The following is a 142,302-nucleotide window of genomic DNA, read 5'->3' on the forward strand; positions in this document are numbered from 1 at the left end:
GGAATATTGTTGACAATTCAATTAAATTTACCCCTACTCCACGCTTACCTCTGTAAATTTAAGTTGGTTCAAAGAGTGAGAATTTAGCGTAGGTGCACACTGTCATTCTCCTTTCTCAGACATAATTTAGAATATAGGGTATAAATTTGCACGGAGATAGAACTAACATTAAATATTTACTAATAAGCAGTGCACTTAAATTTTTGAGCATGCATATTTAATAAATATTTTTTAGTTTGTCTTGAATTTCATATCACAGTTTTGAGAGTTTTAGCTCCAGCTTTCAGATAGACCAGGCCTTTTCTGGGGTTTCTTTTTTTATGTTTGTTTCTTACTCTTAGCTATTCTGTAATGAAACCCCTCCAGAAACCTTTCTGATCTATACGTTCACCAACCATGTTGCCTTCTAAGCTACGCAGACAAGCCATTGAACGCTGTTTCATTAAAAAGCCATGTTCCTTAGCTTGAAGGAGCCGAGTCCCAAATGCTGAACAAATAATTCATTACACAATCACAAGAGAAAATGTGTTTTCTTCTCCATCTATTTCATTAACCAGAATTATCATGTTATAAAATTGTAAATAGCCAAGTATATATCCAACTGTTATTCTATTAATATCACTAACTGTTCTCCACCCAAATATTGTAATTAAACATTTCAAACGAGGTGAAGCTCTTTTGAGGGATTTCAGGGATTTGTATTTTGTGCTGAAACAGTGTCCTTAATCTTTTATGGCTACTTTAAATATTTGAAGATATTATTAAACACTTGAAATTTTAGCAATGCTAAATATGTTGTAGGAGTTATGGGAACTCTCGCTAAATATTTTATTTTTGTACTTTTTTTTTTTTTTTTTTGCCCCTGGAATAAGCTAATAGTGATTGACAAACAAACAACCATCAGTGACTTGGTGTACAAATGATGTAAACACATCTTGCCTGCCACAAATGCCACCCTCACCAGCAACAAAACCTGCTGGCCCTCAAGCTGCTGTTTTTCCAGAATGTAACCCTCAACCGTCTCTCAAATTACATTCTCAGATTCTGCAGGCACTGTAGAGAAACAGAGAAAGGAAATCTTTTAAAAGCACAGTATTATTGTAGAACCGCCCTGAGTGAAATCACATGTGGGTGATAAGCAGGCCACAGAAAGGAGGCAAGTCAAGGAAATCACAATTTTACATGGAGGGTTTGGAAGTTTTACTCACCGTTCCTTGATCTAACTTGTCAATTTTGAACACATGGAAGTTACTAGTACAACACTCTAGTCTTAAATAGACCCAAGAATGCAGATAAACATAGATTTTTAGCATTGACTCAAATCCTGTCCAAAATATGACAAAAACTACTATTACAATTCCAAGTATGCATAGTTTAATCTCTGTGGGTGCACAAACATTAATATGCCACTATTTATCTACGTCTGTATATGCCATGCCATTCATATCTGTGTCATTAGTTCAATTGGGGGCATATTTTCATTTGTGTATTTTTACCGGGTATTGTCAGGCATTTCGGGCAGTCCAATACTTTTCTGTGAATCAGACTTAAATTTGGTGAGGAATACATCCCATTTAAGCATTCATACCCAAACCTGCAACAATTGTCAACGACTTTTTACCATGCCTTGCTATCCAAATTAGTGCCGACCATTAATCCCGAGAAGCTTACATTTTAGTGCTCAAGGATCCTTCCTGCAAAGGTTCTCCGCCCTCTAGCTGCCCCCTTCCTCCACCAACACACACACACACACACACACACACACACACACACACACACACACACACACACACGTGCAGAATGGCCTCTGTGTCTGAGAGGCCAGCTCGCAGGCACAAGCTCCTCCCTTTGGAGCTCTTCCCTAGTAGTTTCTGTTGTAAATGCCCTAAGTTGGAGGGCCCGGGCTGCCTCGGCAGGGAGTGTTAGCGAGCCGGGGGCACCCGGAGAAATCGCCGGGGCGGAAGGTAGCGCGGGCCTGCAGCGCTGATGGCGAAGCCGAACTACGTCGGTGTCTTGGACAGAATCCATCTCCACTGCGGAGTTATCACGAGGAGAGCAGAACAATATGGCCAGGAGCCTGGTGGGAGAAGACAGTGCCCCCCTCCGCAGGCCAGCTCCCTCGGCCTGCGTCATCGCTGATTCAGGGGCGCGCCCCTTGTCTTTCTCCGTCCCTCCTCCTCCCCCGCCCCTCCCCCGCCCGCACCCCCTCCCCCCGCCCCGTGGACCGTGGTTGTTTCTTGGAGTCACAGTGGGATTTCTATTCCCAGACTTAACTTGCTGCCACTAACTACGGCCCCGCGGAGAGCAGCTGGGTGTGTGTGTGTGTGTGTGTGTGGGGGGGAGACATGGTTGGAAACAGAAAAATCAGAGTTGAATTTCCCAAGGATAAAAATAAAAATAAAAGCCCACAGTCCTTCTTAGATTGCCACAGAGCAGAATCCTCCTTCTGAAGTCTCTGCAGACTTTGGTCTTGAGTCGGGACTTCATCTATCGAGGATCCTCAACACATTTCACCAGGAAGTTCGGGGACACGCAGCCCCCGAGGCGGGTGGAGTGCACACGCGCCTGGGGCCACCCGAAGGATACCCACGCGGAGACGTGGACTCGCGGCTCGTGCTCAGGTGCCCGAGCCGGCCGAAGCGCATCCCAGCACGTCTGCACGTATGGATGCGTGCGAGTGTGTCCGTGTGCGCGCGCGAACAGCTTCCCGTAACTGGAGCTGCGGCAGCCGGAGCCCCGGCGAGGAAGGGGCGACCGCTGGCCGCTGGGGCCGTGATTCAGTGCTATTAGGGGAAGAATTATCTGTGTCTGAGTCATCGCGAGCCTCCAGACTTTGCCCGCAGTGTGGCAGAACTTTGTGCTGATGAGACAATAGTGGAGCGTGTGCGTTTCCTACAGGGCAGACCATTCCGTGGCTGGGGGAAGCCTCGGGCCTGCGCCCGGCCGCGGGGCCCCGGCCCCCTCCCCCCGCCGCGCAGCCCCCAGAGCCCGGACGGCGCCGGGGTCCCCGCGGGGCGGGCGCGTCCCGGGCGAGCCCGGGCGGCGCGGGGAGGGGGCCGGGCGCGTGGCGGGCCCCGCGCGCCCTCGCGCGTCCCCCGCGCCCGGGCGCAGCTGGCGCGGTCGGTCTAGTGCAGCGCTCGGCTCCGCGCCTCGGGCGCTAGGCTTCACCTTCAGAGGCGCGGGGCGTGCGCGTCCTCCTTCCCGGGCCCGCCGCCTCCCGCCAAGGTAGGGGCCGGGGAGGGTCGGGGGGGGCGCCGCGGGGCCCGCAGGGGGCGCGGGCGCGGGGCCCCTGGCCTGGCAGTGCGGAAGGGGGTCCCCGGGGTGCGCCGCGGGGCGGGGGGCGGGGAGGGGCCCCGGGGCGCCGGGAGGGCGGCTCGGCTGCCCTGTGGGTAGTTGCTCGGCTCGGCAATTCCAGGAGAGGGAAGATGCAACTTCGGGCGGCGAGGCGAGCGCCGGGAGGTGGTTTTTACCGCAGTGGAGGGGCGGGGTGGGGGCCGGGTGGGAGCGCGGAAGAGGCTCAGGCTTTGTACACTTCGTCAAAGGCGACGCGGGAGGAGGGGAGCTCGGATGCGCTCTTCATCCATTAGGAGACAAAGAGCAAATTGCCTTACTTTAAAGTAAAACGCTCCAGCTAATGAAGGTGGGTGATGGGGCTGCGGGCCCCGAGGAGCCGCTTCAATTATTAAGGGTTTGGCTGATGGGATCGATGCCCGCGGGCACGGAGCGCTGCTGCCCCGGGTACGTGTCGGCGTGTGTGTGTGTGTGTGTGTGTGTGTGGTGGGGGGGTGTTGGGCCTCCCCCTCCCCTGGCCGCATGCCCATTAGCTGGGAGCGTCTAAGTGACCCTAACATTACAGAAGTGAGTGCGCCCGGGAGGGAAGTTAGGGCCGGGTGGGGGCAGGGGGCGATGGTCCCCTCTGTGACGGGGAGGGGTGGGGAGAGGGGTCGGGGTGGCAGGGACTCCTCGCAGACGCACGCAGCCTGGCGGGGGTCGGAGTGGGGTTGGGGGGGGGAGGGCTCCATCGCGGTACACACCCGGGTGTCTACGAGAAAGGAAGAATGCTGTGGGGCGTGTGTGATGGGGAGGGGGGTTGGAAATGCGCCTCGTCTGCCATTTCCAGGGAGAACTAACAGACGGAATAGTTACCATCAGTATTTAGAATAAACCGCCTCGTCAAGTTTTAAAGAAACTTTGTATGAATAAGTTTGTTAAACGCCAGCCGAGTTGGGTATTCAAAACAGTGGTTTATGCTGGAGGTTGGTGTGCGGTGACAATCGGTGGTGGTGGGCAGGGAAGCCAGTGGAGGCTTGCCATTAGGGACCAGGGAGACCCAGCCTTTTACCCGAAAATGTGGGTCTGTAAGTCAGCCTCATTTATTATCCGCCTTAATAAGCTCCCCGCAGCAGACCGGGATCAGACCAGGAGCTTCAGGGGTTTATGTGTCTGCATCTTACTCATGCTGCTGGCTGACTGATAAAGAATTACTTGGTCTCCGGGTGTGCAAAGATCAACTCGCTCAGCCCTCTTTTTAAATATATTCATTCTGTGCCTCATTTAATCCAGATGCACAAAAAGCCATTTGCTGCTTCATTGTTGGTTTACATTTTTTGAAAAGGCGACTGGTGTAACCTGTGGAATTTGAAATGCAAATAGAAGCCTGTGGGAGTTGAGGCAGAACAAATCAGCATTTATAAAGTGAAAAAGATTTAATGTCTTTGAAATCATTGCAGAGGAAAAAAACTGGAGGGGGGTGATTTTTCAGGGAGTGAATTGTGACGTCAGGTCTTTTTGGAAAAGATGTTATTTTTAAGGTCTGAATCCCGGGTATGTAAAGTGCTTACAGGAAAAACAGATTACAAGATTAACATCTGTTAACATGATCGTTTATCTCCAGCCAAAAATAGGTCAGTTCTTTCTTAAGGAAACACAATTGCTGGCGCATGCTTAAATAAAAAAAATTAAAATCATGAGTTCATAAATGAGGACCAGCGTTTGTTATAATCTGATCCGTGAAAAACATTTTTTAATTTCGAGATCAATAAAGGTCAAAGTCTTTTTTGGGCGTTGAGAACAACTCTTCCCACTGCGTCCACCCCTCCGGATGACCCCCTCCTCCTCACCCCTCGCTCCCTCTCCGCCCCCACCAGGGATTGCTAATTTCCCTTTTCATCCATTGTGGAAGTACAAAATATATTTAAATGGATATTGTCTGACGCCCCCGTCGTTAAAGAAAGCAAACTCTCCGCGCAGATGGCTAACTTTCAGGGCTCTGCTGTTGTTTTACCATTAAATGAAACAGTAGGGAGGGAAGGAGGAAAAAAAAAAAAAAAAAAAGGAAACAGCCTCGCAAAGTCTCCCTGCCCCTGGGCGTGAGTGACGGCTCTGCCGGCCAATCCGCAGCGGCTTTCTCCATCCCGGAGGTAATTTGGAGCGTGAGTGTGCGCGCGCGCGTGCACGCGCCCATGTGTGTGCACACTGTTGAGTGCGACCAGCCCCGCGCATCCGCGGGGTTCCTGATGTGCCCAGCTCTGCGCCCCAGACGCGGGCAAGCTGTTCCCTGCGTCTGGGCAGCTAGAGGGGTGCTCGGCAGTCCCCATGGAGACCCTGCCTCCCCCGAGTGTTCTCCTGCAAAGATTGGGCGCTTAGAGGTGCTTTCGGATTCAAGTCGAAACCTGCAGAAGGGGAAGAAAAGAGGAGTGATATGATTATGCTTCTCAGCAGCCGGGGAATCGAAACGTGCTGTTCCCTCCGTGTCTTTCCCACGCGGCAGGCGCGCCCTCTCGCGCGTGGGGTCCGGGTGGCGGGGAGCCCACCCGCCAGGCGCACAGCGTACAAGGAACGGGGACTGCTGAAATCGGCGTGAATTCCGCAGAAAAGTGAAGGACAGCACGAACCTTACAACTTCGTATTTTATTGTCTCGCCGAAAGTTCATACTTAGTCCATGGCAAATTCTAGAATGTGAGCCGCTCCGGGTCAGTGGAAGTTCTGGGCCGCCCGAGCCCGGAGTGCGGAGCGCCCGCCTGGTGTCCGCGCACAATGGGCGCATTCAGGGGCGGAGGCGTCACGGGCCGCCCCGCGGCGCGCCCCGGCCTCCTCCGGCACCCGCTTCCCCGGGAGTCCCGGTAGAGCTGTGTGGACGCGCAGGGGCCAGACCTGGTCCCCGAGCATCTCCCTTGCGGTGTCCTAGATGCCGGGATGGCTGCTGCCGCCGCCCCGGACGGGTTAAGAACCCACGTGTGACGGCCCCTTCCCCGCAGAACCCTCGGGGAGACCCCTGGGAGGGACGCCGCGCCCCGCCCTAGTCCGCGCACCGTGTGTCCGGCCGCCCCGGGGTCACGCCGAGGGTCCGTGGGCGACCCCCGTCGTACCCCTGCGAGACCTCGCTCAGGGACGAAGTAGCGCCCGAACCCGATCGCCCGGCTCCGGCCGCGTCGGCCCCCAGCCCGGGGTTCGACCGGGTTCTGCGCCCCCGCCCCCACCTCCGAGGACTCGCGGACTGAGGGACGGGCAGCAGGGGGGCGTCGCGGAGTCCATCATTCCTAGTTCTGCGTCTCGGAGCGAGCGGCGCGGGGCCCCGGGCGCCGCTGGGGGGCGGGGCGGGGCGGGGGCGGGGATTTACCTGCCCGCCCGGGCGGGGCGGGCGGGGCCGCGTGTCGCCGGGCTGCCGGGGGGCGGGCCGTGGGCGGGGCGGGCAGGGCCGGCGGTGGGGGAGGGCCCGGCCCGCGCCCCGCCCCCGCCCCCCGGCGCCCGCCCCCCGCCCCCGTCATGTGGAGCGGACGTCACTCGCCTGCACTGTAACCCAAGAAGTGAAAGAGACGGGGACCCACGGCCCAACTTCGCACCGTAACAAAGGCGGGGGTCCGTGCGGGCCGGGGGGACTGGCTGGGGAGGGGGCGGGCGGGGGGGGGGACCTGGCCGGGGCGGGGGGGGGGTCTGCGCGGGGCGGGGGCGGGAGGGGGGCCTGGCCTGGGCGGGGGTCTGCGCGGGGCGGGGGCGGGGAGGGGGGCGTCTGGCCCGGGTGTGTGTGTGTGTGTGTGTGTGTGTGTGTGTGTGTGTGTTGGGGGGCCTGGGGGGGTCTGGCCGGGGCGTGGGTCTGCGCGGGGCGTGGGGGGGCGTCTCCGCGGGGCGGGGGCTCCGGCGGGGCGGGGGGCGGCGGGGCGGGGGCCGGGGGGCGGGGGCTCGGGCGCGGGCCGCGCTCCGGGGGCCGAGGCGCGGCGGCGGCCAGGTAATTGGTTTCTATTTTAAACTTCACTTTGTTCTGGCGGAGGTGGGGCGGTGGGAAAGGCGTGGCCCACGAGGACGATTACATAAGTACTCACACCTGATCCGGCCCCGGCCCGGCACCGCGCGGCGGCGGGTGGGTGGCGCTGGGCGCCCCGGGCGGTCCCCGCGAGGGGCTGCCGCGCGTGGGTGTGGCGCCCTGCCTGCGTGGCCTCTTTCCGTGCCGGCGGCTAGCGGCCCGCGTGGACGCGGGGGGCCGGTCCTGGGAGCCCAGAGGTGCCCGAGGGCGTGCGGCCCGGCCTGCCGGCGGGGTCCGCCACGCAACAAAGGGCGGGGGCAGCGGGACCCGAGGCAAGCCACAAAAGGCACTTTAGACGTGGTCTTAATTAAACATCTGCCTCGGAAACGCATTTGCCTCCTGAACCTGCCGTGGAGCGTGCAGTCCTGGTTACAGATGATTTAAAAACCGGTGGCCCTCGGTCCTGTGCCCGAGCACCGGGATGCCTTGGGAGTACTCACCCGAGAGGAAGCGAGGCTGGATGTTCCCCCAGCAGGATCCTCTCCAGATTATTTTTTAAGCCTCCCTATTAATATGATTGGAGTATTTTGGTTTAGGAATGTAAGTGCTACTTTAAGGGACTAGGCATGCCTGCTATTTGATAGGATACTTTCTGCTGCCGCGTAAAAAAGCTCACTTTATCGTTTGTTTGTTCCTCCTTCAATTTCCCTTACATTCTTCGATTGTGGCGTCAAAATAGCTGTGCTATTTATGTTGACACAGACCCGCTAGAATTGAATATACCGCATGCCTCTGCTGTGCATGATTGGGAGCTTGCTTCCCCCTCTTGGTGAAATTGGGGAGCCAGTGGAGCTCGCTGGCCTGCATCCTGGGTCTGCGAGCTGGTTATCCGAGCAGGACGTCTTTGGTTTCAGCGGGCTCCCAAGCCATCTTGGACGGGCCCAGCGAGCTGCAGCCCTGAGCAAGCCTCAAAGACTTTGCTCATGAAATGAGAATTTTCATGGGCTCAGACACAAGCGAATCAGTCTCGTATTTTTCTTAGTTGGTTAGTAGGACCTTGTTTTCTTCAATTTGAAGAAATTGCTCATTTGAATATACTGAAACATGGAGGGCACATTAACATTCTAAAAAAAAATAACAGTCCCAAGGGATGTGTAATAAAACTAACCCAGAGGAGTGGGAATGTCTCTCTAAAATGAAACAAAGCAGCAAAGCAGGGCATTTGGTAGGTACAGTATTCGGGGCGGGGGGGGGGGGGAGAGAAGCTTTGCTTATTTTTATTTCTGAAAGCTTTTGTTGGTCAGAATCCTCTTTCTAAATACCGAGACACACCAGATCCAGAACTTTTAACTTTGTTGTGTAACTGGTATTAATCACCGGTGAGTATAGCTTACATGATTGGTGTTAATCCCATTGTCATTGGTAAACAACCTTTAAAGGTGACTGGCCAATTTAGAGATTAAAGTTTTCCTGGGACTTTAAAGTCCTACCTGTCTAACTTTGTAAGATGTTGTCCCAGAGACCCTCATGGAGGGAGGAGAGTAAGAGCCAGTCCATGGGAAAAGCCTGTTGTTTCCATTTCTGTAGGTCAGACGTTACCTTTATTTGCTTTAGTTGCTTCTCTGTGGAGATATTTGAGTTTTATAGGTGACACATTCGATGTGGATGTTGTGCGGCGAAAGTCATGTGAAGAAGGAAAGAGACTTCTTTAGGGAATACTTTAGAATGAGGTATGCTCTCCCAGACGGTTTCAGTCTTACCAAATAGGGAAAAGTGGTAATGTGACCTAGGAAGTTGAATAGAGTTTTAGTCATGGGCTGTTCTTGAAAAACCAGCACTCAGTTTAATGGGTTGTTGTGGATTTTTATGTATTCGTTTTCCAGGGTAACTATTGGTCCTCTTTGTAATTTACCAGAAGGAATCTTTTAAACAGGCGTTATGTGGGAGTGGCTTTAAGTCTGGCTGGAGATGGTGTGTAGAGTTTCAAGTGCATTATACCTTAATGTCCTAGGAATAGGACACTGGGGTAGAGTACTGCTTTCGTTGAGCCTGAAGGAGCTTTGTCCAAATGCCTGCGTTTTCTTTTTATAGTCTGTGTGTTTTCAGTGTTCAACACATGACATTATTTTATTCCTTTTTCAACCTTGGAGAAGAGGGCAGGTGTTAATTATATCATTAAAAGTGGTGTTTTGCTTGCAACCAGATTTCTAACTGAATAAAGCATCTGTATGAAAGGTGAAGGAAACCGAACTTTTTCTTCGGTGTTTGAAGGCCAGATTTAGCTGGAGACATCCAGACTTTCTCAAGGGCGTGGACTGAGGCTGAAGTAAGAGAAATAATGTAAGAGAGCAAAAGAAAGTTACATTCATTTGATTACATATCTGCATTATAAATATTTGAATATAGACGTAACATTCCTCCCTCAAAAGCAGACATCTCACTTGCTGTAAATGTTTATGTGTTTTAGAGCTTGGATGGAGCTCTTCTGACAAGATCAAGTAGTTCTTTCAGAAATGCATCTCTTTGCTGCCCTACCCCCTCCGCCTCAAAAGTTCTAGAGGCTGTGGGAAAAGTATAATTAGCTCTTCTCTTAGTGGCTGTGGTCCAGAGAAAGCTAGGGGTGTGTGCCACCCTCGCTGAGCTGAGTGCTCGACCACCCAGTGGACTGTTCTGTACTTGAACTGACTGCTGAACTGGCACCTGGGACTTAGACCTTCTGTGGGTTGCTTACCACTTGGCACCTTTGACCCTTGCTTCCCCAGTCACTGATGTCCAAACGTGCAGGGTGATTGTGTTACTGTCTTTGGCTCCCAGACCATGACTCTCTGCATGGGGAACTACATGCCTTTTGGGTTTGTGTTTTTCAGCTGAAGTGCACCGTTGGGATGTGGGTGGTTCTCAGGTCTGATCAGGTGGTGGTTAGACGGCATCTCCACGTGTGTTACAGGGATCGATAGCAGGGTGGAGCGTCCACAAAGGTGTGGGTGTAAAGCAGGTGTCAGTGTAGACCACCGATAGGCATCCATGGGCTGCCATTCGGTTTGCCCAGGAGTTTGGATACTAGCGATTATTCAGCTCTTGCTCTGTGTTTGGCTTGGCTCTAAGTGGTGGTAGGGGCCAACCGGTGTGACTGTGACCCTCTTCTTCCTCCTATCCTAGCCTCCCTCTGGGGCTGTCGCCACCAACCTTTCTACCCGATGGACAACGGCCAACAGTGTATTGGCAGCGGCCTGTTATGGGTCTGAGTGTGTCTCAGGGCCACGAGGGTGACAACATTTTTCTGATTCAAGCTTTGTTCTCACTTCTCACTGGTCCCAGAAACAAGTGAGTTTGGGGTGGTGGTGGGGTGCCTTTCTCACTAGAGCAGAGAGAGTGAGCTATGAGCAAGGGGGGTAGGGGTAGATACCCTCTTTATCATCGGACTCTAGCTGGGACTATCTTACAGTTTTCAGGAATATTGGTGACTTGTCACAAACCCATTTTAAGAAAGGACTCACATCAAATGTTTATTTATAGAAAATTTATTAATAAGATTAACCATATGAGAAGAATAAAGAAAAACTTTCACCATGGATTTAAAATGTCTCCTCTAGTTCTTTAAAATGCATGTTTATTTTAAAGCTAATTTTCTTTGACAGGGGACTATTTTAGGCGTATGACTTTAATAGCTACGGGAGTGCGTGTACAGGCCCTATGAATGCATGGCTTGTATTTAAAATGTGTACCCCCCACTAAGGTATATCAAGTATATTTTAGATGGACTGGTAAAAATTAGCAGTTGCAACTGTCTGTTTTGTGTATTTCTTATCCCTTGCATCTGGCTACGTGTGATTTGAACAGCTGAAGCTTTTCTTTCCAAAGCTGGAACTGGCTGTCATATTTATGTCCAGAATGAGATGTTTTCCAGTGGCATACATTCGAATTGTAAAGAAGTGTAATTTTGTGGCTCTCAACATTCCTTAAAAGTAGTTTTCCAAGAAGATCTGGCATTTATTCTTCAATTCCACTGGTATTGAAAAATCACAAAGCAGGAGTAATTAGAAATGCAACTACTCTGAGAACATAAACATGTAAATATATGTAAAGTAAGGAATAAAACCCCACACAGGAGAGTAAAAAAAATAAATCCTTTAGAAACTCTATTGGGTTTAGATACATTTTACTGTTTATTTCAAATATGAGTTCAGTCTGGTAGATTTTTTTTGTTTCTGTGTGTGTGTGTGTGTGTGTGTGTGTATTTGGTCAAGAATTTAATCAAGTTTAATCGAAATTTCAGGTGTAGGTATTCTATGTGATTATGAATTTCAGACAGTTCCTCAGTGGAGTGCTGAACACAGGTTAGATTTTTAATATATTTTATTTTAAGACAAAATTAATCTGGTGTGTTATTCCTCCAGAAGCAGGTAGGCTGGTCTCTGGTGGATCTGGCACCCCGGGGAGTTGCTGATGTCAGCTCAGACTTTGGATACAGCTGTCCTGTTATTTTCTTGCTCATTTAGGGGATGGTGAGCTTAGGCTAACATGTGGTGTTAGCTTTTAGGACGTAAAGAGGGACTATGAAAAATTGAGGTTCTCTGTTAAAATTCTATTAGTTTTTCCCCAACGGCTAAGAATTAAAATAGGATTTTCAGCATTATTTAGGAACACTTGGAAACCCCTGTCTTCAGCTTTTCCTGTATTAAAGATAAAGGATATTTGTTTAGGAATTTTTTTCTTTGTTTCAGGAAAGGGCAACATGTGTCTGTCTTTGCCATATGGCACTATTTAACCTATATTACTTGAGCTGACTTGGCATGGTGTTAGGCATTGATTGATTTCAGCATTCGAGAATGTTCTTTGAAATTTAGTACAGTGAAGGCTGCATCCAGAGTGGTGCAGAGAGACTGCTCGTGGCTTAAGCAGCTTCCTGTTCGATTGATGAGTTGGGGTAGTGAGCAAGTGTCACTTGTTTCTTTCTGAAATCATTTTTGTGGGAAATAGTTTGATGTTAAATGTTGACTGTGTTAATTCAGGGAAATCCAGAGCCCAGGGGGAGTAGTTAAAACTTCTGTGGGTTGCAAAAGGTCTGCTACTCCCTGTTTAGTTCCTGATTATTTCAGTGATTTTAAGCTAGACCTAAAAAATGTGCTTTTATCCCCCCTTAAAGACTCAGCCTCTTTTTTTTTTTTTTTTTTAGTGGATGGTCTAATCAATGAACAGATGGACAATCTGGTTTCACAGTTTAAACTTTTGTGGTGCTATTCTGGAATTATCCAGAGGCAGACCGGGATGCTTTCACTTAGTGATTTGTTTTGTTTACAGATACTGCTTTTGAATTTTTGGAGAGTCTTGTGTTTAATTCACCAGAGTGGCTGCTAAGGCGACATCCCGGGAATTTATGAAGAGGGAACAGCATGGAAGATTATGCTTCCATTGTTAACATCCTGTACGGCTGTGGCCTTGCCACCAGAGCTCACGCGTCTTTCGGTGCCCTTCTCGTTCAATCTGTCTCATTAGCTTTAATCAGACTGTTTTTCCTGTTTTAAGGGAAGAAGTAAACACATTTATACTCGTGTGTGTGTGTGTGTGTGTGTGTGTGTGTGTGTGTGTGTGTGTGCCTTCAGAGCAGGGCATCTGTGGACAGGAAGGTGGGCCTGGGTGTCGCTTCATAGCATGTCAGCGGCGTGCACGAACGCTGCTTTTGGTGATGCATAATTTATATTGACATTATCAGTGACACGGAGAGAACATTTTTATGCCAGTTTGAGAAAATATCAACATTCACATTTGATAATCATATTCCCACCAGATTGAGATTCATCACACCAAAGCTTTTCATGTCTTTAGCGTGACCATTAGCATAATGACGATAATTTGTCCCTTTGAGTAACACCATGCGTAATTTACATTAGTGTTATTGTGATGAGTACAGCGCAGCCCAGGTGTTCGAGGAGTGTCCTTATTCCAAAAATGGCTTTTTACTTTTTAAAGTAAGAGGCGAGGAAGATGATCTTATTCCTAGAGCCAACTTAAAAAACATGACTGGTGGTAAATAAGTGAATTCCTCATGTAAAAGTACTTGCCGTAGCAACGTAAACTTGGGCACTGTAGAGTCATGGGATTAGTGGTTTAGTGGCAGGATTAAAATTGGCCTCAGTAAATTACCCTGGTGACAGAAAAGCAGAATCTGTTAATGGTTTCACAGAAAGATTGGCTTCTCAGTTGTGTTCTAGATTGATGACCGATCACATGGGCTGCTTGGATTCTGAACTTTAGGAGGGAAGTTTAATTTTTATAATAGCTGCGCATTTTTAAGTATCTGTAGGAATTCATTAAAAACAGAAGTGACTGCAGTTAGGGTTTGGGATTCTGTTTGCCCACGGGAGATGATTTACAGTCCGTGTGTGGTGTTTGGCTGCAAACGGTAGAGGGGCAGTTGTCAGCGTGCATTTGAAGCAGTCGTTACCTGAGGTCTCCAACTGTCCGTGGGAGTAGAGTAATAGACCATTTTGGAGAGTGTGTCAGCTCTTCTGAGCCACAAGGGCAGCTTTTAGAAGCGAGCAGGGCGGTGGTTTCCGAAGCTGGACCTTCCTGGCTGGGGCAGAGCCAGTGTGGCTTGTTACTCCAGGGTATGAGTTTCCTATCAGTGAAGAGCGTTAAATCAGTTCCATAGAATGACCGCGAAGGACAACATTTATTTTTGTGACAATTTACCTTTCTTTGTAAATATATGTTATTTTTCTTTGAACTTGGTTTTAGAAGGTTCATGTTGAGGGTTCTCTTTGTGTTATAGCCGGTAGGAAACTTAGAGATGGTTTGGGGTGAATCCTGACGGTTTACAGGACCTGAAACACAGATGGATTTAGTGATTCAGCCAGGGCCACGGCTACAGAGCAGAGCTCAAACAGGTTTCTGGATTCCCAGTTTCGACACATGCTGGAGGCTACCCAGCGAGGGGAGGTGGGTGAAAGCCCACCGTCAAGGTGACTTTGTCGGCGGTTCATTTAGCACCGCAGAGTGTAGACCTGGCAAGTGACGGGGTGTTTAGGACTGTGGGTAGTATAATGCTCCACTTTAGTTTTACCTTCTGATGCTCAGCATGAGCTCCAGAGAGAAGAAAAAAATGTGGGCTAAATGTTTGCCTCTCTCAGTGGGGATATCGTGTTAGTGTGAGAACCGGACGGGTCATCCCATTCCAAGGTCCCTGCAGCATTGCGGAGCTCAGACAAGGAGGGAAGCCCAGATCACCAAACACCTAGCAGCTGTTTGCACAGATTTCCAGCTCAGCACGGGGCCAGGATATAGATTTTCTTGGGAAACCCAATGGTAGCACCAATAATAACATCCCTTTTTAATCAGACAGTAACCATAGAAAGTAAATGACTAGCATGAGATAGAAAACCCATAAAAGAAAAAAAAAAGCCACCAAAAATTTCAGGGAAAGGGATCAGAGAAGATGAATGGTAATTGTGATAAAGCGCCAGCTTCTTGTGGGCATGTGGTCCTAAACGGCAGTGGACGATGGTGTGTAAGGGTCTTGATATGCTAGGTGCTCTGAGAGGTGGGACAGAGGAGGACCCAGACCCAGGAAGGGAGCTGTTGGCTGGAGCAGGGTAGGGGGCGGTGGGCACCTTTCCTGCAGCGGCATCCTTGGTGCATGTGGACAGCATGGCAGCTGAGAGGAAGGAAGGTGGGCACAGGAGCGAGCCAAGCACAGGGACACATTCGTTCCCCTGTTCTTTCTCCCATGGCACTGAGGCCTGAGGCCACAGAGCAGCCCATTGCACTGGCTGGTTGCTGGAGGGACTCTGGCAGCCTGACCAGTATGTGAACAGGGCTCCAACCTTCTGCTTGACTTGGTTAAATTGGGAGCCGGGCCAGAACACAATGAATTTTGCTTCATTATGCAAGAGCTGCTCAGAAAGCCTACCCCATTTTGCATCCTCCAGGTGAGCAAAAAGGGCTGACATTCTAGGTTTTCACTTCAGAGGGAAAAAAAAAATCAGTAAATTGAGACCTCAGTTTAGAATCTGTTTTTCCTTTTCTGAAGAAGATAATACTGAGTACTTTTTCATTGGTTATCAAAAACTATATACATCCTAGGTAGTTTGCTGCCTTTCTAGAAATCAAAAAACAAAAACAAAAAACAAAAAAACCCACAAAACTATATTATGTCCAGCATAAACTCAGAATTGCATAGATTTGTTTGATCAGTGTTCTACCTTATGGACAATCATCCATAAAGAGAATATAGGCTCATTTGAGTATCTGGTAATTGAAGTCTTGTTATTTGTATGTTAGTAGTAAGAGTTTGCTGGTTTGTACCCATCTCATTCCATAAATAGGATGAGGTGTACCTGAGGTCACACGTTAAATATATAGTGAAACATTAATAGAAATCAAGAACAAGGAAATGAAATAATAGACCGTGTGACAAGGAGAAAATAGGATTATATATCCATATCACAGCGGTCATTTCCAGTGGGTATACTTCAACCAAAATTTAGAATTGGAGCTTTTTTGGTAGCTCTTTAAAACAAAGAGTGAAACATACCATTGATTTGTTGAATTGATGACAGGGGCAAACTCACCAGTTCTGTGGAAGGAAAGCCTCTTTTAGTGCCCACACTAAAGGAAACTTTTTACATAGATTCTCATATTGGTTGTTTTTATACAGATAACTTTTTTTTTAAAAGGTAGACAGTGCCTTCATTGATATTCTTATGGCCAATGGATAGTGACTTTGGAAAGGTTATTCTCATAGTGACCATTTTACAAAGAACCAATGGCCTAATAACAAAGTCCAAAGCACCGAGAGCTGGGTTTTGAATCACTATGAGAATATATCAAAAAAAAAAAAGAAGAAAATATGATCCAAGTTACTGAGCATTACAGTTTCCCATTATATTAGAGAAGTTTAATTTTTATTACTAATGTCTTCTTAGAGACTTGAATCAAATTTGGTGAATGCCTAAATAAGCAGCCCCCAAATAAATAGCTCATAAGTGCTCTGTTAAGGCTCATTTCCTTTCTACAAACATTGATCACATGCTCACGATGAGCAAGGCGGTGGCCCACGTTCCTTATGGGTATCATTTGGTATTTGTAACAGGAGCTAAGGAGTCCTTTTGGCTCCCTGTTCCCCCAGGAGCATGCTGAGATCCACACAGGTGACTTGGTCCAAGCCCATAGCTGGGCTATCATCTTGGTGTATCATCTTGAGTTTATGACTTTCCTCATGCTTGCTAAAGGGTATGTTATTTATTTGAGAGTTGATCTGAGCCATCTGGAGTTGTATCAGTGTGGAGATCACATTATGGAGGACCCGTCCCTCCACCCTCCAAGCTCCTTCACCTTCAGGATGGCAGGGCTTACCCAGGAACCCCTGGAGAGGAGCTGGGAGCCAGTGTGTAGGCCCCATGAGAGGGAACCAGCTGCCTGAGCCCTTGGGGACTCAGAACATGGTGGACTCAATATGTGGTTCTATCTGCTCTGGACAAAGATTTTGAGTAATCTGTCAGGAAATAGAGATTTAGAGGGTGGTAAGAGGATTTGAAGCAGGGAAGCTCCTGCATCAGCCCCCCAGTGGTTCCAGTCAGTCTTTGCCCATTCTCCAGGTAGACTGAGGAAGGCGAGGTGCTGCCAAAGACCACCCGTGGGGGATTGAGCTTTGGAAACTAGGGGTCTGTATTTATAAGACTCCAGGGCAGGGGTTGGTGGGCTTTTTCGGTAAAGGGCCAGATATTAAATATTTTGGGCTTTGTAGGCCAGCCCTTCTGTGTTGCAGCTGCTGTGCCTTGGAGCGCAGAAGCAGCCATAGACGGCAAGTCAGCAAATAAAGAAGCTTTATTTATGGACACTGAAACTTGAAATTCATATGATTTTATGTGTCACAAAATGTTATTCTTCTTTTGGTTTTTTCCCAACCACTTAAGAATGTAAAACACATTCTTAGCTCAGAAGCCTGACAAAACAGGTGGTGGGCAGGACAGGACTTGGCCTAGAGGCCGCAGTGTGCTGACATGGCCAGGACGGTGCTGCCTCATAGAATTCTGATGCATCTGTCATTTTAGAGTTTCTCGTAACCACATGGAAAAGGTTAGAGAAACAGATAAATAATGTTAATACGTCTTACACAACCCAAGAGAGGCAAAATGTTAGTTGAATATTTAAATGACATAAAAATTATTACTGAGATTTTTTTTGTTTTTGTTTTTTTACACTAAGTCTTTGAAATCTGGCATGTTCTTAACACTTAGGGCTCATCCCAATTTGGACTAGTCCCATTTGGCTGCTGTATAGGATGGTGCAGCTGTAGGGGGTGAGATGACACGCCCCGCCCTCCGCCACGGCCAGTCACTGAGGTGAGTCAGAGATCTTCACTCTGAAAGCTCAGCTGTTTTTCCACAAGGACACACCGCGGGGAGATGCTTTGGAAATGTCTGTCGATCCTAGCAGTTTAATTAAAAGGAAGAAAGCTTGTTTGTCATCCCTCTCAAGACCTGTGCCAGGAGCTGGCAGTGGCAGGGTGCTGGGGGGCCGGGTGGCCGGGGCCTGACCCTCGGAGCGTCCCTGTGTCTTTCCCTGGCGTCTGCCCAGGCGGGCTTCTGGGAGGACGACCTCCTGTGTGGCTTGTCTCCCTGCTCCTGTGGCCAGGCCCCCGGCTGGGACCCAGCATGTCAAGGGGCAGGTCAGTCCTGGACCTGCCTCTGAGCAGCAGGGACCATAGACTGGGGCCCCGTGGTCTCCAGCCCAGCATCCACGGTGACTTGGGGCTGGTGTGCCCTCACTTCTTCATCTGGGGGGTGGGATGGGATGGTGGCCTTTCCTGAGGGCCGGCGAGGGAGGGTGTGTGGTGCTTGGCAGGTGTGACAGAAAGGGAGCCGGATCCCCGTGCATCGAACTAGTTACAGGGTCGGCTGACTAGCAGGTGAAGCCTGCCGGCCCTGAGACTGGCAGCAAATGGAAGGAGAATTGGGATGCTAGGAGTTCATTTTCTGTCTCATCTTGTGATAATTTGATATCCAGCATATAAACCCTGTGAGTGACTTGGTTATTCTTCCTTTTTGTACATTAAAAAACATCATTTTTTTTTTTTAAGAAAAGAGGTAAGACTTGTTTTGTTCAGTTAGGTAGATAGTGTTTATATTGCCTAGTAAGACTTAAACCTGTTTTATTAGAATCTGAGTTTTGCTAACCACATGGGATGAAACGCAGATGGACAAAACGTGGGGTGGATTCGCTGCTAGGGCTCAGGGTATATCTGGAGTGGAAACCCGGGCAGAGCTGATTCATTGTTTTGTGGGGTTTTTTGGGGCATCACCGTAGCCGTGGCTTAGCGACGAAATGCTCTTTCTGTTGAGGGCCAGAATGGTGCACTAAGATGCTGGTTCTGCATACCTTCCCCTGTCCCCTGTTGTTGGAGGAGGAGCTCATGGCCCCCCCTCTCATGGAGGAGCTCACGGGTTTCCCCAGGGTCCCCCCCTCCCCCAGTTGGAGTAGGGGTCACTCTACGTGCTGCCTTGAGAAAATGCTGATGCTGTGCTTTTCTCGTATTAGGAGACCTCTTGGAAAGGCTACACTCTTTTTCTTCGGAATGGATCTGGAACAAGTATATGTGATTAGTCCTTTTTTTCAGTAGGTCATTTCAATATAATAATGTTAGTAATCATGAAAATGCATATTTCCCACTCCCCCAAATGGGTAGCCAGAATGGTTCAGAAAAGCTGTTTCTCAGAAGGAAGAGCAGAGTCCTTCACTCAGAAGCGAAAGCGAAGTAATCTCCTTTAAGAGGATGCTTCTTTTTAAGGGGGTTAGGGGGAGACATCCCTCATTCCAGCAGTGTGTGGTGAGTATGATGGGTGCTTCCCAGGTGCCAGCAGGAGCTCTGTGAGTGCAGAGAGGGCTGTGAGGTCCCAGCCCCCAGGGACTTCAGAGCAGGCCATGCTGTGAGGGTTGGCGGGTGTTTTTTTGGGGGGGCAGCAGGGGCACAGGTAGAGGCTGGCAGGTGTAAAGGTGCAGGGGGAGCCCACTGTGTTGGTGAACTGGCGATGGGCCGCACACAGACACAGAACCCGGCCTTGTTTTCAGGAGGCAGGACTAGGCTGCCGTTGATCCCAGGTGTCCTAACACGGCTGTTCCTTTGCTTATTCAGTTTTGTCACATTTTTAAGGTGAGGCACAGTTAAATTGCTTCGTCATTGTGGGGCTGGGCCTGTTTTTTTGTGGCTTCCCTATTATCCCCGCCTGTAAATCCAGACATTCAGGTCAGCAAGTTTATTATTTTGACTGAGGGTCAAGTTCCATTTCTTGTCCTATCAATCACAGAAGTGCTTCTTTTGAGAGTTAAATGCTGTTGAGACACACTGGGGTTCTATTTACTGTCTCGTGTGTGAGTAGCAGTATCAGTGTTAAGAAAACTCAATACTTAAAAAAAAAAAAAATAAGATCGACTAGCATTCAGGTGGAATAACACAGCCCGAGTCTGCTTTGTTCCGCTGTGATAAAAAGTGCTATTTATCTGTTTCTGTTTCAGTGGCTCAGCATAAGGGTGCTTTGGGCGGGTGCACCTTCAGGTGAAGGGGTATTGCTGCCTAACAGAGAAACGTCAGCCTTCTCTGTTAGGATTGCCAGGTGCTGGTGTGCTGACCTAAAATTCTTGGAGATGTTTTGCGAATCCGCATGCATCTCATTGAGTTAGATTTCATCAGTGGGCCCTTATCTCGAAAATGATTAAAGCCTCCATAGCTGGTCACCCCCTCTTGGCTGTGCCTCTGGGGGCTCAGGAGCTTAGACCGTTTCTGTCCAGGCCTGTGAACCAAGATCTGCTGGTTGGTGGGACTTCAGTATCACGATAAAGCCTTCTGATTAAAATACCCTTTCTTGGCTGGATTTGGGGGTTAGTGGAGAACAGAAACAGAACTGCAGGCTTACGTTGAATCTCTGAGGGCATGGTTTCTTTTATATTTATCTGAAAGTCAGTTTGTTTAATTCGCTTTAAAGTCTGAGATTGGACTAAGAATATGGACGAGATCCTACATTTCAGGTGTCAGGAACTGTGGCGGCTGGAAGCAGGCATGCTTCCTTTCCCAGAACCCTGCAGTGTTGATTTTGTTTCTTCCGCAGAAGTCCCCTTGTTGGCAGTGCCTTGATCTAAATGTCATTATTCCAGGGAATTAATATGAAGCTACATGTGTTAATTATTTAATTACACAGAATTAAATTTTGACAACTAGTACCCAGTATCTTACACTGTCTCTTTGTCTCGCGTTAGGGGAGGAAGAGAGACATGAGCACTTTGCTTTTAAGATAGATACAGAGATTTGAAAAAATAAGTTACTCAGAAGTCCACAAAGTGGTAGAAAGAGGCATACTTTTGCGTTAGTACCGTGGAGGGGGCGTGGGGTGGGTGGTGTGCGATTCACAGCAGGTAACACATTACTTGATTTCTCAGCAACGTATTTGAGCAATTTAGTTAGAGCCAAATATGTAGGGTAGTGTTCTCCCTGCCTAAATTAAACTGTGTCTTTGAGGATAATTATACAAAATGCCTAGTTTGGAGACTATGAAGTTTTCATCATTTTTGCCTAGAGGATATTTACAACTTAAAGAGGAAATTGCATTTTGAGAAAAAAACATGTTAGACATTTCACAATGCAGATACCATTTTACTGTATGCCTGTTACTATTTGTTGAGCGCCTTCTGTAGGTCCGTCACTGTCTTTGGCGTTGAAATACATGAGCTTAATAAACATATTAAGATTTTTAATGTATAAACTTTAATTCAGAACATTACAATGGGACCACATGTGAGTTTTTCTGCAACTCATTTTTTTTTAAAGATTTATTTATTTATTTTAGAGAGAGTGTGTGCACAAGTGTGCCCATGAGCAGAGGGAGAGAGAGAGAATCCTCAAGCGTATTCTCTGCTGAGCACAGAGCCCGACCTGGGGCTCCATCCCCAGACCCTGAGATTATGACCTGAGCAGAAATCAAGAGTATGGTATTTAACCAACTGAACCCCCCCAGGCACCCCTGCAACTCATTTTTTAAATATATACAATTATAATAATAATTGTTCTCTTCAAGAGGTGTGTAGAGTGCAGCTTTTTGCACACATTGCACTGATTTCCAAATGCCCAATGCTCAGTGTGGCCCAGCTCTCCCCCATCTGAGCAGCCAGTAGAGGCAGCCAGCACCCACCCTCCAGCGGGGCGTCTGCCCCTCCTCTCTCCTCTGCCCTGTGTTTGCGCTGCTCCCCTTCCTTCATAGGATGCAGCAAACCTCTCTGATACATAGGTCTTTGTGCTTGTGGGAGTATTTTTTTAGGATGAGTTCCCTGGAGTGGAATTTTGGTCAAGAAGGAACCTTTCATTTTACTTATTTATTTTAAGTAAGGTCTATGCGATTAAGGAAGGCATGTGACATGATGAGCACCGGGTGTTGTACTATATGTTGGCAAATTGGATTTAAATATTAAAAAAATAAGATAAATAAGGTCTCTGCCCAACGTGGGGCTTGAACTCATGACCCCAGGATCAAGGGTTGCATGTTCTACTGAATGAGCCCAGCAGGCGCGCCAAGAAGGGGCATTTTAATTGTTGAGGTATTGTCAGATATCTCAGCAAAGATACTGATATGCTATGTTACATCCAGGGGAGTGATGGCTTTCTCTCTGTCGGCACTCCGTGTCATCCTTTAGGTCTTGGCCTTGTGATCACACAAGGTAAATAACTCGTTGTGTTAAAAATTTGAATATGTTGAGCATTTCCTTAATGTTTCTAGATCATTTGGTTTCTCATGTGAATCGCCTGCTTATTTTCTTGGTCAGTTTTCCACCCAGTTATCCAGACTTTGTTGTTTTCTTAGGGCAGTGGTCCTTGTGCTTTGTGCTCCAAGTGTCTGTTTATCTCTTTTATCTCTTACACTCTGAAAATTCCTTTTGCTGCAGCAGCATCGAAATAGCCCGTGTCTTCCATGTTTCTCAAAAGATGTGTGAATTTGACCAATTTCTTTCGCATGTGAGTCCTAGAGGAATCTAACATCTTTTGATTTCTTACATGATTGTTGGTCTGGTTACTTTTTCTGTCGATTGCTGAGTAAATGTTGACCACTTATATTTTACTAAAAAATCAATCATTTCTTTCGTTCATCTCATCAATATCTTCACCCAGAGTTTTGAAAACATTGTATTATTTCAGTTTTTATTCTTTTGTTGGTCATTACACCTAATACCCTCCCCTATCCTGACTTTTTAAAAGTATTCAAATTAGCGGCACCCGGGTGGCTCAGTGGTCAAGCATCTGCCTTCAGCGCAGGCATGACCCCAGGGTCCTGGGATCAAGTCCCCCATCGGGCTCCCCACAGGGAGCCTGCTTCTCCCTCTGCCTGTGTCTCTGCCTCTCTCTCTCTGTGTCTCTCATGAATAAATACATAAAATCTTTTTTTTTTTTTTTTTAAAAAAGGAAGTGTTTAAATTAGGCTGGCTAGTCCTTTAACTCCTTTGCTAGAGTTACCAAAGGGATAGTTACTGATTTATCAGTTTGACTGTTTTTTTTTCTTACGTATTGCTACTTTTTATTTATTTATTTATTTATTTATTTTGTATTTTTGGAGAGTGAACCATGTATTGCTACTTTTTAAAATTCAAATTTAAGACGTTTGTTTCTTTGTTACTTTTTGAATTGAGGGTTTCATTTATATGTCTTCCTTATTTTTTAATCTCTGTAGCTAAAGGTTTAGCTTTCTTTGTGTCCCAGTAGGTTTGGACCTGGGTTGGTTGCAGGAGGGGTTTTGGGTGTGAGCTCTGCCCTGGGAGTTGTTGCGGAGAATTTCAGATTTTCCAAGTGGCTGAAGTGTTGTTAGTTTTGGTCTTGCTCTTACTTGCTCCTGTTGGTGCCGTCGTACCGGGTCGTTGCGGGCTCCTGAGCAGCGGAGCCCGGAGGGGCCTTGTCCGTCTTGGCGGTGGGGTTGCCGCTCGTCTGGCACGCGTGGAGGAGGCTGAGCCTGTGGGTCCTGCATGCCTTCCCCTTTGCTGCAAGCAAGTCCTTTATTATTTTTCCTTTTTAATCTGTGTTTTGGAGAGTTTCGTCATTTCTCCCAGATCTATTTTCTCTTGTTGGTCTTTCCATATACTCATTGGGATTTATGTATTTTATTCTGTTATTCGACTTACAGCTTTTAGGACAACTATATTCTTGTGTTTTTTTTTTCCCCTTAGTAGATGTGACTTCTCTGCATTGAGTGCCTTTTTATACTGTGAATTAAACTTTTAATGGTATTTTCATTTTCACTGTTGCTCGTGTTTTTTTCTTTTTCTGGTGTATTTCGTCTCTGGGCCCAACTTTTGTGTGTTCCTTAGTTTTCGGTGTCTCTTGGAGAGAGCACATAGTTAGATTTTTGTTTTTCCCCAATCATGGAGTCTTCCTTAATAAATTTGTTCCGTTTATAATTTTATTGAAACAGATGTCCTCTTTCCTAAGTTAAAAAAAAAATTGTCTTCTCTATGTTTTCTTCCTTTTTTATTTTCTAAAAGTCTGTTGGTCTGTGGATTATATATTTCTTCTTTAATTCTTGAAGTCAGAAGGAAGCCTGCAGAAAGTCTGATGTTTTTAGTTATGCTGGTGGTTATATTTATAACTTTTGCTTAAACCTGTGTTTCTCAATTTATCAAGTTCAGTAACCATATAATTTGACTTCCTCTTTGGGAAAGATGAAGAAATGGGCTACTTCTGTTACCTTCTGCTCTTTCTCCATCTCCTCCCCCTCCACACATCGCTCTTGCAATTCCTTTTCAGGGGATTGAGTCTACTGTTGTCAATTTATGATTTTTTACCTTACATATTTTAGTTCAGGAAACATAAGAATTACGTGTTTATTTTCTGTGTAGATCAGTTATTTAGACTCGATTATATTTATGCTGCTGTGCTTACTGGATGTAGTGATAATGATCAGATGTCTTTCATTTTCATTTTTTCTGAGTTCTTTGAGTCATCCTTTTATTAGGTGCTGTTACCTTTCTAAGTAGATTGAAAAGGACATGCTGGTGAGGACGCTAGATCCCTGCTTAGGGAGGGGTGCCAGAGCCTTGAGTGGGGTGTGTGTGTAAGCATATGTGATGCATGGTGGGTAGCCGGAGGGTGAGGTTGGAGAGGTCATTGCAGGCAGAATCATGGCTCTGGATCATCGGGAGGACTTGGGGCTCCGTCCAAGAGGTTGTTGTCACCAGCGGCGGGGTTTGTTCTGCATGACTCCTCGGTGGCCTGCTGCAGGGCGCTCCCCAGTGGGGAGGTGAAGAAGGGGTGTGTTCTGGGCAGATGATCAAAGAAGATGGTGCTTGGGGCTAGTCTAGAGCCCGTGAGGCCAGGGAAGAGGAGCCAGGAGTGAGTGGTTCCCATTGGAAGGTGAAGTCCTGGTGAGCTGGCAATGTACCTGCTATCGTGAGGGCGGGGGAGGCCCAGTGGACCCCAGGTGCCAGCAGCGCCTGGCGTGCACCCCCACGGAACCAGCTGTCCAGCTGGAAGAGCCTTACACCCTGCGGGTTACCAGCTCTCACTCTCCTGTGGGAATAGGAGGGGCCACAGATTCAGATGACAAGGCCAAGGCCACACATCCATCCTGGGATGTGGGCGTAAGGCCTGGGGAGAGCCCCCGCTGTGGGGTTGCCTCTGTCTCTTGCCAGGTGCCAGACGTGGCCGGAGATGCACAGCTCAGCCTTGCCGTGTGTCCCGATGGTGGCAGAGGATGCCTTCCTTGCGAGTTCTCAGGGTAGAGGGTTTGGTGACCGTAATAGTATCTGGGCTGATGATACGTCATGTGTTCTGCTAAATTTTTCTTTAGTAAGAGGTTTTTTTTTTTATGATTTTATTTATTCATGAGAGAGACCAGGAGAGAGGCAGAGACTTAGGCAGTGAGAGAAGCAGGCTCCCTGTGGGCAGCCCAAAGCGGGACTGGATCCCAGGACAACGGGATCACAACCTGAGCCAAAGGCAGATGCTCACCCACTGAGCCACCCAGGTGCCCCTTTAATAAGAGTTTTTAATAGTATCTTTTTCCTGTTTCTTATTTCTTTTGGCCAATAGATTGATGAGGAATAATGTAAATCATCATCTTTGATGTGGGTAGGATGCAGCTTCAGAAATGTGTCTTTTAATCAGTCAGCTTACAAAAATACTTTTAAAGAAGAACACTGCTCAGAAAAGTAAGGGAAATAGAAGGAATTTCTGAAATCAGGTTTATTGAGCTTTGTGGAAACATTTTCCAGGGCAGGATGGGCCTCACGGTACATAAGGTTTATCGAAAATCATAGGTAAGACCTTCTTAATGTGAATTAAGTTAGAACTTGAGCACTTTTGGCCAAGGCTGCCTGTGAAATATTTGTAACAAAAAATGAAATGGATTAAAATTCTCAGAATAAACCAGAGAGCACAGAATAGGACTCGTATGGAATTTCCAGGCAGGAAGAAGTGGGACATTCCAAAGCTGATTTTTCCTCAGATCCAGAAGCCACAGTGTCAGTTAAATAAATGCTGGATCTAAAGTAATTTGAACTTGGGGTTTCTCAAGCAGCGAGTGCAGAGAGTGGCTGTGGGAAGGCGTGTCGACGTGGGATGGAGATGCACCCTCTGTGGAACTCTTCTTCATGTTCTTTATGTATATGACTTACAGTTTGTGTCCTGAAACTTTCGACATGTTCCTGAGCTCAGTGAACAGTTGAGGGAGGGGAAAAAAAATGCTTTTTTAAAGTTTGTTGGCGCAGAGAACTCCCAGCAGAGCATGCAGAGTGCAGCAGGGTGATCCTCAGACAGACCGTTCCAAATCTGGCGCGTGAAAATTGGCGGCCTTGTCTAGGGAGGAAAAAAACCCAAAACCCAACACTTGTTTAAACAGTTTGTGGATTCTGGTGATGACCTCGGACATCTACAAATCTCATCATCTTTTGGGACAGTGCTGTTTCAAGATTAGCATGTTGTCCATAAGTGGGACAATAGTTTAGATGCCTAAAAATGGCATTTATATTTTGTGTTATGATTTTTTTCTGGGAATAGAATATGAAGGCATTTTAAGTGACTTCAAGCATTTATAATCTCTACTTTTTAATTTAGCATTTTGTATAAAATGTAGTAGATGCAAAGTAGATGTAATGTAAAAATTGGCATTTCATGATTACTGAGTATACAATTCAGTGCCCACATTGGTTTTTTATAATTAATGAATATCAGTTGAAAGGAACCTAAGTCGACCATGTCTGGTTTTCTGAGGACAGTGGGACTTAACCTGTCAGACTCCAGAGCTTTCTAGGATAAAAATAGGAACTGAAGTTTCTGTGTCATACCAACATTAAATTATGTTTTTAAAAATATTAAAGTTTCTGGTCAGAGGACTCCCATCACCACCATTCCTTTTATCTAAAGAGTGAATGTCTTCCCTTGGCTCAACCCAGTAATTTTATTTAATTTCTTGTTACACTGAAAGAAAACACTTTTACCCTAAATGCAGTAGTGGAAAGTATTACTAGGTCTTTGGTTATTTCAATGTAGAAGGGAAAATATGTAACTAAAATCATGAGTACTTTCTTGTAACTGTCCCCCGGGTACAATACATACATTCATAGATCTTTGCTGAAACTTATTTTTAAAGAGCCCTCTAAATATAAAGGTATGATGAGGGTCGCTTTTTTGGTAATATAAAAAAACAGGACAGCAAATCCCTCATAATAATAAGTTTGGGTGTAATTTTGGGCTGGTGACTTCACTGCTCTGCACGCTTTGCTCATTTTACGTTGTGCTGGGAGGAGGCTTTCTCCCAGTTGGGGGGCCACTGAGGCGCTGCCCATTCTGAGCACAGAGCTGAACGTGGGAGTGTTGGAGGGGGGACCTGCAGCGCCTTTCTTCACGTCCTGGGCAGTGGGGGGGGGTCTTGGTGGGGACCTCGGGCCTGTTATGGCTGCAGAGGCCCCAATCGCGTGGCGGGGCGCTCGACACAGTCCGGACGCCCAGGGCTGCCCTTTGAGGACTCGGCCCCCCCGATTCGGAGTCCCTGCTGTACCCGCAGCTCGTGAGACAGCTTTCTGAGCCACTGTGGGCCACCCCACATCACACACGTCGAAGGCCATCGCCGATCTTAATTTTGGTGTCTTTCATTTCAGATAAACTAAACATATTTCTGTGGCAGCCGAAGAAGAGCTTCTGCTTTCTATCCCGTCAGGGCGGGCTCCAGCCAGCCTTGTGGTCCTCTGGCCCCAGGGGTCCCCAGACGTGGAGCCCTCCCTGTGGGGCCCGGTGCGGGTCTCACAGGCCCCCCGAGGGGCAGTCTGTCTAGGCCGAAGTTTGGGATACGCTGCCCGCCCCCTCTCGGGAGGGCGGTCCAGGGCCAGGGGGTGCTTGGGGATCCGTGGACCGGCCGGCGGCAGGCCGCCTCGGGAGGCTGGGATGCGTGGGGTTACTTTCTATGTGGAAATGAATTCTTTTGGGGACAGAAAAATCAGGAATTGAATGTACTTACGGTTTGAACGTGTCTGCCAGTGCAGGAAGTTACCAAACTTCTGCTTCAAACCTGAGGCCGCCCAGGCGCATTGCAAAAGTGGGCATCGGACTCTCTCAATGGATTTGATGAGGCATGTCTGGGGGGGGGGTCACGGAGAGAGCACCCCTGGACGGGGCTGGGGCGCGCTGCCGGCAGGCGTGCTCTGAGTTCTGAGTTGTGTTGTCACCTGCGGCCGCCGGGGAGACCTGGCTCTTTCTGCCCCCAGGTGCTTGCCATCGGGGGGGGGGGGGGGCAGGGAGGCCGGCCAAGGCGGGTGCCCCGCCGCTTGGTCTCTGAGGCCAGCAGAGCGGCCAACCATTCTCCATTGGTCCTGGCCCCCAGCTTCTAGGAGCGGGTCATCCCCAGGCCCGACCCACGTCCCAGGGCCCTGCTCCCCGTCTGCCTGTCACCCTCTGGCGGGCCCCACACGTAGCCTCTGCCCTCACCATCCCCTGGTGTCTGTGGCCCCTCCTCTCTGGGGACAAGCTCTCCAGCTCCTCGTCACCTACTCGTGCCAGGACTTGGGTGGCTTCCTGTGGCCTTTGAGTCTGATGTGAGGTAGTCTGGAGGGCGAGGGCCTTCCTCAAGCTCAATTGCTTCACTGCCTGTCCCCTGGCCTGTCTTCCTGGCCCTTCACGACCCCCGTCCTCGCCACCTGCTGGGGTGGGGGCTGTTGTGTGTCCCTCCAGGGACGTCTTCATGGCACCATCCCCCTGATTCAGAGTCCCCTCTGCCCTCTGCATACTCTCCCTCTAGGCCAGCCCCTCCCTGACCCTGGATCTCTCGCACCCCTCTCCCGCTGGATGGACCTGGACCTCTGCCTGGTGTCTGTGGCTCCCACACTGGTGCTCCCAGGGTCCTGGGTGTCGGGGTCTGGCCCTCTGAACTGTCCCATGCTGGCTTCTCCCCCTGGACGCCAGGCAGGGCCTTGTTGAACACCTCCTGTGCAGAGGAAACGGCCTGCAGTGCGGACCCCAGAGTCACAGAGGGCAGCCCGGCCGGTGCGTGGTGCCGACACGGGGTGCATGGCCCCTTGAGGAGCTCACCGGAGCCCCAGGGGGACAAAAGGCTCTGGCCACAGTGTCTCCGTCCTGTGCTTCTACAGCCTCCTAGGGTAGTCGCGGGGCAGCAGGGCCGGCGGTGGGTGGCGGTGGGTGGAGGGCCCTTGGGGGTGGAGCCAGGGCCTCCTCACAGGGTTCTGGGAGAGAGACAGGTGATCCTGGTGGTGGACGCCCTAAATGAGATACCTCACAGGAGCTCGGGTTGGTATTTGCACCCACAGGACCCTGGGAGTTTCATGAGGGACCTGGAAAGTCAGAAGGGGCGTCGGTGGTTGGCGTGGCCCAGGAGTGCGGCTGGTGTTTCGTGGAGTTAGTGCCTGTGCTCCTCCAGGGTGGGAGCTGAGGGATGTGGACAGCCTCTCTTCTTCCCCCATCAGGACTCTGTTTCTGGCTCTAGAAGTTTCTTCCCTTGGGTCCTCCGGCAGTCTTTGCCTGCTGCCCACTCCGTTCCAGCCGCTGTTGTGCAAGGTGGCATCTTGGCCTTGCAGGTGTGGAGCTGTGCTCTGCTGCTCCCCCGGGCCAAGGACGCACCCACAAGCCACCCAAACCTCCCATGACCGCCAGAGGGGTCCAGCACTGAAACCCCCTGTCCGGCTACCTCTGCGCCGTGTGGCATTCAACAGCGTGCTTACCCTCTCTGGGCTCAGGTTTCCTTGTCCATTATGGGGAGAGCGTGGCCATGGTTACCACACAGGGCCTGGTGGACAGGCACCGATGTGTTTGGCATGGCACCTGGCACGCGGGAGGCGCTGTTACCTGTGCATCTGAGCAGCGGCCGGCGTGGGGCCTCACGTGAGTGCATGGAGATTCCGGAGGATGCCACGAGGGCCCGCGGTCCCTGGACCGGGGGGCAGCTCTGTCTCTTGGGTTGGCTGGACGGCTCCACAGCATCGTGCACCTTCCCTTGCTTGGGGATTGGTGTCCACCCCTCACAGATTGGTTTTGTTTTTTTCTGTAACTTTGTTTTATTGGTGTATTCTTAACAGGCAAAGGATACTTTATTTAAATAGGGCAACAGCTCTTTTTTTTTTTTTTTTTACAGAACACAAAAGTGATTTTTTTTTTTAATTAGGAAAAAAATGCCCTACTTTAATACAAGCTCACTATTTATGAGAACACATACTAAAAGAACAGTAACAAACTGGTCTTAGGAAAAAAACAGTGTGATGACAGAAAACTTGATATACTACATCTTCAAGGTGCCTGCAAGCAGGCCCACTGGAAATAAACACACAACTCCCATCACCCCCACACACAAATCTGCACAGGTTCTATCTGCAAACATTTAGAAAACACACTGGAAGATAAGGATGAACTCACCCCCCATATGTACATCCACATGTGTATATGTGTGCATGATTTTCCAGATGCTCACATTTTATTATTTTGAATGACCATTTTGAAAGACGTGGTGTGTGTTGGCCCAGCGTACAGGGCAGCGCCGTTTCATCACCATTTCACAGTAATTCTGGGTGGACGGAGTCGTCTGGCGTTCCCGACGTCCCTGCGCTGACACCTGCTGTAACTACAGTGTGTGTGTGTGCCCCGGGCCTTGTCGGCATCCTTCCTCGTCTCCTGCCAGAGCCTCTCCTGCCCTCCCGGGACCCCGGGCTGCCTCCGGCTGTGTGCCCTGCCGACGTCCCTGCACCTGGACATGTGGAGGCCTCAGGGCAGCTGATCTGTGGATTGTTGTCCATCCAGTGGGGAGGCCACGGACCCACCAAGTGTGCCCCGCAGGTTGTCTTCTGACCTCCTTGCATCTGCTGGTCATTCCAACACCACTTCCTCTATCTGTGCTGGCTGTGCTGGTCTGAGCAAGGAGGCTGTACCTGAGTCTGTGTCCTCCTCCTGCACATCACAGTTGATTCTGGAGCTTTCCTCCTTTGTGCCGTCTGCAAAGGGGCAGCATCCACCCGTTTCTGGGATGTGCATGGACTCCTTGGCTCATGGGAGATGATGGGTTGAGTTTTTAAAAGACTCCTTCCTCTGAGTTTCTTGGACTAAAGTATTCCTGCCCGAGAATAAAGGCTTTCATGTTCCTTCCTCCTTAGTGCATCCGAAGTGTCCAGGGACGGCACATGGTCTCTCAGCACTCGTAGCTCTGAAATGCTTGTTCTAGTCAGGGACATAGTCGGAAAAAAGCCAGTGCTTTGGTCAAAGGACCCACACATAGAAGAGCCACTGCCCAACGTGTGGTCTATGAGATTGCCCACTGCATGTGTCGGGCTCCAGTGTCTGGCACAGGGCCTTTGGGTGCCCAGAGAACTCAGGGGCCTGTCCTGTCCTGAGGTCGCCAGCAGATGTGGGGGTGGCTGTTGCCTTCCTGGGACACAGCTGGGGTTACATCCCCCTCACATTCCCCCCTCTGTCACTGGGATGCTGGGCCCACCCACACCTGGCCCTGCCTGTGTCCCAAGGGAGCCATGATGAATCTCAGGTTTCAAAAGACATGTCACTAAATAATTTTTTTTAAATGGGAAAAATAAATGGAAACCTGTGACCTTCTTTGTAAGTGAAGTGACCAAGCATGGGGAGCAGAAGAGGCCTTGCCAGGCTCTGGAGACTGGCACATCTCCCTCCCCGCCCCGTATCCCACATTGACACTGAGGCTTTGCACTCCTGCCCCTGGTGACCTGGCACCTGTCAGCAGGCCTCCCGAGGTCCCCAGCTACCAGCCTGAGACACGGCCAGAGCCTCCAGGAACGCTCCGCGACCCTGCCATGAATTCTGGTTCCTGAGCCTGGATACGAGGACACGTTGCATGACCACAGAAAGATGGAGTGCATGAGATCTGATTTAGGAGGATCTCTACCTGTCTTCCTGTTTTTAGAAAAGTATGTGCAACCTCAGGTTGAGAGGAAAGACTTCCATGCGCTGCTTATGGTTCATCCAGCAGAAATATTTTCTTTTAGATGGTAAGAGATGTTTGCAAGTGTCTTTTTTTTTTTTTTTAAAAGATTTTATCTATTCATGAGAGACACACAGAGAGAGGCAGAGACATAGGCAGAGGGACAAGCAGGCTCCCTGCAGGGAGTCCAATGTGGGACTTGATCCCAGGACCCTGGGATCATGCCCTGAGCCAAAGGCAGATGCTCCACCGCTGAGCCACCCAGGCGCCCTGCAAGTGTCCATCTTAAAGCTCATTGTCAAGTATACATGGAATGCCTTTCCAGTTGGGTGAGAGCAGTGGCATGCACTATAACACTTGCAAACCAAGCAAACTGAGATGTCAATGAAATGCTTCTTTTGATTGGCACAGCAGCTTAGTGGATAGGTCAGCATTGGTAGGCACACTCAGCCCTGATCTGAGGGTCAGCTTTGTAAATGCAGGCAGTGTGGGATGAGGTGCAGGGCTGCCCTTCAGATCCATGGTCCAGCAGAAGACCAAGCCACCCACGGGGCATGGCATCTCTGGTGGCCAGAGGCATGACCTGTGTGTGGAGCATAGCACGCCAGGAGAAAACCACCACAGCTGTTTTCAGTGGTGATGAGTTGGTGGCCAGTCTAGGCGATCACAGCAGAGGCAGTTAGATACTCTGACCTGCTGTTCCCACTGGCCACTGTGCATAGAGGGGGCAAGAAGCCTCCTGTCTGCAGCGGCGGCTCCTGCCATGTTCTACAGGCCTCTGCCCGAGGGTGCTTGCATGTCTCCTGGAAACATCCATTTCTGTGCATTTACAGTAGTTCATTTTTTTCTTAAAAGCAGTAGCAGGGGCACCTGGTGGCCTAGTCGGTTAAGCAGCTGCCTTCGGCTCAGGTCATGATCCTGGGGTCCTGGGATGGAGCTCAGTAGTAAGTCTGCTTCTCCCTCTTCTTCCCCTGCTTGTGTTCTCTTTCTCTGTCAAATGGATAAATAAAATCTTTTAAAAAAATAGCAAACTAAAAAAAAAATAGCAAACTTTTCTTAAAAGTATAGTCACTTAATAGAGGAAAAAAAACAAAAATAAATTGGGAAGAAACTAAAAATATATAACATCTCAAAAAAAAAAAAGTATCATCACTTGAAAAATGAACTTGGGACGAGCTCAGGCTGTCGGAGAGGTCCGGGAGTGGGGGCGTTTCAGCTCCTTTCCTGAGGGCAGCAGCCTTGGTCAGGGTGCATCAGGACAGTTTTGTTACTCTCTTGACTTGGTCACAGGAAAGTCAAATTTGGGTTGATTAGGGTAGCTTCCTGTTTAATCTGTTGGATGTGTGTTTTGCAGACCTGGGACTGAGAGTATTTAAGCTAAGACAATAGTTTTCACTTTGACCTTGGTGTGGGGTCACTTTTCCTGACATGGCAGGAAAAATGTTTGAAGGAGTTTGGTGGGAAATGGGGAAATAGCTCGACAAGACCACCTGCCTGAAGCTTAACGGGAGCGTCCTGTTTATCAGCTCATGGGGATCAGAGTAGAGTGGACCAAAAGCTCAAGAATTTTTCCTGAGCGCCGGTCATGTGAGCAAATCCTCAAGCCCAGTGCTCGTGTGTGTGTGTGTGTGTGTGTGTGTGTGTGTGTGTGTGTGTTGAGGCAGTTTCATTTTGTTATCTGGGCAAGTGTGGCCTGAGGGACATTGTTTACATGGGAGCAGCACGTTTGCACAGCGTCTGCTGCGGGGTGTGCGGGGCGGAGAGCATGGGGACGACTGGCAGCTGCCCGTCCCTCCTGGGAGGCATCCCCTTGTGTGGACCCATTAATGCTGAACTCCTGGATGTCAGTCCTTCCATCACTCGTGGAGGGAATGTCCATTGGTGTCCGTGGGGGGAGAGGTTTTGTGTTCACTGGGCGGGTTTGTACCCAGCAGATCCCAGTCTTTGCCTGCCTGCTTGCCGTGTGCTGGGATGTGCATGGGCTCAGGCCCCCGTGCTGTGTTTCACCTAAAGGGACATTCTAGAAGCTGAAGTGCAGTAAGCTTGCATTCCTTATAAGGAGATGTACTGGAGCACCAACTCTTCTTTCTTTTTTTCTGGTAATTGTGTGTGTTGCTGTCCTTTGGTGAAAGTGGTGCCATGGTGTGATTCAAATTTGCTGGATGGAGTCTCCCAAATTTGGAGAACTGAAGCCCCATATGGAGTCCCCTCCATCGGGGACCCCAGGCTCACCACTGATGCCTGGAGAGCACTTTGGGAGCGAAAACACTTTGAGAATAAGTTTATGAGCCCAAAGGAGAATACTAATAAGTTTGATTTTAATCTAAAAGATATTTTGATGTCAAATAGGGTGGAAAGGAGAGCTCATAGGTTTTATCTCTGTACTTGGGGGGTAATCATTTGGCTATAGTGCCAGAGGAGGAGGGAGCAGGGAGTTTTCTTAGCATCTCCACCTGGACAGATGAGCCTAGGACCTTCCCTCTGCAGGTATAGATGCCCAGATGTGCCACACACTTGCCCAGGTGTGAGCAGCACCTGGTGGCTGCCCCAGCCTGCGGTGGGCACTCCGAATATCTGTTGACCCCAAGTAAGCAGACCTAGGATGCGGGCCTCGGGACTCCCGTAGCAGGAGCTGCTCCTGTGTGGGGTGGTGAGCGGGTACTGGGTCCCAGGTGCTTCCGTGTGATCATTCACACTGCTACTGAACCTCGGAATTGGGGCCTCAGGGGCGGGGCACCTCCCCTTGCCAAGTGCCCCTTATGGCCTGGGCACTGTTCTAAGGACTTTATGTACATTTTCTTACTCTACATTTGGAATACAAGTCTGCAAACGTCCTTTGAGTACATTTCTGACAACTGTGGGACCGTATGTGGCAAATGACTCCACCTAAATCTCCTTTAAATGCCGTAAGACATAGGGTGGTCTCAAACAGTTGGTTCCCAGGCACCCTGGGTCCCCTGGCTGGTGAGGAGGCCGCAGGTGGCTTTGTGCACGCGTTGCCGCATGCCGGACCAGCGCTCCTGTTTCTGGTTTGTGGCGGCACAGAGAGCTGGGCATGCCACGGCCGATCCCCGGAGGATGCCGGCAGTTACCTGCTGCATAGAAAGACGGGGCCTGCTGTGGTGGGGACAGCTACCTCTTAGAAGAGCTGTCTCTCCCTGGTTCTGTGGCCGCTGTGAACCATCGCTGGCCACTGGAGTCCAGGGGGCCTGAAAAATCCTTTCTGCCCCTTCCAAAAAAAACCAAGCGAGAGAACTGGTGTTCTGTGCAGGTGTCGGGCAGGAAACTGCTCATGTGCGCCCAGCCACCCCCTCGGTGTGCTCAGGCCCCTCCTCGGGGTGCCCCTCTGTGACAAGAGGCGTGCGTGGGGCGAGGGTCTGTGCCCAGTGGGTGGGTGTGCTGCCAGTGTGCATGCTGCCGAGAAAACCGGGAACCTCTAGAACAATGCGACTGAGATTCTGTTCTGGAGGCTTCTCTGTAGGAGTGTGGCCCCTGCAGAGACAGGGCCGCACATCCAGCTTGGCCAAAGTGAGTTATTGCTACTGTGTGCATCCTGAGGAAGCCAGTGTGGGCACATAGGCGGCCGCGGTGCTCGCAGCACACTGGCTAGGCATTTCCTAGGCGCAGATTTCATTTCAAACAAGCTGTGAGGACCGTAGAGGCTTGACAGCAGGTGAGCGGCTCACCCCCTGCGAAGCAGAGTGCTATTTTCCATGTGTTTCCTAGGGAAGCTGTGCTTTCAGAGTGTGACCCTGGTGGGAATTACTCCATTAGAAGGCAAGACTGGATCGGCATCTCCCGAAAGGAGCAGATCTGTGTTTGAAAACAAGGAAAAAGTTTGCTTTTTCCAGAACCTTCTACCCCCAGCTCCACATCAGAGCCTGCGGATTTCCCCTGAAAGCAGAGTTTGACTCTTGTCCTAATGTGGAAAGGTCCCCTGATGCTTATGCAGGGCCTCTCTTTAGTACAGTTTCCCTTGGGAGACTTTAGCATGCTGGAGAAGGTGGTCATTACCCAAGAGAGCACGTGTTGTGTGTTCACGTAAAACACCAGGAGGTTCCGCCTGAGGGGAAGCAGCTTGACGATCCCGGACGGGTCCTGCAGCCACTTTCCGAGAGCCTACGAAGAAGGAGGTGGACATGCAAGGATCTTAGGCAGATGTTTGTTCTTTGCCACATGTACGTGGTTGGACGTGTGCGCACCTATAAATGTGTGAAAGTCTGTGTCTTTGCTGTGTGTGGTGTCCTCCCGGCCGGGCTGTGAGGCCTTCCCGTGAGCCCTGTCAGCTTCCCTGGGTGGCACGACGTGTCGAGTGCGCCTGGTGCTCTTCTCCCTTTCCGTGGCTTGCACTGTTGCACAATTAACAGCCAGCACCGTGCGCCTGACCCGCCAAGCCTCCGGTGCTCCGTGCCCAGGCACGGTGAGCGCAACAGACTGATTTCGGGGGAAAAAAATAAATCAAGAAACAGAACTTGGTGTAAGTTAGACATGGAAGGTGATTTGCAGTGTACGTGTATGTGAACGGCCCGCGGCCCGTCCTGATGTTAAGGGAAGAGCCGAGAAACCCGTATTTCCGTATTTGTCGTTAGGACTGCCCCCCCCCCCCCAGCCGTGAATCAGTGAATGGAGCCTGTGCATTGCATCAAATGGGTAAACTATGTGGTGGCGTTTAAACCAGGTCCGGAGCCCTGAGGGTCAGAGTCGGTGGCGCTTGCGGAGGCAAGGTGCTGCCTGCTCACTCTGGGGCGGGGTGGGGGCCATGGCCGCGGGCGGTGACCCAAACTGTGATGTGTGCTGCCCACGGGGTGAGAGTCCGGAGGCCGTGGGGCGGGGGCGGTGCTGCCCACGGAGGCTCCGGGGGCCGCTCCAGGGGCCGACCTGCCCGGAGCTCACGCCTGGGTGTGGACGCAGCCCCAGGAGTGGGGTTTGGTTCTGTGCATGACCCGGTTGCTCTTAGTTATTTATGAGTCAGAGAGGGACAATTTTTTGAGGGGGGCCCTTAGTCGGGGAAGGTCTCAGCTATACTTAGCTCTTTGCCTGCATTTCTCAAGCAGTAATCCACACTTCCCCGAAGAGGCACGGGTGCCCGGGACCCCTCCGGAAAGGCGGGAGAGGTGGCGCGTGGACGGGGTCAGCACCCCGGGAGTCTGGCGAGGAGCAGAGCCAACGGGAGCCTCTCTTGTCCTCGTGAGAGGAGGGAGGAGTCACCCTGTCCTTACCTGCCTTGACAGCATCTCAGGTGGGTGGGCCCTGCCCCCCCCCCGGGGCAGGAGGCCGTTGTTGTGGGGGAGCTGGGCACCGGAAGGGGCTCCTTCGTCGTGACTGGGAAGTAACGGAAAGGAGTTCATTCGGATGACTGAGTTGGAAACACACTTTAAAGCAATTGTATTTTATTTTTCCAGTACTTGGCTGATTTGGCGGGTGAACTGCACACCTTCCACTGTTTGCGCTCCCCCTTGGGGAGGTCTGTGCTCACGAGGGATCCGCTGCTGCAGCACAGGTGTGCTGTGACGTGGCATCTCTGTGCCACCGACTCCTGTTGACGTGTGTGTCGTGTGTGTCATGTGCATTGTGCGTGTCGAAACAGGATGTTTACGAGGAGCTGCCCCTTCCACCAAATTGGCATTTCCAGTTTGTCTCCATAAACTTGAATTCTAGAGTCATTTTCAGGAGCCAGGGTCCCCAGTGTGGATGGCACTGCCCCTAGATGCAGGAGCAGGCCCCCCGGCCCCGTCCCAGGTCCACACCCAGCTGTGCGCTTGGCTCCCTCGCTGGGCCCGCACACCCCTAGAACCTTGGTCTGTCCCCTGGCAGTGCCTGCCCGTCCCCCCGAGGCACTGGACCACTGGCTGGGGGACCTAGTGCTTGCCGCGCTGCTGGGTGTTGGGGTGGTGGAGTGGCGGGGCGGGGGCCGAAGGGACAGAGAAGGAGGACCCTGCTGCAGTGAGCTACAGAGACACTACTGTGCCCCTTAAATAAAGCACTGTGCTCTATCCCCTGATGGTCCCGCCCGGGGCCCAGGGCAGAGATGCCTGCGGCCACCCCGAATCTCCCTCCCCAAGGGTCCCCCGGGCTCTGAGATCCGAAAGCGAGCTGGGTTGTATCTTTATCTTACCTTCCCTTTTTCCCCAAAGCTGTTGGTGGATAAGATGTTCTGGCTTCGAAAGCATCCCGCCCCCATTTCTGGGAGTTCCTCCACGATCGCTTCACACATGGCCTTTCCTTCAATTCTGTAGCCAAATAACACAATACCATTCTTATGGGGAGTTAACGTGGTATTTTGCGTGTTTATCCTTTTTTTTTTTTTGTTCCTTGCAAGAAAGGTAGACATGGTCTTTTATCTTCAGAAGTTAGAACTTGCAGGGATGTGTCATTAAGTGTGCTTGAAAATATATTTTTAGACAAGCGATGCAGGATAAATCCTAGGGCGATGTGACATCATGTTCTTGTCAAGAATTGCTCTTTGTAAACATTCTCTGACAGATCGCTCTCCTTAAGAGGCTGAAATATCCAGCTGCTCTCAAAGGTGCGTTGTGTGTTGGTGATAAACTAGGTCATGTTACAGTAGTTATTGGCGGTAATGGATCTGGAAAATTTAAGCTGGTTACCCTGTATGTGCTTTAGATCCTAACGCATTTGGGGAAGATCTGTCCGTTTCTAATTTTGATCCTCCTAAAGTATCGATTGGTGTCCGCACAAGGGCAAATAGGGTCTTAAATAATTTCTTGCGCGGCATGCCTTTCTGCCGTCCTACCAAAAGCAGCTCAGTCCAGGGTATCTTTACAGAAAACGTTTGGTGTGCCGTTGCTTAGAATTCAGTAAAATTGATCACGGAATGTTTATTTCTCAGGGTGTGCTCTTAAAGAAGGGATTTTTTTTTGGTGGGCTGGCTTCTCTGCTAAACAGCACTACCTCGGAAGGTAATGTTTAACAGAATGTTTTATGGTTTACTGCACATAATTATCTCTCTTTGTATTCTTGGGCACAGTTCTTTATTTGACGGCTGTTCACAAAAAGCAGAGAGGAAGGCGATAATGTTCGATAGGTATTCATTGCAGACTGTGTTCTTAGGCTGGGAGAAAAATGTTGGTTTTAGGTAAAAGTCTGGAAAAATAGGTCAGTGTGAATGTGTTGGGGGGCAAGTACTGTCTTTTGTTCTTGGTTTCCATGGAGTAAAATACAGTTCATTTATAGGAACTTACTTCTGTTAAAATACGGTTTACAGTCCACTGACACAGATTTCAGAAAGCTACGTCCAGTAGACCAGGAAGTGTCACCTACTGAGAAAACATGGCAAGTTTCTACATGGGATTATTTTATTTTCACAGTTGACAATTTCTGTTAAAAAAAAATTTCTGCCAGGCACTGACTAGGTTATCGTTTCTACACTTTGGGGTTTACGCTCTGTAAAAACTTATCCTCTGCTTGTAAATGGGATATATTTTTTTTTTCCCTTGCAGTTTACTAAAGCCTTCTCGTCTTCCAGGTTTGTTTTAAAACCAGAAATTTATGAGTCTTGATTTTTCTCTGGTATCCCCCATGTTTTCAGCACTTCCGAATTGATCAGAACTTAGGTTTTCATCCCCTTGATGCAGCATGGAAAAAAAGTCAACATAAAAACTTGACGGCTTTTGTGGTTCATGTAATGAAGCGAATGATTTACTCTCTATTTTTGTAAAATGCTGAGCAGCCTCTGGTGGCTGCAGACTTCACCCGCGCGCCCAGTTTGGGGGATGTGAGCTCTTGATGGAAAGGTTGACTGGATCAGTAGCTGTACTGGCAGTGGCGGTGGGGTTCCAGGACCGCATGTGCCCTCAGGGCCCCGATCTTCGCGGCCAGCCAGGGGTCCAGCCGGACATTGATCTGCAGAACCTTACAGAGCAAGCTCTGGCTCCTGTTATTTTTCATTTTTCCCCTCCTTTTTCTTTCCTTCTTCCTTTTTTTTTGTTTTTCCAGTTTAGAGAAGTTCACTTTTTTAGGGACAAATAGATTGATAAAGTCACTACGTCCTATAAGACTTGGACATAGTAAATAGCCAGCGACAGGGATGTATTGATTTTGGAGAGCAAAGGAAAAAGAACTAGGAAAAGCATGCTTCTTTCTTTTTGTATTAAAACATCCAGCCCCTGCTTATTTTCACACAGATGCCTCTTATTAAAGTCTCCATGACTACTTTGGATTTTTCTGGATATGTTATTAATGATTGGGGAGGGAAGACCCCTATATCCTCCCCCATCTATTCTTGGGCTTTCCTGCATGTAATCAATAATTAGATTGTGTTCATCTGCTTCTTTCATCCCCCCATAAGGTAAGATTTGACTGGCGGTCTTTCTAGTTTAGTAAAAGGACCTATGGGCAGCGTTTATACTGATGTTAACTCATATTTTCTTTTGGAACTGTCTGGGCATACCGTTGTGAACGGTGTGCTCCTATTTCCACCTTCTCTTGGGAGGTGATGATGGAATCTCTCTTTTCAGGACCAGGAGTTTATTTGGGTGTTTGACAGATTGTGGTAAACAACTTCATAAAAGGGAGCCTCCTCGCAGTCACAGTGAGGTCGGAGCAGGCGTTTGTGCTGTGTATGGAGCCGGTGGCTGCAGCCTGGGCCTGAGCTACAGGGTTGCGGTGAGTCTGGCCACAAGGCCTCGGAGTTTGCGTAGTAAAGCCTTATCAGAGACAGTTAACTACATTTGGGGACTACCGAGTATGTGGGCTCTTGCTTGCTGTGTTGGGTGCTAGAGAATTCACAGGAAACCTTTGTTTGAGAAAATGGGATTTCGTCCTCGTGGCCGTCAGGGTCTGGTCTCCTGCCTTCCGTGCTGAACAAAGCATGTTTGAGACTCACCTTGAAAACAAGGGCCTTTGGCAGAAACGTCCGGCACATTGTTCTTGGCTGTTGGAACACAGACCTGCCGTGCCCGTGGGCGGTTGTGTGTTCCTTAGGCCCCAGGATAGTGGGTTTGTGTCCTCCTTCCCCTCATGGGGGAGGTGGGGTGGGGCTCCTTGTGAATGCCGCTGATTCTGGTGGCCCTTTATTCATTTCTTCTTATTAGAGTGGAAATGTAGTTTGCTCATAATGGATTATTGATTGGCCTGAGCCAGGCAGCCTCAAGGCCTTGTCAGTGACGGTCCTTACTCGGAGCAGTGAATGCATCACTTCATGCAGCGGCTCGGACTGGGCTGCGGACTATAAGCCTGGGATTGTTCATGTGGGCCAGATTGGTGTGTGCAGAGAGGAACTCCTCATTGTTGTGGGACTTCACCCACAAACAAAGAATGGGCGTTTTGTCTCCGCAGTAGATAAGCCTGTGCACGATGTTAATGATGTATTTGAATTCCTGCCCATAATACTACAGTGTAAGGAGTAGAGCTCCTGTCATTGTCTTTGGGCGAACAGACGGGCAGTGTACCGAGCCAAGGGGCCCAGCACCCACTGGGGCCCATGTGCTGGGCTTGCCCTGCAGCGAGTCCTGCCCGCCAGGGGCCTCGCCTTCAGACGTGCACCGCCAGGCCAGGCCAGGCCAGGCCGGAGACTCATTCTTTTTATTTTATGACTTGCCTCTTGGAGCCATAATACTCCCGTAAATATCCCGAGCTGTGTGCTGAGAACTGTTTTTTTTGTAAGGGCATCCTCCCGGCCTCCCTGAGACTTTTCAGATTTCACCAACTCTTCCCTTACCCAGGCCAATCCTGCCTGCCTCCCCGGAACCCAGCCCCCGCCCCAGAAGGTGACCAGGGAGGCAAGACGAGTGACCCCTGGGTGCCCAGGAGAGCAGACCTACTTCTTACTAGCATGATACGGTTAACTGATGAACCAGAACTGAACAAGTACCCAACTGGAGACTTCTTTGAAAAACAGGACAGGCTTCAGGTTCTGCTTCCCTAAACTGAAAACTCTCAGCCCAGAGCAGGAGAGGCCTCTTCCAGTTCTCCAGGAGCCCCTTGGACCCTCTGTATGCCTCCTGTCCAACTTGGGTGGGTTTAAAGAAACTTGCAGAGTTGTTTTATTATGCAAATTACTCAAAATATTAGACGTTACTTGAAAATCAGCCTTTGGGTTGCTTGTGCTGCATAAGATGTTGATAGAATTATCTGTGATAGTTTTAGGGAAATCAGTTGAGTACAGAATCCATTGGTGGATTTATTTCACAGAGCAGAATGGCAAGATTTCCTGTAGAGTCAGAGCTGTGCTTACTGTTTAAAAATACAGGAAATTTTACCTTTTTCCCCTGGCGATGCCATATTTAACTGGTTAGAAAATGATTGGTTAAAATGTGGGAAAGAAAACTCAGCTGTATGACTGTTTTTTTTTTTTTTTTTTTGCCCTGGGAAGTGGTGGAAAGGGTCACTGTGAGTCCCAGGAACCAGCTGGGGTTAGTTCATGTGGCTGGAGAAGCCACTGTGCTGTCTGCAGGAAGGCTGTGACCCAGCTTGGCGTGGATTCCTGAGTGTCTCTGGGCAAGCCTCTGAAGCATCAGCAAGCAGTCTCTTAAAATACTACTTTTCATCCAGTTTACTACTCAGATGATCGACCTTTTCTTTTTTCTTTTCCTTCCTTCCTTCCTTCCTCCCTCCCTCCCTCCCTCCCTCCCTCTCTTTCCTTTTCCTTCTTTCTTTCCTTTTCCTTTTCTCCTTTCCTTTTCCTTTCCCCTTTCCTTTCCTTTCCTTTCCTTTCCTTTCCTTTCCTTTCCTTTCCTTTCCTTTCCTTTCCTTTCCTTTCCTTTCCTTTCCTTTCCTTTCCTTTCCTTTCCTTTCCTTTCCTTTCCTTTCCTTTCCTTTCCTTTCCTTTCCTTTCCTTTCCTTTCCTTTCCTTTCCTTTCCTTTCCTTTCCTTTCCTTTCCTTTCCTTTCCTTCTTCTAGAATCAACAAAAGGTAGTGTTCTCAAACTCCATTCCTCAGAGCTCTCTGAGCTTCCTCCAGGACCCGAATGGGGGGAGGAGTGCGGGGGAGGGGAGGGAAAGAAAAGGCGGGAGGGGGAATGCCCACCAGGCTTCCCCAGAGCCACTCTTTGAATTGTGTTCTTTACTGGGGTTGTAAGTGGGAGTAAATCTTTTTAAATTTCTTTTGTGAAAAACTTCCAAAAACCCATGAAAACAGGAAGACAAAGAAACATACATAGAGTCTCCAGCAATTAACAGTAAAAAAAAATGATGTAGAGGTGCTTCATTTACATTTATTTATTTTTGACTGAATAATATTCCAACATTCTGTTTTTTTATGAGGTGCAATTGGGATATAACACGATGCACACATAAGGTGTACAACATTATAATTTGATATCTGTGTACACTGCACTGTGATTGCTACCAAAAGACGAGTCGCCATCTGTCCGCGCACGGTGACCCCCATTTCGCTCACCCTGGAGTCACTACTGATCTCTTCTCTGTATCTCTGAGTTTGTTTTAATACTGTCTTATTTTTTTTTCAGATTCTGTGTGTGAGTGGAATCATATGGTATTTGTCTTTGTTCGTCTGACTTACTTTGCTTGGCCTCATCTCTGAAGGTCCACCGGTGTTAGTGCACGCGGCGAGATTCCATCCTTCATGGCCAAGTTGTATTCCATTGTGTGCGTGTATATGCACCACATCCTCTTGACCCATTCATCCCTCGATGGGCGCTGAGGTTGCTTCCAAATGTTGGTTACTGTCAATAGTGCTGCGTGAACATGGGGGGGGGGTGCATGTATCTTTTTGAATTAGTTTTTTTTTGTTTTCTTCATGTAGGGTAGACACCTAGCAATGGAATAGCTGGATCATATCATAGTTCTAATTTTTTTCAGAACTCTCCATATGGTTTGACATTCCCACTGACAGTGTACAAGGGTTCCCTTTTCTCTAACACTTGTTATTTCTTGTCTTTTTGATAATTGCCATTCTAACAGGTGTGAGGTGATATCTCGTGGTTTTGATTTGTAATTTTCTAATAATTAGTGATGTTGAACACCGTTTCCTGTGCCTGTTGACCATCTGTGTATGTCTTTGGAAAAATGCCTCTTCAGCTCTTCTTCCCATTTTTTCCTTTTTTTTTTCTTATTCTTCTTATTTTTCTTCTTCCCATTTTTCCTTTTTTTTCCCTTATTCTTCTTATTTTTCTTCTTCCCATTTTTAAATCAGGTTGTTTTTTTGATTGTTGAGTTGTAGGAATTCTTTATATATTTTGAATATTAACCCCTTGTTGGATATATGATTTGCAAATATCTTTTCTTAATAGGTTGCCTTTTTGTTTCAGTGATTGTTTCCTTCTCTGTGCAGAAGCTTCTTTATTTGATGCGCTCCCACATGTTTATTTTTGCTTTTATTTCCCTTGCCTTTGGAGTCAGATTCACAAGCACACTGCTAACACCAATGTCATGGAGCTTTCTATGTTTTCTTCTAGGAGTTTCATGGTTTCAAGTCTTACATTCAAGTCTTTACTCCATTTTGAGTTACTCTTTGTGTATGGTAGGATAGCGGACTAGTTGCATTCTCTTGCGTGTGGCTGCCCACTTTTCCCGACATCATTTATTGAAGACACTGCTTTCACCATTGTATGTCCTTGGCGCCTTTGTTGTAAATTAATGGTCCATATACATGTGGGCTTATTTCTGGGTTCTCAAGTCTGTTCCTTTGGTCAGTGTATCTGTTTTTATGCCAATACCATATTGTTTTGATTATTATAGCTTTGAGGTATAGTTTGTAGTATAGGGAGAATGATGCCACCAGCTTTATTCTTTCTCAGGATTGCTTTGGCTATTTGGGGTCTTTTGGATTCCATACAAATTTTAGAGTTATTTGTTCTAGTTCTTTGAAAAATGCCATTGGAATTTTGATAGGGATTACATTGAATGTGTAGATTGCTATGGGTGATATTGATGCTTTAGCAATATTCTTGTGATCAATGAGTATATGATATTTTTAAATTTGTATCTAACCATTTGTAATTTTCAGTGTACATGTCTTTATTCCTAGGTATTTTACTCTTTCTGATGCAATTGTAAACGGGATTGCTTTCTTCTTCTTCTTTTAAATATTTATTTATTTATTTTTTAAAAAGATTTATTTATTTGAAAGAGAGAGAGTGTGTGCACGCATGCATGAATTGGGGGAGGGACAGAGGGAGGAAATCTTAAAGAGATTGCACTGAGTGTGGAACCTGACATGGGGCTAGATCTCACGACCCTTGAGATCATGACCTGAGCCGAAACCAAGAGTCGGCCGTCCAACCAATCAAGCTACCCAGGTGCCCCTGGGATTTCTTAATTTATCTTTCTGATAGTTTGTAATTAACATATAGAGATGCCACAGATTTCTGTATATTGGTTTTGTATCCTTTAATGAGTTCGTTTAATAGTTTTTTTTTAATTTTTATTTATTTATTTTATGATAGTCACAGAGAGAGAGAGAGAGAGAGAGAGAGAGGCAGAGACACAGGCGGAGGGAGAAGCAGGCTCCATGCACCGGGAGGCCGACGTGGGATTCGATCCAGGGTCTGCAGGATCGTGCCCTGGGCCAAAGGCAGGCGCCAAACCACTGCGCCACCCAGGGATCCCCGTTTAATAGTTTTTTGATGAGTCTTTAGAGTTTTCTGTATTTATATCATGTCATCTACAAATAGTGACAGTTTTATTTCTTCCTTTCTGATTCGGATGCCTTTTATTCCTTTTTATTGCCTTATTGCTCTAGCTAGGACTTCCAATACTAGGTTGAATAATGGTGGAGAGAGTGGAAATCTTTGTCTTGTTCTTGATCTTAGAAGAAAAGCTCTTAGCTTTTCCCCATTGATTATGATGTTGATTGTGGGTTTGTCATATATGGCCTTTATTATGTTGAAATCTGTACTCTCTATACCTGCTTTGTTGAATTTTTATTATAAATGGATGCTGAATTTTGTCAAGTGCTTTTTCTGCGTGTATTGAGATGATCATGTGATTTTTATCCTTCATTTTGTCAATGCAGTATATGTATCACATTGACTTATTTGTGGATGTGGAACCATCCTTATATCCCTGGAATAAATCCTACTTGATCATGGTGTATGAACCTTTTAAAGTATTGTTGAATTCCATTTGCTAATATTTTGATGAGGACTTTTGTTTTTTTTTTAATTTTTATTTATTTATGATAGGCACACAGTGAGAGAGAGAGAGGCAGAGACACAGGCAGAGGGAGAAGCAGGCTCCATGCACCAGGAGCCCGACGTGGGATTCGATCCCGAGTCTCCAGGATCGCGCCCTGGGCCAAAGACAGGCGCCAAACCGCTGTGCCACCCAGGGATCCCTGATGAGGACTTTTGGATCTCTGTTCATCAAGGATATTGGTTGATAATTTTCATTTTTTTTGTGGTGTTTTTGTCTGGTTTTAGTATCAGACAAATAAAAATACCCACACTTACTATCTAGATCCACCAGTTGTTAGCATTTTGATGTATTAGCCTTTCTCTTTTTTTGTAAACCACTTCTAAAATATTTAATAATGTTTCCAAAAAAACTAAGAATTTATTAGTTTATTAGAATTAGAATATTATCTATATTACCAACCTAACAAAATAGTAATCCTCAAATATTATTTAATATTTAGTCTTTATTGAAGTTTAGTTTTTATAAAGAGTTTGGGAGCTAGAATGTGTTTGAGCATGTCTGCTGTGGGTAGTTATAGCTGGTGGAAGACTTAGAGTTGTATTGAGTAACCTTTTGTAGTGGACCCATCAGACCCCACTGAACACATAGGGGTCACTAGTGATTTCTAACTCAGTTTCCTAAGCTTCTATTATTTTGTCCTTATGAATTTATTAAACTGAATATTGTCACTGTCAGTGAGTAGGTATCTTTGGGTCCTGCACTGACATTTCATTTACTTATCTAACAGTTATTAATGATAATATGTAACATGTTAGCCATTTACCATGTGTTAAATATCGTACCTAGAATGCATCAATTTAAAGCTCACAAAATTACTATTATATAGTTTATCATTACCATCATTTACATTTAAAAAGTGAAGTGGACTGAGGATCAGAGAGATTAAGACAGGGGTCATATGGCTCATCTGAGTGAGTGGGATAACTGAGTTTGCAGCTTGGGTAGTCTGATCTGAAACTCACGGGCTACAGCACCTCGGTGACCAGGGCGTGCTTGGCTCTGTGCTTGCACGGGGCATTCTGTGGGGGGAAAACTTGTCCTCTAACATACAGGTGACCAATCGAAGAAGCAGTAACAGTAACACGTACAGATGTGGGCTAGGGTAGTGCTGGGGCCATGCAGAGACCTCGGGGAGGGTCCTGATGGAGTCGCATGGGTACCAGGGGTCAGGTCACGTGGGTAGGTGGGCTGAGAACCATGGTAGGCCCAGAGGTGAGAGGGAGTGTGCATCTGCCTGGGCATGTAGCAGAGCTCACGGTCATTGAGGGGGTCTGGGGGACACACACCCAGCAGCACAGGGGCTCAGGCCCTTGTAAGTCCCGTTGGGGAGTTGGGGCCTCATCTTCAGGGCATGAGCGCTGTGAAGGGCAGATGTGTCAGGCCGGCCCAGGTATGCACCTGGAATGTCTTTAGGCTTGAGATGCAGGGTGCGTGGATTCAGCAGTGCATTGAATGGCCTGCCAGCAGGCCGTCCACGGTGTTCACTGGGTGTTGATGGGAAGGAGGAGAGAGGCAAGGTCACATGGGACCATCGGGATTCCTGGTTGGGTCCCTGCCTCGGGAGAGTTGGTCTCTCAGCTCAGTTCTGCTGCATTCCACATTCCGGAAGGAGCCTCAACTTCTCTGAAATACCGAGCCAACCTGTCAATTCAGGTCATCACGTCCCTCCCTGCCCTTCTGGAAACATCTACCTGTCCTGCTGGTGCTTGGGCAGTACTGCCAGTACATTGTTTTCTGTGTGTTGACCTGTTTCCCTTTCTGACTTTGGGTTTTCTCGAGCTGAAGGTGGTTTCTTACCTTTGAAACGTTAAGTTCCTGTAAGTGGCCCTGGGCCCTGTAGGCTCTCAGGAACTGGGATGAAACTTTTGTTAAACAGGCCCTGCTGCTGACCTGTGGGGCTGACCATGAGGCGCTCACCCGGGAGGGGGCTTGGGCTGTTAGCAGAGACAGCAGGGGTGCACATGGGCTCTTTCTAGGTCCTTCGGCTGTCCGGCTGTCCCTGTCTGTCCGGGATGTTAGGTGTGCAGGGCTTGCTCGTGCAGGCATCCCTGGATGGCAGGGGGCTGGGGCCCTGCCTGGGGCCAGGATCCTCACTTAGAGAAGTGATTTACTAGTTGAAACATTTACCACAGAGTAAATTGATCCCAAATCCAGTGAGTGCAAGCAGTCTTGAGAAAGTCCCTTCATTTCAGTTGTGCTCTGCAGGTCTGTGGAGAGAGGATCTGTGGAAGGTGTGACAGCGACGTTGCGTCTGTGGATTTAGACCTAGTAGCTTATTTATGTGTTCACACAATTGCTCGGTAAAGTTTAGCTGCATGTCTTACTTTCACAGCTTTTCCATATTGCCTCTTAACACCTGTCTCCATCTCCACTGGATTGCATTTTTTTATGTTATGAATACATAATTTTATTTTCTTAAAAACTTTACCTATTTTTTTTATAAATGTGATGAAATTACGTTTTATAAAATGACATTTCAAAAACTGTAGAAGATATTTTTAAAGAGTGTCTTCAGACCATTCTCAGTAGAGAAGCACACACACACAGGGAGTGATCCATTGGAAATCTATTTTAAAACCCTAATCAGCAAGCCATTTTTATGCATAAACAATTAAATTATAGTCTTGCCTGGCAAGTTTCCAATTACAGCCCCAGAAAAAGTTTGTAATACGCGACAAGACTGGTTCATTATGGGCAAGCAGTGTGTTCCGATGGGGTTGTGGTTTGTGTATGTGTGTGGGTGCTGTGTTGTCCTGTGTCAGCTAAAATGCATACGTGTTTGCTCCTCCCCTCCTTGTATTCATGCCTCTGGAAGACGGATCACTCTGGTTCTGCATCAAGAGCTCACATTTATTCATACATTTTATAATACAAGTTATCTTTAGGTTAATATGTTATTGTGGGAGAAGTTGGAATGGTAAATCCTGTTTGGTATGTGCTTGTCCATCTGGGGGAGTCAAAGACAGGCGGCTCCATACGGCCATGTACCTGACTTGGACGGAGCAGGATGACACTGCCTCCCGTGGAGGTGTTGGGACATGACCCGCACCCCACCAGGGAACCAGATGAGTGTGGAGAGACCATCTGAGACCCCACAGGCCCAGCCCACGGCCATGGCTGGGGTGGTGTTTTCCAAAGGCCGGCAGAGCAGAGCCAGCAGCCCTGGAGGGCTGGTGGCCTCCCCGTGAGCCTCCTAACTGGGGGCGGCTGCCTGGGGTGCATTTTTAAGTTGAGAGCTCTGATGACAGCATTCTTGTTCTTTTTTGGAAAAGAAGCGATGACCCTGTCTTAAATAGCAGTTTTTGCTTGCAGCTAAAAAGAATATCAAAGATCTGTTGATTTGGCCGCTGATGAAGGAGGGCCAGTTGCTGGGAAATCACTTTCTGACTGTTGCTCTTAAGGTTCTCAAGGAACTTTTGTTAGTGGACTGTGGGTGTCAGGAAGGGGGCCATTTAGGGACCTTTTTCAAGAGGAGCCAGTTTTGTTGATGTTACGATTTCCTTAAGATAGTGGCGTTTGGGGCTTAAGTTATTACTCCTGTTACAGTGTCCCCCCCCCCCATTTCCACATTGATATATTTTCACCTTGGTAATATCTCTGAGTTCTTTCACACTGTGCCCGAGCAGCTCTCCCAGGGATTTACAGCGAAGCTTAGTTTTGAAAGGTGGGGGTGGGTGAGAAGAGGAAAACAAAAGAAAGAAGAGCTTGTTTTGCTGATGGCAGGGGCACCGCTCATGTCCTTCCTTGAGGATCCTCCTGGAACTCACAGGCCCCGTTGGCTTGGGGCTAACGCTTCTCAGCTGGTCTTGGAGGGTGCCCGTGAGAACCGACCCTCTGCTGTGTTTGGGCCCCGAGGGAGGGTACCCAGTCCTGGGCGGATCGGGCTGTTGGGAATCAGACACCTCAGGAGGCCAGACCTGGGGAGGAACCGGCCCTGCCAGGCAGCGAAGATGGCAGCCGTGTGTGGACAGCGGGGGACGAGGACCCCCCCTGGGAGGGAAGGGAAGTGCAGTCACTTCCCTTGGACTGGCAGCCCAGCTGCCCAGGCTCTTGGGGGCCTGAGACCACCTGGCAGGTCCTGTGCCTGCGCCCTGGTGGCCTGGTGCACACACCCCTGCACCTCCCCTCTGCAGCTCACAGGGCCTGGGGAGGCAGGACATCAAGGTGGCCGGATGCATGTATCCCTGTGCCTCCCCTCTGTGGTTCACCAGGGCCTGGGGCGTCTAGGCAGGATGCCGTCAGATGTCCCATGGGAGGTCTGGCCCCAGTAGGTGCTTGCTGCCTCCGGATGGGTACAGGGATCTGGGGGACATCCTGAGGGGAGGGGCTCCCTGGGGCTTCCCTCTCAGCCTGGGCTGTGAGGGCTGCCCCCCAAGAGCCAGCTGGCTGGTTAATGGGGAGCCAGGGCCCCCGGGTCTGCTCTGCCGCACTCCATGCTGGTGCCGGGACCCCGGCCTGCTGCACCCCATCCCTGGAGCTGCCTGGCAGCCTGGGGAGCCTTTCCGGTCACGGCCCCTGGGCTCCTGAACTTGGGGTGGCAAAGAAGGCAGGAAATCAGCCCACCACAGAGCATTGGCATTTGTGATGATTGGAACATGTCTTCTTGCTAGAAAAATCCACTTTTATTTCCAGGTGCGTTTGTGAGTTGAGCACAGCACTCCGTGAACCTTGTCTTTGTGGCTGGTGTTTGGCTGTTTGATCCCCTTGAATTGAGACCTGTCTGCCTCTGATAGTCGGTCAACCAGTGAGAGGTCCAGTGAAGTCTGTAGGATCATTTCAGAGCCACCAGTTTCCAGTGGTGTTTTCCTCCGTAGAATTATTTCTGTGCACTTCTTTAAACTCCGAAATCTTTATGCCCAGATTAGATCATTGAGCTAAGTGTGAATAGTGTGTTTCTTCGTTCATATATTAGTATATCACAGTCAGCATCTCGAGGGGATGAAATAAATCTTGGGGTAGGATGCAGGAGGATCATTTGCCATGTAACCCATACATAACACACAACCATCCAGAACTGGTGCCAGGACCTAAACAGCTTGAAAAAAGTACTTAAGTTTGCTGAAATCGTCACTGAGAGGTGTTCTCTTTAACCTCATTTGTCCAATTTTACGGGGAATTTTTCTTTATTTCTCTTATTGGAGTTGTTGATTTTGGGGGGGGGGCTCTCTCTTGGCTGCAGGAACTCCATGCACCTGTTAGTGTAAGGAGTAAGCCATACCTGTGTGCCTCTCTGCTTCCCACCTCTTCCCGCACTTTGCTGCTCTGGCTGCACTGGTTTCCTTAGGTGCCTGGGAAACCCGTGGCACGGCGCTTTGTCAAGACCTGTCTTAGAGTACATAATTTAAAATTTAAAATTTTAATAATTAGAAATTTAGGTTTTAATTTTAATTTAGACATTTAAGTTTCTACTAAATTAAGATTTCTTCTAAGGGTCTCTGGGAGGCGGGGTTTGGAGGAAGCAGGAGGGGTGTGGTCTGTGGGGGGGGGCATCTGCCAGCTGTGGCAGCTGCACCCTTGTGGCCAAGTGGACAGGAGGTGTCGTGCGCTCAGATCCCTGCTGGTGGGCAGGTTCCCCATACTCATCATTTCCCTGATCTACTCTCAGGATTCTTTCCTGCATCTACTCTGCAGAAGACAGGTCAGGCTGGACAACCCAGAGCAGACAAGGAGTCGCCACCGGGTCTTCTGGGACAGAACCTTTCCTTTGTGAGCAAAAAAATGTGTATTAGTACATTGGTTTAAAACGAGAAACCTTTAACTTCTTCATGCTTTGTAAATTTTACAGTAAGAGTTCTTAGTGTGTATGAGGTTGTGAGTTTGTACAAAACATGACTTCCTTTTTATATATGTCATGGCTAGTTTTAAAGAAAATCTGCCCATCTGGGTGCCTCTCTGCAAGTCTAGGGTCCCACCCCTGCCCCCATAGGGAGACCCTGAGAATCCTCTCATTTCTGCTTAGAGGTAAGAAGGATAAACAGACCGCGTCCCAGGGGAGCTGTGGTGTAGCTCTGCCTCCCTTTCTAACCCCTCAGAATACTATTCGGAAAGATGCCCTCTCTCCCATCCTTTCTAATTGGCTCACTGTTTTGTTTATTCTACTGATCACACATCAGATGGAAATTCTCTTTTACTGCAGATAATTGCTTTTTGGTGTGTACTGTCTTGGGTCCATTTGGCAGCTTACAGGCACTCAGGTTGGCTTTCCTGCGGCGTGGGTGGTTGCCCGCTGTGTGCCAGGCACGGCACTCGGCCACCTCCCTTGTCTGCTTTGTCTCTGCTTGTGCACAGGGTGCTAGAAACACCCAGACACCTGGAGGAGTGGCCCCTCATTCTCTGGAAGGTGGGATGGGCATGCACATGACAGTGATGGCACAGTGTGACTCCTGCTGTCTCCAGGGAGAGGCATACCCTGCTTCCCTGGGAAGGTACTATGGGAACCTATGCAGAAATTGGGGGTTCGGGGGGGTGACTGCAAGACTCCTGGGGTCCAGAGGGTGTTCTGTGCTGGGGCCCAGACTTAGCCCTACAGCAAGAGCCTAGGGTGCCTTTGGGGGACTGGGGTGGTGGTGCAGGATAAAAAGAATAGGATGGGAATGGGAAGGGCCCACAGGGTTGGGGCTTTAGGAGGCAGTGGTTTCATGGCCATAGGCAGCTAGAGTGGTGTCAGTTGTGGCTGCCGTGCCGAGCAGCCGCTTCCAGGTGGAGACCTTGCATGAGCTCAGGGTAAATCACTTGTGCTCTCAGCTGAAGTCTTGTTTCCCTGACGTCTAAACACAGCAGTAGGTTTGTGAACTGCCTTTGCGGCTCACTTGTCCTGGCCACGAGCTGTGCCTGTGTCCTTGGCCGCCCTTCTCCCCGGTCCTGTCTCCTTGGTTCTTATCCCCACACTCTCTCCTTGGTCAGTGGCCTGTGTTTCTCACCCCCTCCCTGCCAATGTTACTCACTCTGTCTCTCCTTAAAGACTTGACATCTTTTTTCAGAAATACTATTTTAGGGTGCAATCATGTACAATTATTTAATGATTTAGCACACACTTATCAATAACTGTTTAATTATTGATCTTACAGAGGAAAGCAGCTGCGTGCACATCTATTTGAATTTGTGTTGATGTCTTCTTTGGACTGGATCGCTATCTTTCAGGAGCCCCCATCACTCCCTGTGGATGTTACTGGGTCCCTGTTTCGGGGGGAAACCTTGTTCCTAAGATCTCTGTGTCTTTTCTGTTTTAGGTGCTCTCTGCTGCTTGCCATGCTTTCAGGGTAGGATACACGGGCTGTCCTGGCAGGTGCGTCTCTGCAGCTGGGAAGCAGGAGCCTCATCTGAAGATGGAGAGATAAGACGTCGTCTGGCAGGCTTGGGTGACAGAAAGTGCCCATCCCGGCCGGGGAGCCCGTGTCCTGGAGATGGATCGCAACCGAGAGGCCGAGGTGGAGCTGAGAAGGGGCCCGAGCCCCAGCAGGGCCAGCAGGAGCCCCGAGGTGGACGGAGACAAGGCCATGAGCCACAGCTGCTGCATCTGTGGCAAGAGCTTCCCCTTCCAGAGCTCCCTGTCTCAGCACATGCGCAAGCACACCGGGGAAAAGCCCTACAAGTGTCCCTACTGCGACCACAGGGCTTCCCAGAAGGGCAACCTGAAGATCCATATCCGCAGCCACCGCACAGGCACTCTGATCCAGGGCCACGAGCCAGAGGCTGGTGAGATGCGTGTGTCTGAGGGCCTGGACGGCTGCACCAGCCCTACCAAGAGCAGTTCAGCCTGCAACAAGATCCTGAACGGGGCCACCCAACTGGACGACAGCAAGATCCTGCTGAGGAGCAGCAAGAAGGAGGCGGAGGGGGCTGTCTGTGCCCCAGAGGAGGGCAAGGTGGCAGCCCAGTGCTCCTTCTGCAAGTGCAAGTTTGAGCGGAAGAAGGACCTGGAGCAGCACGTGCACCAGGCTCACAAGCCATTCAGGTGCAGGCTGTGCAGCTACATGACCCTGAGGGAAGAGTCCCTGCTGAGCCACATTGACAGGGACCACATCACAGCGCAGGGGCCCAGTGGCACTGAGGCCTACGTGGAGAACGGCAAGCCCGAGCTCACCCCCGGTGAGTTTCCCTGTGAGGTGTGTGGCCAGGCCTTCAGCCAGACCTGGTTCCTCAAGGCCCACATGAAGAAGCACAGAGGCTCCTTCGACCATGGCTGCCACATCTGTGGCCGGAGATTCAAAGAGCCGTGGTTCCTCAAGAACCACATGAAGGCACACGGCCCCAAGACAGGCAGCAAGAACAAGCCCAAGAGCGAGCTGGACCCCATAGCCACCATCAACAACGTGGTGCAGGAAGAGACGATTGTGGCGGGCCTGTCCCTTTATGAAGTCTGCACCAAGTGTGGGAACCTGTTTACAAACCTGGACAGCTTGAACGCGCACAACGCCATCCACCGCCGGGTGGAGGCCGGCCGGACGCGGGCCCTGGCCGGGGAGGGCGCGGCCCAGGGTGGCCCCCCGGACTCCCAGCAGCTGTTCCTCCAGTGCCTGAACCTGCGGCCCGCCGTGGCCAGTGTGCCTGCTCGCGGGCAGGCGGGGCGGCGTGTGGCCGAGCTGGACCCAGTCAACAGTTACCAGGCCTGGCAGCTGGCCACGCGGGGCAAGGTGGCCGAGCCGGCCGAGTACCTCAAGTACGGGGCGTGGGACGAGGCGTTGGCCGGGGACGTGGCCTTCGACAAGGAGCGGCGCGAGTACATCTTGGTGAGCCAGGAGAAGCGCAAGCGCGAGCCTGAGCCTGGCGCACCGGGGCCCCCGCGCAAGCGAGCGGGTGCGCCCGGGGACCCCACGCCTGGGCCCCTGGACCCCAGGCCTGCCGTTCGCCCCAGCCGCCGCGCCGCCGCCCCCGCGGGCCACGGCAAGTCGTCCGAGTGCTTCGAGTGCGGCAAGATCTTCCGCACCTACCACCAGATGGTGCTGCACTCCCGGGTGCACCGGCGCGCGCGCCGAGACCGCGACGGCCCTGGGGACCGCGCACCCCGTGTGCGCTGCGGCTCGCTCAGCGAGGGCGACTCGGCCTCGCAGCCCAGCAGCCCGGGCTCGGCCTGTGGTGCTGCCGCCGACTCCCCGGGCTCGGGCCTGGCCGACGAGGCTGCGGATGAGAGCGGAGAGGAGGGTGCAGCCGACCCTGCACCAGGTGAGCGTGGGCGCCTGGGTGGCTGGCTGGGTTCAGGGAGCTCTGCACCTAGGCGACCCCATGTCGGGATGGCCCAGAGCCCGGGCATCCCAGGCCCAGGAGCCTGGCATTCAGGCAGCACAGGTCCAGGGAGCCCTGTGCCCTGGTCCCCCTTCCCAAAGTGTTCCCAAACCCAGGGAGGTCAGGTGCCCAGGTAACATGTGCCTAAGTTATGCAGGCTCAGGTGGCTCTCTGACCCGGTAGTCCTGGCACTCGCATAACCCAGGCCCAGGTAGTGGGGGCTCAGCCCTGCACCCTTGGGGCCTGGTTTCCCATAGCAGTCTCATACCTGGGTAGACTCTGCACCCAGGTAATGCTGTGCTTGGATAACCCTTGCCTGGGTTTCCCAGACCCAGGTGGTCCCACAACCCAGCCATTACGTAGCTAGTGTATTCTTAGAGCTCAGGCTGGTGCGTGCAGACAGAGGTGCCGGTCAGCTCCACTTCAGGCTCCTTTCTTGCTAATTTGCCCATATGTGTTCACATTAACTAACACCTTTGGCCTGTTGAATTAATGGTTTCTCTGGGGCATCAGCCATTTCTGAGCAAAGAACAGGTGATGGGACACCTCCATGCACAGTCCAGAGCCTGCTCCCTCACCATGCGGCATGTGCATGCATGTACACATACACACTTTGCTCTTCTCTTTTGCACCAGACAGCCGAGTAAAAGAGTAACTTCAGATTGGTGTGCAGTTATAATTAATCTCCTTGGATTCAAGTAGCCCTGTGGGTTTAGAGATGGCTCATTGGAACAGATGACTTTCCAAAGAGTAGCTATGTAAATATTTAAAGATGCTTGGCTGACTTTGTTTTCATCATTTTCCTAGTTTTTATAAATCTTAAGCGTTTTGATATTTTATTCATTATTTTTTAGGAGAAGGTGATGTTCCAGTTAGAGAACTTAGACCTTTCTCTGCATAACTGAGACTGTTCCTCTCTTCTCCCTGGAAACTGGTTCATGGATGTTGCTTTTACCTGATAGGCCAGGGATGTAGAAAGTCAAGTGCTTCAGCAGGGCTATTTTATAGTCTATAGTGAGGAACATGACCCTAGTGCATTTCTCCAAGACAAAACACAAATCTGCGTCATTTTTTCCTTATTAGATTTAGCCAATTCTCTGGAACAGAGTTTACTGTGGGTTTATACAGTGTATTGTGTGAGAGTCTATTACACTCAAATTATATTGAGTCAGTAAAAGTGTACAAGAAAGTTGTTTGTCTAATCCCGTAGAGAAGCCTCTGCTGAACCCGCACCTCCATCTTATCAGCATCCGTATAGATAACTGAACAGTAACACATTATGCCCTGACCCTTGTTTCCCATTTCCTTTCTTACTCATTAACCTGTGGGAAGGAGCAGGAGAATACACTACTCTCTGAAAATGCAGTGCTCATTCTGTGATTCTTGGAACAGTTTGTCACGGAAAGTCTGGCAAACCCAATCGCGACCTTTCGTTCGCATTTTTGAAGAGTAATTCTTAGTTTTTCTCTTTAAAAATTTTGATAATGATAGATTTTACTGATGATATTCCAATAATACTATGTTTTTTTGGAGCACACTAAACCTCTTTTTTTCCCGGAAGATAAGTATTTTTAATATTTGGAAAAGCTCTTGAGCCTTTCCCTCATCTGTCATGGCGGTGGTCAAATAATTAATAATCTGATTCAGTAGTGCTTTGAAAATCATGATGCTGGAAAGATCAAATGATTTTCTTTTACTCTACGTTGGACTTTACTTTTTTTCATTTCAGCTTCATTGAGATAATCATTTACCTCTTAACGAGATTGTTAGTCTTTTCTCTGTGTGATCTGCTTTTTGAGAAACTTGATACATCACATTTCTGTAACAAGTGCCTGTATCCTAGTTGAGTTCAACAAGTTGACAGTAGAATCAACAGACTATTGTAGATCATCCAGCGGCTAGAGAAGGAAGTTTATGTCATGACAATGGCGTAAAGTGTTGAAGAACATGTGAGTCCACATTGGGTACCTTTCGTGACTCTGAAGGATAGAATCTTACCGTCTAAAACCACCGACTTTTCAAGCTCAGCAGGCCCTTAACTGGTCTAGCGTGGGTATTAACCGCTGCTTCCTAGATGTTCTTTAAGGAGAGAGATGCACTTTGCATGTATGTAACACCCGACAGACACTCCCATTTGCAGGGTTTGGCTAAGGACTTTGGGAAAGTAAATGAGTATTTTGAATCCTCTGTTGCAATCTGCAGCGTGCCTTTGCTATTACTAAACGATGCCTTAGATCTTTACACATGGAGGCAAAACTTAAAATACTTAGGGAATTTTGATGGGATAGCTAGTGAAAACTGGTAGACGAAATACGTGGAAGTTGAGAACAAAACACTACTCATTCCCATAAGAATCATCAGGCTTCTGGGGGAAGCAAGGTTGACATTAGAATTCTATCTTTGTGACCCTTTTTAGCAATTCCCCATCATGCCCTAATTTTACCCAAGGTTTCATGACATCTAGGAATGGATTCAAATGCTGCTTTTGGCTCTAGAGAAGCTTTGCATTATCAGATTAATTAAAGATACCTTTTTTTTTTTCCATGAAACATTCTTTGTCGAGTGTTACCGTGTGCTTGTTTGGAAAGCTCCAATTGTTACATTGCTTTTATTTCCACAGAAAACTGGGTCCCAGCAGCCCCCTTTACTGACCAAAAATGGTAGAAGAACAAACCTGTGAATAAAATTACATCAGATACAAAATTATTGAGTTAGATTTCAGTCCTCCACCAAGAAAGTGACATGGCACTGATGGAAAGGACACTTTTTGGAGCTCACGAAAAAAATAAAACCTTCCAATTAGGGAAGAAGAGCTTTAGAAGGGTGTGTAATTCTGCGTAATTCAAATTTATAAAAATGAACATTTCCAAATACAAAACCGAGTCAGGGTGTTTTGAGGTCATCATGAGGACCAGAGAGTGTTATTTCATAAGTAAATAAACCACAGCAGAATTCTGCTCAGGAAGCAGGTGGGTAACTTAGGAATGATGGACTCGGGGATCCCTGGGTGGCGCAGCGGTTTGGCGCCTGCCTTTGGCCCGGGGCGCGATCCTGGAGACCCGGGATCGAATCCCACATCGGGCTCCCGGTGCATGGGGCCTGCTTCTCCCCCTGCCTGTGTCTCTGCCTCTCTCTCTCTCTCTCTCTGTGACTATCATAAATAAAATAAAAATTAAAAAAAAAAAAAAGGAATGATGGACTCTGGTGGGCTTGTCAAGAGGTCGGTTCACCACCTGTGCCATCGTAAGAAGCACCTTTGCGTGGCCTGGCTAGTCTCGGCCATCACAGGTGTTTCAACCTGCCTTTGGGCAAAATGCTGAGGACTTCTTTCCTATCGTCTATCTGCATATTGTTTCTGCAAAAGTCACTTATGGGACTACCCAGGTTTTGCCCATTTCTTGTTATTCTGAACTCTGCTATCACATCAAATCCATGTTCTGTTGTGCCTGCTTACTTTTTGGATGCTCAGGGCAACATAATCGCTAGTAAAACCACAAGTTTTAGATAAAGTCCTATGAAAGCGCAAATACTTGTTTCTGACCCATAAAGATGTCAAGCCCTGCTCAGCCTGATAGAGCAACAGGTTCTTAGAGCAAGTGCCACAATGTTATATGCAGTTTGAAGAATTAGGGAGAGATTTTCCAGAATGAAGCCACATCATCAGGGAATGGAAAGACAAAGGAAGAAATGGATTTACTTCAGAAAGCCCCCATCTGCCTGGCTTTCTCTGCTTGTTGCCCCCTCAGGCCAACAGCCTTGTATGTCAGGGCTCATCTTCTTCCCATCACAATTGAAGGAAGACCGCCATCTTTTAACCATGAAATAGTAGTTAAGTACAGGCCTTGAGACTGACTAGTGGTCCAAGCAGTGCCCAGTACGATTATGCAGCTGGTACACAGGGTAACAACCATCCTGCTATTCAGAGCACGAGCAGTCATTAGAACAGCTCAGGGAGAGAGTGTTCCCATCCTGTTCATCCTTCAGAGCAGGATTTAGGGTGAATCTCGCTAACAGAGGCCGACATGGATATGGGGTGTGCCAGTGAGAGGTGTCTGTGCATGGCCACGGGGTCTGCTGACCTGGGAAGCGTTCATTAGTACCTACTCTTTGAGTTTGCTTCAGTGTCGAGCAGAGGGAGCTCTGCAGGATGCTCTGTCCCCACTGTGCTTCTGGCCAGTGCACCTTGGATATGTGTCCTGAGTGGCAGAGTCAGCCCTGAGGCTCCATGCAGAGGGCGGCTCCATGCAGTGGGAGGGACTTCTGCGTGGGCCCCTCACAGAGGCTAACCATGGTACAGCAAGTCCAGGGCTTGTGGTGGGAGGGGACAAAGCCAGTGGGGTGGGATGGGGCATCCCCAGGTGCAGGCAGGAGGCCACAGGTTGTGGTTGACCTGGGGAAGGAGAGCATGCACATTGGGGGACAGGTCCAGGCATGCACCAAAGCACTGCTGGACGGGGCGATGGCAGGTGGTACTTCTGAGGGGCCTGGGTGGTTGGGGGCATTGGTTACAGATGAGCTCGTGGAACTGGGAGCAGCAAACCTCTAAGGGCCAGCTCTCCAGTCACCAGGCGGGTCACCTAGCCTCCCTTTGTCCAGTGTCTCTCTTGAGCTGGCCACATGGAGGCCATTGCCTGCAACATCTGATAAATGTCCCCCCCCCCCCCACAGACTACTGACGGCTCAGGAAGTGCCCTTGTGACACGCTGTGACACTGGCGGCAGGTGCCAGACTGTCATGTGCAAGGTGCTCTCCGCTGTGTGGCTCGAGCCAGGCCTGCCGCGGCTCCTCCTGAGGCCTTGTTCCCCCCCAGTGCCATGTAAGCTAGAGAGCAGCACCACAGTGGGGTCTGCTGAGAGTTGATTCCAGTGTCCTGGGAGCCGGAGGTGACAGACAAGCAGGTCTGGTCCCAGTTACAGGAGAGCCGTGCAAGGAAGCGGTTCTTATCAGTTTTAGGCCATGGTGAACACTGAGTTGGAAACCCTCATATTAATGTCTTATTTAGTATAAAAATGCAGTGAAGGGCTTTAAGAAAGCTGTTCAGATGCACTTGGCAGTGGGAAGCAGAAGGCCTTGTGGTTTTAGCCTGCGTCTTAGCAACCAGAAACCACTGTGTGTCTGCGCTGCATGCGTGTACCTGTGAGGGTAATTGTTCACATGGCACCCAGCACCCTGGCTCGCTTTCTGAGTTATCGGAGGATGATTAAATTACAATGAGAATAGTGTCTTTTGAGTATGTTTTCTTCTGTTTTGATTCATCTTCATACATTGGTATCTATGCATGGCATGCATGCTAATATTTGCTGGAGCAGAATACTGCATTCCCTGACCTTCCAGAATGAATTTATTATAGTGTGAAAGGCATCAGACTCTAGAGATTATACTCTGGGGTTTTCTTCCTATCACTGAGAGACAACGTAACCAGATAGACATACCCGGTATCGTGAAACAAACACCACACAAACACTTGGATTTCCTAGCATAATTCAAACACTTGACTCTCTCTCTCTCTCTCTCTCTCTTACTTTTTGACACAAGACAGATTACAGGATTTTAGAGCTGAAAGGGAACAAGAGGTGTTTCATCTGTCCCCATTTTATCAGGGTGGGAACTGAGCTACAAGGCAGTACTCTGATTTGCCGGGAGCTGTGAGGTGTCGTTGCAGAAGACAGCACGGTGGCAGATGCCGGGTAGGAATTCACCGTTTGCACAGAGGAGTGGTGTGCGGTTGTGGTCCGCTCTTGAGCATCCAATCTCCTGGCAGTGGCGTGGGGGCGTGTGGTCCAGCCCCCACCCCCTTGGGCTGTCCCTGCCATGTCCTCTGCTGCCTGTCTTGTTGTGGGCATCCTGTGGACACATCTCATGTTGGGACTTGAGTCAGACCAGAGTCAGGGGCCACAGCATCCAGCTTCCAGCCTGGGAAGTCCCTGTCCTGCTCGTTTGTTGCTGAGGCATGGGAGAGCTTGGACCCCGTGCAGGCCCCAGATCTCCAGTCTACACTGAGGCTGGCTCGGATCCCTATGTGGGGCTTTGGATCCCAGTCTGCACTGAGGCTGGCTCAGACCTTGTGCATATATGGATCCCCAGTCTACACTGAGGCTGGCTCGGACCCCGTGCAGTTCTGGATCTCCAGTCTCCACTGGGGTGGGACACGGTGGAGGTTGCCGTGCTGCATTGTGCAGAAGCAGAGCTGCTTGGAGGCGGGGAGCTGGTTCCATCTGTCCCCTGGGAGCCTGCCGGCGCCCTGCGTGGGTGTCCTCTAAGGGCACAATGAACGATGTTCCCACGTTCTGGTGAAAACACATGCCATGTCTACAGAGAGTCTCATTTGACATGTGACCACTTTCCAGCCTTTGCGCCTCTGCTTCTGTCCTCTGTTGTGTGACCCTTGCCCTGCCAGGTGTAGCTTCTCTCATTTTGCCGTGGGGACAATGCTGGCTCTGGTTTTCGGCTCCGTCCGGGTTCTAGTGTCACCGGTGCCATTTTGTCACCAAGAGGAGCTGTTGGTCTTCTCCGGTTCACACTTGAAATATCAGGGCTCCTGTTTGTGGGTCTTATCCAGCAGCAAGTTGGTTCTTCCGCCCTGGTCCCAGGAGATGAGGCGGGGCATGCGAAGGCATGGATTGCACCCAGTCTGGAGGCGTCTGCAGAATAGGTTCCACTGATTCGGCTTCTGGAAAATCAGCCTTTGCTAGTTGGGGTGGGGGTGATTCCTGGTCAGCTCTGCAGGAGGGTGGCCCGTTCACCAGGTGGGGGGGGGGCACAACACCTGCTGAAGATGTGGCCTGTCTCAGCGCTGTCTTAGACACGGCCAGGCCTTCCTGTGTCTGCACACCTGCTGTGTGTGCGATGATGGCAGTTCCCCTGCAGCAGTGATGTGGCACCTGTACCTGTGTCCACTTCTTCACACTGCTACCAGGTACTTGCTAGAAGCACAGGTGAGGTAGCAGGTGGAAGACTCCGCTCCTTACGCGGCCCTTCTGGGACCACAGCCATAGCCTTGACTAGCTGCCACTGTTGCATCTTTGCTGCACCCTGAATGCCTTGTCCAGAACCTCCTACCTGCCCTGTGCGGCCTGAACATGCCCTGGATCTGGAAACCCATCCCTGCCATGTTGGCCAGTCCCAAGCTCCCTGCTGGATCACCTTGTTGCTGCATGCGTCATTTCCGGCAGAGCGACTGCTCCCGCTCTGTCCCTAGAACTTCTGTTTCAGTTCCACGGGTGTTTGTCCCGTGCCACACAGCGTCCTCGTGTCCCGTGCCTGTCATTGAGTGGTGATCTCACAGAGGACAAAGCTTCACCTTGTTGGCCCTGCCAGCCCCGTGTGGCTTGTGCTGTGGCTGGCGCTGCACTGGGACGGCTTGTCTTTGGTTTGCATCGAGCCACGCTGAGACACATCTCCCTCAGGGAGAGTTTACGTGGGAGCAGTGCACTCATTGGCTTCTAGATGCCACAAGGTCACTGATAGCGGCTGGACTGCCGACTGGAAGGCTCAGGTGAGAGCAAATATTCACACGAATGAGCATGTGCCTCCAAGATTTTTAGCCGTGTGGATGTGGACTGGCAGTGAGGCCTCTTGGGGTGGCAGGAGTGCACTACATCTGGCCTTTCCCGCCAGCATCAGACTTGGGGTCGGGACTTGGGAATTTGCCTGCCTCAGAGCTCTGGCCCTCCTGTCCCAGGTGGTGGCTGGTATCCGGGGCATCGCTGCTGCGCTCGGGGTGCAGAAGCGGGCAGGGCCTGTCCAGTCCCTAGCACCCGAGGACATACAGCCTGTGCTCCACCAGTCCTGGCACAGCTCGTGGCTGGTGTGTCGGGAAGCAGTGACCAAGGTCACTGTGCGGTCCCCACCTCCCTGCCTTGAGTCCCCAGCGGTTGCTACTTAGCACAGGTGGAGGGCATGGCACCCTTGGCCTGGCCCCTCCCAGAGTCATCCTGCGTGTGCAGGTGGCAGGCGGTCAGAATGTCATTCAGGTGGATGGCCCGGGACCAGCAGGACCCTCCTGATCTGGACGGTCCAGAGCACCCCACCCTGGTGGTGGCCCTCCCTGTGGGCCACATTCCTCCCCACCCCGCAGCGGCGGCTCGGTGGGCCTTCTCGGCGGGCCTGTGCGTGGCGGGCACACTGAATTATTCAGTGAGTTTAGACTCTTTTTTCAAGCATTTAGCCTTTATTTGGTAAGTGTTTTTGCTGTGTGCCCATCTCTGGCGCAGATTCTTAATGTTTCATTTATAAGTTTAATTTTTTTTTTTCTTTTTGATGTTTCTTAATGTGCATGTGCTAGACCTAATCCTAATCTGAGGCCAGTTCTTGGTGAAACCTTCATAGGCTGCTGATAGGATCAGTATTTGCATACACGATTTGCATAAGCCTTTGCGTGTTCAGACAGATTGTGGTTTTAGATCTGTATTTTACTAGAATTGAAAGATGAGGCATGGTCTTCTCCAGAGAAAGGTTAGAAGGTCACAGTTTCCTTTCCTTTTTAGAGTCTTGCCTGATTCTGTGAGAGGCCAGTGCGACCCTCTCCCATTTTGCAGGATGTCTCACCTTCTGTTTTATTTACAAAGGCAGACGTTGATTTGAGAAAAGTATTTTCACAGATTAGTAAAGACATTTGGGCTGATTGCAAACTGCCAAATACATTGTTGTAAAAGTGTGCCAGAGCGGAGTCTTACTCCGAGTCTTCTTTCTGACTACAGAATAATTACTTTCAGCACCGTGAGTAACCTGTTCCAAATTTACCATGATCGTCGTTATCATTGGTGACCTCACAGGTTATTGAGATCTCTCCTCTAAAATGATCACTGAGTGGTCCCCTCTGGTGTGGCAGCTGTCCCGTAGAGAATCTGCTGTGTGCTCAGATGTGGCTCTTGACACCTGCCAAAGGGCATCAGCTTCCTTCCAGGTAGTCAGATTGTGTTGTTCCTGTGCATGAGCATCCTGCAGTAGATTCCTGGGTGAGCATCACTGGAATAGTTCGTTAATTGGGTTGGACACCTGGAGGACGTTGTTTGTGATGTTGAAATGATGATCATTTCTAGTTTTCACTTCTAGTTACCGTAGTTCGTTGATATGAGACTCATCTATAATATTGCTGGTTTTTAACACGTTGATGACTGCACGACTTATGGGATATAATCTACAAGTGGGTTTGGTATCAGATTAGAAATTGGTAGTAGTGGAGTGGATGGAACATCTCCATTTTAAAGAAATATCAGGTACTGTGTTCTCGAAAATGACAAAGTATGGTTGGAGAGATCCATGAGGTTGAAAAGGAGGCATAACCTTTTATCATAAACCTCTTGTATTGGTGGGGAGGATTCGATGAGACTCTCAGAAAGCAGTTCAATGTGTCACCAAAATATGACTTGCCAAATTCCTGATTTTTAAGCGTTAAAGGCATTGCAAAGTTCTGACAGGAGATTTTTGGGATATATGAACATGAAGGTTCTGGACAGGTTGTATGCACAGTGTCTGCAGTTTCCATGGTGATAAGCCTACACACCACTTAGAAACAAATTCTTGATATTGTTTTGAAACCCAGTTACAAAAGGGCATCCTGCTTGCAAGTTAGTTGTGAATAGATAAAATTGCTTCTGCAGAACTGCCTTGCAAGCTGGACAGCACTTGGCAGACATTAGAGTCTTGTACCTTCTAAATCGCCCCTGTTCTGAATATATCTTTCCATTCTAGATCAGAATTCCTTCCTGTCTTCCTGCCTTCCTGCCTTCCTTCATCTCTCTCTTCCTCTTTCTCTCGCCTTTTTCTCTTTTCATTTATTTTCTCCTCACATTTTGGGTTAAAGATCTTTACCTTTGAATTTTAAGATCTAATGAGGGGGGTTGCTGTGGATATTCATAAGAGTTTTCAGAGCTATGCCATGCCTGGGAGCTGGGTGGAGACGAGGCCCTGGTGGTGACTTCCTGTCACCCCCTGGTCCAGCACCGCCCACCCACCTCACAGCTGGCCCCTGGTCACTGTCTCCCCTTCCCGTTCAGCCTCTGTGCCCCTCCTTTCCCTCCTCTTCCATTCAGAATGATCAAAGGCAGTGTGGAAACAGGGCATCATGTAACAGCAAATGCCTAGCACACATGGTAGGTTATGATGTTGGGGAGCAGTAGGTCTAATCTCGGAGGACACCCGTGCTTGCCGCCTTTGTTCTGCCCTGAGGCCAGACACAGAATCCCAGATGGTGGTCATCCTAGGAACACCAGGAATGGAGCGCCCTGTGAGCCTCCTCCTGGGAAAGCCCAGTCCCTCTATACCGGCTGCAGGTGAACCTGTCGTATCTCAGCTCCTGCTGCTGCCTTGGTGCGGACAGGGCAAGGCTAGGGGCCCTGGACCTGGTTTTCTTGCCTTAGGACTGCACACCCCCCTGCTGCCCAGGCTGCCTCCCTGGGGCAGCGCTGGGAGGTGGAGGAGGAGGAGCCAGACTGTACTGGGCCCGTGCTGCTGATTTTAGAGTTCTGTTCCTTCTTCAGGAAACCGACAGGTTTGTTGGTTGCAAATAACCCACGTTGTCTGGGAGTGCACAGATGAGACATCCTCCTCCTCCACTGCTCCCCCTCACCTTCCAGAGAGACTTGGGTTTTGCCCTCTCTTGTCCTTCTAAATGTGCTTAAGTGTGTTAGTATATATGTGTATATAGATTTTTCTTATTTTGATACCTAAGAAGATTATCCTGTGTGTTTCATTCTAAAGCTTGCTCTTTCTGCATAGTCATGACTTGGAAATCATTCATGTCCATAAAGGTGTCTGCTTCACTTCTGAACTGCCTAAAAGTGGACCATGGTCATAATCTGTTTGCCTTTTGATGGACGTTCAAGTTCTTGCATTACATATAGTTCTGCAGTAAACCTGCTGGTAATGTGGATCCTTGAGCACACTTAGGAGTTTCTCGAGACCGATTTCTTAATGAAATTGCTGGTTTGGGGGGTTTGCATGTTTTATATCTCAGTAGCTCCTGCCAGCTAGGTCATAGTAATCCTCACATCCACCAGCAGCTCACGAGCCTGGCCATTGTCCCCACCTTCCATAATGTCAGGTATTATAGATTTTCTACAGCTCCCTCTGTGAAAGATGGAAAATGTTATTTATTTTTTTATTGCTTTAATTTCCATCTTTCTGGCTTCTGGGGGGAGAGAGCGTGTTTTCGTGTTTGCTGGCCATTTGCATTTCTTGTGTGATTTACCTGTTCATGCACTTTGTCCATTTTTATAATGTGATGTTTGCCCTTGTCTTATTAACAGGAACTCTGTACATCATGGAAATGAATCTTTCATTGTTAGCTTTACTTTCTTCTTACCTTGTTTGACTATATGAAGTCTTCTATCGTACAAGGTCTCAAAAGTCAGAACTGTTCATTTTTTCCTTGATGGTTTTTACACATGACTAGAAAGACATTCCCTGGCCTACTGTTAAAATATTTTCACTGAATAAAGTGAGTTTGCTTGATTCTGTGTGCTTATTGCACATCGCATGGATCCATGTGGAACTTTTGGTTGGTCCTGGGAGGCGTTTTTAATTTTTTCCCTTATTGCTATTCTGTGTTTCCAATATAATTTATTCAGTCATCAGTCTTTATTTCTACTAATGTGAAATAGCGGCCTTAGCCTATGCAGATGTCCATGGGCCAGCAGCTTCACCCAAGCATTTGAAGGCTTGGTAAACCCAGCAGGTACAGGTGCTCGTCTTAAGATATGGATGCGGTAGCTGAGGTGTAGAGGTTCAGAGAGACTTTCTTAAGGTTGTACCAATAATACTCTTGAGGCCAGCCTGCAAGTCCCAGGTTGGTGCTCTGGCAGTGAGGGAAGGCGGGGAAGGGGTTTCCAGGAGGAGAGGATGGAGACATGTCCTGTGCGTCCTTGAGCTCTTCCTGGCCTGTCTTCGGCTCCTGGGCAGTCCCGACCTGTCCTGACCTTCGTCTTATGCTCTCCTCCAGAGCCACCCAGCTGCAGCTGGGCCTTAAGCAAGGCCCAGGGGTGACATCTCAGCAGCCTGCTCAGGGAAGACGCAGGAGGGCCGCCGGGTCCTGCCGGTGGACCCTTGCACGTGCATACGGGACCTTCAGAGTCACAGGGCATCCCAGAGGCCCCATTGCACTATAGCCTGTCACTGAGCACCTGTGGGTTGGGGCTCTGGAAGGTAATGGCCTCTTCTCCATTACCTGCGAATAGACTATTCTTATCAGTGAGAGAATGAGACTGTGCATAAATGACAAGTAATGTTTCTCTTCGTATGCAATGCTCAGATGTTTCCGTCAGCATTTACACATTTTGGACCGTGTGTCTTAACTCACACTGCGCTTCCTTGGAAGTAATTCATTCAGATGACAAGTTTCCAATAAGAACAAGTCGGAGTTGCCAGGTTTAGTAGTAAACATAGAGGATACCTGTTAAATATGGGTTTGAGATAAGCAGCGAATGTTATTTTTTCAGTGTGTCCCGTGGAATATTTGAGACCTGCTTGTGCTAAAAATGACTCGTGTATCTGATATTCAGGCTACTTGGCTGGCCTGTGTTTTCTTCTGCAGAATGTCTCTGTGAGCCATCTCTTCTTTAGGCAGGATGCTATTTTCATGCATACAGGAAATGTCTAGTCTTGTTGCCCGGCCTACTTGTTGGTTGGTTCAAGCTTGTTGAGCAGCTCTCTGTTTGTTTACTACTAGACAGGGATGCTGGTTGCCACACACCAGTCAGTGTTCCAGGAATAATTAGCTGAGGAGAAGGAGAGGACCCCGTGGTAGGGCTTGCTCTCTTTCAGCAGTTTACACTTGTTGATGAATTAAGCACACGTTAGCGCTTGGGAGGGTCAGAACAGTGCTTGAAGAAATAAGGGATTCAGGAGCAAATAAAAATGAACCTCAGTCCATTGGCTCAATTCAGAAAAAAAAAGACAAACACGGTTGTGTCAAGTTTCTGGAATCAGGATGATCTGCCGTAGTTGAGTACGTGGTGTGGCGGGAAGGAGCATGGATGGCTGGAGTTTCCTCCTGGTGGCCAATGCCCTGAGGGATCATGCTGCAGGTGCCACCTCTCTGGTGCAGGTGTCTGTCATCAGACTGGAAAGTTCTGTAGTGTTCGGAATTTTGTAGGTGAGGTTTCAGTGTGGGTGTTGTTCATGGGCATGTCAGGATCCCCGGGGTTGCCCAGGGGCTGTAGCCTTTCCGTGATTGTGGGTGTGTGTGTGTGTGTGTTGGCCAAGCTGCTGAAGGTCACAGGTGTTAACAGAAGACCCGAGCCCTCAACACAGAAACTCAGGGCCTCTCTCACTAATTCAAAATAGAGACCCCAGAATCCTTTGTGTAGAGCATACTTGAGATGTGCAGGGATGCTTTGTGATCATGCTGGTACGCGATTTCTGGGCTGTGACTTTCAGAAGAAATAGCTAGCGAGTGGTCCCAGATGGACTTCTCTCCCAGAAGAAGAGGCAGTCCGTGTGCTGTGGTTTATTGGGCACATAAACCAACTTCTGGTTCTAAATGGATTTTGTCTGCGTATGTATGATCTATTTCTTTTTTTTTTTTTAAAGATTTTTATTTATTTATTTATTCATAGAGATGCAGAGAGAGAGAGGCAGAGACACAGGCAGAGGGAGAAGCAGGCTCCATGCAGAGAGCCCGATGCGGGACTCAATCCCGGGTTTCTAGGATCATGCCCCGGGCTGCAGGCGGCGCTAAACCGCTGCGCCACCGGGGCTGCCCTGTATGATCTATTTCTATTTAGCTTTGGTTTAAACAAATACTAAGTAAATATGCATGGAAAAACAAATCCACGGCAAGCCAGCCTCCCCTCGGGATTTCTTTGTTCCGTGTCCAGCTGTGGAGAGTCACTGACCTATTAGCCGTAGATTCCACGGCACAGATGACATTGCAAAAACCATAGGCTTCCTTTGTTCCTCTGGCCTCACAGAATATGCAGAGATCTTAGGTTCGTTTTAAAAGATGGGTCTGGGGATCCCTGGGTGGCGCAGCGGTTTGGCACCTGCCTTTGGCCCAGGGCGCGATCCTGGAGACCTGGGATCGAGTCCCACGTCGGGCTCGCGGTGCATGGAGCCAGCTTCTCCCTCTGCCTGTGTCTCTGCCTCTCTCTCTCTCTCTCTCTCTCTGTGTGTGTGTGTGACTATCATAAATAAATAAAATTAAAAAAATAAAATAAAAGACGGGTCTGTAATTGAGATAGAAGGTGCTGGAACCTGGTGTTCCTTGGAGATGAGGCCTCATCTGAGTGCTGTCCAGGTGCCCTGTTGCCTGGACAGGTGTCCATAGTGGGGAGTGCCTGGCACTGTGTTCTCTCCCAGCCCTTGGTCCGGGAGCCTTTTCCCTTGGAACTTGTCAGGAAGCTCCCTGCGGTGGTTTCCTGGGGACTCATATGCCTCTCCTCTCATGGGAAGACGGTGTGGAGATGCTGTCGTGGGGTTGTGCTGCGAGCCACTGGTGTGAGGGCCCACTGTCCCCGAGCCTCCCTGGGGTCCTCTTGGGCATGTGGCACCCGGCAGCTTGATGGCAAGATAGTCGGAGAAGTCAGCAGGGTCTTGAGAGGTCATCTGGTCTACTCCATGAACCAATCCCAGAAATGAGTTATCTGCGCTTTTTTTTTTTTTTTAAAGACTCATGCAGAAGAGCATCGCTCTAGTCGGTGGTTCTTCTCTGTTCTAGTTCATCACTTGTCACGTGTCACAGGCTAGGATTTCCTTCTCGCCTTTACTGCCTGCAGTGGGACCTGTTGTGGCCGGTCCCTTCAGTGGGAGAACTGGGAATAGGTGTCCTGCCTGCACCCCTGAGGTTGTCCCACTTGTCCTTCTCGGCCCCCTGATCCTGCACCTTCTGCATCTCTGGTCTATCTGCCAAGTGTCCCCAGTCCCAAGTCTTTGCAATGTTCGGTGGCCTGTGCTCTTGCAGCCTCAGAACTGCCCCCCCCATTAGTTATTTTAATTCGAGCTTGTGGGTGGTGTCACCATTGCCTTGACCAACATTTCTGAATCCCAGGCGACCAAGCAGAGCTGCTCCAGTCACGTGCTCTCAGGTTGGGCCCGCTTCTGTGTGTCCCCCACAGTCTGATGGTGTGGACGGATAGTGGGGTCCTTCGGGCTGAGCCAGGTGGGGAGCCCCCCAGGCAGACAACACTGTCAAGGTGGCGGGGACGGGCTGTCTCCTGCTTCCCTTGGGGGGCAGCACCGCCCCTGTCTTGGTGCGGGCACACTCTCCGTGTCTGCACCTGATGCTAAGTTAGCCTCCCCAAGTTCTAGGCAATGCCACCCAAATCCGATTGGGCTTTATTAGCATCTATCGTAACTTGGCAGAGATTTGCCGGGGTTTACTTTAAATTGCTCACGTCCTCTTAGCTTGACTTAAAACGACCATAGTAATCATTGGTAGTCTGGTGTATTAATTGATTTTCAAGATTAAAAAGAAAAACCTTTGTCTTAAAATGGCCAACGTTCTGCAGTTTGGTGCACGCCTGGCACAGAGAAGCCTGTGGTGAGTTGGGCGCTAGGCCCTTTGTGTAACTAAGATCTATGGAAATGTCTTCCCTGTGGAAAACTCTTCTTTTCTTTGAAACTGTAACTTCTGTGGCACCATATATGCATTTTTAGTGTAAGTAAAATCACAGATATGTGAAGTGTTGCCAAAGTATAAACAATACCTGGTACAACTTCAAGTACTTTCCATACCAGTGAGCAAATGTCCTTGTTCCCGATGGTCCTGTGCCATCTGGCTTGGCTGCTTCCAAGATACCAGCAGTTAGCGGTGTGGACCTGTGTGTCCCTGGGCCAGCTCTCGAGCAGTCCAGCAGGTTCTTCCCGAGGCATAGAGAGGGAACTCAGCCGGGGCACAGCTGGATCCGGTGGCCCGGAGTATGCTCAGGGACACACACCTGCTTCTTACACCCCCAAAGCCCTGACCCAGGATAGGCTGGCTTCGTGTCCACCACCCGCAGGTGCCTCTGACTTCCTGCTTGGACATGGGGACAGGTTGTCTACGTGGGGTGGCCAGGAGGGCAGCAACTGGATCTGGGGCCCCTCCTGTGTCTTTCAGTCTTGAGGATGACCTGAATGTCACCTCAAGCTGTGACTCCAGCTTCCTTTCCTGAACATTTTTTTTTTTAAGATTTATTTATTTATGACAGACATAGAGAGGCAGAGACACAGGGAGAGGGAAAAGCAGGCTCTCTACAGGGAGCTGGATGTGGGACTCGCTCCCGGGATCTGGGATCACTCCCTGAGCCGAAGGCAGATGCTCAACCACTGAGCCACCCAGGGGTCCCAGATTGTGTTTATTTTAGAGTGTGAGAGCAGATATGCAGAGGGAGGAGCAGAGGGGCAGGGAGAGAGAGGAGTAGGAAGGAATCTCCAGCAGACTCCTCAACGAGTGTGGAGCCCAACACAGGGTTCCATCCCATGACCCCAAGGCCTTGACCTGAGCTGAGACCATGACCTGAGTTAAACCAAGAGCTGGATGTTGGACGGACTAAGCCACCCAGGCACTCGTTTCTGCAACTCCTTCCCTGTTGTCTTTCCTCCTTAGACATTTCTGAGTCTTGGGCGGCCGTGCACGTGGTGGTGTTCGTGAGCAGAGCATGGCTGACACGTGCTGTGCTGTGAGTGGGGAGCTGAGACCTCATCCCTGTCCAAGGGGCTTTGGGCTACTACGGGTGTCCACAGAATCCCGCCCTCTGTTCTCTGCTCTGTATCTCCCCTTGGGAATCACCTGAATTCAGGACTGTGTTTTGACTGTTAGTCATGTTTTCAAAGTGTTTCCAGGCTGTGGAAGCTCCCTTAACCTTTGGTGCTCTTGTGGCGTGAGAACCTGTCTGCAGCTTCGTTGGGAACTTAACTACGAGATATAACATTTTCTGATAAAGAACCACATTTTTGGTTTTGGGTAACTAGCTTATAAATGCTTTCTTAAGAAAACAACGTAACACGTTCGGGAGGGGTAGCCACCCAGACATCTGAAGGCACAGTAAGGCACAGGAAGCTCAGACTTTATAGGCACCAAAATGGACTCTGTGGCCAAGTTCTTTTGAGCATCTGTCAGGTTTAGAATACTTTTGTGGGTATCCCCAGTTTTCCGTGAGCTAACAGGACCCTCGTGTCCTGCCTGCTGTCAGTGAGGTCGCACAACAGTGTGTCTGCACTTAAACTGGGAAACATGCCCGACAATGACTTTGCAGGGGCTCTCCCTCCTGTGTCTGGCACATTCCCGCTGTTGGCAGCCCCACTGGCCACCGTCCTGGACTCAGGTGTGTGGCTTATGCCCTGCAGTGGCGGGCGGGCCGTGGCAGGAGGCCCCTGGGGAGCACCGTGACTGGGTGGGGTGTCCCCACCACGAGCATGCAGCCCCAGCATGCTTGCATCAGCCTCAGCCCACTGAGGGGGAAGGACTGGGAGCTGACATGAGCGCCTGCTGGGAAGGGGAGCTGAGAAAGGCAGAGGTTGAACAAATGCCAGAAAGACCCTTGCAGCCCCCGGAGCCGTGTTGTGCCCCTGCATCCCTGGCTGGGTTGACTTTCACTGACGACTCGCTAGTGCACTGGGGCTTGCACACAGCAGCGGTGTCCTGGAGTCAGGTAAGGAACGGGGGTGGACAGGTCACGGTTTATGAGATGATTCGTATTCTTATTGTGCATGTTCTCATGGGTATTATATGTAAGTTAGTCGTTGTGGAAGATGCAGATAAGGAAGGAAGGAAGGGATCCCGTACTCAGAGATGATTGGGTGGGATGTTTTGGTCTAGCTGTTCCTTTCTAGGCATATCCTTTGTGTTCTTCACGTACATTTAGCAGGTGCGTATCTTGTGTGTAGTGTGTGTACACAAACACTGGCATGCATCTGGAGAAGAGTGGTTTTACCGACTTTTTTTTTTTAAGATTTTATTTATTCGTGAGACACACACAGAGAGGGGCAGAGACGTAGGCAGAGGGAGAAGGAGGCTCCATGCAGGGAGCCTGATGTGGGACTCGATCCCAGGACTCTGAGATCATGACCTGAGCTGAAGGCAGATGCTCAATCACTGAGCCACCCAGGTGCCCCTTTACTGACCTTTTAAAAACTTACCTCATTTGGAGCTTCTGTGTCCAGTCTCAAGGGCAGTTCTGGACACTTGACACCCCCAGGGTCTCAGAAAGCCAAGACCTAGTTCATCTCTGGCAGTCGGAGGGTGAGGTTTTCGGGGTCAGACGGTTGTGACTTAGTGGCAACTTCTCCCAAAAGATGGGCTTTATTGGTGGGGCTATGTGGGTGCTGGCTCCAGCGGGACTTCATCATGGGCTGGGGCATCGGGGTCCCCTTGGTACCCCCCCTCCCCGCCTCGGTAGCACCCATGTGCTTCCAGCATGCATTTCCGTGTTCATCTCTAGAAGGAAGCATTTCTGTCCTCACTTACTGGCAAACTGGGTCTACCATTGTTTTTTCAATTTTGGCTTCACAGGTCAATTTTGTATATACTGTAAAGCGATTGTTCATTTTTCTCTTGCATAGTGTTGCATTCTGTTTCCAATAGGAAAGGAGAAATTAGAGATCGATTACGTTTCAAATGAAGCTATTGATAAAAGATTTTTGTTTCTACCTTAATTTCTTTTTTCACATGTAGAGTAAACCCAGGAAACACAGTCTTCCTTTTTCTATTTTTCTTTTCCTATCTTAGTTTGTTTTAATCCACAATCTGAGTGAGTTACTGTTATTGAAAGATGCCATGCCCAATGGTGAAACATTGGGGACAAACCCCCAAAAGCACTGTGAAAGAGAAATTTAAAAATCCCCGTACCTTACACATTTATTTTGCCAACAAATTATTTATAATTTGAAGTTAAGAATTCAGTCATTTTTGATTTACAGCTTGATAATTAGCTAAACTGTAGGATTTCATGCTTAATGGGTGACCAGGCTTTTGTCTTTTGTATATTTATAGATCACTCCTCAGAGGTTGAGATGATGTCAATTCTGATCATGGAATTTCTGACACCTCTGCAGAAAGTCAGTGACGTCAGTATTTCCATAAAAGGAACTGGGATTTTTTTTTGGAATAATAAGATGTTTAATATGGGATTCTAATTGAAGGCTACCGAGTTAATATAATTGATGACATCAAAATAGGAAGAAAAAAAATCCTTTCCAGTTTTATGGCTTCGTGGCTGTGAGTGGCAAAGAAATACTAAGAGTAACTCTTGAGATGACAGGATGCAGGATGACTTAAGGTGACAGCTGAAGATAATGAAATTGTGGTCGGGTTATGCACGTATTTAAATATTTTAACAAAACACATGCTAGAGAAACTGATGCATTTGGCTTGCAGATACACTTGGGAGAGACAAAAAGTCATTGATGTTTTCAAATCGGGTGAAGACAGAAGAGTTTTCGGATCTTAAAAATTTCTTGAGGTTCTTGGCGTCGTCTTTATGGCTCTGGTGTCCACATTGTCACGGGTTAGTAAAATGTTGAAAGGACTGGGAGGTTTTGGGCCAAAATTGCGCCCCTGGATGGGTGCCCTTGCGGGGACGAGGGAGAGCCCGCTCTTTGAAGTCGGGAACGGGGACCAGACGAACCACTCAGTGTTTGTTCCAGGGTGGAAGCACTCGGAGTTCAAAGGCGCCTCGCGGAGGGCCTTTGCCAAGTCCCATCGAATGGCTGCAAGCTGAGGAGTGTCGTGAAAATCTGTTTATTTCTCCGTATCACAGACCGTCCTGACCGTGTATTCTTTGAGTTATTTATGGAGGTCTTTCAGGCTGTGTTTGCCAAGCCTGAGAACGGCTCAAGATTTCCTTTTCCTCTTTGAGTGCTGATTCACAGCAGCGGTAATTGGAGATGAAAGCCCCCCCTCCCCCTTTAATTTGGAGGAGGGAGAGTAGAGAAATGAAATATGTATATATTTGTCTGGAATCCACCCAGGAAAGAGGCCGTATTTAAGAAAAGGAGGGAAATGTGTATTTTCAGAGATTCATGTATCTACTGCCAGGGATAAGGTTTGAGTTTGTACGAGACTTTAAACCCTAGTCTCTGTTAGAGGAGAGGTCGGGTGTGTGGTTATTGCCTTCCATTTACTCTTCAGATATTGAGATGTTTCAGGTGATGTCTGAGGGTAGATATTCGGGAACTCTTGGTTTGTGTTTCATGAGGTCTGCGGGAAAATCTAAATTGCGGTGTTCTAATCTGGCATTTGGGCTTGGGTCGTTTTATGATTTGAAACGGGATTAAATATTTGACTAAAACCAAAAATCCCCAAACAGTAAGTTTGGGCAACTTACACGTCTTGTCCATGGTCAACATCAGGGAAATCTATGGCCCCTGACATTGTGCAAAGCCCACACGCCATTCCATGTTGTCTGTGCCCATGGGCACATGGAGACGTGACCATGGATCTGGGGAGCCTCACCAGCTTTGCCGAAACGGAGAGAGACTGCTGTGGTTCTTTCCTAGTGTGTGATGCCTGAAAACACATTATTCCTATGGAATTGGCCGCCTCCGGGACGGCTCAAGTGTGACTTCCAACTCTGACGTTCCTAGTACCTCCATAAAATGTCTTCCTGCAGAGTGCATTTCATCCCTGAGTTAGCAGTTGTGTTTTTTGGAAGTCTCTCCTTCCCTTTCTATAAGATATAGCAATTCTGTATGCGATGCCAGGTGACCTTTTATTCAAAATAATCCCTCATTTAATGTGGAAGGCTGTAATGTTGGAAACAATTTATTCTGTTCCTGTTTATCAGTGAACTTAATTTCTAGTTCCTGAAGGAGGTTGCTACCATTATATTATCGACTCATTTGCAAACAGACCTGGTCCGTAGTTGGAACTGAAACACTTAAAACCATACCCTTTTCAGTCATTGGGATGCTAGCTTTCCTAGAAGTGCTTTGGGGAAAGGATTTAGGTTTCATTGACAGGCATGGATACTGAGCCCAGAGAGTCTGTGCTGAGTCAGAGACTCGAAAGTGAACTTGGTCTTTAGGACGTAGAACTGACGTTCCTGATGCTCTTTTAGCCAGTTTCTCTGTGCAGTTGAAATGAGAGAAATAGACTTTATGATAAGCCCTACAGAAGCAGTCTTTCCTGGGCAGGTGGAGGTCTGGCCGTTGGTTCCAAGGGCCCAACAGACTCTGTTCCTATCATAGTGACTTTTCTTGAGAAAGCCCACTCCTGTCCTGGAAGCCCTTGTCTGAGTCTGAACCATCAGGCATGGCCTCTGTAGGAGGCCCAGAAACCACAGGGCCTGTGCCTCTGGAGATGTGGCCTCTGCCCGGCACACCACCCCGCCCCCCCCCCCCCCCCCGCGCCCCCGGGACATCGGCTGCACCCTCTCTGTGGTCCTTGCCACTGCAGCACTGGTTCGGAGAGCTGCTCTTGGCGGTGAGGACCCTGACACTGAGTGGTGTTAGCTAGGTGTCCCAGCAGGGCGGGTTTGTGCTGTCGTCAAGAGAAGTGGTGAGCACAGGGATAGGTCGGCTATGTCCTTGCATCTCCAAGTCCTGCCTTCATGTTTCTGGATCAGTTTTCAGTTTTGTAATGTCAGAGTTCCACTTTGCCAGCTCCAGAGGATGTGGTCTTAGTAGGTCACAAAGTTGACCCACCACAGTGAAGTGTTTCACTTGAGTTTGTGTGTGGGAGTACATGTGTACCTGTGTGCATGGGTGGAGCCTGTGTGGGTCTGTGGGGTGTTAATACGACTGTGATTATTTGTGTGTGTACATGTAGGTAGGTGTCATTTTTTTTGAAAAATAGATCAAGAGCCAGATTCACTGTGGGTTTCAATACAGAATGTGTAGTGGCAACATGAATAGTATATATGCTTCATTAGCATCCTTCTCATGACATGTCATTGAAGAAAAATTAACACTGTGATTTAAGAACAGAAGTAGAATTTGCCAACTCACTTTACCTTTCTCTTAATTCAGTTATTCTAAGTAGGCCGATTTGGCAAGATGGACGTCCTTAGAAAATCTCCAGTGCTGTGAAGTAAGTAACCCTTTTTAGGTGAAGAAAAATCTAAGAAACCCTAAGAAGAGGGTTTTGGTGGGCAGTTCTACTACATCAATTTGGGCAGTAGGTTGTGGCTTCAACATCGAGCTCTTTTGAGGGTCACCAGATCCATGAAGGCTGGCTGTTTGTGTATGTTCCCGTCCCTCCGCCATCTGGTGGTGTATATGGCAGAGACTGTTTGTCCTGTGATCAGCTAACTTTTAAAACCTTACTTAAACTTTCGAAAAAATTCCACAAATGAGGAAAATCACCGCTAGCTAGTATGCCAACCTCAAATAAGATCATTTTTCAGTGAAATCTCACTTAAGTACGTGCTAGTCTGCTTCTCCCGAAAACACGATGACTTGTTTCAGAATAAATAGGATTTTTGCACAGCAGGATTGTAAGCAATCAATTAGTAATGCTGGAAGCCAAACAATGAAGAATGATCTAGTTTATTTAACTTAAATATAGAGCAATATGTGTTATATGTACACACAAGTCTTTAAAACCCTGTGAGAAATGACTTGACAGTGAATTTGTTCAGAGCAAGGGCAAGAGATAATGTGGTTTTTGATGGTGTTGGAGTTTCTAAAAAAAAAAAAAAAAAAAGAAAAAAAACCCTCTCTGCTTTAATGTTTCATTTTTTAAATAAAATTTATATGAAATCTTTTAAGCAATTTGGTAGTTCTATAAACTTATATATTGTATCAATTTGAGAAACCATGTAATGCGACCTTATAAATAGGCTGATTTCACTGGTTCCAAAGACATCCATGATTGTGTTGGAACAGTTTTGTTCCCAGAGATTCATGAAGAGTTTTTACTTGTTCACTAATATTATGTGCTTATGTCATTCTTTAAAGACCTGCTTTGGTTTTAGTTTTATCCGGTCATCCTTAACTTATGCCAGAAGTGGGTTTAGATTAAGGAAGCGTTTTCTGTCTTGGCATAAAATTGGTTTCTGGGGGCGGCAGGGTGGGGATGTGAGAGGGTGGAGTACTTGAGAGGATAAAAACCTGACCCAAGTCTCATTTTTATGGATAAATAACTCAGGAATGCCTCAAAAAATGTTAGGAAATATTAGGAAACAGGCAAGTAGACATCCTAGTCATCCTGCATTTTTTTTTTTTTTTTTTAGAAACTTGCTCTTTATCTTGTCCACACAATCCTGACAAGTGATTTTAGTTCACTGGTGTGCATGTGGTTGTATAGAGAACATGGGTTTTTTTTCCCTCCGTTCATCCTAGGATGTGCCTATCAATCAATCGATTGGTTCAGCAGCCCCTCATTGGCCTTCGTGCTGCAGGGAATCAGAGGCAAATGAGGTTCCATGCGGATGTTAAGGAGGTTTTGAGGAGAATTGAGGGGTGTGTCAGTATTTATCCACAAATTATCTGCCTCTCTCACACAGATGTAAATACCTGGTTATGTTCTGTGTGTGTGTATGTGTATAGAACTTTAAAGTCATATAGTAGCAAGATTTAGTTACTTAATTCTACTTCAAAGAGTTAAGAAACAACTTTTTAATTTTGGGGGGCAAGGTTGCGATTGTGATGGGGGAGCTGAAGGGAAACCCTGTGCATCTCGAATCTTTGGGCCATGTAAACAGCATGCCATGTTTCTACAGCATCATGCTTTCTCAGTCCTTCTCGGAGGACCTGGGTTTCGACACGCTTGTCTTCTAGATGTGGTCAGAGGACCACAGTCCTCCGTGGGCCTCTGTGTAGGGGGCACGTTGGGGCCGCAGGTGTGCCTGACCCCTGCTTGACCACCGTGTCAGTGTTGGGGACTGAGACACAGGGCTGCGTGCAGTGCAGATAAGGGAGATGTTGGACTCCATTGTGGCTTTTCACCACAACCAAGCTGAGTTCTTAGGGACACGAGTGATCTGAATGCAGCCCAGGCCTCTGTGGCCACCCAGAAATTGTGTCCAGAAGGGTCAAGTCGCCCACAGTATCCTGGTGCCCTGGTTGCTGTGTCACTAGAGCCACACTTGCACTGCAGGCCTGGCCTCCCGCCTTTTCCAGCCACAGGCCTCCTTGTCTCCGTCTGCTGTCCTCTTTCTTCCCCAGTTAATCCAGTGTTCTGCAGCCCCTTGGAGCAAGACGGCTGTAACATCTGTAGCCAGTGTCTCCCCAGGGCTGACCCACCAGTCACCAAGCCAGTTCGTCTGGTGTGTGCACACCTGTTCTGGTTCCCCTGCAGCTGGAGGTGGTGTGCGGGGCGTGACAGGGGCAGTCCGGGAACGTAGATGTGGGCTGGGTGGGGGTGTCCCTGTGGGTTCCCTGCCCCCCCCATCCCAGCAGGGAGCTCAGCCTCCCCACCGTGGAAGCTCTAGGAGCAGTGGGCAGGATGATGTCTGCGGCCAATGACACGGCTGCTGCCATGCCTCTCTTTACCTCTGTGTGTGGTGGCCTGGCACATTCTGCCCCTCAGAAACTCTTAGGTTTGATGGCCTCAGGTTCAGACATTTTCAATTTAAGCTTATTGTTTTTTTTTTTAAGACTTTATTTATCCATCACCAACATCTCACTTCTCCTATTCTGTCCTTTCTATGTATTGACAGCCCATGATCATGATTTTGTAATTTTTTTGTAATTTTGCTTTACCTCCTTCCTTCCCCTGCTGCTTCAGGGAACATTGTCTTGTACATGAACTCTGATATCTGTGGTCCCAAATGAGGAGCGCGAGCTTACAGTTACCCTTTGGGTTAACGTGTATTTAACTAAAGCAACACCCTGCTTGCTTAATTGTTGGGAAGTTTCCTCGTCTGACCTATGGGGTGTTGGGGACGTCTGTTAATATTTGTATTTTGGAAGATGCTTACTAGAATCAGGAGGAAGAGAAGTCCTGTCATAGCTGATGCACTGGCAGATGTTTATCTTGGGGGCATTAGAAGGTGGTAGAGCAGGTGTGTTTGTCCAGGACGACATGCATGACACCTAAGGCCGCTCTGTCCCCTGCACTGGTCCTCAGCCACTTGAGGTCACGGTTTGGACCGGGGAGATGACAGGGCCTGTCTGTCACTGGGGCACATTTACCAGATGGTGCTGACCATGGATGGCTTCAAGGTGCTTGTTGAGCATCTCAAGAACACAGCTTCTCCGACTATGATGTGTCCCAGAGGAGAAGCTGTTGTAGGATTCCAGTTGTTCTTCCCTTTCTTTTGGCACCTGCAAGTTGGTGTTCCATGTAGGACACACTCGTTCCTCTGGTTGAGGAACGGAGAGGGACCGGAGGATGTGCTGTGCGTGCTCTGGAGTGCGGGCAGGTGTTCATGCTGTGCAGTATTTAGTTGCCTGGACCTGAAACCTTAAAAAAAAATCTCGTGGGAGGCTTGTTGCTGGTTGGGTGTGAGTCATGCAGGGTGGCTGCCCGATGGACTTTGGGGAGTGAGCAAGCCTGTCCCAGGGGACAGGAGCCACCCGGGGCTCCTGAGTGGAGCCCCCCACCCTTTCCCGACCCACACAGGACCATCGGATGTTTGATCCAGCAGCAAATGGAGGGCAGGAGAGAAGTTTCTGTTCCAGCTGAATAATTTGAGGTTTTCAGAGGCATCGGGCTGCTTCTCCCTTGCAAGGGCAAGGCATTGTTACCTGTTGGGGCTTAGTGCAGGCGACAGGAACTGCTGTCTGTGTCCTCAAGCAGAGGCACATGTAGGACAGGGCTTTACAGAATCGTGGGGCGGGCTGAGAGGGCCTGGCGTGGGCTGGGCCTCCCGGGGTGGCTCCTGGAACATTCCAGAATTGTCTCCCTGCTGAAATAAAGAAGCCACTGTTCACAGTCTTAAAACTGCTTTGGAAACCCAGGGCTCAGGAGAATGGATGCCTAGATCTGGGACCCAGAGTGGGAGGCTCTGTCCAGCTGCCATTGTGGCCGCTCCTGGGACAGCCTGGGGGGGTATGGGGCCCACGGGTCCCCTATGCTCCACATCCTCCTTCTCAAGCCTGCCTGCAGTGCCAGCTGCACCCCACCCCTGCAGGGCGGTGCAAGGCCTCTGGCCCGAGGACGAGGGGCTCACAGTGGGCCTGCCTCATGACAGCTCGGGGGTGGCTCTCTTTTGGGTCTGGGAGGCCACCAACTCCACAGAGGCGGCGGGAGGCTGGCCCATGCACCCTGTGCCCCTGTACCCCACATTGCTGTATCCCCATGCCCCTGTACCCCTGTACCCCATGGCCCTGTACCTCACATTGCTGTATCTCTATGCCCTACTGTACTCCTGCACCCCACATTGCTATATCCCTATGCCCCTATACCCCTATACCCCTGCACCCTGTGCCCCTGTACCCCACATTGTTGTATCCCCATGCCTCTGCACCCCTGCACCCTGTACCCCACATTGCTGTACTCCCATGCCGCTGTACCCCATGCCCCTGCACCCCTGTGCCCCTGTACCCCACATTGTAGTACCCCCATGCCCCTGCACCCCTGTGCCTCTATACCCCCATGCCCCTGTACCCCTGTACCTCCATGCCCCTGTACCCCACATCCTTCCACCCATGCCCCTGTACCCTGCATCCCTGTGCATCTCTACCCCTGCATCACTGTACCACGTGTCCCTGCACTGTGTATCCCTGTACCAGCATCCTGCACACAGACACCAGCAAGTGTCTCAGGCTGGCTGGGGAGCAGAGTTTTGTCATCCTGTCCATATAGTTAATTTTGGTGCATTAATGCTTGGTGTTCCCACTGGCACAGTGACCTTTCCTGAGGTGAAATTCAAGTGCCTAGTTTTTTGTTTTATTTTTCAAAATTAAGTTTTACTGTTAAATTCAAGATAATCTTCATAGTTTTTCTCTTTTAAATTTCATTTGGCAGAAGTGTTGTGCGGGTGGTAGGATTTCCTGTAGTCTTGTGGCATGAGGTGAAGGCCGTAGGATTTGATTAATTTTTGTAATGAAACTTTCATCGTAAAATTTGACAGTGGAACATTGGTCATCCAAGAGTTTTTCTCTGGGTCCCCGATCTTACAGAAATAGGGTTTTCATTGATTTATGGTACGAACCCCCGCAGGGGAATGAATACTATAAGGGCGGTGTTAACTTAGTTCTCGGGGCCCCCTCTGCTGGCTCGGGGTTTGTGTGTCTGCGAATGTTGGGGGGGTACGTGTGTATGGGTTCTACTCAGGCCCCGGCTGTGGACGCGTCTGGAATGATCACTGCTGTGAGCTTCGTGTTCCACAGCCCTCCTTCGTAGCTGAAGGCGAGTGGATCCGGTTAATGTTCCCGTGTTGGGTCCGGGTGCCGACTGCGCCATGGGGCCTCCGCTTAGGGAGCTTTGTTCGGTGTCTGCGCCCGCCGTGGGGCTTGAGCTCGTGACCCCGAGGTGGAGTCACCCGCCCGCCCGCGGAGCCAGCCGGCTGCCCCTCGAGGCCCAGGGCTGCCCTGGCCGTGCTTCCCAGGCCCGGGCTGCCCGTGACGCCGCTGGCCCGAACCTCCCCAGGAAACCTCCTGTGCCTGCAGCTGGGCCGCCCTGGACACGGACGGCTCCGTGCAGGTGGGTTCCGGCGAGGAGCGAGAACATGCGCAGGTTTCCCAGTTTCGAGCCCCCCTGCCCCTGGCCCCGCTGCCTCGGTCCCCGGTCCCCTGGATCACGGGGCTGCCAGCGGGCACGTCCCTCCCCGAGCCTGGCTGCTGCCTGTTCCCAGCGGCCATTGCGAACGAGTCAGAACTCCCACGTGCGAGTGATGCCAGAGCCCTTGGCTGTCTCCAGTGGCTGGTGGCGCACAGAGCGGATGGGTCCCGGGAAGTGTGTGGTTGGGGGACCCGAGGGGACATGACTTGGCTCCTGGGCTGGCCAGCCCTGTCAGTAGCAGCTCAGCATTGTGACAGTGGTGCGGGGCTGTTGCCAAGGACTGAACTGCGTCTGTTTCGAGGGTGCATCCTGCTCGGGCCGCTTCTGTCCCCCGGAGGGCCACGTCCCCCTCTCCCTCCTGTCACAGCAGCCCCATCTTCCTCCATGCTCACCCAGAAACCCATGGGAAAAGGCATCCAGGCCTTTCTAGAAACAGCGAGGCCATCCTGCCAGACCCGTGCTGTGGCGTGTGGGTGACCCTGATAGGCAGGCCAGCTCAGAGGTGACAGGGGAGTGTCCTGCATCGGGTAGGCTTGAACGAGCCAGGCCTCCGACCAGGTTCTTCTCAAGGGACGCAGCCTGGAAGCAGATTTCAGATTGTGCCTCTTGTGTGGTGCTTTGTGGGGACAGAAGTGACAGTGGCATCACTTACTGGGTCAGTGCACAGTGTGTCCAGGTGGAGTGGAAGCCGCTCGTCCAGATGGATCTCCAGCCCGTCAGACTGGACACGGCCGCCACGTGCCTGTCCCCCACTGGGATTACGGGGTGGGGGAGCCCAGAGTACAGGCCGTTGTCTTCTGACCCCAGTTGAGTCAGGGAGGACCGGCCGTCGCCCCTGCACGTGTGGCACAACACCTGCACGCATCATGTGCTTTACACCTGAGTCACAAACTAACATGGGATGTTTTGTAAAAACACAAAAGGGTTTATGACTGGTTGTCGTCTGTGGAACTGGTGAATCCTTCATTGTGCTTTTCACATGAACTGTGAGCAGACCTGCTGCTGGATCACAGACACTGGAGCGTCTGGAAGATAAAGGGGGGCGAGAGCCTCTATGGAGCCCTCCCCTCGTGTTTGGACACCTCTGTGGGGGCCCCCTGTCAGTCCGGTGCCAGCCTCCTGGTCTGCACACCCTCCCTCCTGGTCTGCCGCCGTCCCCCCAGCCACCATCTGACTGTTTTGAGTGTGCCTCCTCACTCTTGGAGGCCTCGGGGTCCCCCCATCACCAGGCAGCCTGCTGGTACTGCTTGAGCCCTTGCAGGGGTTCCTGTCCTGCCCATAGTGCCAGGGCTTGTCCCGGCGGGGGGCAGGGGCATACCTGGGAAATCTGGGCCCTAGCCTGGGACTTCTCCTCCTCGTGCTGCTGACTTTCGAGCTGGTGGCTTTGTGGTGGGGGCTGTCCTGGGCTCCAAGGGGTGTCTCATAGCGTCTCTAGTTTCCAGCCCTCGGTGCCAGTAGCCTCCAACACCAGAAACAACCCAGGCGGTCTGCAGACTTTGCCAGACGGCTCCTGGGGGCCAGGATGCCACCAAGACCCACCGTGTTAAGTGTGTGTGTGTGATAGCTCAGGATGGATGGGTGGGGTGTGGCAGAGGGGGTGCTCACGTTCGCCAGGTGTGTCGCTTCTAGGGGCAGAGTTGGGCCGATTCTGGCATTGAGAGGGTTCATCCTGGCAGGGCCTGGTCGCACCGTGAGGCCACACTGTGAGCGTCTGATGCGTGCCCAGAGTCCTGTATGCAGCTGGCTGAATTGTGTCCCCTGCTTGATGTGGCGGCGGGTGCAGGGGGTCCTGGCTCGGGGCCCCAGAGAGGACACTGATGCAGGCCTGACCCCAGGCCTTTGCTCTTGTCTTGTGTTCTGGCCGCAGGAGCATGGGGCAGAGGGCAGGGCCCAGGCAGCTCTCAAGTCCTGCCTGGGAGGGGCTGAGGGGCCGCCCCCACCCTAGATGGAGAGCGGACTCGGCCGTTCTGCCCCCATAGCCAACGTTCTGGTGGGGGCACATTCGTGAGTCCTGTCCGTGGCTTCCATCTGTTCAGAAACTGTGTGCTTTGTTCACTTGGAAGGTATTTCATTTGCCATTTTGTAGACTTCCTGAGCATGTTTTAGTTTCTACCCAAATCCGAAAGTTTGCACAAAGATTAGGTAACACGCGCACTCCTTGAATGGTAAAGTCAGCCTCCTTTCACAGTTAAACCACGCTGAGACCCTGTTGGAATGTGTTGAAAGTGTGTCTGGCAAGGGGGGTCGGGCATTGAGGTGTCTTTTGACCCGTGGTGCTTTGCAGACCCTGTTCTGGGGGACCCGTGTCCCCTGTGAGCTGCTGGGTGGTGTTGTTGCCTTGGTTTCAAGGGGGGAGGCTGCTTCATCAGGCACTTTCAAGGAAAGTATCTGTCGATCCTGTTTCCCGCCCTGCACGCCTAAGCCATGGGTTTGGAGTCTTTACAGATCTTTTCATCGGTACATTTGCTTAGCTGCTTTTCTGTAACCTCCAGTACCTATAATTGGTTCCTGCCCACTAGGTGCTTTGCAGGAGGCCCTGGGGAGGAGCGGAAGGCCAAGGTCCTCGTTCTTGCACCTGACCAGCAGAGTGGACGTGTCGTGATTTCTGTCCCAGGGCTGGCGAGCTGCAGGTGCTTTCAGACGCTGCTGCGTGGGAGTGGGTGAGCCTGTGGCACATCAGCCCACGTGGCATGGGAACTCTTTGGGGGTGGAGAGAGCTACCTGTGACCCATCTGGATGCGGGGTGGTCAGAGCTGTGGTTATGAAGACATTAGGACTGTTGCATGTGACTAATAGGGGTTTTAACCAGATTCTAAAAATAACACTTATTTCATTGTTTGCATTACGTGTTTTAGTTTTGGTGTGGGAATGTCGTGTGAGTCACCAAGTGGACGGAGGTCTGTGAATGGAGGCAGGAAGATGGGACCTCGGATTTCGGCCCCTTAGCTCCTGGTGGCACTGAAGATCCGTCTTTAGAGGCTCTTTTTTTTTTTTTTTAAAGATTTTATTTATTTATTCACAAGAGGGATTATTCCCTGAGCCAAAGGCAGATGCTCAACCGCTGGGCCACCCAGGTGCCCCTCTCTTGAGTATGGATTGATGCTCTCAGTTTTTTTTTTTTTTTTTTTTTTTTACAAATAGCTTCAACACACAGTTTCTCCTTGGAAAGAATGAAAGAATGGTCTGCTTATCGGGATTTTAAATTTTGGACTTTGTAATCATCTGGCTGTGGGAAAAGGAGCAAGTTCTCAGGACTCGGTCCTGTGGGTAATGACCTGGTTGGATCCCTGTGGTCCTCCCCACCCCAACACACCATGGTTCTCTTGTGGGAGATCGTGTGTGCACGTGATCACATGTGGTGGGCCATCGCGCACACCGTGAGTGCACACGCGTGGCATGAGTGCCCCTGTGACCGTGTGTGCAAGGTGTGCAGGGTGAAGACAGGCAGACTCAGACACACGGTAGAGAGTGCCGTAATCTGGCCTCGAGCCTGGTGATTTCCAGGGCGGTGATAGGATGACTCAGCAGCACTGTAGATAATTAACATATATGAACACAGTCTGTTTTTCAATGTGGTTTATGGCTCTCAACCCTATGGCTTCAGCTCTGTCACCAGGACCAATACCCCTTGGTGGCCCTGTATGAAACTGTGAGCTGCCCACTTTCTGACAGATAAGGAGGTTATACGTTGGGGGCAGTAGGAACGTAGTAGCCAGATGAAGGTGTTTTTTTTTTTTTTTTTAAAGATTTTTATTTATTTATTCATGGAAGACAGAGAGAGAGAGAGAGAGAGAGAGAGAGAGAGAGAGAAGAGAGAGAGGCAGAGACATAGAGGGAGAAGCAGGCTCCATGCAGGGAGCCCGATGTGGGACTCAATCCTGGGTCTCCAGGATCACATCCTGGGCTGAAGACGGTGCTAAACTGCTGAGCCACCTAGGCTGTTACGAAGGTGTTTCGAGGTCAGAGGGAAGATGTAGCGTGAGATGCAGAGCCAGTGAGGCCACCGCTGTTCTCCAGTGACGTTAGGTGACGGGATTTGGACACCGGGATTGGTCCTGTTCTGCAGCCACCAGTCACGCTCACTGCCTGAGCACCGCTCACCGAGCCCTTGGGGAGGGTTGGCTTCTGCTGCGCTTCTAGCGTCTGTGGGGGCCTTGGGGAGAGGGTACAGAGGGAGAAGGCGGATCACACAAGGCCCCCAGAACAGCTCACAGACTTGGTACAACAGGTAAGGCCCCAAGAGCTAGCAGAACCTTCTGGGCCTCTGGCACGCAGCTCAGGGAGGCCACGGGCCGATTCAGGGCAGTACTGCTTCCACGCTGCTGGTGCACGTTTGTTCCTGGTTATCCGATAGCTCCCGTCTTCCATGTAGGTAGGTGAGCTTTGTTCGGATGGTGGTGTGTACTCGGCTCACTTGTGAATGAACGAGAGGAACTGGCAACTCCTGAGGTTCTTATAAGGGCAAATAGTATTGACTTCAGTGACACGTCTAGCAAATCGGAAGCTCAAGGCTGAGGTGTGACTTGTGCACGCAAAGTATGTTCTCGGAGCCCTCCCATGTGCACACATGCACACGTGCGCCAGCATCGCTATCTGGAAATAGCCTGCACAGAGCCCGTGTTCAGAAATCCTGGCTTCCTGGGTCACTCTGCAGAGCTGACCATGTTCCTATGAGTGGGAGAAACACAGTAGAGGTGTGAGTCACTGGCCGGGAAGCCAGGGGCAGTTCTGTTTCTTGGCCTATTGGCTCTTCACCTTTGCCCCAGGTAGCTGGTGACCGTGGTGGGCCGAGGTCTGGGCTGGGCCCCGGTGTGATCTCCGTGCAGGGGGATGCGGGCGGGGGGGGGGGCGCGGACAGGCAGAGCCACGGGGCCCTTCCTTTTGGGTTCAGCTAACAGAATTTGATGGAAACACTTCCCTTAGTGGTAAAGTTTCAATTCATAGATGCAGGCCTCTGGCTCAGTCACCCAGCTCCTGGTAAACAATCTCAGAAATCCTGTTTTGCAACTCCTTCTCAAAATAGCATTATGACTGAAATGATTGAGAAAATAAATGAAGTAATCGGGGCTTTTCCAAGGTCCTCTGAGGAGCATTGTTCCATCAGGCTTGTGATTCTCTCCGTCTTGACTTTCTAAAAACTGGGTAGGCTGACATGAGCCATCATTCAGGAGCAAAGCTGAAAGTCCACAGGCAGGGGAGCATAGTTACTGCCTGTTTATCAAAAGAGGAGGAAAAATGAAAAGTAAGGGATGGAGAAGTTCACGAAGGAGGAATGTACATGAGCTCCTTTCTCCTTTTGCGTTTTAACGAAGAATGTTCTAATTACAACCCCATGGCCACAACTCCTAATGTGGTTTAGGGCAGCCTGCCTGAGATTCCAGAAAAAATTCAGTGATGTGATTCAGGAAGAGTTGCTTAAATTATTAAGTGAAATATAAAACAGTTTTTTCCACTAAGTATCTCTGGTGGAGTGGAACTGTTGAGACTTAATAGTTCTATCATGGTTGAAACTCTTTGTATGAGATAGAAAGTCTACATGTTTTATACTCATTTATTCATTTATAGCCATAAAAGGCTGTACAATCGCCGGCTCAGTGTCCCGGTGGATGAGACCACCCGCTACACAGGCTCTGGCCAGCTTAGTTAATGTCTCTGCCGCCGCTTCTCTGCTCGTGGCTTTGAGGTTCATGCTACATCCTAAGCCAGGACCATCCCTGTCTGGAATCTGCTAGAGCCATGAGGGAAGGAACACTTGATGTTTATTTTATATATTTAGTTTCATGAGTAGTTTTAACTTTGTGGACACTTAGATGGCGAATCTTGGTGGGTGCTCAGAAAAAGCGGTCCCCAGAGCTAATCGGTGCATCTCGTCAGAAGATACACAGGACACAACCCAAAGAATGGAAGTGATTTTAATTTTGACGGACGCCAAGTTTCTGTTTGTGGAAGGATGTAGAAAACCAGGCCACACCGTGCATGCAGTGGGCCATGCTCCCCTCTGAGGCAGTCTGTCTTGAGGCAGTTGCCCATGGCAGCTGTCTGCCATCCCCCACCCCTGCACCCCCAGCAGGGCCAGTCTCCCGAACCCGGCCTTGCATGCAGCTGCCCCACACGGCCCTGGGTGGGTGAGCCCTCCTGCTGTTCTAGAGTGAGTGTGCATGGGGAAGGGCCTGTCCACACTGAGCACACTCATGATTCTCTTGGGGTGCTCAGTGGTCCATCACCTGGGTAAGTGCAGCAGGGCCCCATCCGGGGGACCAGCTACACGGAAGAGCCAACTGTAGAAACGTTTTCAGGTTATCACCTCCATCCTGCATACAGTCTTCAATTACTCCTGTTCCTGGTTTTCCAGCTCAAAGCCCAGCCAAAGGCTGGTAACTCATCCATTGCAGGGTGGAATGTGAGACACAGGCCAGATGTGCAGACCTTACTTGTTGAATGAGGTGCCATTACCCAAGCTGGGTTATCCCTGGGTGAGGGGCTTCCCACATTAGACATTGGTGGCCCTGCAACTAGTACTTGGGCCTTCAAACTTGAGTTGGAGGAAACAAGGCCAACAGAGCCACCTTCCTAGGCCGGGTACGGCACTTGCGCCCCTAGAACGTGCCCCTGTCTTAACCTTGAAAGGAACTGCTTTGAATCCACAGTAGAAATACCTGCTGATAAAACTTTTCAAGGCATTTAGTGAATTGCTAGAGTCTTTCGGATCAATCCCTAGATTACTAAGTTAAGTTTCAGCACGTTGGACACTCGTGGGTACTGGCTGGGATCCCCGAAGGCTTGTCTTCTAACCTCATGTTTGCCATGAGGTTCAAGCGCTTCATTGGTTTAAAGCCCTCTGCCTTTTACCCCTCTAAAAGTATGGATGAGCAAACACACACAAATGTTAGGTGCTTGGAGACCTTTTGATGGACGACCTGATGAGGCCTTTTCAGAAGAAAAGTGCAGGATTATGTTGACCAGTGTTTGAAGCATGTTCCTGGTGTGCATCTGTTGCTAATAAATCGTGTTTAAAAGTAGATACTTCTCTACTCCCATTGCTGAGCTCCAGGGACCACACAGGTAGCCGAGTGGGAGTGTTGGGGTTTTAGATTGTGAGCAGCTGCCATCTAGTGGTCGGTGGCCCGCACGGCGCGGCGCCTGGCAGCCCGAAGCTGCTGCTGCTGCCGGGAAAGCCCGGCTTCCCCGCCACCGTCCCTGGGAGCGCACACCCTGACCTGGGAGTCAGACACATGTCCTGATTTTAGATCTGAAAACTATTCCAATAAATAACTTGAGTTTTTTTTAAAGATTATGATTTCTTCGCAAATACACAGAATTAGGTGTTTGTTTTGTTTTTTTTTTTTTTTTTTTTTTTGGATAATGAGCAGCAAAGAAGTTTTAAACCGCGTAAATGCCAGCTTGCGTGTGTGAGTCTTACTCTTCTTGTGTGAGAGATTCACAGTGCTACTTCTCTTCTCAAATCTTACCCACTCCCGACCTCTGAAAACACTTCTTGTGAAAGAGAGAGCAGGCGGTTTTAGTTATGTGTTTTTCACCTGAAAGCAGCTCGAGGCTCTGTCCTGTGAGCAGGGAGGGCCCTGGAGGGTGAGGGGAAGAGGCGTCCAGCTGAGCTGTCCCGCACTTTTCCTTTCTCTGTACTAACGTGGTGACATTTTAGAATCCAAAAGTCGTAGAAGTGCCTTCTTTCTAGCAGTTCCTTTGGCCGTTCTTGGAGGTTTGATTTTCTTTCCTTCTGTTTGTGTCAAATGGAGATGTTTGTTCTGTCCAGAGCCTGGAGCCTGGTTTGTCTAGTTTTATTTCATGATTTCTTTTTGCTTTTGTCTGCATTTTTTTCAGACGAGTTGTAGTTGGCAGCTGGATTTTGGGGGTGAAGGAGGGCATGTAGAGGATGGAAGCTATGAAAATAGACTTGAATTCTGTTCACTTCAGTAAGGATAGGATTTAAAAAAAAACAAAAACCAAAAAACACAGCAACCACCCCAGTGATGGGTTTTCACAGTTGAGTCAGGAAGCAGTTAGTGAGTTCTAGATTTCTAGGATACGACTGTGTTGATGGCGGGATGGACTGCTGGTTCATAGCTGAAGCTCCGTGGAGACTCTAGGTGTCTGTTTAACCTTTAAAACCTCGTTTTGTACGTAATGGATAGTAAAGTTTTTGAAAAAGTTCTCTTCCAGATTTTTTTAAAGAATTTCTTTATTCATGAGAGACACACACACACACAGAGGCAGAGACACAGGAAGAGGGAGAAGCAGGCTCCATGCAGGGAGCCCGATGTGGGACTTGATCCTGGGTCTCCAGGATCACACCGTGGGCTGAAGGCAGGTGCTAAACCATGAGCCACCCAGGCTTCCCTCTTCCATATTTTAAGCTTGAGACTTTCTTGTGTAACCTGGTGAATTTGTTCAGAAAGAAATCCTGTATTTGACTTGTAATAACCCTTTTTTTCTTCAATCAAAATATGGTTTCCAAAGTGCAAAGATGCTTCCTCTTTTTCTATTAATGCAAACAAGTTACCATTTTGCAAGTTGTTCCTGTTATTGCATTGATTCTTTAACATGAAAACTTGGACACTCTGCTCACCAGAAAAGTAGCAGGTGCATGTCGGGATAAATACATGTTCATTTATATAAGGACTTGAAAATATCATTATTTAGCTGTCACCCCATCATTTTAGTTACTGGCACTTTCCTTATCTTTCAGGCTTTCTTCTTCTTTTTGACATTCACGTGGTGTGCACGCATGGTGATGTAAAAGAGCTTTATTTAACAAACGTAGAAGAAATTTTCCTGGCTGTGGCACGGACCAGCCCTTGATGGGCACTGGCCCATCTGAGCCACTGTGTGTTGTCGTTATCAGTGGACGAGGGCTTGTCGCTGTGCTTCTGCTCCACTCTCGGCGCTGGGGGTACTGGTCCCGGGGGGGGGGGGTTGCATTCTCTGTGCTGTGGCCCCTCCTTGGTCATGCAGCCTCTGGCATGTGCTCTGCTCACCTGCTTTCCTGGCTCCCTCCGTTCCTGCTCTGACTTTGGCTCTTGGTTATTTTCCCTCCTTTTCCCAGAAGGAGAATTTCACGGTTAAACCAGCCTGTGGCAGTGTTTTTCTGTGTTTCCTTTGCTTCACTTGCACGGAATGCCTGAGTTATGTTTTTTAATTGAAAGGCCCTGTGGTTTTTACCACTAAAACGTTTCATAAGCATTTTCTACATCATACCCCAAACATCTTATGGTGATAATGCTCCACATCTCCTTTCATGCCGAGTGCTAGATCTTCATCACATTTCATTGAAAATTGGTGTTCCTGTTACTGAGATTTTTCTCACTGAAGGATCTTTCCAGGGGCTCTTTTTTTTTAATTTATTTTTTATTTTTTAAATGTAGACATGTGTGCCGTTCTCTCTTTGCTAACTTGTTGCATGTCAATCATCTGAGTAACTCCAGGCTTCGTTAAACCTTGATACCTCATTGCTCCCCAGACATCTTACCTTGACTCTGGCCTGTATTTGGTTACTGGTTATCCCTTTGTCAGGCAGGTGCAACAGTTATAGGAGAAGAATCTGCTGAGAACCATTCAAGAACTGTAATGTTCTTGCTGTCACATCAAGGTGTTTGTAACTGGTAATATAAAAGTTACTAGAAAGTCACAAATATTAACTGTGGAAATATGAGACTTATTTTTTTCCCCTCTTCTGCTTCTGGCAAAGCCTGGTGCACCCCTGGGAGGTGCTGGGGAGGCGCTGGCTGTTGTGGGGCATCAGCAGGAGGAAGTAGCGGCCCTGTCTCTTAAGCATTTGGACCCCAGGAGGTGGGCCGGTGGTCCTCACCATTTGCTGCTGCTGCCCAGGGTAGACCAGTCGCTGGTGATGGGTTTAACGTGCGGTCTTTTTTTTTTTTTTTTTTTTAAAGATTGTATTTATTTATTCATGAGAGACACACACACACACAGAGGTAGAGACATAGGCAGAGGGAGAAGCAGGCTCCATGTGGGAGACTGAGGCAGGATTTGATCCCAGAACCTGAGCCAAAGGCAGACACTCAACTGCTTGAGCCACCCACGCATCTCATGTCATTTTTAATTTTACTCATCACTGTGTACTCCCGCTTCCTATCTTGGACAGAAAGTCCTCTTCTAGACTTGCATGACTTGAGGCCTGGGTTCCATGTGGACAGTTCTGGAAATTGGCTGCTTCTGTGAGGCCCAACGCTTTACCCTAAGTGCACCCAATCTAAATATAGTCATGTCCCAGGAGAAGCCGAACCGAGCCTTGCTGCCATGGCATCGGATTCTCCCCCAGCAGGTGCTCAGTGCCACACAGCCAGGAGGCGGCTGGCTGACACCCTTCCGAGGTAGAGCTTATCAGACCTTTCCCCTCTGAGATCGCTTCCATCCTGTGGGTCATTCTGCAGGGCTGTATATCTGCACAGTGCTCCTGTCTTAACTGGGAAATTTTTTAAAAAGTCATTTTTTTTTGTCCTTTGTATATTTCGCTCGCATTCATCACAAAAATCCTATTTATTTTTCAAGAGGAGAGGATGCAGTCTTTGGGAACAAAGGTGGAGCCGTGGGTTGGTTCAGGTGTTAGCCCTCACAGCCAGAGTACTGATGGATTGGCCCCCACGGGGCTGGCTCGCAGCCAGATCGATGACACTGGTGGAGCTCATGGGGAATCAGAGCTGGAGTTAGGTCATGGCCGGTGATGAAAACCGAAGTTCTGTTCTCAGGTCTGTGGGAACTTGGCGGTGGAAAGACGGTCTTAATAATAGGAAGTCCTTATGTTTTAGTGACAGCAAGACAAAGGTTATTGCCCTGGCCAGACCATTGTGTGTAATGTCCGGAGCAGGTGTCTCGTTTCATTGGTGAACCAAGGAATTCCAGAGGGTGGGGTCACTTTAGGACTTTCCAGGTCTGAGCAGTGCGGGGATCCAGTCGCCACAAACCACGAAAACCGCCATGCGTGCCCCTGTTCCCGTAATGGGGTTGTCATATTTCTAGGACACGCACCCCAATGCATGCATTAGGTTGGTAACTAGGTGAGTGGTTTTGCGGCATGTTGCTAGGACCCCAAGGCCTCGCGACTACCCATACCCGCTTTACTTTTCATCTCTGCAAGCTCTTGAGAAATATTTACTGCATTAACTCATTCATATTCCACTTCGTACTTTTCAGGGTGCTTTCCTGTGCACAGGAATCATGTACGTTAAATGGTTTGTTTTATTCACTCATTAATTCAGTGTGCATTTGTGGAACATCTACTCCCAACCAGGTGCACTAGATGCTGGCAATCACAGTGTTTGAGTAACACGGGGTTTGTGTTTTTGGAGCTCAGATCCTTTTGGGGAGCGGTGGAGAGGACACACACATGTACAACACTGAGGAAGACAATGCCAGGGAAACAGAACAAGTGGTGGGAGTGGGTGTGCTGGGGGGTGTTGATTTTAGGTAGGGGGTCTGGGAGATGCTCCTCAGGGAGGAAGCAGAGTCTGGTGCAGTCCTGGGGCCTCAGTGGTGGCTGTTGGCTGTGGAAGGCCCCCTGCACTCTTAGCAGACATCCTGGATTAGGTGAGAACGCCTTTCTCAAACGTTCTCTCCTTGTGGCCTAAGGAGGCATTCTGCAGACCACGGCCGTGACTTTGTTCTGTACCTTATAGAACATCCCTGCTGTGCCTTTTGTGACCAGACACTCATCCCCGTGTTTCTCTGAAGCAGCAGGGTGTGAAAGAAACCTTGAGACACACAGAACCTGGCTAGAGCCTCGGTTCCCACCACTTGTCCGTAGCTGCATTAGGGGGACAGTATGGCACTTGGACCTGATCTGGTGTGGGCGAGCCCTCCCTTCTGGCGCCGGGGCTCCCTGCCCTGGAGCCTTCGCCCCCCTCTCCCCCTCCGCCGTCCTGTCCCCATGAGCACCTAGGGGAGCTTTATTATCCTGTTTTCCCCGGAGCCCGTTTTTAACCTGGTGAACGTGGTGTGGCCGCCAAGAGCCTGGTTGACCCCGGGATTCCAAACCTGTTCCTGGGCCTGTGGTTCCGGCGCCTCTGGCCCCTAGTGCGCCTTCCCCTCCGCTTCTCAGTCCAGCTGCTCACATTTGTGGGGACAGAGAGCAGAGAGTCCAGTGCACGCCGGGCGCCAGGTGCGTGGCTGTAGAAGTGTCCTCTCTGGTCATCAGCTGGTGCTGTGTCTGGGTCGGATTCCTTCTGGGGACAGATGGGAGGCACGGTCACTGCCGCAGGACAGTGAGTGGCAGGAGGGGACCCTGCGCTGCTTATTTGCACAGTCACCACCCTTTTGCATTTCTGTCGGGCCTCACTGGACTTTGGCCTCATGCTCCTGTGATGGTGCATGCGGCTGTCTGGCTGTCCGCCTCCTCCCTCTGGCCTGTCCCGTGAATCCGGCTGCGGACCAGCCCAGCACCGGCCCCAGGGCCGAGGCCAAGCAGATGTGGTGGCACCTGAGCACCCAGCCACCTACGGAAATCTTGCTATGTTTCTCATCTTTCATCTTGGGGGCTGTGGGCTGTATCCCGCCACGGTCAAGTTTCCTCAGGGGTCTTGGTGGGAGATGTGTGGCCTTCAGTCCCCAGAACCTGCTGTGGGGGCTGGAGGAGGCGACTGTGAGCCATGAAGAGCAGCCAGGAGCCCCGGCAGCCGTGCCTCCAGCTCCTTTCCTGAGATGTGGGGTCGGCTCCCCCACAGACAGCCCTTGTATCCCATGGACCCAGTGCCCTGCCTGTGGCCAGGGGTCCGTGACTCCTCCGGGTTTGTCCTTTGTCACCCCACAGGTCTCAGTCTTGGCCACAGTGTGAATCACCTCGAGGTTTTTGTAGGAAAGGCGGGTGGCATGGCTCCCTTCCGCCCCCAGGTCTGGGCTTGGGTGTTTCCCACCTGGATACTTCATGTTTTTCTGGATGGTTCCAGCATGCAGACAGATTGCTGCCCTGGACAAATCATTCCTTTGTTCATCCCACACTGAGTGAGCGTCAGGTTGAAGCAGTGCAACTGCCAGCCCCATTTTCTAGGTGGGAGCATCCGAGACCTCACAAGCCTTGTCCCTCTTGCTCAGTTTCCAGAAACCTCCCCCGAGGAGGCCTTCTCTGGACATGCTCCCATCCATCCCATGCTGAGGTGGCTCAGCACCGGGGCTGGGCTCCTCCAGAGCGATGTCGGCCTGCGGAGGCTTTCCTGATCACGCACGCTGGGCTTGTGGTCGTCTAGGGCCCTGGAGTCTTTTTCACAGCACAGCTCTTAAGCCAGACCTTTTGCTTCTTGTGCTTTCTTTTTTTCCTCATGAGCTTTCGTGTTCTTTTCCAGCCTTTATTCCATCTTGTTGAAAACTTTCAAGTCTTTCTTCTGTTGCTGAAGCTTTTGGCTGCCTCTCCCAGTGGAGTGTCAGTCTCAGATATGGTAAACTTGTCTAGTCCCCGTTCTTCATCGAGGTCACTGGTAATGATGTCATGAGCACAGACACTATAGCATCCGTCAGAGTCCTTCACCCAACCTCCCTTCGCCTAATCCCCACACCATCAGGAGAGGCCAGGCCCACGCCCCACGCTATCCCCCGAGTGACTGGCATGGTACGTCTCCCTACAGGGGATTGTGCCATACAGTCCACAGGCTTTTACGGTGCTGGGTGTCTTATTGCCAAACCCAGGATAAAATATTTTGAAACTCATCCTATTTTATAAACGAAAACACCAAGGCATGCAGAATTGACCTACTCTTGCTCAGCAGGTCAGTTTCAAAGTATGTTTTGATGGTGTCACCATTCCACAAGGTGCCTCCGGTGCTGTTCCCTGGGATTCAGGTCCCGCGGGTGTGTATGGGGCAGCTCAGAGGTACTCAGAGTCATCATGCAGGTGTGCTGCAGGACCTGATGTGCCTGCCTGCCTCTGTGGCCTGTCCTCGCAGGGCAGGGCCGCGGAAACACGGGTTTATTTAGATGTGGCTGAGCTGAGCACGTGGCGCAGAGGTGAAGGCCCTGTGGTGTGTGCTCCTTGCCGCGTAGCCCACCTGGGAGCACAGCTGCACCTGCGCAGGTGCTGCTTCCCTCACAGGAACCAGGCCGTGTAGGCAGGGACTGTGTCCTCATGGAGGATAAGTCCGCTCCTGGCACACGGCCCAGAAGGGATGGGAGGGAGCCCTGTGGCACGGGACGACCATGGGTGATGCGCTCGGGCTCCTGGAAGGCTGTGAGCAGCCGTAAAGGTGTTCGGTTGTGAAGATAAGATGTTACATGTGGACAATGGCATCCGTTTGTAGGGACCCACAGTGGGAGATATGAAGAAGTCAAACTTCTCATTTATCTGTTGAGAAAGGAAATCATAGTGATCAAGGGCTGGAAAGAACTAGATTAAGTCCTTATGAGAGGCTGTAGTACAGTTGTTAAAGGAGCCCTTGTTGGCCGTTCCTGTAAAGCCGTTTTGGGTTTGGGTAAAGACAGTTGTTTCCAAGACTCCTTAGAACTAGGGCAGTGTCACCAGCTTTTTTTTTTTTTTTTTTAAAGCATCTCAGCAATGGGGCTCAGACTTTGTTCCTTGTGTAATTTTAATAGCTTTGAAGTTTTACCCTTTCTTAACCTGAAGGCAGCCCCCCTCATTTTCCTTGTCAGCCGGAAGCATGGTGAGGCCAACTTTGTATGTGGCCCTGGCCGTCGCCCGTGTCGTCATCCACGTCCTGCTCCATTGCTGCAGGGAGCCCGGCATGAGAGATGGTGGATGTGGCTGCTCATGGGTCTCCTGGCAGCCCTGCAGACTTGAGCACTGGGAGGCTGGGCAACAAGAGAAGCCATGATGTGTATGGAGTCATGGACATCATAGCTGTCACAGAGATCAGCGAGGACCGTGATGCAGCCAAGTGCGGGGGGAGGTGGGTGCATCCCCTGCAAAGCACCTCTGAGCAGGCAGCTCAGAAGTGCAGCTCGCTCGGGGAGGGCGGGTAACCCACGTGGGAGTCTTTCTTAGGGGAAGGGGGAGCCCGCGGGCGGACAGGGAGTGTGCGGTGGCCTGTGTGTCCCCTGCCCTGGTGAGGACCCACCTGGCCCCGCGGCCCTGCTGCTGTCGGCTCAGTGAGGACACACTCGCTGGCTCCGTGCTGTGGGTCTGTGCCTAAGGGGGAAAGAAAGGAGGCAGCTACAGCCACTCAGAAGTAAGTGCCTTAACACGGGTGTGAAAACAAAAACAGGCCATGCAGTGAAACCCAGGTCAGTCACAGAGGTGAGAGGGGACGTGGAGGAGGGTTAAATGGAGGATTTTTTGTTACGCACGTTTCACTGCAATAAAAATAAATCAAAAAAGAAAAAGTCAACAGGGAGTAATCTTTCTTACACCAAGGAAACAAGATTACTCTTGTTTCAGGGGTAGTTGTGTGTGTGCACGTGTGTGTGCATGTGTCAGGTGTTGCTGCAGGGATTTCAAACAACAGTCTCCACCTTCATCAAACTTCCAGGGCTGGTGGGCATCTCCAAAGGATCTACGCACATGTGCATGTGAGTACCTGTGTGTGCACATGCACAGTGAGCACCAGGTATCTCCAGATGTGAGGTACATGTCACGGCTGCAGAAACCTAATCAGTGCTGCACTTTGCAAACCATTCCCAGGAGGGGCCTGTTTAGAAAGAAACCAAGAAATTTAAGGCGTGTGAAGTTCACACATTATCATCTAGGCTGAGGTGAGAGCAGACCCTGGAAAAACGACTCTGTGCATGTGCAGGCGTACATGTGTTACTGTGTGTGCCTGTATGCACACACGTGCATGTTACCACATGTACACCCATGCGCATGTTTTCCCACACATGCACATGTGTTCATGTGTGCGCACCCACGTGTGCACATATGTACGTGTGTGTGGTGGCGGTGACCCATGTGGCACTCAGTGTGTGGATGTGGGTGGTGACCGGGGCGTGTTTCCCGGGGCCGTGTGGACCAGGTCACCCTGCACAAGAATGGTGCGCTGCAGCTGGATGTGCTGACTCTGGCTTCCTGCAGGGGTGCTGAGGGCTGTGCCGCTCGGAGCTGGTGTCTTTCTCAGCCTCGTGGTCGAGGTTTCCCGCAGCCATTGATAGGCAGGATGTGGAATCCACACTGTGGGCGTCCTGCCCTTCGTTGAAGCCTAAGAAAGTCCGTGGTGTGGGCTGCCCCGAGACAGGTGTGGCTCATGGAGCAGTGGGTGGGGAAGTGTGGGTGCCCCATGGGCCGGGCAGGTGTGGCCCATGGGAGGTCCACCCCGTGGGTGACTTGGCCTTGTGAACAAAGTCAGAGATGGCACTCAGGAACCTGGGGGCAGGGGCCTGTGGTGGGTGCACCGAAGCCCGGCAGCCACAAGTGACCCTGCTGGTTCATGGGGCGTGCCAGGGTGCCAGGCTGCGGTGGTCACCTGGGGTTCATCAGACCCGGAGCCAGGGAACCTCACGATGGAAAGGGCTCCAGGTCCAGTGGGGGTTGAGGGGGGACAGGGAAGAGCCACAGACGGCTCCTGGTTCAAAAAAGCACCTGGTTGCTCAGCTGCCCACCTTCCCTCCGTGGACGTCAGATCATCGGCGTCCCCGTTCTGAACTGCCCTCCAGGAGTTAGAGGCCATTGGGAAGGACCAGGTTCCTTTTTCTCACGACTGGTTTCCTGTGACAACAGCTTTGCTCCACCCCCACCAGTGGCTCCATGGACCCCGTGTAGTATCCCGTGCTTCTCGTGTTTTAGTGTCTTGGTCAGAGGCCCTGGAAGTTCTGTCGTGATGTATATAATCCTTTCTGGGAGTATAAAACGTGGGGACTTGGGCAGGTGTGCTCTGAAACCCTCACAGATGTGCAGTGTTGGGTTACGCTGGCCTCCTTTTCAACTCAGGAATTTGACTCAGAGTCTCTGGTGTGTGTTTTCATAAATCTGTGTTCTTTTAAAACAGGAGACATGAGGGGCCCCAGCCCCCGACATTTCTCTCTTTGAAAATGTAAAAGTGACTTTGACATTGTGAGCATCCGTCACAATGAGCGAAGGCCATGAGGTTTCCATAGGTTTAATTCCAGGTTAAGTGGAGAGTCCCAGGGCAGCATCAGCCACCTTCCGAGGAGCAGGGTGTGATCCTCAGGACAGGTGGGCACTCCCGAAGCGGCTTACCTGTTAGCATCCCGGAGCCAACCGGAGCCTGAGTGCTCATCCCTCTTGTGTCTTATCTCCTCATCCCTCTGCTCATCACTACCTGCTGCTCATGTTTTACGTGGACAGAATCCTTTAAAATTGCTGAGGGTGGTTTGCTAACTACCTCTGCATTGAAACTGCACATTTGTTACTGTGCTCATCCTGACCTGTGTCAAAGTGCGTTCTCTGAAGGATGCCTTCCTGCTGCCATGAAGATCCTTCGGCATACATTTTTAAAAAACCAATTTGATGGGATTCCTGAGTCTTAACTCCAAAAAAATATACTTAGAAAACGTTTAAAGAACCTTTTTTTTTTTTGTAAATAGATACATATGTTCTACTGCAAATGTTTAAGTCTCTAAATGCTCTTACACCAGGACCATCAAAGGGCACCTGGGAGCTCAGTGGTTTAGTGCCTGCCTTCAGCCCAGGGTATGATCCCAGGGTCCTGGGATGGAGTCCCACGTCGGGCTCCCTGCATGGAGCCTGCTTCTCCTTCTGTCTGTGTCTCTGCCTCTCTCTCTCTGTGTCTCTCATGAATAAATAAATAAAATCTTTAAAAAATAATAAAAAAATACCATGAATATTGGGTCTTGCTGTAAGTAGGCACCTGACATTTTAATCCACCCATTCCAGAGGTGACAGGGTTTTATCTAAGGAGATAAAATATGCCCAGTGGTGTGTCCATGATGAAGAACTCGTGTTCTGTAGTTGGGAAAGTTTTAAGCTGTCCAGAAGCATATGCACACCTTCCAGGCATTGACCTCACAACACCCGAAGTCATCAGACCCCAAATGTCAAATGGGGTTTTTCTCATGTCGTCTTGAATCCCTTCGGGGTGTGGTGGGGTCCAGCACGATGGTGTGAAGGGGATGGAGCCCTGCTTCCACCTGGTGCTGATGCCCACCTGCAGCCTGGTTGAGGAGGAGGTGGGCCTCCTTGTGGCAAGGCATCCAGGTGCACCAGGCTATGTGTCTTGCACGAACACTGCAGGTGGAAACTGCAGGCACAGAGAGTTCAGGGTCCCTGACCTGGGCACGCTCTTGCTCTTGGGCATCCCTTCTGGGAGGAGAGGGGAGGAGTAGCTTCACTTAGCCTTCCTGCTCAGGCACCTGAAGGAAAACTTCGGGTATCATGGTTTTGGACTTTAAGGGAGTCACAGGGGCCCTTTCTGGATCTGTCTATAGTCAACCTGTAGCCCAGAAACTCCTGAGGCAGCCACGGGATCCCCTGGGCAGAAGAAGCTGTTTTGGGGCCCAGCCTCTGTGTGACCACGGGCTGCACATCAACCTCTCTGGGTTTTCTTGCCTTAAGTCCACGGGATCCCTAACCATGACTACATTTAGGGAATTGTCTGAATGTCACAGTGGGGGCAGAGGGGGCCCTGTGCTGTTATAGAGCAGGTGTTTCTTGGTTCCTGAGGTAACTAGTTAGCCTCTGTTAACTAGTAGCTGTGTCATTATAGGCAACTAGATTTTATATTTCCTGACAGTCTGCTGAGTTACTTAATCTTCTGAAAAAAAAAAAAAAAAGAAGCCCCACCCCAAATACCATCCTTTTGCCCTTAAATCTGGTCAGCTCTTGACAGTGCTTTGGGGAGTGGCCACATTGTGTCCCTGAGGACCAGTGCGCCCTCTGTGCGGGGGCCACAAGACCTCTGGATGTGCTGCTCTGTGTCTCCTTCTGTTCTGACAAGAAATGGTAACTTCACGTTTTACATTTTGATCCTCCAGGGGGAAAGCCACACCGCTTCTGCTTTTCTGAAGAGGTAGCACCGACTGTGCTCTCCAATGGAGACCAGAGCCATGCACCTGGAAGTAACGCGCCGGAAACAGACACTGGTGAGCCCAGAGCTGGGAATGCATCGTCATTGTCCACCCTTGAAAACAGGAGCAGGGATGCTTCCAAGAGATCCGAGCAGCCCAGGTTTTCTGTGGACTTGAAGACGCCAGGGTTTCACCTGAAGCAGGAGGTCTCCGTTTCGAGGGATGCCGCAAACTTCCCTTTGCATTTGGGTCAGACTTTTCCAGAAGGAGCCGATCTGCAGCTCTTGTCTGAGAGCCCAGCCAACCACCTGAAGGAGAAGCTGTCCGACCTGCTCATGAAGGGACATGCAGGCGGTGGAAGAAAGGGGCCGGCCCCAGACTTGATCCCGCTGGACCTCAGTGAGAGGTCGAGTCGGGATGACCCCAGCCGTAAGGAACTGGCCTCGTCGCTGCAAGCCGCGCTGGCTGTTCACCCGTGTCCTTACTGCAGTCACAAGACCTACTACCCCGAGGTCCTGTGGATGCACAAGCGTGTCTGGCACAGGGTCAGCTGCAACTCCATGGCCCCCCAGTGGATTCAGCCCAATGGTTACAAAAGCATCAGAAACAACTTGGTCTTCCTAGCCCGGAGTGGACGCACGGGCCCCCCACCTGCTCTGGGGGGCAAGGAGTGCCAGCCTCTGCCCATCGCTCGGTTCACGCGCACCCAGGTGCCGGGAGGGGCGCCAGGGCCCAAAAGCAGTTCCTCGCCGCTGGGTGTGACCACAAAAGCCGCTAGCATGCCTAAGAGCAAGGAGAGCCACCCCGGGGGCCCCTGCGCACTTTGGGTGGCCAGCCCTGAGGGGCACCGGCAGGCCAAGCCTGGCCATGGCCCCGAGCAGCATGGAGCCCCCACGCAGCCGCCCCTGCCCAAGCCCAGGCAGGAGGCCAGCCCTAGACCCGGGCCCATGGGGGGCAGCGGCTTCAGCCGGAGTGCCACCCCCACACCTTCTGTTATTGCTCGGGCGGGCAGCCAGCCCCTGGCTGGTGGGAGGCCGGGGGACAAATACATCATCCCTCCCGCGGGGGCCAGCCTCGGCCCCCCAAATAAGCACAGCGCCCCGGACCCCCTGAAAGCCAAATTCAGCCCTCAGCCTCAGGGTCAGCCACACGTGAAAGGTGATGGGGGCCCCTCTCTACCTCCCCGCGAGCCCCCCTCCAAGGCCGGCCAGGAGCTGCGGCCACCGGCCAGTGGTGGGGCGGGCCCCAGGGGGAATGCAGCCTTGCCTGGCCTGCCCGCCCTGCACGCCAGCAAGCAGGAGCCCACGTCTGACGGCCACGAGAAGCGCCTGGACATCCTCAATATCTTTAAGACGTACATTCCAAAGGACTTTGCTTCTCTGTACCAGAGCTGGGGTGCCAATGGTCCTGCACTAGAGCACAGAGGTAAGACGAGTGGGCCCCCTCCCTGCTTGCCTGCGGGAGCGCTGTCACCATGATCCTCATCCAGTCCTCAGGCCTCATAGACGAGCCCCTCCTTAGGAGGTTGGGATGCTGCCTGTTGGTGGGTATCTAAAACAGGACAGAGAGGAAGGAGCACGTGCACCCCTCTCCTGCCCCTGCTGCTCTGCCTGCTAGGGTGCAGATGCCTGGTGCCGTGACCATTAACCTGACGGCCCCTGTAGGGCTTCCCTCCTGGTGATGTTCACTTGGAAATGCTGCAGGTTGACAGCAGCAGGCAGCCTTGTCGCCCTTTGTCGTTTTATTTTTATTTTTATTTTTAAAGTGAGCTCTGTGCACAACATGGGGCTTAAACTCATGACCCTGAGATCAAGAGTCATGTGCTCCACCGACTGAGCCAGTCCACTTCACTGGCATCAGGGAGCAAAGCCCTCCAGTACAAATGTACCATACAAAGTTTAGGGGACAACTGAGCTAAAATTCCAGAAAAGATACACATTTAGTGGCCTTTTTCCTTTCCTGCCGGTGTCTAAGTACTGACCTCTCACTTAACAGAGCACTAGGAAATCTAAGGATTTGCTATTAAAAACTGAAAAGCAGGTCCGCAGAAACCCCTATGAGCTCATCAGGCACCGCCATTAAAATAGGTCACCATCAAAAATGGCCTGAGAGCCTCAAATTCCAGGAAGCTGGAAGGACTTTTGGGGAATGTGGCTCAGGGTTTGGTGGAAGCTGGGTGACCAGTGAGGTATCCCAAATCTGTGTGGGATGCACGGGTGGCCTGGGTGCCTGGCACAGAAAGGCAGGTCTCTCACAAAGTTCCAGGTTTTCTCAGGGGACTTTGGAACCTGCCCGGATCCCCACGTGCATCCTGGCTCCGTTAGCCATGACGCTGGCTCAAGAGGAAAACCAAGGTGTTTATCAACTAGGAGAACACTCGGAGGTTCCTCAGCCTTAGAGGTTTGCCCGCAGGGCCTTTGTTCGAGGCTGGTGTCTGTTCCTGGTTGCTCAGAGCCAGCACTTCCTGTGAGCTTTCTGGAACAAAGCTAACGGCCTGGAGGCCCAGGGATCATTGAGACATGGTGTTTGCTGAGGAGCTTGTAGGCACAGTGAGCACCCTTGTGTCTAAGAGTGTGGTCCCTTCAGGCAGAGGGGCTTCGTGCGCGGGCGTAGCCAGGCACGCGCCCCTTAGCAGGTGGCACGGCAGGGCTGCCATGTGGCTTAGCGTTTCCACATTTTCAGATTTCAGTTAAATTAAGTGAGCTTTTCATAGTCTGGGGGTGTTTTCCAATCATGCAGATTATTTGCTATGAAATGAGATAATGTATCGATTGAACTTCAGACCTGATGGCAACCTCATCCCTTTAGGCTTGGGTTTTCTTGGATCTGAAAGCTGAGACGATGTAGGCACCCGCAGGTGGGCAAGTTTCAAGAATACCTGTGTTTCTGGCAACTGGACCCTCTTCCTGGTCCTTCCTGGTGACCGCGGCCCCCAGCACCCTGAGCTCCGGGCTCGCGCCGCAGTGTTGATGACTTCCATTTAGTGCCCAGACTTGTGACATGTCATGCAGATGTGCACCTGCCAGTTGACGCCCAGTGAGTGCATTCCTGCTTCTGTAAAGGCCCTTTGTGCTGCCTGTGGGTCTGTGTTGCTCCCTCCTCAAAAAAAAAAAAAAAAAAAAAAAGGGATCCCTGGGTGGCGCAGCGGTTTGGTGCCTGCCTTTGGCCCAGGGCGTGATCCTGGAGACCCGGGATCGAATCCCACATCGGGCTCCCGGTGCATGGAGCCTGCTTCTCCCTCTGCCTGTGTCTCTGCCTCTCTCTCTCTCTCTGTGTGACTATTATAAATAAATAAAAATTAAAAAAAACATTTAAAATAAAAAAAAAAAGAAAAAGGAAGTGAATTTAAAGGTAAGGTTTGGAGAGTTTCAGATGACAGATTTGAAGTACATGGTAGCCTGAAATGTCTTTCTCATTCCTTAAACATTTTTAAATAAATGGTTCACAGGGTTTTATGGGTTTGTTTGTTTTAAGAGAGGTTACATATTCATCTTTTGAATGTGAAAGATGCGAAGTTGTTCATAATGCAGGTGTGCTCCTCTAGGGAGAGGTGCGCCTGCTCCTCTTCCAGCAGGCGCACCGAAATACAGCAAGGTGTGAGTCAGCAGTTGAGGGTGTTTACGTTCATGCTGCCTTGGGTTTCTAAAGGGGAGTGTTCTGAAGTTTTTGGCTGTAATATACTAATCAGTGTGTTTTTAGAACTGTGGCTTCCCGGGTTTAGGGAAGAACGGAGATCGGTTCGTCTGGACTGGTGTCTGAGTGGGGGGCCGTGTAGCTTGATGGGATGCCCCGGGGAGGGAGTGGTGCTCCCCTGTGCAGCCCTTCCTTCTGAGGCTCCCCCAGGGCTACAGTGTCGACTTTGGGGCCAGGCCTGGGCGCTCCTGTAGGAAGTCCTACTGACTCTCCATCACCCTAGTGGGTCTGCCCCCTTCTCAGGTGTCCCACCTGTAGCGGCTCCTCTAGGGCCTTGGCCGGCGCCTTTCTCCTGTTTGAATGTTTATGTGTGGCTCTCAAAGTGCTGTAGGGGAAGGAAATCTGAGGGGTGGACAGAGAATGTTTCCTGTTGGGGAGGCTCTGTTCCCCTTACTGCAGCCTGGGAAGTGTGGACGGCTTCCCCAAATCACACTATTGACGCGTTACTGAATATGCCAGGGACTCAGATTTTTAAGATTTTTGCCTCCCACTTGGCAGCTGTGGGCCTGTTCCATGTGGACTGGGCCTGTTCCATTGGTTTGTGCGTCGCAAATCTAGAAAGTTCAGTGCATCTCTATTCAAAGCCATCTCGTTGGCCTGTCTGACCCTACAAGTCTGTCCATACGACTCATTCTGTGGTCTGAGGCATTTGCCGCATGCTCGATCTGCAGAAGAGGTCCCAGCTCCTTGTGGAGGCCTCCGGGTGAGCACACGTCCAGTGTCACTGTGTAGTGGGAGAGGCAGACACACACGGGAGAAAATCTTCCAAGTAGAGCCATCGTCCGTGTATCCGCGAAGAGTTTGTGAGTGGCTGTGCAACTCTGATTTCTCAGTGCCTGCCTCTTGTTGGCATGGCAAGCACTGCCGTCGGGAGGTGCCTCTGAGACATCGGGGCAGTCAGGGACGATGCGTCTCGGAGGCCTTACCCCACCTGTCCGTGGACGGGGTGATGTTTGTGCAGAGGGCCTGGCAGGAGAGGCAGGGTGATCCAAGGAATGACCATCGTTGCGTCCTGGGAGGAATCAGGCTACAGCCATCGAAGTCAGAGACGCGCTGCTTTCCTGTGACCGTTCCGCAGCATGGCCTTCAGGTCAGGTTCGCAAACATCGATCAGTGTAGGAGAAGTTTTTTGTTGGGATAGTAATAAAATGATACACAATCTGCGTTTCATACTTTGTGTTCAGCCAATGTGGGATGATAATATGGATTTTAGAACAAAAACTTGAGGATAATAGAGCGAGGTTATTCTTTTTATTTTTTTTTTAAACAGATTTTATTTATTCATGAGTGACACAGAGACAGGCACAGACACAGGCAGAGGGAGAAGCAGGCTCCATGCAGGGAGCCTGATGTGGGACTCAATCCTGGGACTCCAGGATCACACCCTGGGCTGAAGGCAGATGCTCAACTGCTGAGCCACTCAGGCATCCCTAGAGGGAGATGATTCTAGACAGAATAAGACCTCAGGACCCTGTTACTGGGGCTCAAAGTCTTCTACCAAGGACATGTTGCTGTGAGGATGGTGGAGGTCTGTGCGTCCTTCGTTTGGCTCTGGGCAGAGTCCCAACACAGCGTGTCCAGGCTCCTCCTCCTCCTTGCAGATGGGCACGTGTGTGGCAGCCTAAGCAGGTTGAGCTAATCCTCCTTTCTCACACACCCCAAGTTTCTGGGTCACAGTGTTAGAGCTGTTGCTCACCAGACAGTCTTCGATTCAGATGAAGTTTATAACCTTTTTGATGAGCTCAGAATTGTGGAGTAGCTTGAGCGCAGTATTATTGACCACTAAGGGCAAAGGGGTGACGATAAGGCAAAGTGCACTGTAGGGCCGTGTGTAGGCGCGCACACACCGACGCATCCTTGATGCAGGGAAGTGTGGTCAGCCAAGCAGAAGAGCTGCAGCCTGGGTAGGAGATAGGCTGCTGAAGAGTCATGTCCAAGAAAGTACTGTGATGACTTAGCGTGTGAAGACAAAGATGGAGAAGAATCCACGGGTCTGGAGGGATTGGCTGGTGAACGTTCTCGTAGGATGATGCACCTCAGTCATGCTGCTAAGGGGTAGGGTTGGGCAGCAGAATCGCCTTAGAAGTTGAGCTCTTTGCGGATCAAACGCCGAGCGAGGAGAGGGCTAGTCCTAGAAGACGTTCGAGTGCCGTTGGTGAAGCTTCCACGTCAGGAAGGTGTGCTCAGGACCGGGTGTGTGCGGATGTCTGGATGCAGGCCTGTGGTCCCCGTGGTGCTTGGGGTCAAACACGGCGGCCATCCCGGGCACCAAGGATACTGGCCAGTGATGCTTCCCTGTGTGAGGGCCGGCGAGGCCTGTGTACCGTGGTCCCTGTGCTGTTGCATTGGTGACTGTGTTGAGTGCGGGTTCAAGTGTTCTGGTCCCCTAATGAGGCAGTGGGAGGTGGAGGACACTGTGGGCAAACTCTGCAGGGTCTCCAAGGCCCGTGTCCACGCCTCGCCCGGTGAGAAACCCCACACGGGTGGCCTGACAGCGCCTGCATGTTTGCGTTCTGATGTCTGCGGCCTAACAGCAATTTCGTATGATGCTGTCAACGCGCTCTGAGTTGGGGTGAGAATTTGGTTTCAGCTGATTTGACAGAGATCATTTGTCATCCTTTCCATTTGCCTTCCACATTTTTGACACTCAGGTGTTAGGGACAGACGCGCTTGGTGCAGTGAGCTTCGTTTGTTTCCATAGCTGTTGCTCAAGGCAGAACTTTTCCCGGTTGGGGTTTTTGTGTTCCCGTCGAGTGAGAAGGGGGCTGGCGGGAAGCCCCGGGGAGCTCCCCCGTAGGCGAGCCTTTCTTCAGAGTGTCGCCGTGAGGCAGGCGAGGCGCACACCTGGAGGGCCACGTGCACCCCGTTCTCGCAGAAGGGGCTTACACCCGGCCCGATTCCCGGGGCTCCTGTCTGTGCCCCAGAGGGCGCAGGCACCCAGGTAAGGGGCCAGGTGGGCGGTCGGTGCGGGGGGCCGGCGCGGTGGAGACAGGTGAGCAGGAGGCCGCCTCCCCGTGCCCGCACATGGCTGTCCCTGCGGCGCCACCCTGACGGCCGGCGGTGCATGGTGGGAGGGCGTCCTGGTGCCCTGAGGCCCCGCACCCCACGGAGGCCCCGCACTCCATGGGCCGCGGTGCCTCATGCTGCGCCGGCCACGCCTCAGGCCCTCAGGCGCCCCCGTCACCCTGTTAGACAGACTAATGGTGTTTTCCTCTCCCCCTCCCCTGCCGCCGCCCCTCCTGCACCACCCATGGCCACCACCGCCCAGGGATGCTCCGGACGCAGGCCCGCCAAGGAGACTTCGTGTGCGTGGAGTGTGGGAAGCGCTTCCACCAGCCCAGCCACCTCAGGGCGCACACGCAGGCGCACACAGGTACCTGCCGGCCGCTGGGCCTGGGCCTCCGCGGACCCCGGGAGGGCACTGGGGCGGAGCCGCCGCTGCCATGGTGCTGTCCCCGGCCACTGGCCCGAGGCGGGCGGCCATCTCCCCGACCCCGCGCCCGCTTGTCCCATCCGGCCCCCCAGTCAGTCTTCCCTTGGCATCTCGGTGCCCTGTGCTTTAATTGGACATTAGCCTGTTTGCAAATGTCCCACTTTAATCAGAGAGTCGAGTCCTGGGTGGTGACTATGCTGATGACACCTGCTGCCCCCAGCAGCACGGGAGTCGCCGTGGCCCTGTCATCCCAACATGCGGCTCAGGGTCCCTGCCTGCTGGCGTGGGCAGTCACGGCACCGGGTCCCTGGGCCCCTTGTGCTGGTCTGGGGTGGTGGCACAAGCCCTTGGCCTGTCCGCATGAGCTGGCCCGTCACTGCCCAGGCAAGAGACGCACCCTGGGACCCCCACCCCGGGAGGAGGGGGCTGGAGGGCTTGGGGTCGGAAGCCCGTGTGACGTGAGCTGACTGAGGCCAAGTGGTAAGTAGTGCAGGAGGAGGGCCCGTGTGCCGGCGCCGATGATCAATGTCGTCACAACGGCGAGGTCTGCATTGGGGCGAGTGCGCCCCGGCTCCCGGTCACTGACACTGAGTGTCCAAGGAAGTGGGTGCTTCCGGCCACAGGCTAGGCGCCCGTATGTGTCTGCTGCCCGTGCTTTCTGTTGATGGCCTCGCCTCCCATGGCGGCGCGTCATCACTGGGACACTCCTGCTAATGCGCCCCTGGTGCCCACGGTGGCGTGTGAGTCTCAGGACCTCCGAGGTGCTGGAGACCACGCCGCCTCCGCAGAGGGCCCCGGGCAAGTAGGTCTTCGATTCATCAGCTGTTGGGGTTTCTCGTGGCAGCTGGGAAGAGGTGGTGTGAGGCCCGCATCACCGGGGCACCGACGGGCTTGTACCACAAGCGTGAAGACCTGTGCGTTGCTTTGGTGCCGAATCTGGCCCTTGGGGACCACCCTGGACCCTCGCCAGACACTGTTGGCCATTGTGGCCACGAGTTACAAGGACACAGCAGGTCCTCACAGCCACCTTGGGTCCTGTGGGGGGTGAGGCTTTGCCACACTAGACGGTCCTACCTTTCTCCCCACGAGGTTTCTGTGCCACTTTATTCCAGAGCACTCTGCCGTCTTCTTCCTTCAGCGTGTCGCTTTTATATTTCTCACGAGAAGTGCCCTGCTAGCGGCCAGGGCGCCGTGGCCACATCCCCTCCTTGATCTGCTTCCCGCCAGCACAGCCACCGTGCACAAGTACCCGTGTGCACACACCCCTGATGTGCGTGTTACCCCCGTACACTTGCAGCTCGGCGTCCGCAAGACGTGCCCGTGCTTGGGCACGTGCTACTGGAAGACTCAGCTTGTGCCCCTCAGGAACTGGGTGCACATATCCTCGTGGCCACCTCACAGGTTGTCCCGGGCTACGAGCCCCCCGCCTTGGTCCCCTCACAGAATGTCACTGCGCCCTCTCCTGCTACCTGCATCCTCTGCGGACCTTCTCACTTTCTAACAGGCCTCCGAGTCCACACACGGTCCCCCTTGTCAGGGCAGAGGTGTTTCTGTGCTGCCAGACAGGCATCCAGGCCCTGTCTCAGGGTCAGAGCAAGCTCGCGCACATCCTGTCCCGACAAACGTGACCATCTGGGGGATGCTAGGCTGTTGAGGATGGCGATGGTGATGGAGGTGCCCCGGGAACCGCTAGAGCGTTCCTGGTCTGGAAGGTTAGCAGTGATGCAACCAGTAAGGCCGGGCCGCTCCCAGGTACAGGTGGACCTTGGAATGGCCGTGTCCGCATCGGGGCCTCTGTTCTTGTTTTATTGCAGTTTTAGAATTCCTGTTTGTTGCTAAAAAGCCTTTTCTTCATATGAACTCAATTCAATGCCCTGTTGTGTGTTACGGTTTTTCAGTCCTGATTGTCCACATTTGAGATGGTGACCTCTGCTAGTACTTTTTGTCCGTTGTTATGATTGCCTTTTTTTTAAATAAAGATTTTATTTATTCATCTATTTATTATTTATTTATTTATTTATTTATTTATTTATTTATTTATTTGAGAGAGAGTGTGCACAAGTGAGGGAAGGGCAGAGGCAGAGGGAGAAGCAGGCTCCCTGCTAGTAGGGATGAGGGATGCGGGAAGCCCGATGCGGGACTCAATCCCAGAACCCCGAGTTCACGACCTGAGCCAAAGGCAGACGCTCAACCGCTGAGCCCCCCAGGCGTCCCACAGTACTGTTACCGATGAATCATTGAATGTTCTGATTCTCCACGAAAATTCCATTTCTTTAGCTTAAACCTTCAGACTTCTCAAAGAGGTGTGTCTGTTGAGACGACAGGAAACCATATCAGTCACAGGTAGAGGTTTACATCTTGGTATTTCCCTCATCCTGTAGTTCTCAATGTTAAAAAAAAAAAAAAACCCACAGCTGCTGTGTTAGGTTTAGGGTACCACAGATCCAGGGAGCCATTCTGTGGTTATTTGTCCAGAGCAGGACTCATGCTACTTACCAGCCATGTTCTTTCTCATGTGTGGCATGCTTTCCTAATATTAAATAATGGAATATGTAAGTCAGATTCCTTTCTTGACAGCTTGAGAGGCTGTGCATTGTGGGCTTTTTTTTTTTTTTAAGATTTTATTTATTTATTCATGAGAGACACAGAGAGAAAGAGAGGCAGAGACACAGGCAGAGGGAGAAGCGGCTCCATGCAGGGAGCCTGACATGGGACTCGATCCTGGGTCTCCAGGATCATGCCCTGGGCTGAAGGCGGCGCTAAACCACTGAGCCACCTGGGCTGCCCCGGGCTTTTTTTTTTTTTTTGTGATCATATAACATCTTGTATTCATGCAGAAATCATTTGATGTTACACTTAAAGTTAATGGACTTTTACAAATATTCATAATTGATGCAAATTCAGTTTTAAAATCATTTACTCACCCATTAACGATATTTATTGAGCACCTACCACGTGCCAGGCTCCGTAATACTAGGGAGACAACCAGAATATTGGGGACACACGGCAAATACTTTTCCTGCTCTGTTGTGTGTTCAGGGCTGGGGGGCGGTTTAGACAAGGAAACAGGGCAAAGCAGCACAGCAGCAATGGTGCAGGTGAGGGTCCTGGACCTGGACTTGGGCATTTGGAAGACCATGTGGGGGCAAGGGTGGTGCTGCCCTTGGGAGCCTGCCCAAGGGTGGAACAGCACATTCCCTTGGAAGAGCCGCACTGAGTTCAGCGGTGCTGGAGGATGGAAGCTTCTTAAGGGCAGTGGAGAACCCTGAGCCGGGGGGTAGCATGATCAGTGTTGTGTCCTTAGAGGGGGTGTCAGGGTTCAGATGGGTTATGGCATCCACACAGGTGGCTGAGCACCACTTTGGTGATGCATGGGGTCGTCTGCATGGGACACGGGGGCCCAAGTTAGGGTGGAACTGGGCATGCAGGTGTTTGGGCACAGGAGCTGAGATGTGGGGGAAGGAAGGGAAAGGGGTGGAGGTGACCCCGATTCTGGCTGCAGGTACCAGCTCGCCTGAGGAGTCTGGCCCCTAGCCTGGAATTTGGAGGAGGCGCAGGAGGAAACCCGGGTCATGGGCGCATGTGAGCCTGGGTTGGGGTGCCTCCTGGGGATCCATCTCAGAATGTCCAACAGGAACGCGAATATGTGGGTTTGAAGTGGAGGAGGACGAGGGGATCCTGGTGGTGGTGGCGATGTGTGTGTCTTCCAGCGTCAAAACTGTCACGAGGAATGAATTCCATGTTCAGAGACCTAGATGATACAAACTGATATAAACTGTTGAGATCTTGGGTTCCTGAGTGGGAAGCTCTAAATCTGAGCATCCACCCCAGGCATGTGACTCCATGCAGTTCCTGCATCCATAAAGTGACTGTGACTGTGACAGTGACAGCGACGGTAGCACTCGGCACCCTTTCTGGACCAGTAACATGGAAGCACCGGCTGAGCACTGGCAGCCGCGGTTACTCCGGGCCCAGCCCCTGCCCTCCGTGACCAGAGGAGCCTTGGTGCAGCGTCTACATGGCGCGTGCTTGTGGGCAAGGGGAATAGGGTTCATGCTGCCGTGCAGGTGCCGGTGGGCGGGATGCTGACTCACGAACGGGGCTCAGAAACCAACATTCAGGGCCGTTGCCCTTCCTCTGGGTCTCTGGGCTTTGCCAGAACCCGGCAGCATGCTTCCGAAGGCTCTTCTTCTGTCTTGCTTTGTTTTACAGACTAGTTGTTCCATGAAGGGCGGGGGTATGGCTTGAGAACAGTGTTCTCACCCAGACATCAGGCCCTAGGGGGCTGCCCTGTGCTCCCCAGGGTAGGCAGGCATCACTGTACACTTGCTGCCGTCTGGCCAGCGGCCCTACTCTGCCATCTTACAGCAGGATGTTCAGTGTTGGCTGATTCTGACGAATCATCATATACTGCGTATCTGCGTGAAAGTCCGTCAGGCACGAGGTCCGGGTCCATGTGTCAGAATTGATCTGATTCCATTAGGTCAGAATGAATGGACACTTTGAGATGTGAATTAATGTTCTTTTGATGTGGTTTCGGGAGCAGTGCCCCTTTACATACCCTGGTCAGCAGGCATTCCTCCGTAGGTGGAGTAGAGACGATCTCCGAGCCCCTAGACGTTGCGGTGTGGATTCAATAATAGGACATCCAGACGGAGGCTCAGGGTCACAGTGCCTGCTCCCCAGGCATTCACTGGCACCTCCTGTACCGTGCTGGGGTGCTGGAGGTGAGGAACCAACCTCCTGAGTGGGGCACGACCTGGCTGTGGGCTAATTGTCCCTAACCTCAGGAATACAGGGCCCAGTGTTTGTGCTTCTAGTAATATACATTGAATTCCGATCATGAGGGTGCTAATATTTGGAGCAAACTTCTAAATGAGAGAAGGGCTTCATACATATTGTCATTTTCAAGGTGCTTTTTCATAGATTTAGCATGACTGAGTAAATGTTTAATTTCTGGTAATCGCCAATATTCATCATTAGGAAGAACGTGTTTTGAAAATAATAGGCTGAAATATTGGTATCATGTCATATGGATGTTGGGGGTGAGGGGAACAAACCTAGGAGGCTTCTTCCGGTGTGTATCGTGAAGAAATTGTCTTTTTCTGTTATGTTGTTAAACATTAGAAATTAAAATATTTAGCACCAAGAAAAATAGCCCTCTCTCCCTGCAAATCCCCCATCCCCCCTGGTTTTTGGATTTAAAAGACCAGACTGACTTTTGCTGGAATAATGAAGTCTGGTGTTTTCAGTTTGTTTGGATTCCTTGCCAAAATTTAAAGGCAAGGCTATTATTAATAGTTTATTTCTTATTATTCTAAATATTATTTAAAAATAGTTAAGCTCAGAGAAATAATCCCATTAATCAAAATAAGAGGAAATGAGAAAATAAATGGGACGCTAATCTATCTCGTGTTTAGCCATGGGTATTATAATGCAGATGATGGAGAAGGCACGTAGCAGTTGTACCTGAATACACGTACGGTCTGGTTTCCCATCACTTTCACATTCTCGGCGTCAGAGATCAAATTCGAAATCCAGCTCGTGTCTAAGCAGCTTTTGTAATCATAAAACCAAGCAAACACTTAAAAACACTTTATCCATTTTTCTCTTAAGTTCAGCAAACTATGAAAAGTTGTGGATGTGATGAGTGATTTGTCTAAAGTGATACGTGTGTCAGATGCGTGAAGACTGAGGGGTTTCGTGTGTATCCTGGGAGGGTCCAGGCTTTTTTCATGTTTATGTCATCGACCCCCAATGCATGAGTACATATGCATCCCCTTAACCTTTTAAAGATGAAAAGGAAAAGAGTAAGCCTCATAAAGTTCCAGAAGTCAGTATCCATCCCTAGAACATTGAAATGCATTAAAGAAAGATATTTGTTTCCTTCCGCATTAGCTGAAAAGCCCACAGTTCACACGGCAGCAAAAAAGAAAGTCAAATTTTCTAAAAACATGTTTCTCATTTTCTGAGTACCCTGTCTCATAGGACTGAGAAAGCAACCTGCATGTGTCAAGATACTATGTGTGCACTTAATTTAAGTATTTCTGTAACTCCTTTCTTCTGTAGCTGTATTTCTTCTTTGCCTGATTTCTTGGATGAATTTCTTTCATTTCCTAAAAGGCCTGTAGGACAGATGTATGGAGTAATAATACACTGTTGGTCCCAGTGAATCAGTAAGTGAAAATGACTTCCTTAAAAAAAGAAAAATGAGATGCTATTTGAACACATCCCTTCAGTTTTAAAGCAAAAAATAGACCTCTCTGTGTCTAGATTTATGGGCTGACTTTAACAACCCAGTTATTAGGGTTTTCCAGATTACACAGTCCTTCGAAAATAAACATTTTTTAAAAAAAACTTTCTGACCTTTGCAATTTAAAACTTCTGTCCTTTATGGAGGTGGGCTCCTCCCCCTGTTACTGCTCTAAGGGCGTGTTTTCATTGGCCTCGTGCAGGAGTGTGTACGGTGGTCCCACGGAAGAGAAGTCCAGGCAGCTTTTGGGGGGGGGGGTGCGCAGTCCCTCTTGTATGGGATGCACACTGCTGGGGATCGCCAGCAAGTCTGTTTGCTACACACAGTTAACTTTGTAGAGACTTCAATGACTAACAGTAGCTCCCATTTCTCTCCTGGCAAACACGAAGGCCACCTCTCTTCCTTGAAGGTATCTAGACGCAGTTCTCAAAGTGCCTGGTTGACGATCTCTCTGTGATGGGATGTCACCGTGCAAAAACACGAAACCTCATTTTCAGCTTTCCTGCAGGAAATTCACCTTCTACTTGAGGACGCTGAGTTCCTGTGCGTATGTCACATACGCCTCTGTCCGTGCCACCACACCCACCCCCTGAACCCCGGAAAAATTTTCGTTGGGTCTCTTACCAGATGTCCTTTGGTGTTGACTGCTGGATGTCAGCAATGTAGGGCTTGTTTTAAGTGGGAGCTTTCGGAAGTTAGTAACCGAAGAGAAGCACTTAATTCATTATGTCACCCAGACGCCCCGCTCCAACCCCGCCCCGCACACATGGCTTCCCAGGGTTCCTGGAGGCATTGCTGGAAACCAGTTAGAACCCAGGGAGTGCTCTGGTTTAGGGATGCATGTTCATTTCCGGCGGTTGGTTTCACTTCATCGAGACTTTAGCCGAAGGTTAATGCGGTTGAGTGAGATTAATCTTGCTCTGTTGTTTTTGTCCTCGGATTGTAAAACCCATTGTTCAAATAGCGATGCTTCCGATGTCGTTGGAGAGCCTTCTCTAAAGGCGGCAGGCTCACGTTTATCGTCCCATTTTTACCTCGCAGTGCACTTGAGAACACTCCTTCTGTGTTTCCGCCGTGGTGATTTTTTATGGAAATTAGCGGGAGCACCGTGGCTTCTCACAGGCCCCCGTGAGAGCTGTACGTCTCTTACCATGTTCGTACAGCCTCTGAATATGGCCCTGTTTGGCACTGTTGTTCACCTGTACATGTGCTGTGGACTACAGAATTCTGCTTTTGGGGGCATCTCCCCGCCCCTCACCTCCCCTGGTTCTGTCTTGCCACCTTTTAACCTCTGGAGCTGGTTCAGATGGTATTATGTGCCATTCCTGGATGCAAAACACAGGTTTGATGATCCTCTCTGAATCCCTGGAAATGATTGTGCAAAGCTGTCTCTGTAGGCCAGGAAGGCACATTTAAAATCATCATGCTTGAGCAAAATGAGCTGCCGCTAAAACCAGGGGTGTTGGCCGACCTGGCGGGGTTGCCGTGTGAAGGTCATGGTCAGCGTTCTGGGGTGTTGATACGGGAATCGATAGGAAAAATGCACTTAGATGCCAAGAGGCAGAAATGAGCTTTTCTGTTGTGTGCTTTCTCTCTTCCAGGGGAGAGACCGTTCTAACGCAGATCCCGTCCCGACAGTGCCTCTCAGGAAGGGAACCTGAAGACACGTTTCCAGCGTACCCCGGTGCCCCTGATAGCCGTCAGCAGCCCCCTTGCGGATGTCCCCACAGCGACCCTGACCACCTTGGTGGTGGAAGATCAGCCGCAGGACTCCCGCCCGGACACCTTGAATCCTGGAGCCGCTGAGCCGGAGTAGAGACCGAAGGGAAATGCTTCTCCTCCTTGTTAAACATTTCAGAATAAACGAAGATGGTGTGTCTACTCTAGAGTCACCCGTAGATATTCTCTATGCATATATGTGCTCATCGACCATGGCCCCGTGCTTTCTTACCATAAACAGTGGTGTCGGCAGGCACAGGCGTCTGTGCTGTTCAAGACAAGTTTGAGACACTGGAGAGAGGTTCGTGTGTGTGCAGAAGACACTGAGGAAGCCCTGAGCAGGAGCCGCCGCCGCCACCCAGGAGGACTGTTGGGTAATGTCCGGACACAGTGGTGGTGGAGCTGAGGTCGGCCAGGTGTTAACACCACGGCCTCTCTGTGTCCTAGGGGGTACGTAGAGTGGTCCGTAAGAGAGCAGAAGGTGGTGGCACAGGGCCGTGACGGGGCCCCACCGTGCGGCAGCCCTCGGGGGTCCGTGTGCATTTCCTGCGGGCACCCCTGCCCGCCCACCCCACCCCCCGCCCCGTCCTTCCCATCATTTGCTCTCAGTGAGCCCGCAGAGGAGACGCAGCTCTGGGAGTGCTTCTGTTCTGCTTTGGAAAAGAGCTAGTTGAACACTAAGAAAAGCAGGCTTCTTTGTTTATTCTCAGGACCTTTTTGTCACAGGGCTACATTCTACAAACTGCTCATCAAGGAAGACTGCCCGTCTTAACAAATTCTCTAGCCACTGAACCCTCCTAGTCCAGACCCGTTTTACTGATCGCGGGAGAATCCCTGAGCAGGTTTGGGAGCCCTGGTGCTCTGGAAACTTCTGCTCCCCCTCCCTCCCTCCCTGCCTACCCGCCCTCCCCACCTCACCCCCATCTGTCCCTCCACCAGCCCAGCAAGTAGGTGTCTTTTCTTCTCGGGCCTGGGGACCCCTGCAGGATGAGTACCTTCATCATCCCCAGAGCGTGGAGGTCCCCAGGCCCCTGGGTGGGGGCGGCTTTATATACCTCTTCCTCAGTCCCGCAAATGCAAGTTTTTGTGGTGGGGGTTAAGGCCCGTAACAAAGGATCTTAAACCGTGCAGTGTACGCCGTTAAAATTGTATTCCACAGATATAAATATTTTCTTTTCCTGTTACCGTGACACTATGTGTGATGGTAATATTTCTGAGAGTTTCAGATTTTTGCACATATGATTTTATGCATTATCAAAAGTTACTGCTGCCTTGAATGAAAATGTTCTGTGAAATTTTTTGCAAAAGCTTTACTAGGTTTTTTTTAATTGTGAAATTTTGTAAAGGCAGGAAATGGATTAAAATGAGCATGCTAAATATATTTTTCAAAAAAGCAATAATTTTACATGTACAGAAATTATCCTAACCTTTAATACTGGTGAGAGCGACAGTTTACTTAATACGGTAATGGATTAGTGCAGTTTTTTGTAGAAAATGGGCTTCTGATACAAAGATTTGTTTAAACACGTGCGTGCACACGCACACACATACACACACACACACACACACAAACCCTGAAGTGTGGTTTTCCTGTTCTAATGATTTGTTGAATTATTATTATATTATTATTGTTGATGTTGTTATTAGTTAATGTTTGATTCTGAATTCTACTTGTTACTGAATTTAAATTACTTGAGGTTCAGGTTACTTTGCAACACTTGCAAACAATGCAATGTAATTGGCTAGCTTCTCTATACATACGTATGTATACACACGTATGTATGTGCACATGTATATGTATGTGTGTATATGTAAACGTTTCTACTTATTTTTTTCCTGATACTTATACACCAGATATGTACCAGAATGATCTGTTGTGTTGGTGTAATTAGGAATATCCGTGCAGATTCTATCGAGCAGCTGTAATTGACTGTTTCTGTAAAGTTATTTTGAGCAAAGTTGCAGAGACACATTCCTCTGTCCACCTTAGAAATCAGAATGCCGCCTTTCTGTTGACTTATGTTTGATCATTTTGATAGTTTCCCCAAAGTGATAATTTCTGCGTTTCATTTTCTTGGCTGAAAGTGAATAGTGACAGTTCAGGAATGCACAGGGGTTAGTGATTCAGTCCTGTCTGTTTCTCTGTGTTCTAGTTATTAAAAGCAATTCTGTACCCAAAGTGACACGGAGGTGTCGTGTACATTCTTACTGTTTCAGAAGCAGCACCCGGGAGCCCCACTGGCAGTTGGAGCTGCCTGGTGGAGACAGGGGTGCGTGCCTGGGGTCCCGCTGGTGGAGTGTGCAGCCGAGTCATTTTACGTAACCGTGTGTGCTGTGCCGAGTGCAGAAATAGGTTTCCACGTAACTAATCAGACGGAGGAGGACCCTCCGAGGATGCCACCCTCCAAGACACGCCGTTCTCGGGCCTGACTGTGGTTTCTTTCTTCCACTGGTCATCAGTATTGTATTGGTTTGTTAATGCGTTTATGTCAGTTTGACCATAGTATTTAATATGATTTGTGTTTTCTTATTTATTTAGCCAATATGTTTTGATTCGCTTTTTTTTTTTTTGAATGGTAATTTCCGCATGATCTCTCCTGTAAGTCACCTTCTGACTGTTACAGACTTTCTACTACCTCTACCGATCTGCTGTTTCCTTGTTTCTTAACAGGATTTTTACAGTGTTGGCGTCTAATGTAACTTAGACAATAAAGGGTTTGGTTGTCTACACTACAGCTTCTCCGTGTATCTCCCCGCCCCGCCTGCGCTCTCGCTGTTCCTGGCGCGGCTCTGTTGGCCTGGCTCTCCTCCTCGCCTCGCCCTCTCCTCCTCCCCGCTCAAGTCTCTTACTTGTTGTCGAAGTCAAGTAACACGTAAATAATGAGCTTATAGGAGTCTTTCAGGTTATTCACTCATATTCCTTAATTTTGAAGAATGAACATTTACATTCTCTGAAAAATCGGCTGGTACGCCTCTTCTCTGGGAGACACTTAGCTGTTTTGCCACTTTCCTGCCTGCTTTTGGAAGGTCTCTTGGCACTCTCAGACGGAGACATTTCATTGTTGGTCAAAACACAAGTAGATTTTCAAGGCAAGCGGATTTTGCCTTCCCAGTTTTGAAAAGTATTCAGTGCTTTTAGAGGTCCCTCCAATACTTACTTGTTTTGGAAACCAAGAAAGACCCTGGTTTCCTGATAAAAACATGCTCCAGGAAATCACTCTAGTTAGTAATTACACACGGCCACCGGGTTAGGTGAAGGGCTGTTCATTTTGCCCACGGTGTCAAGAGCCGTCTTCAGACTCGGTGACTCTGGCACAGGCTACGTACATTTATAGGAGCATCCATGTCAGGGCACAAGCGTCCGTGTCAGGGCACAACACACGCACAGATTTAGTAATCTAGCACTGCTTTCCGATGGATGTAGTGTTGAATGCAGCCAGTAACCGGTGCCGTCTCTCTGATGCCTTCCAGGGCGCTGGCTCAGGGAGCTGCTCAGTCTTCCCACTGGAGAGAGAGGCATGAGAGAGAGCGAGAGAGTGAGCACTCCTGGCTCACAGGATGCATGTCCCCTGGATCGTGGACAGCAACTGCACCTGTCAATCTGTGCCCAAAGGACACTGCGCCTCTTGGACGCTTGTGGCCATATTTCACTTTATCAATAGTCCTGCTTTAAAGCAAAATAAACGATGACTCCCCAAACATCGATGATGTACAAACAAGAGGGACTGTATGTGTTTGACTTTCCCACTTTCCAGACAAAGTAGCATATGCTGTTTTACTGCTTTAACTTTGGTGAGTTCTGAGTGCAGAGCATTTTGTTCACTGAGTAAAAGAAAAATCACAGGCCAGGACTTCGAGAGGTGGTGTAAGTGCACTGCAGAGCCCCAGCACACCTGTGTGAGGGGACCCATGGAGAACGTTCATTCTTCATCAACTTTGCTAATGATACTTTGAGGCAGTAAAATGCAAAAGACCATAGAATTTGTATTTCTTTTTTTTTTAAATACAATTTATAACATTATATTTTGTACTCTTTATATTAGAATTTGTAACTAGATTGATGTATTTAACTCTATTTCTGAAAGAATAAATCAATGTTTCAGTTATGTGATAAAAATATTTAGATAAAACATATTCATTCTATTGGAATTTGAAATCAATAAAAAGATCTTGGAGTTCTTGAGATTTGTAAGAGCTTTTTCCCCTGCTTTCAGGAGGTGGCCTAAATCCTTTGTCTTGATCTGTGGTTTTCTATTTTTCTTGGTAGAACACAAAGCAAAGTGTTAACGCTCTTCATATGAGCAGGAGAGCTTTAGTGTGATTCACAAGATCATTCATCTAAAACTATGTCAAGATGGCCAAAGTAGTTTTTAAGGTTTTTTTGTAGACTCCAGGGCATACACACTGTTTGTTTTTGAAGACAACAATACCTCAGTTTCTCCCCCTGCTTATCTCTTCTTTCCCGCCCCATGTACACACACCATTCTTACCCTTGCTGTGTGAGCCACACAGGATGTACGATATGGACATGCAGGGAACCCCGAGTCAGATGAAATCATTGTATCAAGGGCTTGGGTTCAGAGGCACTGATGGAATTTTAATTTAAAAAGATAAAAAGCGTTTTAAAGGTAGAGGGTATAACTATGTCTCAGCTGGTGGAAAGGAGAAGGGGTGTGTGGGCACTTGCACATGGCCTTCTTGCTTAGACAGTAGAGGGCCGCACTTCCCAGAGCCGCAGGCCGGTGCTGGCATCTGTCCGCGGGGGCAAGGACCACACACCGAGTTCAGCCCCTCTGCACTCTAGGGGAAGAGCACCAATTTGAGGACTTTGTAGGCTGTGGAACCAGACCTCGTCAGAGGGGGTTTATGGCTCAAACTTCAGAGAACCTCTGCCTGCTGGGTAACTGGTTCTATGAGAAGGGTCTTGATTCTAAATGAGGACTTGGCATTACCAGTGACTTGAGAAGGCAGCTGACGTTAACTGAAAAGCGGACGGCACTGTGCTGTGATCAAGGAGAAATCCCCTGCCTAGATCTCTGTGTTTCCCTTGATTCGGGGAACTCTTTCCAGATGACATGGGCATGTGAGTTCATTGGTTTAAACCCACATAGACACACCTTCCCCAGGCCTGGGATTTCTACAGGAAGCCATACTCCTTTCTCCAAGAAGGTGGCTTTCCTTTTGTTTATCTGCTGGTTGCTGAATAGCTCATGGCACCCTGCCATGAGTTTAGGGGCTCATTGGCCATTGGGAGTTGGGCAGAAGGTGGCCATTGAACGTTTGCTGGGCTGTAATTTGCCACATATCATGCTGAATGTGGGCACTGGGCTTGGCCATGCTGTGCACACACACACACACACACACACACACGCACGCACGCTTGAAAAAGATCCTGCTATTTATGACAGCACCTTCTTTCCCCTGCTGTCTTGCTGTTTGAAAACAATGGTGTGCATTTCTAACCTATGCTGTTCATGTTCTCAACCTTACCTTTTCAAAGGTGAGTTCTCATTCAAAAGATTAGCAGAATTTTTGAAAGAAAATGTAAAATGCTCTGGTCTGGGCCCGTGTGACAGATTCTTGAGGTGTCTCTCCCCATGGATGTGCAGGGCCATGGCTGGGGTCCGTGGCAGGGGAAGCACTGTGGGGACCTTGCAGCATGTGACCATCATGTCACACACCTTTCCAGGTTCCTTTATGGGAAGAGTGAAGTGAAGATTGTAATGAGAACACTCTTTTTTTCTTTTTTTCCAACCAAAGAAGGTACTATGGAGTGTCTCATTCCAAGCCCTCTCCTGACAGGCTTCTAAGGAAGCCCCAAATTCGGTGGCCAATAGTCCCAACTTTAAGAGGGCAAGAAAAATCTCGCCTTTTTCTGTTTCTGGGTTTGTGAGTAGAGGAGCAGGGTTCAGGGTACAAGGAATGTCATCCCCACTTGACCTGGTGCTTCACCGTGTCTCCTTATGTCACGTTCTCTTTGTCTGGAAATTAAAGAGTGGTGAACCAGAATATGTCCAGGACAGGGTAACAGGAATCGAAAGAGGAGGTGTCTTTTAAAGAAGAAAAACTTCACACAACGCAGGTGAGTGGTTGTGAGATCTCAGATGTCTACCAAGAGAAATAGCAAGTCGAAACTTGTGGAAATTTTGCACTGCAGAGCTGTGCCTAGTCAGTGGAAGGGACAGATGGGCTTGGGCTCGACATACGGAATTACCTGAGGGTCAGGCCATGTAACCATAAGACCATCTGCCCTTTAACCTGATAAACTCCCTGACCCTGGAGAGGTCAAGCAGAAGCTTGATGGATGGGCATGTGCATTTTTAAGGAAATAAAGATCAAGGTTCCTGCACAGAGAGGCAAATTGGAACCAGATGAATGTGTCTCATCAAAAGATTTTAGACTTCTTTAAAAATGTAGAAATTGTACAGGAAGTTTTTGACATTATAGATTCTTCCAACGAATCTTGGGCGCCTGCCACAGCAACGCAAAGCCCTAGGTGCTGGGTGAGAAATATGAGTGAAATGGAACCTGCTCTGACATTCTCTCACCGGGGGAAGGAGGCAGGCATCCAAGGAGTTCCACGTCAGATGGATGAAGGCTGCAAGGAGTAGGTGGAGGAGGCACAGCCCACTTGAGGAGAGAGGATGAGGATCTCATAAAACCAACCAAATGCTTCTGTGTCACTGAGACCCAGTGGCACCAGCCTGAAACTTTTGAAATGATTTTATAAAATGATTGAGGTGATTACATAGAATTAAAATTTGCATCTGATCTCAAACCTCCGTGGACTTGGGTAATCTACGGGAAGACTTTGATGTGGGCGAGAAAAGTGACACGTGAATTTCAGTGAGGGAAAGTATTTGGATAGCTACCCCACAGTACCTTTAGAACATATTTTGAGTTGTCAAGTTTGAGAGAGGAAAGGGACCGATATCATCAGTTATTCCTTGAAGACCGTAACTCAAAGTGAGGTGTCAAAGAGATAGGCAGTGTGCCTCAGCCTCCACTCCTCGGAGGTCATGTGCATCTGTTCTAAGTACTGTGACCTGCCGTGTTTCAAGTTCGAGGAAGCAGAGAAGCCAGAGGTGGGTGATCCAGTGGTTGGTTAACGAAGGGGAAGCTTGAACATGAGATAGAACAGGGTTGAGAAAGACATGGGTCGAACAGTTTTGTACAGTGACTTGTCACTCTAGATCTGGTTCAGTCCAGAGAGATAAAATCAGAACCCAGTCACAGGGAGCTGACGTCTACAAGGACAGCCTCTGTGCTGGGAACTGTCAATCCTATGTCAAGTCTCACAGCAGCCTTCAAAGTTGGCATTATTAATTATGGTTTATGGGTGAAAATGTAGAAGGTCTAAGAAGGGCACGTTACTCAAAGTGACACAACCAATAACTTCTGGACACACCACTGGGGTCCAGGCCTATTGGGAATGCTCATCCTCTACTCCTGCCTCGATGCTGTGTGTGCAGGTGAGTAATGGCGATAATCTCTACATGATGGGTTACCACCTTCCAAAGCACCGAGACATCCATTACCCCATGGACCATGGCAGCGATCCCGCCAGGTAAGGGGTGTAGACGATATCCTCTGTGTTCCAGAGATGGGCAGGTGACCCATCTGGTTCTGTATCAGAACCAGATGTTTCAGATTTCTGAGCCCTTGTTTCAGGATCAGAGTATCCCTTGGTTAGGCTTTATGTAAGTTCAGAACTAACATGTAGGGATGAAAACATGGATTGGGATTTCTGAGACCCTGGGTGTGAGTTCCAGGTGTGTCCCATACTGAACACGGGCATCTGTCAGCCAGTTTGTCCCAGATTTGGTCTTTCCTTCTCTGTTGATTCTTTTCTTCATGCTTGAGACATCCTGTTCCCCTAAACACCACCTTTGGTCCTTTGGTCCTCTGTTCCCTCTCCATTTGGTGTACCTGTTCTGGCTTTTTAAGGTGAATCTTCCACAAAAAGTAGTTTCTGACCATTTTACCATTCCCCACACTAGCTTTGAAGACCATCACCTACTTCACTGAGTTGTTTCATGTTTAGGTTATGAAAGACCTATTAGTTGAGTATCGTGATTTTTTTTCCCCCTTTCATTCTACATGTCATTCAAACTCCTTTGGAGAGCACACACGTGCACATGCCCATACATTCTTTATAAAACATTTACAACATTTTGCCAAGTTTTGTTGCTGCCTTTCACTTTGTTGTTATGGCTGGGCTTTTTCTTTTTTTTAATAAGTAATTCCCAAACATGACGCTTCCACTGTAAATACTTCATCTCTGAGTGATGTATTTTTAAAAAACATAATTCATGTCATAATCCTTGCACTCTGTGATGCTTGCATGGGATTTCTTCTCCCTCCCAACTTGGTTTCTCTCACCCACTCCTTTGGTCTTCCTGGCCAGTGTCATGCTCTTCTGTGTGTCTCTTATGCTGGATCCACTGAGGGCTGGGCACAGACCGCCTGCCTCTGCAGTGAATGTGACTCCTGCACTCTGGGAGTCTTACCCATATGGGGCTTAGCAGGAAATTGTGTACGGGGACCACACATGCTACCTCTCCTCTCAGGCCTTCCTCCCCCAAATCCGTCTCAGTAAATGGCACAGCCACCTGCTCACTGGTCACCCGTGCTAAAAATCAGTGGGTGGTCCTGAATTTTTCTCTCTCTCAGTCACACCCCTGTCCATTCTGCAGACCAGAATTGGCCTCTCCCCTGCACTCACTGCTCCAGCCCTGGTCTCTCTCTCTCCTCTGAGCCCTGAGGACCACGTCCTTGGTCTTTCTGCCATGGACTGACTTGCCTTCAATTCACTCTCCCTCTATGGCCACCACAAGAATCTTCTGGAATGCATGTTAGATCTTTCTATTCTCCTGATTGAATTCATTAATAATTTTCTGTTACCTTTAGAAAAGTGCTGAATTCCTTTGTGTGCCATGCAAAGCATCAAACAATATCAAGTAACTGGTGTTTTGTGAGGGTGCCTTGCTCTTGTATACATTCTTTGTCTTCTTTCCTCTAAGCCTTGGGTCATGCAGAACCCCCCCCTCCCCCCAGGAAGCCTCTGCTGGGTCTACCTTCTTTGCTATCTCAAGGTGGTAGCTACCTCTCCTCTGGGCTCCCTGCAGTACACTGGGATCCCCTCATTTGAAAGTAAGTAGACCTTTTCTACCTCTCCCACTGAGCCCTGAGCTGTTGGAAGGCAGAGAAGGTGGGCTGCTTGAAAGCCACCTAGTAGGTGGCTCTTTCTGCCTCTCCCACTGAGCCCTGAGCTGTTGGAAGGCAGAGAAGGTGGGCTACTTGAAAGTCCCTAGTAGGACCCTAGTGTTTGTTTCTTCAGTCAGTATCCAACCTTCAGTGCCTGCCTCAGTTTCCACAGCCATACAGGGATGACCCCTCTCAATCCCATCTCTCTTCCACTGTTGCTGTGCCAAATGGTGTTATGCGCTGCCTTTTATAACCTTTAATGTGATACATAAATGCAAGTTGGAATTACTTTCAAGAAATTTCTTAAGAATGATTTTTGCAGTTCCATAAAATCATCATTAAGTAACATGGTCTCTATATACCAGCTTTTTAAAAAATTGGTATTGCACTTAGGAATCAAGAATTTTCCATTACTTACTTGAGATACTAAAAATGGATCATTTTCCTTTGTTCACAAAGCTTTTGGACCAGCCAAAGATAGTTGGGTTCCTTGTATCCACAAGGTTAAAACTAATAAAAGCAAGCCTATCACACACTTAATGAAATAAACTGTGCTTTATTAGTGGTATTATTGGACAATAATTGAAGAAGAGCTGATTGTACTCTCTGTAGACAAAACTCACTTCATGAAGACCAAGTGAACAGTCTTGGAGGGTTAGATCTGCGTTTTAGGTCTGTGGCGTGCCTTTGGATTTGTCTGCTGGGGTGTGTTCTGTCGTCTGGCTCTTAATAGTGCTATTCAAGGGAGAAGCCTAACTAATTTCTTCACATTTCATGTAGGGAGTGCGGCAGCTCCTGCGAGGGCCTGTAAGTCAACCAGACCACTCCACATGTGTCCTGGTCATTAAATGGTGGCACACTCTGAAAACAGGCTTTTTTTGTTAATTCTCAAGGGCAGGGAAGGTCAGGCCATTCCAAGGGAGATGGGGTGCGGTTTCTGGAAGCTCTGTGATCATCACTGTGGAGCATCAGGGGTGGAAGTTTGCTGGCTGTGCAGCTGCCTGGTGGGGGGCCGTGTAGAGGGTGATGAATCTGGGACCTGATGGGCAGTGAGAGCTGGCACGGGCTGGCTGAGGATGCCAGGGTGCCAGGGTGCCCCAGTGACCTTGAGGGGCTCTTTTCACGCCCACTGAGGGTTTCTGTGCCAGCCTGGGTGTGCCATATGAGCATTCGGTAGGCGATGGCCCTGCTCTGTGGTTCTAGCACAAGGACATATGTAAGCGATTACCGGCTTTGAGAGTGTGGGCGGGGGGTGGGGTGGGAAGCGTGGGAGGGGGTGCAGCTCAGAAACCGACTCCTTCCTGCTAATTTCCCAAAGAATCAAACTGGCTCCTGTCCCATAGTCGTCTTTGTGGCCTGAAGTCAAGGAGATGCCTGGGATTTATTAATGCACAGGCTGAGAGATCATCACAGAAAGCGTTTCTCAGTGCCTACGTGACATGTGATTGTCCCTGCAACGCAGCCTGCCCGCCTTTGTGCCCAAGGCCTTGCCACCCGTCATGTACAGGTCTGCTCTTAGACACTCGTTGCCTGGATCCCCGTGTGTCTTCAGCTTTGTTGAACTTCTGCAGGTCTTCACAGAAGCTGGGTGCAGGCCAGTGTGGTGGTGAATCACATAATGTTTTGTCCCCATCGCCACCTTCGGTTTGGGATGAACCCCCATAGGAAGAAAGCAGTGATTCAAGGACATAGCGAAAGGCCGTGTCCTTGTTAGGAAGAAGATACATTAAGGTTTGGGATAGGGATTTGCCTTAAGTTAATTTAAAATCAGACAGTTAAAGAACTTGAAGGTTGAAAAATCTGTTTGAACCATGTTGTCCAAACTTTTTGTTCTTACAGATGGAGATGGGTCTGGAGGGGTTACTGACTGCCACACCTGACGGCCTGCAGGTTTTCTGTATTTTGTGATCTTAGGCAGTAAGTGTGGTGTTAGTCTTTTTGACTTTATGCTTGGGGGTGGGGGTGGGGGCTTTGTCATTTCTACTGCATTTTATCCTGTTCTTCCCCTCAGGTTTGCATTCCTCACAAAACATTAGTTTATTTTAAATTCCCCCAAGTTCTCTCAAGCCTTCTTCCTCAACTGAGGAAGCTGGAAACAGCGTTCCAACATTCTTCAGCTAAAGCTTCTCTATGGATCTGATCTCTGACACATCAGAAGCAAAGCACAAGTCTCAGGACTGTCACTCTGAGGTATCAGGTGTAACTCCGAACACAACCTCCCCATGGATCCCCTGGGAAGCTCACATCTGCATTTCCTGCTGGGCCTTCTTATCCTCCTCAGCCATCCCTTTACCTCCCCCAGGAACGTGCACAGTCCCTAACACTTGCACTAAGGCGGCGACAGGGCCCTCCCACGGGTGCTGACCTGCCCCGCCTCCTCCCTGGTTCTTGTCCAGAAGCAAACCACCCTGAAGTTGCCTTCTCCCACCACTAGATGGTAGATGGTGGTCACACATGAATGTAAAGTAACCCTGATTTCAAATACATGGCTTCTTCATTATTGTTTCCAGCAACCACGTACTGAGCACCCTCCGCGTGCCAGAGAGCGGGCTGCTGCTGTCCGAGGGGCTCCCAAGGTGAAGACAGGTGAAGGGGCTCAGGCTGCACAGCCCTTGGCAGGCGAGTGGCGAGGGTGTAGTCCTTCCTCCCTTCCTCTGGTGTGAGCACCTGCTGCATGTCTCCCTGGGTCTAGGCACCTGGAACGCTGAGGCACATCAGGTGCTGAGTTCCCGTCTCTCAAGGGCCTTTACCTTCTTCTGGGTATACACGATGGCCAAGTACACACACAAATCCCCAAATGAGAGAAGTGCAATGAGCAGAGGAGGGCCAGGGGTCAGGAGGACGAGAACACAAGATGGCTGTTAGGGTCTCTGGGGGACGTTTCCCCAGTCTGGAAGGATGACCTCCATGAGAAGAGGGTCTAGGCTGAGGGAGAGAAGGACCAAGGGCTGAAGGGGAAGCCACTTTGGGTGCACAGACCAGGAGGCCAGAGAGGCTGAGCCCCGCTGGTAGGGGAGCAGGTCCAAGAGGGCTCAGGCAGGGGAAGGCCCCAGGTACAGCCACAGTTGGGGTTAGGGTTCCCACCTATGGATTTTGGGAGACACAGTCCATGATAATGAACATCTCCCCAAGAAAAGGCTGGGGAGGAAGGGAGAGGGCAGACTTGGGAGGGTTGCTGGTCATGCAGAGACATGACCCAGGGACAGTGGGGAATGGGGGGAGGCAGAAGCAGCTGCCCTTGCTTAGCCTTGCATCGGCCTTCTGAGGACCAGCTCTGCCACAGCTGAACGTAGCAGGAGCAGGCCATGAGCTGTGGCCTCAGGGCCTCACCATCTGGGTATGTAAGGGCCCACAGGGGGCTGGACAAGTGCACCCTCAGCTGATTGCAGAGTTGACATGGGCTTAACAGGGGCCAGGCAGTTCATATGCTTGTCACAGGCCCTGGGGGGTGTTTACTCCTAAATGTTTCATGAAGAATGTACAAGTTAGTGAGTTGTCTTAAAGGTGAGAATTGACCGTTGAAAATAAGTGATGGCAAAGAAGTGCAAGTGCCAGGCTGGGGTATTGGGGCCCCACGTTGTCTGCTCTTTCTGCCAGGCAAGTGTGTGTGATGCTCACCCTGCCAGCTCTGTCCACTTGGCTCCACCAACATCCAGGATCCTGGCCAGGGCAGTCTGGTGACAGGAGTAGAGGTCCCCTGGGATTTCACTAAGGAGAGGCAGAAAGACGACTACTGTCCTAGGGCCACAATCCTGGGACATGGGGTGGAAGGTCCAGGGACAGGACACAGGCCCCTCCTTCGAATCAGGAATTGGTCTGTGATGAGTGACTCCAGACAACTGTGGGTTTTCCTCACTTTTTTAAATGACAAAAGTCACAGGAAGATTCTGGAAAGCAGGTATTAATGAATAAGTCAAATGTAGGTGATTAAACTTATAAGGTCTAACTAGATTTTCAAACTTAAGTATGTTTCTAGATGAAAGCTTAACAGTAAATCTACCCATAATCATAATTAATTCCACTAATGCTAGAAATATTTCTGGTTTGGAGAAAGACTCGTATCTAATGTTTTTGGTCATCATTTTACAATATTGCTGAAGCTCAATATAAACCCTATATTTTTCTATATTCTAGTCAACAAACATGCAGCATCCTGGGGAGTATGCAACCTGTTTGTGGTACATAAAACATTATCCTTGGCAAAACATTTGTGCTTCTGGAAACTTCTTTCCTTAGATCTTTCTCACTGTGTGTCCTCACTTCAGTCAGCTCCTGGCTTGATGCCCCTTTCAGAGGCACCATCATCACCAATACCATCAACACTATCACCACCACCATCATCATCACTAACACCATCATTACTATCACCACCATGATTATCACCACCAACATCACCATTATCACCACCATCACCACTATAACCATCATCATCACCATTATCACCACATCATCATCACTATCACTATCACCATCATCACCACTATCACCACTGCCATCATTATCACCACCACCATCACCACTATCACCACCATCATCACCAACACCACCATCAATCCACATCGCCATCACCACCACAATCACTATCATCATTCTCATCATTGCCATCATCCTCATATGTAAATGAGTGTCCTAAAAGAAAAGAAAATAGCTGAAAACTTAGAACTCAGATTTAGGGAGGAGGTAAGATTAAAAATGAAGATTTGTGTGTGACTCATTACTCATGGCTAAAGCCAGGGAAATGTGTGAGCTTCCTAAGGAAAAAACAAAAATAAAAAAGAAATCAGAGTACAATAGGAGATTATGCTCCTACAGGAGTGAAGGGATGTAGCCAGTTATAGGTTCAGAGAGAGCTGCCAGGGAGGGGAGCTTGAAATGTAGAGTGAGATCCAGGCACACACTAACTACAATGAGGCCCTTATGCTTTTAAGGAGACCCATCCTTGTTGAGGTGAGGATGAGGGTCTTGAGGAGCCATGGAGATGGATTCATTAGGTGGAGCACACCTACTGCAATAGCAGATATGGCAGGATGTCCACCATCCACCTGCCTGTGCGCCTCCATGTTGCCCATGGAAGTCAAGCCTTTTGCTTGCTGGGTATCTGCTGGCTTGCAATCAGCCAAAGTAAGGAGCCCCTTCTGAGAGGTTTGCTTGGAGAAGTAGAATTCAAACCTGCACTGTTAAATGAAAGCAATTGGGAGCCACTTAAATCAGTGATGGAATTGGCAAATGGTCTCTTGGCAGAGGGTTGTCATCGGGGATTTCCAGATTCTTTTCTCATAGCACTACTTCAGGAGATGATAAAGAAGGATCTGTTAAGGGTGAGATTGCAGGGTGAACGTAGTGACCTTATTGCAGGAATGATAGGCATACCTGAGAGATTCTGTGGGTTCGGTTGCAGACTGCTGCAATAAAGTGAATATTGCAGTACAGTGAGTTAAATGAACTTATTGGTTTCCCGGTGCCTATAAAAGTTATGTTTACGCTATACTAGTCTATTAGGTGTTCAATAGCACTGAGTCTAAAAAAATAATGTGTGTACCTTAATTAAAAATATTTTATTACTAAAAAATGCTAACCATCATCATTGCTTTCAGTGGGTCATAATCATGGATCACACATCACCACATCTAGTGTAATAGAAATGAAAAAGTTTGAAATATTGCAATAATTACCGAAATGTGACACAGAGACACGAAGTGAGCAAATAAATGCTGTTGGAAGAAATGGCGCTGATAGACTTGCTCGGTGTGGGGTTGTACAAACCTCTAATTTGTAAAAAAAAATGCGCTACCCGTCAAGTGCAATAAAGCAAAATTCAGTGTATCATGATGTATTGCAGTGAGTTTATCTTGTCACCTAAATATTTTATTAAAATAATTGCAAGGCAAATAGGTAAGTGATTGTCATATAAAATGGCTGAAATCGATAAGCTTGTTTATTATTTTGGGATAAATTATTGATTTTCTAACCATGAGCTGGTATGTTGGGAAAAGCCTCCCGACGGGAAGCAGAGCTGTGTGTATGTGTCTGGTACCTCACAGCAGATGGGCCCTCTGGCAAAGGTTGGCGGGGGCAGCAGGCAGGGCCAAGAGGGAAGGAGAAGGAGAGAAAATGAAATTGTACAGTGTCTCCAAAATAATCTGAAATGTGCTTACATGTCCTAACACTGGATCGATTCCACCTGGAGACACAGAAACAAGTTGCAGATGAGAGCACCACTGGTGACCTTAGTAGGGTTGGGAAAATCGAGGAAGTGCCAGGAAACAGACTCATGTCGCTCTGATTTTCAAAAATAATAAGGTAGGTGATCTGCAGAGTGCCTACCGGTTTGCTGGAGTAGTCTTCTGGAAGACGCAATTAAGGAGATGGCCTGAGAGCACCTAGAACAGAAAGCAGTTCACTAGGAGCACGTCATGGCACCCCCCCCTTCACCTCCCAGTCCAGAGCTGAGGTATATTTGGCATTCTGGGGCTGTCTCTTGAATAAATGAAAATTGTCTAAACAAGTATTGTGAGTCTGACTGCATTTCCCTCTTTGAAAACTTAAAAAAAATTTAGGCAAAGAAAAAAAATTGAGAGGAATTCTGTATTTGTCCAGGTATTCTCATAGAAAAATAAAAAAATATATAAGCTGGACTTGAGTTCAAATGAGACCTCTTTGTGGGTTATGTATTTGTTCACACAGACTATATCTTTGTTTATTTGGTTTGAAAGTTTTTATTTTTTTGAAAGCAATCTCTAGGGGCAGCCCAGATGGCTTAGCAGTTTAGCACCACCTTCAGCCCAGGGCGTGATCCTGGAGACCTGGGATCCAGTCCCACGTAGGGCCCCCTGCATGGAGCCTGCTTCTCCCTCTGCCTGTGTCTCTGCCTCTCTCTGTCTCTCTCTGTGTCTCTGATGAATAAATAAATAAAATCTTAAAAAAAAAAAAGCAATCTCTACACCCAACCTTGGGCTTGAACCTACCACCTCAGATCAAGAGTTGCACGTGCTACTGGTTGAGGCAGCTGGGAGCCATTAATATACTTAATGAATATTTATGCAAATACAGTTTGCATTTAATGAATATTTATGCAAATACATTTAAAAATGGGGGTTCTGGAGGAACCTTTATCCAAAGTAGTGTTGAAACTGAGCCCAGAAGGGTGAATAGGAGTTTGCCAAGGGAGGGTCAGGGAAGAGCGTCCCAGAGGGAGGAATTTGACTTAGCAGGGGAAATGGGAGGCTGTGTGTGCAGGGGAAGAATGGGGAGGTAGAGTCACATGAGGAGCCATCAGAAACACAGCACGTAAGGGTGACAGTGGGGCAGGACTTCTGCTCCTAAGGCTCAGTGAAGATATGAGACACTGATATGTTTTTTAAAGCAGGTTATGACACGAGCTGAATTATATTTTTTAAAAGCTCGTCATGCTGCTGGGTGAGGAGTGGGTTGGAAGGAGAGACTCTCAAGTACGGGGGCGGGGGGAGGACAGCCAGTTGCAGGCCAGGTGTTGAGGGGGCAACACGTGGCCGGTACGGCCATGGGTTTGGGAGGCAGACGGGGTAAGACTCTGTGATGGATGGGACAGGGTGGGGACCCGGCTGAGGGAGGTGTAGGCTGACTCCCCACATATGCAGCGGGGTGGCATGGACACGGGCTCTGTGTTCTTCATATTCACCTGATGACCAATGAAGATGGAAAGACATGCAAGTCAGATTTTTTAGGTAGCAGATGCAAATAGCTTGAGGACCCCTAGCTCCCTTCTGGCCATTGGCATGCTGGGCCCCGACTGCAGGTTCCCCTGGGAACGTTAGCACACGGCTCCAAAGAGGAGAAGGAAAGAAAATACACCAAGAAAAAAGGCTTGATCCCTTGTAATCCTCACCCTAAAAGTCCCACAGCACATAGGGAGGACCCATTGCATTGACTTAACGACCCAGGGGTCTATCATGTGCCCCTCTAAAGGGCTGGGGGTCGGGTGGGGGCTCCTGGAGGCTGCGAGCTACCTGAGACCTGCTGCTTCCGTGACATAGGTCTCCAGAGCTTTCTAGCCTCTATCGTGGTACATGTGGGCCCATGGGGACACATCAAATCGAGCGAATGACCGCTTCTCGCAAGCAGCGGGAGAGTCCCCGGGGCTGGCAGGTTCCCAGGGTCCCTAGGCTCCCATACTTTCTTCTCTACCACACTCATCTGCTTTCCTTGTTTGCCCGTGGGCCACCTCCCTGGGGTTCCAGGATGGGCTGGCAGCTGAGTCCTCATCTGGGGACTCGTGCGGGCCAGTGAGGTGCAGGGACCAGGGAGGGATGCCCATGGCCGGGGAGGCGGACACGCATGCACCTGTGGTCTAGCATTCGTACTCACCTCTGCCCCCAGAAACACTGCGTCCTGGGCCTGCAGAGAGGGAGATGGCTCGCCGGGTGAGGCCTGGAAGCCCCTGGATGACGTCGGTGATTCTTTGGAGATGGGGTGGCCCTCCCTGGGAGGCACTGACCTGCACACGATCTCGATAAGAAAAAAGTCAAAGGTAAAACAGGTTAGGTAATGCAGTTGTTACCACCCTCGGCTCCTTGTCGGAACGATCCAGGCCCTTTACACAGTGTCCTACGTCGCTTGGTGTGTGTTTTCACACGCGGAAGTGGCTTCGTGCTGTGTCGGGTAGGGAAGCTCTCCAACTTGGGGGTCAGGGCGAAGCTAGGCTAATTCTTTCAGGGATGTGGAGGACGTTAGCTAACATGCCTGAGAAGCCCCTCCCATGGGGCAGAGTGCTGCGGACCCAGGCACGGGCCCCAGGACTGGCATCTGGCACACCCGTTAGAGCTGGGGCTGGCTCCCAGGGACTTCACCCAGGAAGCAAACCCGAGTCCCTGTTACATTCACGCAAATCCTTTCTCTTTGAAAAATGATCCTTTTATAGGTTTGTCTTGGCAGCAACACCAAAACCGTGCAAGGGATTAGAAAAAAAAAAAAAGTGGACATTTCCAGTAATGTGCTATGGAGAAAGCAGGCTTACACCAGCCCGCTTTCAACTGACTTGAGGTTAATGAAAGAAATACTTTTCACATAGGGAAAAATCATGGCAATGGCCTTAATATTGATGAGGTAGAGAAGTGACAAGGGGAAGTGTGGCCGACATCCAGTGGCTGTCCCTAGGCCAGGGTGGCCGGAGCCTCTGCTTTGGTTCACGTGCCACCAGCAGCTTTTCCGGGAGGCGGGCGCCTGGTGCATTGGGACGGGGCCACTGTGTCCCTCCCCACCGTCGCCCTGTGCTGCCAGAGTTGCCTGGCGGCCCCGAGCCCCTAGGCTGTCTGGCATCCCCTCCCGACTTCCCCACAGGCCGCCAGCAATGGTTTGGCCGTAGATCCGTGTGTGGCTGCTTCGTGCTCTCCCCGCAGTTAGTTCAAGACGTGTCACCGTGGTGAGGGCCAGCCTGGCTAGTGAGTAACTATTGTCCAGGCATGTCACCTCCCCTTGTAGATGGCATAACAGTATTCTCTTAAATGAATTGGTAGAAAAAAAATCAATGGCTGGGCTGTTCCGTGCGCTCTGTCTCCGGCTAATGATGAACCATGTAACCTTGCAATGCACCTTCCAGAGCCCTGTAGAATCTCCCAGCTCCTGGCGGCTGGGACACGGGAAATTTCCTGTTACGCTTGGGGATGGAGGAGGCTGCGACCTGCACCTGGGGTCACACTTCAGGAACCAGTGGCCAGGGCGATCACAGGCTGACGGCTCATCTGTAGCCACCACAGCCACATGCCTGCAGCTCTCCGCCTCTGCCCTGTGCTGGCGGCGGGTTTCTTCTGCGTCGGCTGCTTCTCTCCTTCTCTCTCTCTCTCTCTTTTTTAGCTTTCACTAGTATCCACCATTTTTTTCCTTTTCATTTTATTTTTTTTTATTCCAAATGGCTTCCCTCTAATATCAGGTGAAATATGCTAATTTTATAAAAAATGAGAAAAGACAGGTAAACAAGAGAAAAGGTAACAGCCTGAAATCCCATAATGAGTAGACAACTGCGGTTAGCATTTTGGTAAATAGGACTCCAAGCAGAGTTTATATATGATATGATAACTAATAGGATAGGATATGATAGACTGTATTCTCCAAAATAAGCTATTTTACATACTGGTTGCGAACTTGTTTATTTCATCTATGATGTAAACATCTTCCATGCCTAAGGATTTTTATCTATGATATCATTTTAAGTGGTGGCAAAGCGATTTGTATTGTGGATATATTATTTGCACACTCACCTCTGTTTTGATGGGCCTATGGGTTATTTCCTATTTAAAATAATATCAACAAAGCTCTGATAAGCACTTTTGCTCCCCCATCTATGGGCACTACTTCATTCTTTCTCTGGTAAGTTCCTTGGATACGAAGCTGCTACTCCTTTTTTTCAATGCTGCCCATACATCTTGTCAGGTGACCCTTAAGAAAGGTTCTTTTGCTCCATCTCCGCTCTGGTGGGGTATGGCAGGCCCATCCCGACACCTGTGTGGTCTCTCCCAAACGCCGTCACGCAGGTCCTTTGAAAGCAGTCTCTTCTTTTACATTTGGTCTGTACTGACTGTATCAGTCACTAATTGCTACCCCGGTTTGGGGCCTGTTCTCTAATCTCTGGTTAAAACATCCAAGGTGCCAATTTGAATACGTACAGCAATCTCTGCATTCTAGTGACGATGAATGAATCTAGCCCAATAACCTGGAAATTGTCTCCTTTCCCTTCTTTTTAGCACACCAGGGCCTTGACCTCTCTTCTCAGACCCTGCACGGAGTCATTTGGAATCCGAGTTGTAAATTGTGTTGAGATGCTCCAAACCCCAGATATCTGAATGGTAGAGGAGTGTGTTATCTTGGCTGCACTCTTGCCAAATCTTACATTCCTGATAGAGCTTTTCATTCGTGATCAATTCATTTTTCAATCAAATTCCTGAAAGTTTCCACTATTTTTCTCCAGGTATTAGATGCTGATGGTGTAGACATTTGCCTCTACCCCATAATTTGTTTAGCTCTTTGTACAATAGATTTCATTAAAAAAAAAGGTTTATTTGTTTTGACAGGTCCATGTGCCACCATCGTGTCGTGCCATGAACATGTCATAATATAAAATAGTCCCCGCAATTAGCTCGGTGGTACAAAGACGTAGAAATGGCTGTCTTATAATTTCTGAGATTTTGAAACCCAATCCCAGTGCTCCCTATAAACACCCTCATTTATGAGATGGCTGTTTCTCTGGTTTCAGTAGGGACAGGAGCCAAGATAAACCGCCGGCCTTTATCGTCATCAGTGCTGTAGAGGTGGCCGACCTGCAGAAGGGACAGCGGGTCCAACAGGACAGTGCCCATGGTAAGTGAGTGCCCACGAGGTCACCTGTCTACAGTGGGTTGGGGGACGCATTCTCCCCCAGGCCACATCCAGGGAGAAAGGCCTTGAAGTTTCTGTATCCCCCTGTATCCTCCGTAGCTTGGCCAAGACTTGGATTTATATCCACAGTATACACTTACTAGCACTTCTAGTAATTTCTTCCAGAATAGTAATTCTTTTTCCTATTTCTTGACATTTTGGGTTCTATTCTAGCTTTGGTTGGAATTTTTTTTTTAAGTTATGGGATAAAGATTCAGCCAACAGCGAGATTCAGCCTTTCTCCCTACCTCCCCCCAACATTTCTCTGGGTTCTTTGGAGGAGGTGTGGTAACGTACTGACTCTGTGGATGTAAATCATGTGCTGTGCTAACAGCAGGAACTGGATTCTTCATTTGCTGCAAAGCACCATCGAAACATCTGACTGTGTCAGACCATCAGGAGGCTTGTTTTATGTCTTTGCAATTGTTAAGTAAAAATAGAGACCATATTATTGTCTGTGTTTGGTAAAATGTCTTACTCACTTAACATGCTTTATAAATAATAACATTAATAATAGTGCAGTTGGATCACTAAATGTCTTCTGATATTTTTTTTTTCTCACTGAGTTTGGAGCTGGCTTTTCATTCTGTCCTCTTCCCACTCACCCGTGCTTTTTGTGGCATTTTAATGAGTTATTTTAGTCTTAAGCATATTGTTGTGCTCTTCATATACTCATCTTGTTTTTACCTACCTCTTGAGGATGATTTTTGTTATTTGCACTTTGGAGATTCAGAGATACTAGCATCACCAGTCTAGGGTTCCACAGGGGTCAGCAAACTTTTCAAACTTTGCAAACAAGTGGCAGAAACAGGATTTGAGCTTGGGTCTGTGTGGCTCCAAAGTGTGATTGTTTTCACTATGGTGTGGTGATGCTCTGAACGGATCAGGCCAGACAACATAGAGACTCCGGTCTCGTCAGCGTTGTAGGGTGCCCAGCTGCTCACAGGGAAACGATGTGAATATTGCTTTTTTTTGGAAATCAAAGGAATTGTTAATAAATGCAGCCAGCATAAGCCTTGTCACTTTATCATTGGTTTTGTTGATGGGGTCTGGGAGTGCCTACCACATGCCACACACCCAGCATCATGGGGGCACAGGGTTCGGGCATATGCAGGTGGCCTCATCCATGCATTAAGATCCTGGCACGCAGACACAAGACAGATGTGGGTTCTGACTCAGGGAGCCTAGAGTCCAGTCAAGTAGGGACACGTGGATCTGTCCTTAGTCCACACTGTGATCTTGGAATGGACCAACGCTGGGTGTGAGTTGGCCATGGTAAAGTTGGGCAGTGCACCAAGAACCCTGTATGAGACATTCCAGCTCTTTCCAACTAGCTTTGTGGTTTAATAAAACCACAAGAAGAAACAGGAAAGGAAAAGGAAAGAAAAGAAAACCAGGCCCACTTTGTAAAACCTACCCCTCCCAGAAGCTGGGTCTGAGCATCTGATGGGGGTGTTTTCTGAAAATCAGAAGCTGGTGCACAGATGCAAAATCCTTTACTATTACCTTTACGAAATGTGGCTATTTGAAAGCTTTAAATGGTTAAACTTTGAATAGACTTGTATAATTAACTGTAACCATTTGAGTCTTCAGAAAATATCAACTAAAGTATTTGAGCAAAGTTTTTTTTTTTTTTTTTTTTGTTTTTTTTTTTTTACCTTGAGACCTGATTTGTGGGCCAGCATGTGATCTGTGCTGGAGGATGTGCTGTGCACGTGCATGAAGAATGTGTTTTCTGCTGCTTTAGGACGAAGCACTCGGAATATATGCGTGAAGTCCGTCTGGTCCAGCATGTCATTCAACACCCTCGTTTCCTTGTTGATCTTCGGCTTAAACCATCTGTCCATTGATGTGAGTGGGCTGTTAGAGCCCCCTACTATTATTGCAGTATTATCAATAGGGTATCTTCAATTTTGTTATGAACCGGTTTATATATTTGGCTGTTCCCAAGTCTGGGGGATAAATACACAACACTCTGACTCCTAATATCTCTTTGTCTTTGTTTGGTACGTTGATTGGTTTTCCTTAACAAGGGAGAAATGTGAATAAACTCTTCATCGAGCCCGAGTACTGCTTGATGCTTTGGCCAAAACTCTGGTGTTAATATAGGGATCCTCGAGCTGGCTCCATGTTGATTACCCTCTCCCCATGTACATAAGAGAAGAGGTCTATGCCAGCAGAACTTTAGAACGTAGAACACCAGACAAATGCCTTCCAAATAATTTTCAAATAAAGCCACTGTGCAAATGTTTTGCTACCTTGGGTCAATTTTGAGCCCCCACTGACTGTCTTTCCTTCCTGATTGAGATTGTGGCAAATGCCATGCCCTGAGTTCGTACTTCCTTCCCATCCTCAGCCCAACGATAAAAAGACGGCTATCTCGAAGGGTTATGTGAACTGCTCTGATTGACATGGTGCCTCATAAGAACAAAATATGACAGCAAAAAAAGGTGAGCTGGTCGCATTACCATCTTTTTAATTCGAGTGTTGGATTTTTCTGAGGCCCTGGGAGTGAGTCCCGTGAGGTTGCCTGGATTTAAGTTCTGGTCAGGTGAATGAGGGAACGTTCAATTATTGAAGTGATAAATCACACTCAAAATCTATCATTTGGACCTGAAACGAGGGTCAATGTGTCTGGCCACTGACGTGAACTTTCTCACATAGGCTTGACCGTGCATGTACTTTGGTGCCATGTGTTACCACCAGAAGAGGGGGCACCAGGATAGGCCATCCCTGGGCAGGCGTTCCCTTCTCAGATGGTCCCAGAAAACCTCAGGGTGAACCAAGCCGACCCAGGGTGGATGTTCTTACTGTTGGAACAGTTAGCTAGATCATTGCTTTACCAGGCTTGCTCCATGGCCACAGATCTTTACATTTGAAGCTAATGGAAACATAAGCACACATGTCTGTGTAACCTGTGTCTGTATCTGTACCCGAGCCTGTACCTATGTCTGTAACTAAATCTGTATCCTATTAAATTCTATCCGTAGCAACATGACATAGATACAGGACATATGTTTGACAATAGGAGGAAGCTAGGAGGAGGAAAATAATTAGGATGGTTATGATGCAGTTGTGTTTTTTGCATTTCAAAGTGAAGGTCATTTTCACGTTTCCCCTCTGGGTTCAGAGACGATGAACGTGAATTCCGGGGGGGGTGATGAAAGCCTCTGTGCAAGGAGTGGATTTGGGGAGAGTCACTAGCAGGTGAGCTGGTGTGGGAAACCTCTGCGGTTCTCTGTCTGTCTCTTCACTTGGCACAGCCCTGCTGCTTCCTGAGGCAATGGCTAGCAGGACTTGTCAGTGCCTTTAACCAGCCTGTGATAACAGGCTGGGTTTACTTCTGGCAGCCTATTGCTGTCAAACCCCCAAGCTCGCATAAGCCCACGTGAAACTAGGGCTAGCAAGGCCCGGTTTTATCTTCTATTTTAATTTCTGCATCCTCACCTTCTTAGGTTTCCAACCCTCTCTGTATGTAACTTCCTGCTCAACAAGCAGAGGGAGAGAAGAAGCCCCGAGTGCCTCCTTGCCTTGTCCGGGCTCAGTGAGCAGGATTCAGCCTTTGGTGTGGGGCTGGAGCAGAGGGTCAGAAGCACGTGTGCCAGGAAAGGAAGGGTTTCATGAATCCGCAAAGGAACAATGACTGAGCCTCCTATAAAACTATCATGGGATGAGTCGACATCTGTTCAAAATGCTGAACTCCCCACTGGTGGCACCGAGGAAAGGAGGCCTCACTGCTTGGCTATGGCTCTAGCCCTGCACGTACCTGGTACTCACAGCCACTCTGTTCCCCATGGCCTCCCCATTCCATTTCCAGTGCTGGAACCTCCCCAGATCTGATCCCTCCCCATCCGCATTTCTGACTTATGCTGTCACCTCAGAGGTTTTAGTCGCATCCCTGCAGGGGACACCCTAGCACCTGCTCCTATCGCCGAAGCCGGCCCTGGAGGGACTGTTCCGAGTGGTAGGTTCCAAGTTCCAGGTCACCTTGGAACCAAGCCCTTCCCTGCTGGGAATGGGGGTCTTGGGCTGGCAGGGTGGGGGCTGCCTGGGAATAAAACAGACATGGCGACAAATGGTTTGATATGTTCGATGGGCAGAAAATACAGTTCTCGGCTTTCACCCGGGCGGTGCCAAGGCATTGAGGCAGATCCTGGGTGGGCCGCAGCCTGAGCATAGGTCGGGGTGGGGCATCTGTCACGCAAGTGGAAGGCAGAACTTCCGTTGTGTTTATGGTAGTGTTTTTGTACTTAATATACAAGAATTTGACAAAGCACTACAGTCTAATCATCTAATAATATCTATTTTACCCCTTCAAATTATTATCTCTAGTCTTAAAATGTTAAATATGTCACTATCCTAAGAGAGTAACGTAAAACTCAGTTTATAATATTAAAACTCTTGTGACACAATGGTATCAATCACATTCCCTATAACATTAAACTTTTCTTGTTTTTCTTTAATTCTGCATTTTTAGTGTAACAAATGGGGAGTGTAACAATGGGGAGAAGAGTTACAAGCCGAACAACGATGATGACGACGACAACCGCAGAGTCACAAGGGTCCTGATGCCAGGAAGGTTCCAGGTGGATGATGGAGCTGGCGGTCGGGGCGGGAGTCGTTTGGACTCAGGTCGGCCCCAGGCTGCCTGCAGGGGACTGAGGGCGATTGGGAAAATTGCAGACCTTGGAAGAATATGAGCTATTCCTCTAAGGTTTCATTTTTTTCTCCGTCGATTTTTATGCGCTCTCTGCATATTTTACTTTAAAGGCAGAGTAACCTGTCCTAGACTTGGAATTATTTTTTTTAATAAATGTGCTCATATAGCTTAACACTTAGCACGATGGCTGCTCTCTGTCCCTTTCCCTAGTATGTTTAAGGGGCAAAAAGGGTTTCCCTGCGCGAGTCGTTAAAAATGTCTTGGTGCGCTCACTCACGTTTCTTAGGGAAACGGATCTGTTAAAAGTTGCCTTCTTGAAAGAAACAAAAAACTAGTGAGTTGGGGAACGTGTTTTAGAAATCTCTGTGGTTATTTCTGAGCTGAGGGCTACTAGACGAGAGAGTTTTAAGAAGAATGCCGAGTCTGTTAGCCAGTCTGTCCGCTTGCCCATCACCACGCCGGCTCCTCTGCGGGGCGTCCCGGGCCCGGCTCGCTCTCCGCGGCCCAACTCACTTCGCGGGCTCAGCGGCGTCGGGCTCCAGTAGCGC

At 49.6% G+C, this 142,302-nt stretch overlaps 1 protein-coding gene across 6 annotated transcripts; it reads left to right on the forward strand.

Moving 5' to 3' along the window:
• The first annotated feature begins 3,125 nt into the window (after positions 1-3,125).
• On the forward strand, positions 3,126-120,668 carry LOC129514553 (zinc finger protein 516-like). 6 transcript variants are annotated; one of them, XM_055333228.1, is made up of 6 exons: positions 3,163-3,225; positions 17,480-17,584; positions 52,998-54,930; positions 101,372-102,829; positions 108,366-108,470; positions 116,385-120,668. In XM_055333228.1, exons 3-6 carry the CDS (start codon positions 53,172-53,174, stop codon positions 116,399-116,401), a joined length of 3,339 nt encoding a protein of 1,112 aa, XP_055189203.1. In that variant the 5' UTR covers positions 3,163-3,225; positions 17,480-17,584; positions 52,998-53,171; the 3' UTR covers positions 116,402-120,668. The 6 variants fall into 6 exon arrangements, with proteins under 6 accessions (XP_055189204.1, XP_055189203.1, XP_055189202.1 ...); XM_055333229.1 differs by lacking the exon at positions 17,480-17,584 and having other exon boundaries at positions 3,126-3,225; XM_055333227.1 differs by lacking the exons at positions 3,163-3,225; positions 17,480-17,584 and adding an exon at positions 6,785-6,859.
• The last annotated feature ends 21,634 nt before the right edge of the window (positions 120,669-142,302 follow it).

The sequence above is a fragment of the Nyctereutes procyonoides genome, unplaced genomic scaffold (genome assembly GCF_905146905.1).
Source record: "Nyctereutes procyonoides isolate TBG_1078 unplaced genomic scaffold, NYPRO_anot_genome, whole genome shotgun sequence".
Taxonomy (NCBI): Eukaryota; Metazoa; Chordata; class Mammalia; order Carnivora; family Canidae; genus Nyctereutes; species Nyctereutes procyonoides.

Coding starts and splice junctions, on each gene's coding strand:
- LOC129514553 (XM_055333229.1), top strand. CDS start 53,172: ATGGATCGCAACCGAGAGGCCGAGGTGGAGCTGAGAAGGGGCCCGAGC. Junction 54,931..101,371: donor TGCAGCCGACCCTGCACCAG/GTGAGCGTGGGC, acceptor TTGATCCTCCAG/GGGGAAAGCCACACCGCTTC. Junction 102,830..108,365: donor TCCTGCACTAGAGCACAGAG/GTAAGACGAGTG, acceptor ACCACCGCCCAG/GGATGCTCCGGACGCAGGCC.